This window comes from Hirundo rustica, chromosome 3 (genome assembly GCF_015227805.2).
Source record: "Hirundo rustica isolate bHirRus1 chromosome 3, bHirRus1.pri.v3, whole genome shotgun sequence".
NCBI lineage: Eukaryota > Metazoa > Chordata > Aves > Passeriformes > Hirundinidae > Hirundo > Hirundo rustica.
The window spans coordinates 18,198,768-18,304,495 of record NC_053452.1 but is presented as its reverse complement, the minus strand read 5'-3'; the positions used below and the strand labels follow the sequence as shown (position 1 = coordinate 18,304,495).

Genomic DNA, 105,728 nt, shown 5'->3' with positions numbered 1-105,728 from the left:
AGCTCCAGATGACTGATTTCAGTGTGGTTTTGTTCTCCTGTCACTTCTCTACTTCTGAAAGTACAGGGTAATACATTCTATCGATAACACTTGCATCGAATGGTATTATTTCACAATATTAATTGAAATGGAAGCTAAGATCAGAAGTTCAGCAGATCCACGCTCCATGCCACAAGGCTTTAGACTCAAACTACGTGGTATGCTTGTTACACAGGAGGCAGGTGGACTCTCCTGCTGGGCACATTCAAATCCTAGTGCTGAAAGTCAACACCAGCCCTGACAGAAAATCATTAGAGCAGATGGGCTGTGGACCAGCCTGGATCAGTTTTCTGAGCAGAGATGAGACCTCTTGCTGCACCTGGGTGCCAGTAGAGTAAGACAGAGGAGCTCTCAGGTCTCCCTACTAGATTTGATCCTCAAGCTGTTCTTGAGTTCTTTAAGGCAGCTACCCTGCTTCCAGAATAGTAGTGAGCACTAATTCCGTGCTTGTAAATGCTTTCATTCAGTCAGAATTTGTGTTCACATTTGCAAAATGTTGCGTGATGCAGGCCAGTCTGTTTTGAACAGAGCACTATAGTGAAAGAGGGCTCCTTATTCAGGAGGAATTGTCTCACCTCTGGCAAGAACAGATGCTACAAGCACCACTACGCACCCTCCTGCACAAGCCTTTCCTGCTCTGCTCTGCACACCAGGTAAGTGCTCTTCAGGGTTTGATAAGCTCCTGTCTGAAAGAGAGACAAATCTGGACCTAAAAGGTCTAGATTTTAGGAGCTTAAAAATGGTAATTAAACACCTGATAGCAGAGTTTTTGTTCTGAGTTTTGATGGCACATTCTCAAACCTTAAGCCCACAGCTATCAGCAGCTCTTGCCTATGACCTTACCTACAATTAGATAAAAATGCAGTGAAATACTATGACAAAAGTGCAAAAGTATGTAATTATCTATACAGCAGCTGTAAAACCTGCCCTCAGTTCCTCTTTCCTTTTCAAAATAACCTTCTGGTTTTAGCAAGACACAGCCAACCCACCACCTCTAGTGCAAGGTTTAACACTAATGAAGTGTCTGTGAGCCAGTGGTAGCATCTGCATCTCATCCTGTAGTGAGCAACTCGCCCAGGAGCCCGAGGTCTGGATTTGACAAGCCCTTGAGTGAATCCAGATTGACTTCTGATACTCTCTGGTTCTGGCTACAGGCAGGTTTTTTTGGTACAGATAACCAGAAAGAGTTTTAACATTTCTGTTAGCTAGTAACTGCATGTCAGACTATTTCAGTAATAATAAACAGTACAAAAGGAGTTCCTGCTCTGTTACAATAGTTCTTATTTATGTCAGCCAGCTGAGGACCTGCCATTCAGGCAGGGAATTTTCTCTAAAAAGGCCAAATGTGATGCTCTTGGGCCAGCTGAGATGTTTCTTGGAAATAAGGCCCTGAAAGAGTAGCTACAGCCTTCAGAATAACACAGAATCTGGTGAGACTTTGGTGCTCAAAACATGTTTTGTTCCAGGGCCATTTCTTAGTGAAGCTTCAATTTCTGGCCCTAAATTGCCCCAAAGTCCCTGCTCAAAGCAACTGCTGTCCTAAAAGCCGTGCCACATTAAGTTGCTCCAAAACATGCATTTATCCCACGCTGAAACCAGAAGTAGCTGATCTAAACCCAGATTTTAATTATGCAGTCATAGCTCATTAAGAGTCCCAATGAGGGGTTTGGAACCATGGAGTTGCCACTGAAAATAAACAACTTGCACTCTTCCTCCAGCTGAAGTGCTTTGGAAAGTGTCTGCTTCTGGTGTGGAAAAATACAAGTAAGGGCATAATCTTCTCATACAGCTCCAGCTAAACAAACTCCTACTACAACCAAATTTGACTTCTGATTTTTAAACTGCAAACCATAACGTCCTGAAAAATCTAACTCACCATAGGCAGCCTTTGGACGTTTTACACAACAAGACAGAACTTCATATACATTAAACAAAAAAGTCAGGCTTTACTCAGATCGTGAATGGATAAAAAATATGAATAGAAATCAAACTTTCATATGAAAAAGGAAGTGAAACCATAATTTAATGGAAATTAGGATGTGTTAAGCCTAGCATCAGAGTTAGCTCTAGGTCCATGAAGGGCACCAGTCATCACCACCGAGTCAGCTGCAAATGCTCAGGGGCAGGACTGAGGTTCAAGGCAGTCAATCAAATGCATAATTCTGTCTTACAGCAGGTGCAATATATAATATGCATTACATGAAGATACATTTTTGTCTGAAAGAGGAGTGGAAAGCTCCTCCTGGGTGCTGTGGAAAGAGACAGGGAATAAATCCATATTGATTTCGGTGTAGCTTATTTTAAAACACTGAGAAATGATGCTGCTTGTTTTACTTGCTGTAATAGCACTTCAAGGAACATCAGTCACACTAAAACTGTCTTGCTTAGGATTAGTTTTCTTTCATGGAAGAAATACCCTGTGCAGCGCCAGACAGCCCTGCTGGTGTTATGCCAGTGCTGCTAGAAGAATTAGCCCCATTACAATTGTCAGTTGTCTTCTGGAGAGCAGATATTTATAAACAGGTCTGTGCTGAGTGACAGCTCCTTCCCCTGGCTAGGTGTAGTCCAAACCTCAGGCTTCCAAATACCTTCCTGACTGGATTTAAAGATGCTGAGGGTGATCCTGCCCTCCCCATGTTTAATAACTGAATGTCTGAACAATAAAAGAGATTTAAAGGAGGAGTTTCACCGCCACCTTAAATGTAAGATAATCCTTTGCAGCAGTAGTTCAAACCACTGCAGGTGACCAGAGGGAGGGCAGCACAGGGAAGAGGTGTACAGAAACATGAAGGGACAAACTAAAGTCAAGCACCCAGACAAAGAACCAACAGTTCCTAAGCTCTTTTTCATCCAAGCTTGTATTGTTGGGTGGTTTTGTGTGCAAACACATTTGTACTTCATGAGTTCCAGGAATTCTTGTACAGGCTTCCGGGAGCTAAGGTCCACCCAAGCATTTTTGTCTCAGTGGAAGTTTTTTATCACCCCAAGACTTTTGTGGCTCATAAAGCTTTTTGCAGTGATCAGAAGGCAATTCTTAATATTTCAGAGAAACCAGAGGCAAAGAGGGTTTAAGCAACATCTCACACAAACTGAGCAGAACACAGATGATGCAATTCTCCTAATTTCTACAGTCTCTCTTTTTGAAGAGAAGTAACTTAAATGATTCCTCTTAAAGGTGCTCAATTGATTTTTTCTCAATTTCTTTTCTTCCCAGCAGATTCTGATTCCTCATCTCAAAAAGGAATAAATTCTTCCTATTTTAAGAGCATTTTTGAAGTTACAGATTTAAAATATAAAAGAACGAGACAACCCCACTTCATTCTCTAAATCTAGAATCCTATCATAAAGAATTTCAATGCCTGCAACCAAATTATAGTACTTAGAAATTCTTTAAGTCACTTGTTTTTCTCATTTTCCTTTGTGGCGATAGCTGCTGGTTTTATTTCTCTGTGTAGATGGAGGGCAAAAAATACTGATAATTTGCCTTAGGGGGAAAAAAACCTATTTAGAATTCCAAATAAGTTTTGACATGGAACATCTTCACTTGAAAGGAGCAACTCAGTGCTTTACATTTCAGGAGAGCAGGCTATAAAAAAGCCAATCAGTCTGAAAAGCCAAGCATAAACCAGCACCAAATGCATGGAAGATTTTCATATAGAAGGAAGGCCAGCTGTGTACAAAAAGACATCTCTCTTACATTTCCTCACTTCTCAGTCTTCCTCCTGTACTGCAACTGTTTTAAGTTTCAACATCTAAGAAGCACAAGAGATAGGTACCTTTCAAAACCAGCCCCTAACTTCTATCACAAGATTTCACCCTTTCGTGCCACTGCATAAAAAAGGGAAGTTCACAACCACACAGCAGCAATGAGACAGCAACAAAATCTGGCTCCTGTTTTATTTAGGAGCACCTTATCACACACCATACATTGGATTCTGGAACTCTATCTTCAACATCACTTTTGAGAAGAGTACTTTCATTAATTATTAACCAGCACTTAGTTAACCACTGAGTCTGGGAGCAGATACAAAAATTTCCCCTCTCTCCTCCTTGGCTATTTACAGTCCCACCCACTTCCACTTGAAGTTGTATTGGCTGCAGCTGAGATGGTCTGTTCTAAACAACAGGATGTGGGATACAGAGCAAATGCCAGGACTTTACCCTAGAACCAAAAAATTATAGGGAAGAATGTTCCATTATAATGACCCAATCTTGAGTCCCTCCACTTTTAGTTGTTTCCTTTCTGTTTTTATCCTTCAGACAGCTGTCCTCAGAAAGAAAAAAACCCCCAACTTCTGTACTTCTGAAATATCTGAAACAGGCACTTGCAGCTGTTACAGACAGGTGACAAGCTGAATCCTTCAAGAAGTCTTGTCTAGATAAGACAGAGAAGGAATTTGCAAGGCCACTTTCAGATAAGATACGTGACCCTGGCCATAATTCTGGAATTAAAAGTATGGATTTCCTTATATTGTTGCAGTTTTGAGACAATAAAGGGTGTCTTTTCTTTGTAGTCAATAGAGTTGGGATAAAGCTCCCTTCTCCCCAAATCTTCTGCCTCTCACCTCACTTTTGCTAAAAGCCAGGTGAAAACTCTGTGGTCTGCTGCTTCTGGGACAAGCCCACCTTCTTGAAGAGTAGGCTTCCAAAAGTGAAAGGCTTCCAAACACTCATAACCAGATTATCTGTAGAACAGGCACAAGAAAGTTTCAGTTGTGCTGCCAGCGTGCGTGGGCAAGCAGAGCTGGGAACTGGACCTCTGTAAAGAGCCAGGAAGAGCATAGCCTACTGCTGCACTGGAGCACTTGGAAACTCGGCCAGCACAAAGATCTGCTTTTGGCTCAGGATATGGGAAAAGCCCAGAGGAAAACAAAGCATGAACGCGTGCACCTCATGCAAATGAGAAATTGCAATAATTTGGGTGTCGAGGATGTGTTGTAAGAGGGCTGGAGGTGAGCCAGATGGGCCTGGCACACAGAATCCTGGCACAGAGCTCCGTGTATTCAAGCAAGCCAAAGCTTCTGAGCAAACCATGTAGCATTTTTCTCACTCTGGAAGAAATTCATCTTCCCTGAAGTCTTTGCAGAAGCGTACCCTGTTGTGCAGTATCAAATGAGCTCATTCCTCAAAGTGTCAGAGGCTGCTCCCCTCAGCTGTGTCCCGGAGGATCCCATCAGACCTCGCTCTGGGGCTGCCTCCTGTGGAGGGAGAGTGTCAGATTGTCCGGGATCCCTGCACCCGGGAGCACTGCTGGAATGTCGGGAAGGACTTAGCAAGGAGCAGGGGGAGGGAGGCGCTGCTCCAACTGAGCAATGCGAGGCAAGCAGCAGGCGCTGGATCCCAACAAATATGGCTTCTGGGAGCCACAATCAGCAACTCCAGCTGGGCCATTTGCTTAGGCTGCCTGCCAAAAGGTTTATAAAAAGAACAGTAAAGAATTCGCCATGGCTTTAAATATGAATTTCAAATACAGTGCAGCCAATATCCACATTTGTTGAGCCTTCTATCCCTCAGCTTTTCTCTAAGGCTCAGTCAGGAATGCAAGGAGTTTCTCCCGCTGATCTATTTTTATCTCCTTACCAGCATGAAGGAATGAAGTAGAGCCAGGGCAGTTTCCTAATGACTTCCAGCTCTCAGAGGAGGACCCAAAAGATAACAGTGAAGCAAGCACAACACAGCAAAGATGCTAAACCAGCCTATAATTTGTGTGTTGCTGTATACAGATCTTGTGATGATTTACTAACAGGTGATCCCGACCTTTTCTCCAGCTGGTGCCTATACCACAGACATTTCTGAGAGTTTAACTGCAACGGAGCACAGTGGCAAACAGGAATGGCTGCTTCACAACAAGTGAAATATGCAGGTGATTTCCCCATCAGACACATGAACAGGTTCCTCAATGCCAACTGACTTTTTAGCAAGATGTAACTTTCCTTTGCCTCAGAGGTTTTTCGTATTCTATATCTGAAGCACCTTAGCAAGACTGGAGGTGAGTTTATTCAAGTTCACAGGAGCGATGGCCCTGCCTGTGCTGAACTTGTGCCAGCCACAGGGAGTGTCACCACCAAGGTTCAGCAACCTCCCAGGCATAAAAAGGAAATCAAATCATTGCAGGAGTTTTTGTTCCCAATATGACACAAAGAATCTCACAGTGAGTATCAAAAGTCGTCTGTTCAAAAAAGTGAGTTATATCACAGAGCATAAAACCCCCACAGCCCCAGCACAGTAAACAGGTCAAGTGTGATAGCTGAATGATTTGATTCTTCAATAAGCATCCACTGCTGCTGCAGACACCTGGATGAGATGGGGTAGTGCAGCTGGAAATGAGTCAGAACAATCACAAGCTTCGACAACAACAAGCTGCCTCCTCCTTGTGACCTCACCTCTTTATGAGAGACTCGCAGATCAGTCAAAAACGTTGAATCTGTTGGGTTTTTTTCCTTGGTTTGAACATCAATCTGAAATGGCAGTGTGTGCACAAGGTACACACCCCCTTGTGATGCCATATTGCTGAAAATCGAAATACACACACACATGCACAAACCCCTGACTAAACTGCACCACTGAAGTGAGAGTATCAAATAGTCTGACAGATCCATGCCTCCCTCACTAGACAAGGCTCCTCACCTGCCTTTTAAGAACCAGGAGGTGCATCTTCAGCTAACAGGATGGGCTGGTAATCAGAGGGCTCAGATCTCCACAGGGTCCTTCTTGCAGCGGGCAGGTCTCATGCTCAGCACTTGTCCGAGTGCTGTTCTTGGGAAGCGGGAGGCAGCCCTGCAAGACACTGAAAATCTGCACACATTTATGGCACAAAGTCCCCTTCAATCTCAAGATGTTGCTGCTTTACAAAAAAGGTCAGATTCAGGAAATAACTGTTTAACAACAAGCAAGGAAACAGCAGGCCAAAAGCTTCTCCCTACCCATAGGTTACCAAGATTCATCCCCTAGAGAAATCCAAAAGTAATAAAATTCCTCATGGGACATCATTGTCATTCTAAGGCACGTGGCAGTGCTCCTATGAAGAGTTCATGATCAGACTGTGAGGCAGCCAGCAAAAGAACTGTTTCAACACACAGAGAAAAGAATAAATAAGTCAAGACAGTCTGAATTTTTTTTTAAACTCAGTGTTTTATTGTTCCATGATTTTTAGTTACACTTTGACACATTGCACTTCGGGATAGATTAGCACCTACTACATAATTAAAAAAACTTAGTATCTTACCACTCACATAATTGGCACGATAGAGAAAACCCAGAGATCTGTCATATTGACCCAAGACTAAAAGAGATAAAATGTTTACATCCTTTATTGTTGGCAGGTGAACTTTCATTGTGGAAGGCCCTTGAAAATAGTGAACAGAAACTAACAACCTAAATGCCCTCCAAAAATATATAAAAACAGCATCAGATAAATCAATCCCTTCTTTACACCACTCCATTTGCTTCGGTACTTTTAGTACCCAAGTGCACAGTAGTTCCCTCATCTCTTTCAAGGAAAAAAAAAAAGTAACATGATCAAAACTACACGGACTACTTTGGGTGAAAAGAGGAGAGACTCCCACACACCATTCTCAGCACCCACACAAACAGCATTTTCATCAAAAGTGGCATTGTCTCAGGATTTAACACATCCCAAGAGGTTTATAAATAATAAACGTTTTTTAAAAGGGAAGAATTATTTTGAATAAATAAATGACAGCTCTAACAGCTGCATTGGCTTTGGTGACCAGTTATCTATATGCAGCATAAGTTATCTTCATAAGGCAAGTGATGAGCTGGCAGAAGTGAAGTCCCTGAGGATCAGCATCTCTGCGTACAACTTGTTTGTTTCACGTGTGTAGACAGCCCGGAAAACAATCAGTCCCAAGGCATCTGCTTTTTAATCTCCCAGCACAGCTGCAGACCACACAATGAATTATTTCTGTACCTTTTCTGCAGGCAGGAATACATAAATAACGCCGAATACTTAGTAGGAGGTGGCGGGGAATTAGTTCTGCTAAACCTGGGCCAAGTACTCCACCTTGTGTTCGTCCCCGGCACTCAGAGCAAAGCTCCCGATGCCTCCTCTGCACCTGCGGGTCCAGCGGCGTAGCTTCCTTTGCCTTCTGCCTGGGAACAAGTGCTGTCCATGGTGCCATAGGAGTGCTGCTCCGTGGGAGCCAGCACCGTCCTTTCGGTAGGGTGAGGACGCAAAACCTGGGGGACGTACATCTGAAATCACAATGAAGGGTTTTAGTGGTCTCTCAAAGCACAGGGCTGGGAAAACTCACCCAGGAGAATTTTTCCCCTTGTCATTCTTCTTTTCATCCTGTTCCCATTCTTCACCTTAACACCTCAGGCCTTTTGCACCCTGCTGGAGGCCTCTCGGTGCAACAGTCACCTGCACCTCTTGACTGTGGCACAAAGGCCTCTCCTTCTACCTCAGTCCTACATCCTCAGTGACATGACAAGCCAGACCTGCTACACGTCACAGCTTTCAGAATCAAAGCAGTGGCAACTGACTGTGTTTGGCAGCTGTCCAGATGTGAGGGTCTGTCTGGGGCAGGGCACAGGACAGAGCACACAGAGCTGCTGGAAGCGGTGTGTCTCAGCTACTCCTAAAACAGCAGCCGAAGGTACATCTGGAACACCACCTGGGAGCAGTCAAGGAGCCCAACTGCAGAACTCTCTGATCTCACATGCACGTGGGAAGTCCCACAGTCCATTCAGACTAACAGGTCCTACACAAGCTCTTCAGTAAGCAGGGTGAGAAATTAAGTTTTTCTAGGAAACGTAAGGGAATATTAGTAACTTTTAGCTTCTTACAGAAGATGTTGGGACTGTTGGTACATCTGTGTCTTTTCCTCTTTCACCTTGTGTGTCTTCAATCTGTAACCAGCAACAAGTGGGGAAAGAGAGAGAGACAACATCAAACTGGTGAGTGAAAACAATACACACATGATGAACACCCCAAACCTGCACAGACAGGTCTCAGTTCAGTGCTGGCACTCTCTCCTACACAGAATCGTAGAAAGGTTTGGCTTGGAAGGGACCTTAGCAATCACCCAGTTCCAACCCCCTGCCATGGGCAGGGACACCTTCCACTGGACCAGGTTGCTCCAAATTCCATATGCCTTGGCCTTGAACACTTGCAGGGATGGGGCATCCACAGCTTCTCTGGCCAACCTGTGCTAGTGCTGCAGCAACCTCACAGCAAAGAATTTCTTACTGTTACCTAATCTAAACCTACTGTCAGTTTAAAGCAATTCCCCCTTGTCCTGTCACTACATGCTCCTGTAAAAAGTCTCTCTCCATCTTTTTTTGTAGGCTCCCTTCAGGTACTGGAAGGCTGCAATTAGGTCTACCCAGAGCCTTCTCTTCTCCAGGCTGAAAACCCCCAGTTCTCTCAGCCTGGCCTCATAGCAGAGCTGCTCCATCCTCTGATCATCTTGGCTGTCTTCTCTGGACTCACTCCAACAGGTCCATGTCCTTTCTGTGCTGGGCCCCAGGGCAGGATGCAGCACTGCAGGTGGGGTGTCTCCAGAGCAGAATCCCCTCCCTCAGCCTGCTGGCCACACTGCTGGGGATACAGCTCAGGATATTTTTCCATACTGCTCTTTTCTCTCAAATTCAGTTCCTGCAGACACAGAGACTTTCCCCTCTGCCAAGCAGCCTACCTGGGCTACAGGCCCTCTTCAGCCATCTTACCATGAACCTTTGTGAACAGACCCTGCCAGCAGGAAGGCAAGGCAGGGACAACCCAGCAGGAATAGCTGGTGCTCCATCAAGTGCAAATGTAGGTGCTGAAAGGTCAGGTATCCATCACTTACCCTATAGTTCAGTGGACTCAGGTACTTGAAACAGCCAAAACAAGTGTAAGCCAAGCAAATAACAATAGTGATGTTGACAACCAGCAGGGTAAACATGGTTGTAGGTGCTTTAAAACCTAGAAAAATATCGAGAGAATACAATATAAAAATGCATAGCAGAAAAACCCAACAAAACCAAACGAAGCCTTTATTTATCCTCCTCATTTCAGAAGCCTCATAGAATTTTTTTTCCTTAGAGGAGTGGGCAGCCCACTTCCAGCCACAAACAAGAGAATGTCATTTTACACTAAGTTCTGCCACTTTTCCTAGAGGCCAAGAAATCTTGCTGTAATTCTTAAATTATAGACAAGACTCAGAGTGATTCTTCTCTTCCCTCATTCATCCATTCTGGACCAAGTTCTTAAATACTTCCATTAATGATCTGTGACATATAATATTAATTACATTGATTAATTATGATGATGGCACAAAATTGGATGGTTTGCCATCAGCTCAAAGGGACGGAGGCGTGGGGAGAGGAGAATCAAAATGTTCTTGGTAGATAAAACCACCCCAACCTGCTTTAAAAGATCAAAACAACAAAAAAACCCAACAGCAAGATAAAACTGTATGTAGAAAACAGCAAATAAGTAAACTTTGTAAGGAAAAATAAAATATATATATGAGGGATAACAATAGCACTGCAGCATACAACTGCTGGAAAGCAGTCAGTAGTGGGATGGTATAACAGAACATGGGAAGGGAGGAAAATTTAAAAAAAGAGACAAGTCTCTGGCACCTATACAAAATAATTCAGTGCTACTGAGCCTTCAGCTGGGTAGCTTGGCTACAATAAAATATGGATAGAACTGGGAAGAATCCAAGGAAAAACGTCAAGAGAAGAAACAGTAAATATGAACTAGGCTGACAGGTAAGTTTTTGTTCAGAGAGAATGTGATAAACTATAGGAAAGGACATGGTTGCCCAGTATGGAAAAACTATTAAAGATTACAATGGCTTCTTATTTTCCAGATGCACTAGGGAAATATCCTAAAGAAATTAATCTCATTTTGCAGTAAAGATGACTTGAATAGGCTACTAGGAAAAAGTAAGCATCACTGCAAACCCTATCTGTTTCAAAGCTTCTTCAGACAAAAGAAGCAACACCAGCCCTCAGACATTTTTGTGGTATCCCCAGTACATGCAGTGGCATGGAACAGACAAGTTGTACCCTTTAGCAGGTTATAGAAGCCCTGCAAGGGTCTGTTCACAAGGGGACAAACACCACACACATGCAAAAAACAAAACCCATGGAAAAATACACATGCAAAAAACAAAACCAAAGAAGCCCCACAAAAACATCACTATTCAAACCAAAAAAGGAAGTGAAAAAACCTCCCTAGGGGTATTCTGGAATGTCCTGCAGAGGAGGTTGCTTTTATAAGCACAGGTTACACAAATACTTACCGGATGGTGAGGTGTGCCTACACCAAAGCCAATATATGGTGCAAACCACAAAGCAAACAGCAACAGAGATTAGGGAAGGAAAAATCTCCTACATCAATTTTCCTTGCACTGTGTCCTCAGTACTCCTGCCTGGCAGCAGCTCTGGAGAACATGGGATTCAAGTGACTATCCCAGGAGATGGGGGTTGAACTGCAGATAGGACCTCACCTCCTCCAAGGTGAGGGGCCCAGTGGTGCTGCAGGTGTAGGATGGGGGGTGGATGGATGGATGGATGGCATAAGAGCTGAGAAAAAATACAGGCACTGAGAAGGAAAAAGTTGAGTACAGACTTTCACCTTCTATATGCAGTCAGGTGGTTTTTGATCCTGACTGAGAATTGGAGGAGAAGCCTTTTCAGATTTACATTAATATATAAGGAGTGAGAAATCAGAGTACTGTCACTGGACTCTGCAACCAGACTGAAACACCCATATCAAGCCAACTAAACAGGTCAATGACCAAGCAATCAAGGTTTACACCATAAAATGATCTATTTTGCAGATAAGGAAGCAGAGCTGTTTTACTCTTCCTTCCTTCTTTCCTTTTTGGCAGCAAGAAGCAGCAATGAAATCAATGGCAATGAAATCAAAGTATCAAATTCCTACCTCTCAAACTGCCCTGTGCACTGAACAACATCCTGTAAACAGGATCCTCTACACTGACCAAGCCAAATACAGAAATCCAGTCTGTGTTTTCCATTATTAAGGTCCCTGACAAATGATGGTTTTACCATGCAGAACTAGAAAACATTATAATAAAGATTAAATTTTTACTTCACCAGGATTTCCTTCCTAACAATTAAAGAGGTGTTTCAGATGGCTGAGTGCTTGGAGTTGATTTTTCTAAAGCATGCTCTAGAAATTCTCCTATTAATTTAGAAAACCCAGATTTGTTGGTCTTCCTGGTTGCAAAAGCAGCTCTCAAAACAAGGGAAAAAACAAGCTCTCAAACATACAAGTAATGCAGGAACATCTACTCAAATCCAAGAACAGCCTGAAGCAATAGTTCCAAGTGCCTCTTGCATCTACAGGAAGATTTCCCTATAGCTTTATCTCTCCCTAAAGCTGGATGACAGCCTGCCAACACCACCTTTCTGATACTGGTGTGCTAGAAAACACAATGCAAACACGGGCATTTGCCATGAGGGCACAATAGCTACCTATCAGGAGCTTCCTTCCAAAGAAGGGGAACACAACCCTTCCAGCATCACTGACATCCCCATTCCACGCCAAATGCTTCCTCCTGTATCATGGATAAACACCCATAAGCTGTTGTCTACCTTTTCTGACATCTAAGCCGTTGGTACAGCACAGCCAATTCTATCAATGCCATGGATTTGCAAAACACAGAATGTGTTTTGCACACAGAATGTGTTTTGCATAAATTACACACAAACCATGAGGTTTCAAACTACAATGTGGGGAAGAGTCACCACTCACTGCAGTCTTCCATGTAAAATTTGATGGATGATGTAGAACACACGAGGACTAGCATTAGCCAACACTTTAGCATTTTTTCCCAAGTGATGGCAGTACAACCGAGGCAGCAGCCGATTTACCCGGGATAATTAAACTTATGCCCAGGTTGCACTATGTAGGTAATGAAGCCAGTGATCATCTTACTATAAAGAGCTAATTCTGAATAGATTTGTTTTATGCAATTATTTTTACTGCCACTTCACAGCCCAACTGGCCGATTCCAGGTGTACTTATTTAAGGAATACATGATTTTGTTTGAAATGAAGGAACATGGAGTCCCGTGCTAACAGTTTAATATATCAGCCATCTCCATCGAAGGCTCCTGTGCAAATCTTGTGTAGTTCAGTGCCACAGGCAACCACCATGACTCCCCCTTTATGGAAGGAAAAAGAGAAGTCCACAAAGCTTATGAAACTTCACATCTAATTCAGGGAAGACGGCAAGAGAGCTGGCAGCAGGTTGCAGGTGGAAGCAGGTAATACTCACCCAGCCGCACAAAGGAGTAAAAATAGAGCCAGAAAAGGCAGAGGATGGGAGCTGCCAGGGCCTGATTGACAGCTGCAAAGTGCATCTTCTTCTCCAGCTTGGCAGGGAGATAGGCGTAGTAGAGGTTGTGACGATCCACCATGTGCTTCAGGAGGATGTAGATCAAACCTGGCAGGGAAAACAGGAGAGCCAAGCAGAGGCTGTTGGAGGTTTGATAAAAAGCAGCAACTCTGTGAGGAGATCTACACTAGCCAAGTGAGTGGATACAGCCCAGACACGAGCGGGGTGCAGCTGCAAGAGAGCACCTGCTCCGAAGCTTGTTGCCTCTCCCGCCCTCCCCTCTGCACACACACCTCTTGTGCTCCCAGGGAGGGCCCAGAGCTCCTTCCAGGTGTTGGCACATGAGGCCAAGCCAGCAGGGAAGACTTCCCACCTCCCCTTCCACTGTGCTGGTAAGGAAGGCCTGACAGTGGCTCAACATCTCCCTCTCGGCCTTCACCAGACTGATGAGTGGATTTCAAGTCAGCTATTCCTTAGCCAAACAAACAGCCAGCAACTGCTGTGGCAGCTATGAATTGCAACAACTCTGGGATGCAGTGGCACATTCAGATATTTACGACTGCACACAATACGGAATGTAAGTAAATATCAATTACATTGTTACATAAAATTGGCCACGTTCTCCCAATAATAAGGTTGTTGATTAAACCAGTTCTGAACAATATCTAATTTAGATAATTATCTCATATCTAGCTCTGTAAAGTTTTGGATTAGAAAATGAAAATACCAACTATATAAAATGATTTAGTACTACTTATGTCTGATCTAAACCCCTCACCACCAAAGCCAGCACACTCAAATTCGAGAAATAAAATAAATATCTAATATACATTAAATGTACTTTCAACCTCTAAAGGCAGTACAAGAGTTAAGTAATTCATCATCCTTTTCACTGTTCTTCCTCAAGAAGGGAAGGAAACTTGGATCCAAGTCCTAAGGATTATCAACATTTGAATGGGAATAAGAATGCAGAGCTGGGCCTTCCAAACTTCCCACATGCCCCATCTGACTCCCACAGTGCTCACCGGAAAACTTACCGAAAGGGACAATGATGGGACACGTGATGCTATAGGCCATGATGACAGTGAACACACACAGCATCCAGGCATACATTGCTCCAAATTCATATTCAAATGCCTGTTGCTAGGAACAAAAACAAAACACCCAAAACTCTCAAGTCATCCATCAATGTGTCAGGAGTTAAGAATAGATTCACTGAAGCAACAATTCACCTTCTCTTATTTGCTCCCCCCGAGAGATCAGTTATTTTCCTAAGAGGCAGAAATTATGTAATTAAATAAAGTATTTTGTATTTTTATTACCTGGACATACAGAAAAGATGCTGCTTCTTTCCTAGCCTTAAAATAATTTCTCAGGGAATCTGCCATCTACAAGAAGCATCTCCTTAAAATCACAAGGCAGAAAATAATTGTGCCAGACTCAGAACCTTCACCTCACTGTGACAGCTGTATACAGGCTTAACACCTCCCATTGTAACACCTGGAATTCCAAGCTATAGGATGTCACTTCACCTGGAAGTGAAAGTCCACCTCTTAAAATGGAATAGAGGAAAAATATATATTTTCCCAGGTGTATGTTCAGTTTAAACCAAGTTGTTGACAGAAGAAAGTAACTCTAGACAGATTTGAATAATAAAAAAAAAACCAAACCCTGAAGCTCAGACTATAAGATAAAATCAGAACTATTCTATAAAATCCAAATCATAAAACTCTGACTTAGAGCTATGAAGAGATTGATACCTGAACCTCAGAGCCTGGGTTTTGATTTTTGACCATCTCTGACTGGAATAAATCCCTCCCTGTTATCTGTGCTGTGAATGAAGGGAACATGAACCTGTCCTGGACAAGCGAAACAAAGGCTACAAAAAAAAAAAAAAGAGTCAGGAGATGATAGTTAATGGTGTGAAGGATGGGTGCTGCCACTGTTTCTGACAAGGCTCAGCCACTGAAATGCCTCCTGCTGGGGAGGGGCTCCCATACCTGTTTGATGTTTTTCCTCTCCGCTGTGGACTTGGCCATGATCATGCGGATGGTGTAAAGGATGAGGCCCGGCAGGCGCAGCAGCTCCATCCCATTGCCCACGAAAGCAGAGGCAATCACGTAGTTCACAAAGAACGCTCCCTGGTCAGGCAGGAAGACACATCTGCCAGGAAAGACACCAGACGCTGACTGGGAGGAAGGCAAGCAAACACTGGAGGTATACAATGTACCCCTATTGCCTTTGGACATCTCTTACCGTAGGAATAAGCACTATATACGTTAGGAGGTGGCCAGAAGAACTTCTGATAACCTTGTTGTAAAAAAATACTGCACAGCTATAAATGCAGCCAGGGCAGAATGTAAGAGCATGGCTGAGTTGCAGTTCAGATGAGGAATAAACTGTTCAAAAAAAGATGCAGCAGCCTGATAGGTGGCTGGCAGCAGACAAGAGCATCATCTGACATCTGCAACAGCAACCTGACACAAGATGAGATAAGACTGCAATAGCATAATCATCTCTCCTAACTTAGTAACTCCTAATTGTCTTCCTGTTACTGATTTTGAAACAGCATTAACAGCATTTGGAAATCTATGTCCTAATAATTGCATTCTATTCTTCCCTCCAGGCACAGGCACAAGATCTTAAAATAACCAATATCTGCAAATCTGCAATGTAATATGTGTAAAAACATATATTTTTCTTAAATCAAGATTCCCTGGATTACAGAAAGAGAACTGCTGCCGCTCTTTGGTCTCACTGTAATCCTTGCAGAGATCTTCTGTCCATGATATGCAACAATCCTCATCCAATTCCAATATCTTATCATCCTTTCTGTGAAGAAATTCTTTCTGAAGTCCAACCTTATTGTCTCCTCCCCTTACTCAGAAGCTCAACTTCATCCCAGAGTAGCAACACTGAGCAAATTTTAATAAACTATAACCAAGGACAGTAAACAGGAAAAAAAAAATCCTGAGTATTCCTTTACAAAGGAATAGCACGCAAAGAAAGAATATTATTTAGCTAATACTTACTCCAGCCTAACTGCAGAATCAGATGATTCTCTGTCAAACAGCCAGCGGAAAAAGAAATCAAGGCTGAAAGAAAGATGGTGAATGTGATTCAGTCTCCCACACCTTAGTACTGTCTAAAATTGCTTCTCTTTTTAAGTAGCTTAAATCGAGACAGTGGATAGAGAGTATTTAATCAAATAATCTGAACACTACTTTAGCTTTATCACACTGACTGATAGCTAGAAATAAGACAAAAGGTAAAAATCAAATAGAACAAAATCATCTACTTCATGTTAAAGTTTTAATGATTCTTTTTTAGCAATTATTATACAGATAGGACAAATACACGTCACCCAGGGAAACAGTCAAAAACTGTAAAGGTGGAAAAAAAAGGATAACTCCAACTGAAGTATAAGACACAGCCAGGGAAAGTTGGTTCTCAGCTATAATGGTGAATATGGGCAACTCTTAATTAGCCATTGATCTTACAAGGTGCTAAATTTCTTCGTTAAAGGAAAAGCCAGGCTCTGGAAACTTTAAAGGACTCTGAGGATTCCAGATGTAAGATGAGCATTGAAATCTACTGGGTAATGATAACACAGCCACACACACTGGAGGGAGTGGGGGTACATTGGCTATACCTCACAACTGGAAAACACGAGTAAGATGTCTCACTATAAAAGTACTCAGCCATTCTCCCAAACTATGATTCTTTACCTGGTCAGACCAAGGGAAGGCAGAATCAATACCATGAAGATCAAAAATATGTAGACTTTATGCATCATTATTCTGTTCTCTGCAGATCTAGAACATAAAAAGGCACTGAGTGAGAAACTCATACAAAAAGCTGCCACACATGAAGGAACTTTCCTGGACTATGGCAGCCCCTGTCAGACTTCCAGCTTCCCCTGCCATATCACATTGTTACCAAACATCTTTGAGATATTACCAGTATGGACCAAGCAGACTTTCAGTATCTCCTTGGACAACAAAAATATTGCTGAATGTTAATCCAGACTCTGGATGAGCGTCACTACAGGTCTGCACCACACACACAGCTGGTCTCTCACCCAAAGACATTCAATCTTGCAACAGCTTGTAAACAAACAGCCCTTCATGTGTCATGCCAGGAGGGATTAAACAGTTCAGAAAAGGGCACAACTGCCAAGAAACCAGACACTTAGACAACCTCCTTCCCAAGTGTCAAGTCTTGGGGAATAACATGGCACTACTAATGCTACAGCCCTACTAGAGTAGCAGGAACACGGATCCAATGACACCCTGTTGCAAGGAAAGTGCAGCACTGGGAACACTTCAGACTCTTAGAGGTGGCATCTGATAGGGCTTTAAAACCAGAGGGCTTTTATTACAGGAACACTTGGGCACTGTGAGACCTATCAGTGTAACTACACCGAGGCTTGAAATCAGACCTGTGAGCTCTAGTGACTTCAGAAAATTATTTTAACTGATTGAGAAGGGCTCAAAGTTCATATGTGTAGCACAGCTACCAAAACAAAGCTGATGAAAAGCATACAACTGTGACAAATAAACAGCAGACTCTGGACATGGTGTCTTAGAAAGGAATTGTCCAAAAATTCAAAAGGAAAACCACCAAATTTACCTTAGAATATAGAAACAAACAATGACTACCAGCTTTATGGATTAAGATTGCGTGAAGTTGAGTGAAGATGGGGTTGAGTGTGAAGCACCATGCTTTTATCTGTGTGTAGGTAAACAGGGCATCAAATCTGGTACTCCAAACCAAGCTCTGCTGAGATCTCCAAGTCAGCAGCACATCTCTGGGGTGCACCAGCTCAATGTGAAAACCATGCACCAACACATCTGCTGGGCCTTTGGCCCCACATGTCTTCTCAAATCACAACTGATACCCAACAGCTCTGAGCTGCGCACCAGGAGTTACATCCAGACTATTTTGTCATGCCAGACAACAAAAAGATGGATGTCCTTTCTATGAGTTGTCAGCCTGGAGGGGATCCAAACCACATGGCCTATGTTCCCAGAGAGCAAGCTAATTATGGGATTAGAGGCACCTCCCATGCTCCTGTTGAAGCTACAACTCCTGAGCCTGCTCATACATTTTTTTTTCTGATGAAACACAAGGAGGAGTGAGGTGGGGAGCAGGGGAGAGCATAAGCAAATCATGTGGTCATATTACACTTGCTGTGTGGGTTACAAATTACCCAAACTCTGAAGTGTGGTTATAACACTAGAAAGAGACAAGAACAGGAAATTCCCTGCTACGAGGGGCCTGCGGATTTGAGAGCTCTGTGATAGATCAGCACTTTCATTTATTTTAGTAGTTCAGCTGATAAGGTAAAATCAGAGGAAAAGGCTGCTTACTTTGTCCAGTGGGACTCCAGCAATGTTGAATAATAGACAATTGTTGGTAGCAAAGCTGAGAAGGACCAGAGCAAGAGCGTTGGGAAAAACTGACTGACAACAGGATTCTAGTGGGGGAGAAAATAAGAATAAGTATCAAAAACACTTGAATGCAGTCGTGGTGGAACAGATACTAATACTTTGCTTTTTGTAAATTATAGCAGGATGAACTGGAGAAGTTATGTTCAGATAGTCTTAAATAGAGTAGTGAGTGCTTAGCACTGGCATGCAAGACAAAACCCAAAGTGAGATTGGGAAATAAACTCCATGAGAACGCAGTCTCACAAGAAATTTTTATGTGGTTGATGCTAGCTTGGGGGAAATATTTAAAAAGAACAGCTGGCAAGTTGCTTTAGCTGCAGTCAAACTAGGATCAGATATATATGCCATCTAGCTTTGAACAATATAAGCAAAATAAAAACATTTTACCTCAGAGGTGAAAATCTGAATTTCCCCCCTTCTTATCGTAAATATCAAAATACAAGTTGGACTTGAAATTCCATTTTTTGCAAAGATTTTTTTGATTACAAAATTTAGAATTGTTTAAGTTTGGATTGCAAATTTTTACCACAAATACATAAATATGTTATAATAATATAAAACCTCAGATAAAAATTACTTCAGATTATTATCCAGGAACAAAAAAAGGCTAAAGACCTGATTCTGGACTTATGGTTTTAATCAGCATCTACATAAAACAGTCCTAAGAATTTCACCTGAAGGTGTAAGGTAGGAATTTCGATTGTAGGTAAGACAATGACACCCTATCAATTCACCAAAATTTTGGTCTGATCCAAAACAGCTGTAATCCAAACATGTGGCAATACTCACGTTAAGGTAGTGAATAGGTTTAGTGACATTGAACTTGTCCATGGTTGAGATGATTATGGAAGGAGTAGTAAGAAAAAACAGCACAATGAAAAGAAGCAAATTAATGCAAGCCCATCTAAACCACCATTTCAATCCATGCACGGAAAGATTTTTCCTGGAGAAATAAGTAAAAATAAAAAAAGACTTTAAAACAAGCAGCAAGCATTTGCTGTTAAAAAAAGATATATACACTATCTGTCAAGTAACAGGTGGCACTGCTTTTTCTAAACTGAGCTTTCAGTTACATAACAAAGCCCTACACTAGTTCCAGTTGCTATTAGAAATAAAGAGAAATGTGCAACCTCTCTTGAATGATACCATAAATTGTGCTTGCAGAACATATTTATTCTTCCAATACACAAGCAGTGTCTAATGTAGTTAAGGTTTGGGATGAAACACTTCCATTGTTCAATAATCTAGAAGTACTAAACAGAAATGAGACAAGAAGAGACAGAGATAGAGGACACAGAGAACTTCCACAAGGAAAGAGGCAGAATCTACCAAAAAACTGTGATTTGAAATAAAATTTCAAATTTGCAAACACTGCATTCCTTCCTGCCATATTAAAACAGCAACTACAGTTTTTGAACAAGTAAAGTTCTTAAATGTTATTTGAGATGGTTGCCAAGAGGACTGGAATGATTTGAACACCAGGCAAAGCAAACAGTCAGATTAAAAAAAAAAACAAAACCCGAGAAAACAGAGGCTCAGTAACATCCCTAATTATGACAAGTCTTTTTGTGAACTTGGCATATCCCTGTGGTCCCTCTTCAAGGTGGGGAGAGAGGAAAGAAAAAAATAGGAAGAAGACACCAGAGTTTACAGAGTGGATCAAGCTACACCCATCAAATGGCAACTCAGAAAAATGTATATAGATCTTGAGGATACTCAATGCTAACACCAAATTCCTTCCCTCAGATCTCAACAGTAAGATATGCACTAGCCTCAAAAAATGGAAACACTGAAACACAGACATAAACAGGATTAGTTATGTTTTGTTTTTTTGGTTTTTTTTGTTGTTGTTTGTTTGGTTGTTGGTTTTTTTAATTTGGTGTGGAAAAACTCTAGTGCATTACCCCAAGGTCAATGAAGAACAGCAGTAATGAAAATAAAGAGGCAGATCAGCCACATTCCAACACTACACAAACTTTGAGTTTAGGGTTAAAGAATAACACTCTCATCCCTATCTGTCCTGTGCCCATTCTAAACTTACATAATCACCAACAAATGTATGTAAGACAGGAATCTTACCAACAAATATTCTCAGGATAAGGAGCATATGTAACCTTCCAGTTGGATATACACAGCTCCCTGCTGTAGGGTGATGGCTGTGGCTCCCCTTTACACTTAATGCTCTGACATTTGCAGGCATTGAAGTCCTTAAGGATGCTGCAAGGAAGAAGAGAAAGATTTTTCCAATTTTTACACCTGAAAATGCTAAATATGTAATGAGAAAGACTGGGAATAGTGATAAAAGTTTTTTAGGTTTTTTTCTAATTTTAATAACCTGTGATCAAGATATAGCTTAAACAGCAATGTAACATATTATACAATAATGAACATTATATAAACAGTTGCTACCACAGGCCTGAGATCTGTTTTGTTGGAAATAAAAACCAGTCTTGGTTTAAACTGTTTACTGCTTCTAACAACATGAACAACATCAATGAGTCATATTAAAAAAAAAAAAAAAAAAAAATCATCAAAGCCTGAGAGCATTGGAAGAAAATAAGACAGACAGTTTCCTAAACATATCTTTACATAATACAGCTGTTTTCAAATCAAAGTAGACTAATGAAACAAGACTGCAGACTAATCCTTTACACTAGTATCAAAACCAGCCAATTCTGATGAGCACCAATTCTCAGAAGAATTTTTAACAAGCTGGTATTCTCACAATTTAAAATATTAGCTTCTTTCACAGACTCCTAAAATAATCACAGTGCTTAATTCTATCTTCCAATATTATGAGTTGACTGACACTCTAAATATTTAAAGAAAATTTAAACATGCCCAGAATAAATGCTTTCAAAGACCTCTCAAAGGACAGCAGTAGAAGGGCGAGGCACACATTCAGAGACTATTTTATTACAGTAGCATTGAAACAATATATATAATATTTAAATGGAGAGATTCTAAAATCTGTGAACATGCTTATTTCTCAGTTGAGGTCTTAAAATAAAGAAGACAGAAAACCACACACACAAACACCAAACTAACAAAAAGAACCCTCAACCCCCCAGATCTTTTCCTTACCAGAATTCAAGTAGTGACGTCAGATTGCCAGCATCTTGCAGCAGCAAGTATTTAAGACAATTGCAGCAGCAAGTATTTAAGACAATTGATTATTCTTTGATAGTTTATTTTTAAAAATACATACAGAGCAAGTTTTAGCCGTCATTAAAAATCTTCTACAACCACCTGAGCCCCCAGAACCTCACTTCTGGCATCCTGCTTCTCTCATCCTATTTCAGGGCTCTGCAGAGCAGAGCACCCTAAGGGCACCAAGTAACTTTCTAATTTGATGGAACCCTGGGCTTCACACATAATTTAATCTAATTTTCCAGGGAATGGACTCCACCACATTAATTCCAAACTAAACAAATGAAAATATTTTCAGGTCTTGATGATTCAACTCAGACATGCCTGCAGTGCAACTCAGAACTTGCTCAGGGAGGGACTATCCCATCAAAATCGTATGCAACACATCCGTAGCTAGAGAAGGAACGTCAGCGCTCATTTCTTCTTTCATTTTCACGGCTCAAAATGTTATTTCATTACAAATTTAGGAGAGAAGGCAGATTTCATCACACAATCACTACTCAGCAAAAGAGTAGCAAGCAAAACCTTCTCCAATATACCAAGTTCTTGCAAGAAATCTACATCCTGGACTTCCTTGAAAAATGGCCTGAAGATCTGTCTCTCTAACATGACTAACATGAGGCCAAAAGAATGCAGACAATTTAAACCACGGAGGCTAAGAACAGAAAAAAAGCATGATGAGTTATGTTGTAATATAAATATCATTCTGCTTCCCTTTACCCACTTTGTGTTAGCAGAAGATGGTCACAAAGTGCCAACAGAACATGAGAGACTCCACACATTTTTCTCTGCAAATGACTGAATAAAAGCACAGAACAACTTCTGCTGTTAGGTCTACACATCTATCTATAACAACAGGTAAGAAATATACAGAATATGGGTATCTATCACCTGTGGCCAGGTCCCTCACTGACCCTACACTGCTGAGATGACTTAACTGGCATTGTAATTTGTACCCGCTCTGATAGTTTGGTGATTGGACCGTTTGCACAGTAGGAAATGGAGATGTCATTAGCTCCTATTGAAGAACCAATTGGTCTGGCCTCCTACTAACCTGCATTGATGGACTGGATCCCACACAGAAGAAAGAGAAAGCTCTTTATGGCATTAAATGTCCCAAGCTTTTTAGTCCCTTAGATAATTTGTTCATTCAAAGCATAGATGCTAAAACACATTTATGGAAAAACTTACCAGAAAGCAAAGCAGAGCAAATCCACAGAATGGTGAAAAAAAGAAGAAAGGAAGAACCAACATAAGCAAACAAGGGTCACAAAGGAGATCAGTTGTACCATTTTAGTAAAAAGAGAACAAACAAGACAACAGACAAAACTTACTAGGTTGCCATGGATTTCTCTTGAAATGTTACAAAAGCCATTCCCAATGGGTTGTTATGAACAGCTTGTTCCTCTTTTGAATATTCTTCCTCAAGTTCATTTCTAACTTTGGTATAATAATCTACAGCATCCTCCTGTGGGGAAATTGATGGGTTTTACATGCAAGTACCAGATGGCCAATATCCTCATTAACACCCAGCTTACACAAACTATAGTCACCCTTCCTCAGGCCATTCCCACAAATTACAAATCATGTCACAAGGCAAAGACAAACAGGAAGATTTTCTTGTACTTCAGTTTGTGCACTAAGATGATATTTCAAAAGTTTCAGGGAATTCTTTTTTCTATGCAGGACAAGAACATGGCAGATGAGCTATTGGCAATGAATGAAGATTTTTCTGAAGGTCAATGAAACATGACACAAAAACTATTTTCTACTCCTCTAATAACCTACTTATCCATAATTAAAAAAGAACACAATCTCTTACCCTTTCACATCCTCTCATTTCGCAGCAGCAGAATTGACCACATGGCTTAGGGTTTATTTGGACCCTCTTGCCATACTTCTGATGCAGGTGTTCATAGTAAATCAGACTTTTTTCTGCCTGTTTTCTGCACAGAAAAACACATCCATAACATTTTGCAAGAAAACAGTATCAGCATCAAGATAAAAAAGATTATAATCCCTGAGAGGAAAAAATTATACCAAGGACTGATAGCAAATTAACCAGTCACTAAAGATATTTACATGCAGTTTATTTTGGTTATTTATATAATTTATTTGCAAGTCTGTAATACACCTTACACTTGTAGTGAGGTTTCAGGAAAAAGAACAACTCAATATTCTTGAGAGCTCAGAAGATAACACTTGTTTCTCCTGTGATCACCTCTGGCCAAAGAAGCAGGGTTAATAGAGTTATTAATTCAATAGTTCAGTTTTTCACTTTGAACTGCCTGTCTATAAATAATTAAGTACATACATACATAAATAATCAGCAAGCCAAAACTTAACTTAGGAAACACACAACATGTCACACCAACAAGACATGGGCTGAACTCCATAAACTCCTTTAAAACACAGCCAAATCTATCTGAAGTCCAGACCAGAGCCTGAAGAGCAGAATGCATCTTTAGGATGCACCAGGTAAGTACTGCTGGTACATACTAATTAAAGGACTAGCAAAACATTCAAAAAATTAAGCTAAATTCGTGTAGGTTACAAAAACAAGTACCTTTTTTTGAAAAGGTTAATAAGCTTGGCTACGTCGTAACACAGCTGGACCTCCAGCACAGTGCAAGTTGGGTAGGCATCCCTGAAACAAAGCAGCACATGAGAACAGTAAGAACAGAAAGTACAACGAAGAAACCATTTCAAAGAGCATCACTGGTATCTATCCGACATCTCATCACTCATTTAATTTCTGAATGAGGTATCAGAGAGCAGAGACTTCCACAGACAGTTGTTGGAAGTTACTTTAATGAGATGTGCAGCTTTATTGCAAGTAAATGCAGTCTGTGGGCATGAATAGAAAGTATAGATACACAGATATTTTCTTAAACTCTGATTTTAAGATCAGCTAACTAACTTCATTGAAATGTAGTCTTTTCTGAATATTAAACTGTGCAGAATTCAAAAAACTTATCTGCCTGGGCAAGGAAAACTACCAGGACAATTTTACATCTCGTCTTCCTAAACAAAGATGGAAAGAAGCTTTTTACAAGGGCAGATAGTGACAGAGTAAGGGAGAATGACTTCAAATTGAGAGAGAATAGGTTTAGATTAGATATTAGGAGGAAGCTCCTTACAGGTGAGGCTCTGGAACAGGTTGCCCAGAGAAGCTGTTGGATGGCCCATCCCTGCAAGCATTCAGGGTTATGTTGGATGGGGCTCTGAGCAACCTGGTCTAGTGGAAGGGTGTCCCTGCCCATGGCAGGGAATTGGAACTGGATGATCTTTAAGGTCCCTTCCAACCCAAACAATTCTATGACTGTAATGTTATTACTCAAGTATAGCACTCACGTGAAATGGTTTTGTACTGTCTCTTCACTTGCATTTTTTGGAAGACCAGTTATGAACAATGTGCACTTAACCTGGGAGAGAAAATGCAAGTTACATTTTGATAAAGCACATTACAGGAGAGAAAACAAGATTATAAAGAAGGCCAAGACACAGCACAATTAGCTGTGTAGTAAAGCGGAAAAAGGTAGGTAATTCTGATTTTGATGGGAGCTCAGCTGCTTAAGACAGCAGCACCTTCTACACTGCTAATAGGTTACAACAAAATTTCACAAATCCCTCCCCAACCCCTTTCTCTCCATCTATTTTCACAATTCACTCAGTAGAGCATTGCTTTCAGTCAGTTCCTTCACATTTAGGTCACATTCTAACATGCAGGAGGTGCCTTAGCAATTTGCTTTTTTAGCCTTATCCATTGGCAAATACACTTTCTTTCTCTCCAATACAGCCACTTACTATGTTTTCTTCTTTATATGTGACGTACTTCATGTGATGTCTCATGAAGACAACAGTCAGAATCAGGTAAACAACAGCAAAAACTGTGTGCAGCCAAAGAAGATTATTGCTGTCAGACAAAATGTTAGGAATATGAGAAACAGGAAGAATCAATTGTCCAACTGATACAAGCAGCTATCAAAATGATAATCAGATCAAAACCTCTCACTGAACACAAAACAAGAAAAAAATGCAAGTACTGGTAGTCAGTCATGCCTATGAAGATGCCTTAGACAGCCAACAGGATTTTTTGCTTCCAGTAAAATTCTCATTCAGTAAAATGGGTCATGGAGCTAAAAAGGAAAGAGATACTCTATGACATGGACACATTTAGGCAGTGTTTGGCTTTCACTTTCTCATTCAGATGACCATTAGCACATATGATGCTATCTGCCAAACTTGTTGACTTTATTATTTACTGTGCTGAATGCATAACTGAACTTTCCTTGAACACAGTCCTTACTCAAATTGAAAACAACCTCATATAATGAGTAAATTCAACTTTTCTGATAGCTCCTCTTTCAAAACTTACAGAAGTTCTGTTCTGAGAACAGCTGTTCAGTTTTGTAAAGAGCATTATTAATTGCAATTAAACTAAAATACGGGAACCTATTTTACAGATAAAAATCCAACAAAGTAAGAAAATACCCATTAGTTACTTGGTTTCATAGCATGGTTAAACAAAACAGAAATTCTATGGAATATAATGTCAGGGATGGATGTGGATTGATCAAGAATAAATCAGAAGATTTGTGCAGCTTTGTACTTCAACTATTTTACAGACTTTTAAAAACACATTCAAGTAATTTTAATTGTAATCTCAGATGGGAGAGTCATGCACACACATAAATCTAATGGAAGGGGATTTAAATCATCCCAGCTACGCATTCCAGTAAAGCTATCAACTTTACCTTCCTTCTGAAGCATGATTTCCTTTAATGGGGAAATGTCTGAAAAAATATCACTGGATGTGGAGTCATTAGCTAAATGAAAGGTGGTATAGGAAGTGAGAGCTGAGAGAGTAGAAGCCCAGTCTCAAAATTTCTTATTAGTACTGTAAGTATACAGCCTGAAGCAGAACATATCCCAGTTTCAGTCAATGGACAGGGATTAAGCTATTCCATCCCCCTAAACCATGCTGCAAATATCGATTCCTGTGTTTAGAGACCATGGCAGGAAAAAGACATCAGCACAGAGGGACTCTGCAAGACTTACTTACCTAGTCTGTAAGTTTACTATAGTTGTTCTTCCAAAACTGTAGGGATCTTTATCTAGGAAGAGCAAGAACAAGTAGGAAAATTAACTGGTGCAACACTAACTGTCAGAAAGTCAGCTTTTATTCTACTTTTTAAAGAAGTTGATATATTTCTTTTTAATGCTCAGCAAGTTCATTGATAAAAAGATCTAGAATCATAATCAATGCAGGTTTACTCTGTCCTGCATTTTAAAGTTGGAAAAAAAACCCTTAGATTATACCACATTCAAGTCATCAAGAAAATCAGCAGAGTGTTTCAAAAATCTAAACACTAGATCTTTGAAGTGGCCATCATGTCCATTAACAATATTGCTTAGAGATTGAACATATTTCCTTCACATTTTTCTTTCATCTTAACTGATTTCTTATCTCATGCTTTTAAGCTGCATTACTTCAGTGTTGACAAAGCAGTGCAGATAATCTTGTTAAGGTCAAAAATGGGTTTACATTACATTATTTCTCTAGACTGTCAAGTATTTTAAAAAATTATAATGCAAATGAGTGAAAATTGAGTAAGTTATCACAATGGAAAAGGAGCTAAGTCTATCTAGAAATACAAACAAACCTTCTAACCCAGACTAGATTTAACATTGCAAGTTAAATCACAACTGAAAGAATTGCAAATGCACAAAATCAGCCTACAGTGGAAGAGGAGGAAGAAGGGGAGAGAATACTAAAGCTTTGCTTTCTGCTGTATTTCCTAGATTCACAAAGGTTAATGCAGAAAAACAGAAGCTACATTGTCCTGCTTTAATAAAAAGCTGATACTAATATAGAGAATTGCCAATAAAGAGTTCATAAAAGGGAAATCAGAGATGGAAGTTCCACAGGGAAGCAATACAAAAAGGAAAAGGTGCAATGTATCCTATTATAGACAAGAGTTCTGTCACAAGGTTCTTAAAAACCGTGAATGACACTTTAAACATGATCTTGATGAGACTGATACAAAGCCAGGTATGAAATGGGATTGTGAGTGCTCATAATCAAAAATGGAAGAATGTATAAACAGGCTTTAACAGAGATGTCACCCAAAGAACTCAGATTTCCCACCAGCAAACTGATGGGACTAGAGGACATGATTGCTTTATTTGCAGGTGCCATGCTGGAAGACATAATCAGGACTAGGCTGCAAGAAACGTGACAGGAGCTTTATCCAGTCAGCGTTGACAAAGTCCCTGCAAGGTCTGTCCAATTTTGAGACACAAACCAAGACATAAAGGAACAATGGGAGACAGTGTAGCTAGATTAAAACAAAAATTCAAGGCATGGCTGATGATTTTATGATCAGCCAAATGGAAAACATTTCTCATTAAAGACCAAATTAACTGGCTTGTTTATGAGAAAGAAGAAAAAGCAGATATAAAATGTTTATAATTCTCAAGCAGCTACAAGGATTTTGTAAAGAGAAAAAGAATAATCTACTCTCTCTACCGACAGTTCAAAAAAATTGATTTTAAATTATTTGAAGCAAAAGAGGTTCAGACAGGATACTAGAAAAAGATTTCTCAGCTGTGAAGATGTTTTCCATTGACAATCACCACCACCAATAAAAACCATAATGATCAACACCAGTTAAGAGGGCATGGGCAAAGTTAATCCTGCCTTGAACCTTTTAAATTGTGTCATTTCAGTCTGCAGAAGGTCTGCAACCTCGCTTCTGCCAACTGTGTAAAGAGCCCCCTACAGTCACACAAATTTCCCATCAGACTGAGGGGGTGTGTTGGGTTTGTGTGGCCAGGTTTAGGTAACAGGGGGGCTATAGGGGTGGATTCTGTGAGAAGCTGCCAAAAACCACTCCCATGTCCATGACAGCAAATTCCAGCCAGCTCCAGGACAGATCCACTGCTGGCCAAGGCCAAGCCAATTAGGAATGATAGAGAGAGTATATTTCAGGAGGAAAAAGTTATCGTGCAGATCTAACTGCAGACAGAGAAGAGCAGAGTGAGAATGTGTGAGAGGAACAACTCTGCAGAAGGAGAACCAGGAGGTGCTTCAGGCACCAGAGCTGAGGTTCCCCTGCAGCCCATGGTGGAGAACCATGGGATGCAGAGATCCACCTGCAGCCCATGGGGAAGAGCCACACTGGAGAAGGTGGATGTCTGAGAGGAGGCTGTAATCCTGTGGGAGGCCTGTGCTGGAGAAGGGTCCTGGCAGAGACCTGTGGACCCATATAGAGAGGAGCCCATGCTGGAGCAGGTTTCCTGGTGGGACTTTTGACCCTGTGGGGGACCCACACTGTGCATGAAGGACTGCACCCTGTAGAAGAATGACGTATGATGCAGCAGTTTGAGAAGATGGCATCCAGCAAGAGTCAACCCACTGCAGTGGTTAAAACACCACCTTATAAAATTTTACCAAACCCCGGCCCCCCCCAAAAAAAAAACAAACCAAAACCAAACTAGAGAGTTTTTACTACTATATAAAATAAAGAATTGTTCCAAGAATACAAACCCCCAAATTCTTACCGAGCAGATCACCCGAGAGGTTGACAGGCAATATCACACACACGGACAAAATGCTGATAGCAATCAGCAAGCAGATGATGTGACGCTGGAAGGCGAGGTAATGGATGGCATCTTCACCACACCTCTCGTGAATCTCATCATCACTGCATCAGACAGAAAAGCACATGGTCAGCTTACCTAGTCTTCTTGGGAGTGTTTATGAACACACATTAAATCCTCAGTCTACCCAGTGGCATCTCCATTCCCATCAATCCCTTTTGGCTGTATTCTTTCAAGTGTAAATTCAGGTTCCAAAAGTGTATTTTTCTTGTACAATACCACCATACAAAATTTAACTCTAGGGAATTTAAGTTTGAAACAATAATCTGAAAAGCAAATCTGAATCCAGATTCTTTTGGACTATAAGAGGACCAAGTCTTTTGCTGTGACCTCCTGCTTTATGTCAGTCACAAGCCTAGCTCTCTAAATTTAAGACCAGTGACAGTATTCACTCATCACCATAAAGGCTCCCTGTGAGGCAAATCACAACAGAACCGCCTCACTCTTATAACACCCAGGTAATAGGAGATATAAAAGGCTTTAGAATGAACTCTCACCATCTCTCCACTGTCAGCAGAATCAATTATTAGAATAGGAGAACTTGGAAAAGGAAGGAACTGAACTAGCAAAAATGGAGAAAGACAGGCTTAACCCTGATCCCTTTCATATTTCAGTGTATCCAAGCTAGAAATTGATTTTTAGTCATGATCTACTAAGCCCCAAGAGACATAAAGAACACACATCACATGCCTAACATTCAATTCCTGGGAAACGCTGGGATGGACTTTCCCTAGTTAGTCAATTCCAGCCCCAACTAAACCACCAGTTCTCCACAGAAACCCTTGCAGGGAAATCCCACTGCCTGCCTGAGGCCCTACTGGCTTCAAACAGGGGAACACACACAAGGTACTCTTTGAAGAGTAAAAACCTAGAGTGCAATTAATAGCCCTGAATCCATATAAATGCTATAGGTTCGCTCAGATTCACACACTGTCCCATGATTGGGAAGCCCCTGGGCTGCTAGCAGGACAACTGTATCCTGAAAAAGTATTCCCATAAATTGACCTTGTTTTCACTTCCTTTTTTCAATCAGTCAGAGGCACCTGTATCAGTGCTTGTATCAAAATTCTATCTACTCAAAGTAACCCCCAAATTTTTGAATGAAAAACATCTCTCTAAATTAAAAAAGATCAAAGCAAACCACAGCACACTATTTCTGTTTCATGTACTTACTGCATCCGAAAAGCAGCTGTAATCCAAGAACAAAACCCCTAAATATATAAAAAAGAAGTTTTTAGGGCTAACATACAAAAAATAGTGTCTAATCCATCCAACTAAGACAAGTCTTTCTATTAAGGCAACCTCTTAGCTAAAAAGCTGGTAGTTTGTTGCTCTGAAATACAAGGGTTGAATACAAGTTAATCAGTTAAATGCCTGTTAAAAACACTGCTTTGATTACACTAACAGAAAGGTTTCTCATATAGGTTTACAAATCCCCCAGTGAAAATGGGTGGCAGAATTCAGATCTCACTGAGCATCCCACTATGGTTCAAAAAAAAAAAAACAAAACACCTTCTCTCTCAAAAGGGCTCTTCTTTCAAGGGAACATTATCCAGACAGACACGTGTTACTCAACAGATAAAGTTGCTTAAGGCTTTTAAAAAGATGAAGTAAAGTACCCAAATAGCAGAGCAATCTTGATCAAATACAAGAATGCTTTTGATGCTCACACAAATAATTAATTGCAAAGGTTAGATATTAAGTTGATGCATGTATACATAAAATGTTGAAAACTTAGGATGCCACCACTGGTCAACTCTTGCATGGTTCATTCTGAAGTTGCAACACAAAATTATAGAGGTGTACCAATTCAACAACTTCAGAAAGACCATGGAGGGAGCCAGTTAAAATTTGGCCAAAATACTACTCTCCACTCCAAACCAATTTAATTATTAAGAGTGCAGAACACTATCATTAGTCTCACACTTGCATCCAGTTTTCTCAACACTGTGAGGAAACATCATACTGTAAAGAGCAACTAGGTATTATTTGCAATGTGAACACAATGTAACTTTTTGAACTGTTATCCCAGTACAAATTATTTACTAGTCTTTGTATCACTGTCCCCTCCCACTTTGAAACACTAACATATAGTCCCTCTCCAAATTAAACAAACAAAACCACAACAAAAAAAAAACCACAAAAAAACCCCCACAAACAAACAAAAACCAACAAAACAAAACAACAAACCAGACTTAGAGACAATGACACAAGACACTGGATTTATGATATGGCAATAGGAGTTTGTCAGGAAACAGAGATTATGCATGGTTCTATAAAAACACGGTTAACAATGCATTATCAGAGCTCTAGAATACTCACCTTATCATATTCAAGATCTTCAGGTACTGATGATGATGTCGACAACCGATTATATCTTGATTCACTAAAACACATTAAATGATTCTTTTAAGTGTCTTTAACAACAGATGATGGAGTTCCACAGAATTATTTCAACTTTAACAATTCTGACGAAGGGATGTAGTACAAACACACTCTTCCACTTATGAAAGCTGTGGCTTTCACCCTGTAGCACATGCCTGATTATAGTAACTTGTGTATGTCTCGTGTTGAACAGAGTGGACACGTGAGCTCCTGACATGAGGGCATGTAACTGAACTTGAAAGAAAACAACATTTTATCAGAATATTAAAACCACAATGATATAACACAATGCAACACAGGTTGGGGAGCCAGGATCAGATTTCCAAGCTATCTTCCTTGGATATTCCTCACTACGAGGCATCATTTCTATTCTCTCCACCTTTCTTCCTTTAACTTCCTTTAACGTACAGCCACTCCTTAAAATTTCTCCTCACAACTAAATCCCTTCGAAGCCATCTTCTCACAAGAACAGTCCTGTAGCAAGGCTACAAACATTTAGAAACTCTGTAGCCCTCAAAAGTAGCAGAGTGTCTGTTCTCAGTTTGTTGCTAAAAAGAAATGTTGCAATGGTAATTACAGGAGGACACCGGTTAGAATGGAGGTGTCTGTAATTTTGACCAGCAGGCTCAGCTCACAGTCCAGCAGGACAAAAACACAGGTTCCTGAGTGCCTGACTGCTCCAGCCTGTTGGTCCCATGCCTCCACAGCCCAGCACCAGAGCACCTTCATGATTGCTACCTCAACCAGCTGGATTAAAGTCTTCCCAGTTATTACCCATTGTATTTTACATCATCTATCTTTCACAACTTTTTACACCTAAAAGCATTTAGGATTAGGGTTAGAACTCAAACATTAGGGTTTGAGTTCTTTCCCGTTGCTCAGCTGTGAATTTATCACATTTGATTGTGCCAAGAAGAGGCTCATTGTTAGTTTCCCCACTTTGCACACAGACAGATTAGATTTTGAACATCCCAACTCCTCACCCTACAGAAAAAACAAAATCAAAAGCTCATTTGCAATACTAATAAAAATCAGTGGAGAATTTCAGAAACTTGCAACAAGAAGTTTTAATTTTTGAACCCTGGGGAAATTTTCTGGCACAGGCTGTGCAGGGAGCTCTGGGAATACCCTGGGCTTGAGCCAAGATAAACAAAATGGTCACTATCCCTCTGTACAGAAGCACACTGCAAACATCAGTGTGTAGCATGTCAGCAGACAAGCAGCCTATTTCCTTACCTCCACTTCCTTAACTCACAACTGTAGGATGAAATTCATGGCAATGGAAACACAGGACTTACCGCTGAAACCACAGACAGTAACTCTCTGAGGGGGAAGTATTTCACACAAAGCAGTGTGAGGGCATTTTTAACAAACAAGTGCATGTGATTACAAACATCTCTAATTGATACAAATGCACCTAATATAAGCCACATTTACTGTACTTTTCTCCCCACTCCCCAAATGGTTTCAACAAATCAGTCTGATTGTACATCTTTTTTACCTTTCCACTTCTGACACCAGAGCAACACGACCATAGTCCCAGAATCTCTTTCTTATAATGGAAAACAGTAATATTAAAATCTAGGGGGGAAAAAAAGAAAAAAAGAAAAAAGAACATATTAAAATATTTCTTTTTACCATTTCAAAATAATCATTCTTAGGTGTGTAAGAACTGACAAAAAATGCTGTCCTAGTTCCTAAATCAATTATCATACACCAACCAACTCAGTGGTGGCCATGCTACAAACCAACCTGTCCGGGACCAAAACTACTGAACTATTCATCTCTGATCTTTGCAATGTATTTTTAATCTGCCCCCTGTATTTTCCCTTTTTTGAAAGAGACGAAGAAAACAAGAAAAAAGCTCCATCACTGAGAATTTCATAGTGAGTTGGGGTTTTTTGTTTGTTTTTGGGGTTTTTTGGTTTTTGGGTTTTTTTGGGTTTTTTTAAGAAACAAGTTGCTCTACAGGGAGCAATGAAGTAACAAGGCCTGTTTTCTATGCATATGTAGCATACACCCTCACTTTCTGGTTTCTCCTCCATCCCATACCTGTTTGGCTGGAAAGTGGTGTTAGTGATGTAACTTACCAGGATCAAATACTGACTGCCCAGCCAGGATAAATGTCCAGATTACACGGCTAATTTCCACATTTCACAATGACTATAACTTTCTTATGAGAGCATTCCTTCTAACAGGGAGGATTAATTTAGATCTTCCTCTTTCATCTAGTCATTAAACTTGGTGCAAGCAGGAAAGCTGTTAAGATTCTTCACAACTTTGGTTGCAATTGGCTATAGTCTGCAGTTATTAGGCAGGACAGCCAAATAAAGATGGGAAGACAATGAAATATATAAACCTCACTTCCTTTGGAAACCAGCCTAGAAATAACATATCAGAAATCCCTCAACTGACAGTTACTAAAAGGATATGAAATAAAAATGTCATGAAAAAGAATGCAGGAGTTGATAAATAATTTTCAGTACTTGGTACTTGAAGAAGAAAGGAGCCTTCTGCACTGCACCCAACTCTCTATCTAACCCTGCTTGAGTGCAGAGTTCAACAGCAAGGAACTCAAAAGCAGACTCAGTAACTTAAAACTGAGCCACAGCTTTAAAAAAAAAGGCAAACACTTCAACTAAATCTTATTAAATGCTGTGCCATTGGTCACAAAAAGCTGTAAATACTGCACATCCTCAGAAAATGCATTTACGGTAGCATACACCAAGTCAACAGCAAAGAATGCCATTATGTAACTTTGAGGACTCTCCTCTACATTCCTATAGAACGACCAGATCAGACCACAGGTATTTTAAGTTACTTTACAGCAGATTTCTAGAACACAGAAACTGTGTCTCTTTAGTCTGTTTTACTACCACAGACCCTCTTCTCAGGCCAATTTGCAGGTCTGCAGCCCTGCTTCTGGTGGCTGAAGACCACCTAGACCAAGCTCACAAAAGTAACCACACGTTTTAGTGCAGTTTCAGGCCTATCCTGGAGCCCCCCAATAGCAACTAATCATATTACACCTTTTGTCAGGACTAAGCTTTTCAGTACATTATTTCATCTTCATCTACAGCTTTGGGAAATATAATTTTTAAAAAGTTGTTTTTTTCAAGAGGCATTACAATATGGAAAATCTGTCATTTCACAACCGAGTTAGTAATGGTGTCCCCTTCCTGAAAATGTACCCAGTACTTAAACTCAAGTGTTCTTGCAGTTAAGATGCAACATGAAAATTTGAGCTACAGCCAAAAAATCCACTGGCTCCACACACAGATCCTGTAAAACTGCACTGTCCCTACATCTACACATCCAACATACAGTGACACCACCATCCCACCTGTATGCAAACGTTTATCAACACTTGAAAAGCACTTTGATGTTCCCAGGACAGCCTCAACTCATTTCTTATTCTGAACATTCTCAGAAACCAAATTCCAACCTGATAAACAAGAGAACTCTGAACAATCTAACTTTTGAAAAGGCCAAGAGTACCTTCAATTCAAGAAAGAGAAAACTGGGCTTACTAAAAAGAAGGTTACGTCGAGCAGCAGGACAGTTGGGATTCCACCAAAAGTTACTCCTTGGAGCACCGTGCTGCCCTGGGCAGTGCTGTAGCAGTAAGTCTCATTTGTTCTGTTGAAAGGTCCACTCCTGTTCCCGAAGAAGCCTAGATGAGAATGTCCAAAACCCAGAAAATAGAAAGGGTTCATTTTGTCTATCCCTTTAAAAGAAAAGAAAAAGAAAAAGAAAAAAAAAAAAAAAAAAAAGAAAAAGAAAAAAAAAAGGTGAAACCAACTTGTCAAAAGCCTGGATGGTGTTTGTGAGATATACTAATATTACAAGTATAAAAAGTGCAGGAAGGTGCAACCAGAAAACTGCTTTGGAAAAGAAGGTGCCTTTGACAATCTCTTCCCTTCACATGTGAAATATTTTGCAATAACTGGCAGGTGCAGCTACCAGCAGTGCCCAGAAAAGAATTCCAGACATCTAGTGAACCACATCCTCGACAGAGATCTGAGGACAACTGCAGAAGACCCCTCCCCCAAAAAAACTTCCCTATCATTTAATCTATAACATCAAACGACATATTCCAGCCTGGACTGTGATTCTAGGAATCACACAGGGCATTACACATTCCCACAGCAGTTTGAATATTTTATTCCTGATTTATGAGCATGTGTGAATGCACCAGCATATGAACTTTGAATTTAAATGTCAAAACTTCGAGATCATTAACAAATTCACCACTAATTCCACAAAAAATAACTACTACACAAATACACATGCTCCTTTCCATTCTCGGAATACTGTGTGACTTTCCCTTTTCAAAATAATTCAACTGAAAGGCCAGCACAACAATTATCTTATGTCACAAACAAGAAAGAACAAAGAGCATTTGTCAGAGAACAGACATCTGCCTCATTTTGGTCAACTGACCTGATCAGATAAGGTAGTACCATACAAGAATGCACGAGATTCGGCTATCGATACAAAGTTCTTTTTAGCAGTGCAGGCAATTGCTTGCTTATTTTGGGGCTTTCCACTTCAAACATTTCCTTTCTTGGATCTTATCACCTTGCTGATTCCCAAGTACTGCTTCATGCAGAACACACTTCTGACTGACAGATTCACAAAGAAACCACTCCCCGAAAAAACCCTCAATCCTTCAAAAGCAAATATTGCAGGTCCTCATCACACAGGTCCAGGGACACCACTTTTGGGATGTCGTGCCTCTAAGAGGAATGCACATGTCTCTGACGACAGCGCTGCTCTGGATGCTGAAAACGAAACAAACTAATACGAATAACGAAATATTGTCCTTTTAAACAGCGGGGAAACAGCATGCAGAATACTCCTCCCAAAACGGCACTTGCTAAATGTTGGACAGCATGACACGGTGAGGAACAAATTTCATCTCAGCTGACGTGTTTCATCACAGGGAAGAAAAAAAAAAAAAAGATAAAGAAAAAAAATCCTACAACGCCCACAAAAGTTGTGCCGTGACTCCATCCCTGCTTTCTACGGACTGAAATTTAGTGCTGACGGAAAAGAAAGCGCCTTCGGGAAAAGAAGGGCCTTCGGGAATCTTCAGCACAAGCCCACGCGCTAAACTCTAAGCGCCACACTGGAGTTTATCAGGCACTATTTCCAATTCTCGAAAGCTGTTCTTTTTAAACAAGCCAGCTGCCAGGAAGATAAAGGGCAGGGGAAGCCCTCCCACGGGTGGGGCTGCGCCGCAGGAGCCCAGGGAGTACCGGCACGGGCTCCAGGAACGGGAGCGGGCTCCGGTGCGGCGCTGGGAGCCCGGCTGCGCTCCCGGCTCCGGCGGGGACGTGGAGCCGCGGCGGGCGGGGCCGGCTCCCCCAGGAGCACGTTGGAAATCGCCGGGCTCGGCCCTGGCGCAGGGAGCGGGTCCCTCCGAGCACAGCGGGGTGGGCTGGCTCAGCTCCCCGCGGGGAGGGGACGCTGCTCCCGGCGCTGCCCGCCCCGACCCCGCTGCGGGGGTCCCGCTGAGGAGCGGCCGCGCTCTCCTAGCCCGCTCCCCTCCCCGCGGCCCCGCACGGCGCCGCTCTCGCCCTCCCTTACCTGTGCCGGGGCAGCCTCTCCTACCCCCTCCCTTCCCTTCTCTGCCCTGCCCTTCCCTGCCCTCCCGCACCGTCACCTCACGGGCGGTCCCGGCCCCGGAGTTACGAGCGCCGGCAACAAGTCCCGTGCTCTGCGCATGCGCGCGCGGCCCGCGGTCAGCGCTCCCCCGCCTCCGGAGCGCGCTCCGAGCTTCCCGCCGCGGCGCGGCCCCGCAGGCCGCTCCAGCCGGGACAGGGCCACCGGCACCGGGACAGGGTCACCGGCACTGGGACAGGGCCGCCCGCACCGGGACAGGGCCATTCGTGCTGCGAAAGAGCCACCCACGCCGCGAGAGTGCCACTCCGGCCGGGACAGGACCGCCCCCGCCGGGAGAGTGCTGCCCCCGCGCCTCCCTCAGGGAACGGACCCTCAAATAGCCAAGGGAAATCTGCTTCTACTGTCGAATTTGGAGAAGAGGAGGCTCCAGGGAGACCTTGGAGCCCCTACCGATGTCTTAAAGCAGAACCAAACAGAGCATTTTATAGCGCAGGAAAAAAAAAAAAAAAAAAAAAAAAAAAAAATATATATATATATATATATATATATATATATCCCTAAGAAATGTGAGATATGATTTCTAGAGAGATTCCACAACTCCAGGTCTGGTGAAGTGGGCAAGCACATAGGTGGAAGTGGAGCAATTCGTACACTGAGATAATAGAATCATGGAACAGAGTGGTTTGGAAGGGACCTGAAATACCACCCATTCCCCCACCATGAGAGCAGGTTACTCAGAGCTCCATCCAACCTCGTCTTGAATACCTCCAGGGGTGGGACATCCACAGCTTCTCTGGGCAACCTGTGCCAATGCCTCACCACACTCAGAGTGAAGAATTATTTATTATCTAAACCTACCCTCTTTCAGTTTGAATCCATTCCCCCTTGTCCTATCACTACATGTCCTTGTAAAAGTCCCCCCATTCCTGCATAGAAAGTCCCTCTCCAGCTCTCCTGTAGGCTCCTTCAGGTACTGGAAGGTGCTCTAAGGTCTCTCAGGAGCTTTTCTCCAGGCTGAGCAATCCCAGCTCTCTGGGCCTGTCTTTGTAAGAGAGGTGCTCCAGCCCTCTGAGCATCTTCATGGTCTCCTCTGCACTTGCTCCAACAGGTCTACATCTTTCTTGTGCTGGGGGCCCCAGAGCCAGACTCAGCACTCCGGGTGGGGTCTCTTGAGGGCAGAGTAGAGGGGGAGAATCACCTTCACTGATCTTCTGGCCAAACCTTTCAGCTGGTAACTCTGACATAAATTAGTAAATTAATGGTAGTAGCATGAGTGTTCCATGAAATATGCATAGCCCCTTGTCTCCATACACCTACTCATATGTTGTGAATTGGAAGAATACCCCAAGGCTTAGGCAGTTTAAGTTAATGAGTCTATGACAGAGCTGGGATAAGACCAATTCCCACGTATCCATAAGGACATTATCCAAAGGACTATCCTTTGGGGGGTTCATTGCTTCCAGACAACTTGCCAGAAACAGTACAGCAGGTACCTGCTGTCCACCTCTTCTCTGCCTTTTATCTTAGTGTTCCCTCCACAGCCGTTTGATACCCAGCATTGCCAACCATCCTCATCCTCCTGTACTTTCATCCTTTTCCCCTGACTGGCAGGACTGACCTCAGTGAGCAGCAGGCGTATGAGGAAGAAGAAGATTATGGTCTTGATGAAGATGGAACTGTTCCGGGGGAGCCAGGGACTACTTGCCTTCACAGGTTTGCGCCCCTACCTGCAGTCTCATGGATGAAGCAGCAGTGATGTCTTAGAGCAGCAACCCACGCTAAAACCAACCAAAAATAGTTAGGGCATTGCAAGGGTCAGTCTGATGTTACATTGATCAAAACCTCTGTTATCTGCTGACTTTTATGTTTAAAAGCAATTAATGTCCCAGCTGCCAAGAAGCCACTGTCTGCTCCATTTGACAGTCCTGACCATGCCTCTCCATCTTTAACTCCTTGTATTCCCATGTATTCAGACACCATGGATTACTTAGGGCCCTGCACACATAGCTGTGGTCCTGCTCCCTGCCACTTTATGCATCCAGAATTGTTTTGCTCTGCCAAATCCTTGTTTCACTTTTCAGGAGTGCCTAATCAGTGGAGAGCAGCATCTGGCTGTACGCATGCTATCTGTTTTCTCTCACTTCATCCCACAAAAAGGAAAAAGTCCTGGTTATCTGCAGTCACTGAGAGACATTTGAAGACAGAATTTCATCATTTACCTAGCAGATGCACTGTAGATAATCTGTTATTATAAACTGTCTGTAACAATTGCACTAGTTAGAAAATGATATAAAAGTTCTCAGCTCAGAGGGCTTCAGATTCGCTGCTGGAAGAAAGAAATCCCACTGTTGTTGAAGGATGCTAGTTGTTTTACCTTTAAACACACTCTCCCTTATCTAGGGCCGTGTTGGTGGGAAAGTTGTTTGGCACAAGTGTCGTAGAACTATTGTTCCATACTGCTTTTTCTGGAACAATTCTTCCTATGGACAACTTATTTCAGAGCCAGGATTTTACAGTGGAATAATTATAATCGCTTTCTCTTCAATTAAGTTTCACTGGTATAGGTGCAGCGAGTAGATCTGCCATGTAGGTGAAGCTTCAGTGTATGCTTGCAGCTCTTGCACTTCTAGGACCAAAATCTGCTGGTTTTCTCACTGATTTCCTAAGCTGTTTGTACTCTTGATTCTTGCAAGGTTTTTCAAAATTAAGAAGGCCTTGCTCTGGTTAGATTATCTTACTCTGTAGTGTAAAATAGGTAATATTCAGTGATCTCAACACTTTTGTCTTGACATTCTTCAGTGTGATGACTTTTGCCTAGCTACAAAATAATTTTTCCCTCTCTCTCTCTCACAAGAATAACATCAAGCTTTTGTCATTTGTTTTTGTTCTTCCTCTGTCTAGACAGGCTCTTTAGCTAAGTGGTGTGATTTTGTTTATCTCTAATTTCAACAGCAGAGTCACATTTCCCTCCTCCCTACCTTTTGTAAATAGGGTTTTGTTTACCACTGTCTGTTCTTTTGGTGACAAAAGCCACATACTGTCATTAGTTCACAAACGTTTAATTATGTTGCTAGAGCAGATGGAAAACCACCCTCTGGACCTAGGGAGCAAGTCAATAGACTCTGAAATCCTTCCATCTTTCTTTTATTTTTCATCCTCCATATCCACTTCAACAGCTCTTTAGCACCAGGTTGAACAAGTGTGCGAGATATTTACACTTCCACGTGCGGCTCTTCCCTTATTTATTAAATGACCTTATGGCTGAAGAACTCCCTTGTCACTTTAGTTTGATTTATCACAGCAGGATCTCCCCTGATGGGTGAACTCCCAACAGGACTTCAATTGTCTCTGGAGGTGAGTAGCAGGTGGCCTGAGCTTTGCCATGCGTGGCAACTCTTGCTGTGGTTTCTTCTCTCTGAAGAAACTCATCAGCCCAGCTTGCTCTTCCTTACTTATCTGCCTATTCAAATACACCTTAATGGATTTAATTCAGGCTTCCAGCCTGGCACCCCTTTGCTATCTTTTAATCTTTGCCTTCATCTGGCAATCTGTTTACGAGCCTCAATACACCACAGGATACAGTGTGGGCATTATGGGATTTTCCTTTGAAAGGTCTGAGCATTAAAATGTTTATAATATGAACAAACAAATAGAAAAATCTAGACAGATACACAGATTTAAATGTCATAGTACAAGTCAGCAAGCAGCAAGTCTTGATTTAAATTGACAATTTACCCTTCTTTTCTCTATATTGTTTTTAATTGTTTTTGCCATGCTGCTTCTCATTCATAGACTAATAAGGGACTAATATGTTGACTTTCAAGGTAAAAATAGCCTTGCATTAAAGTTGGAATGTATTTTTATTAATCAATACAACAGATTTAACCAAATCAATACAACGTTGGTCAATTCAACATATTTCACCAATTATAACTAGCCATGTATGATAGAAATTTGCTTTTCTTTTCTTTTGCATTTTATGTCAGATAGGAAATGGTGAATTTAGCATTGGTATTGATGCTCGAGCATGATTCATTTTTCTTGTCATCTTCATCAAGTTATACTTGGATGAAAACTGGAATTTTATTAAAAAGCACAGGAAGCTGCAATCTAAAATAGCAGTGCTGAAAAGTACGGGAGGAAAAAGTAGGCTTATTGCAACACACTTTGCATAAACTTGATTTATGAAGTGGTGAATCCATGAGCTTCCTCATCACTTACCTCTGGGCAGGGTGAGGTTCTAAACCTTGTTTTTTGGGGGTAGTTGTGGGTGTGGAGAATCCCTTGCTGATACATAGGATTGTTAGATTTATTGTTAGAGCTTGTCACAATGCAACTGCTGTTGGTGTGTCACACTTTGGTACAAAACTAGGGCAAGGTGGCCTGCAGTGTGGGTGACTTCATTGTTTCCTGAATGTACACATTATCTTAATGCTTATCCGTGCTTTAACCCCAAGTGTATAGAAACTGAAGAGACTTAATGCATAGGTGGCACAGCACTAACTATAATTAAGGCTGCTCCCTAAGTGAGAGAGGGAGATGGAGAAACCATCTGGCACAATCTGGTTTGTCCCACTGAAGAGGAGAGCACCTGGCCTCATGAGCCATTGGATTTATCAGGCACCAGGTGTGCTTGTTACCAGTATGAAATATCAAACTACTCAGGGCTTGTGAAGTTTTCCCATTCCCAGGTACAACACACATTAGTTTTACTGAACAACTCCAGTGTCCTTGAGAGCCTCTGTGCTTCACAGGTGTCCTCACCATACACAGTGACTCCTGTTGCAACAGTACTTAGGTGAGCCCTGGACAGAATTTAGCATCCTTGCCCCAGGTTCTGCTTTCCCTGGAGCACAAAGATGAGTGGTTGGTTGTGCAGGAGCCACAAAATGCTCCAGGAGATCTTGCAGTCTAAACCTTTGTTGGGTCAATTCAGCTGGGTTTGCTGCAGCCTTGGATTGAGAGTAAATTTTTGTGAAGCAAGCTTTGAAATCCCGGTTTTAATACAAATAGGTCAGAAGAGAAACCCTAGTTTTTCCTCTTTTATTTTTTTCTTTCCAAACACTACCCAGTTTGACAGCTTTGAAGTAACTACTCGCGGTTGATCTGCTGTGTCTGCATTCTATCTGCAGAGAGTCCAGTGAGATTCCCAGCTTTTAGACATAAGAACCCTGTTCCAAGGCCTTGGTGACAACACTTTCTGGTTTACTGTCTTGATTTCCCTTAAAATGTTAGCATCAAACATGCTGCTTGATCATTTATAAATTTATAGATAAAATATTTTTTAAAGGACTTTTATAATGAGTAGTCTCTTTTTTTTTTTTCCCTGTTGGGCAAGAATTCCCCCTTCCCACTTCTGGATTTACAGATGAAAAGAATTCAGCGTCCGAACGGTGAGGATTTCAAAGAGCTGACAAGGTCTGAGTTACAATTTCCACAGCAACAGCGACTTGGCTCCTTTGCAGAGAGAGCAGGCGAGCACGGGGGGCCACTAATGACAGCAGGATGATCCTGGTGAGCCCAAGCAGGGGGTCAGGTGCCAGGGATGCAAGGGGCAAGTGGCTGGAGTGACTTGGTGTCAGGATGCAAAGTGGCTTAAGCAGGAAGATGTGAAGAGCTGTGGCCATGGCAAACAGCCACAACCAAGGGCAGTGAGGCCTTTTCCAGCAAGGAAGATCCTGAACCTGGGGGAGCATGGCTTTAGTAGAGCATGGCTGGAAATAGTGGGGAGCAGCAGCATCCAACCTGTTCCAAGTGCATGACTGCTGCTTGAGGCACACTGCAGGCATGTGGATGCTTGCTGTGTGCTTTCTGACACCTGCACTTTAGGGAAGAAGAGTTGCTTAAATCTGTCTATTTCTTAGTGTGTGATTACCTGTTGGAAATACTATCACCATACTTTCTGATTTTCCCATTCTTGTCTCTCCCTGTCGACTCTTTCCTTCCTCTTTCTGTAGCTTTTTTTTCTCCCCCATTCATCCTTTCTCATATTTCCTTTCTGTGATTCTTTCACTCACTTTAAATCACTTTCTTTTCTTTCTGCTTCATCTTTCTCCTTTCAAATGTATGCAAAGGACATAGAGGTATTTCCTCACATCTCTTCCAAGTGGACTAGGCAGGTTTGACATTGCCTCATGAGTGGGAGTGTGGCCTAATCTGTGTAAAAAGGGAAAGTAATGTTGTCACTGCAAGCTGAGCAGCTTAGACACACAGGTGATCTATGGATCAGTGGAGAACTTTCTCCCCTGTAACAGATGGCAGGAGGGACACGGCTTGTTTTACTAAGATACTTCAAGTACGGTAATCATCAGAGTCTATTGGTGATTAGAGTTTTGTTGATAGAAGCTGTGTTTGGCTGGTGCCTTTGAAAATCAGCATATTTATTTTGGTGTTTAAATATGGACTTGAAAATTTTGGCCGAGGCAATTTGCTCAAGGTCATAGTCTTGACTCAGGGACAGAACTGGGAAGAGAACCCAGATGTTTTCAGGTCTCCTTTCCTACTGATATTATGTAGTTTCAGTAAAGCAGATGTTTATATTTAGATTCACTGAAGTAGATGTTTATATATTCAGGTTATATATCAGGTAATGATGGAGTGAGTGGTCAGAATGAATCTGGGAGAAGTTAAGAGCAGGTCCTGTAAAGTGGCATGGTTTCTGGAATGAGATGAACTCCAGGATGGAGGAAAGGATCAGCGTTACAAGGGAACACCTAGGCAAACTATTCCTGCCTTCATAACATGGTGCACCTTTTCTTTTACACCCTGTCTGGGTCAGTTCCTGGGGCTGTACAGGCACAGCTAAAGAGAGCAGGTGCTGCATGCAGAGCCCTGGCATGAGCACACCTGAGGTTTGAGGCCCCAAATTGCCAGCTGCTCTGGACAACAGTGAACCAGGGTGATTATAATTCCTTTGCACCGTAGTTCCTGTGAAGATTAGAAGAGTTTCATACGTCAATGTAAGAACTTGAACTTATTTTTCAAATTATCATAGTGAGAACATTTCTGAGTGGACATGAAATTGTGTTAAGGAACCAGTTCCCATCCACTTAGGAAACAAGACCACTGTGTTCTGTTATTGCTGTAGTTTCTAGATCAGTTTCAAGGCAATACAAGCAACAGTGTATTTTCACATCCTATTACGAATCACAGCATATTCTCATTTAGGACAGCCAGTGTTCAACTTTTTACCAGCCTGGAAACATGGTGAAGATCAGAGGTAAACTTTCTTACCACAAAGGACTGAAAAGAAATCAAACAGTGAAGCCTTCAAAGAGTTTTAAGAGCCAAGTTTCTGAGTCTGCTTCACATAATGATTTTCAGATTCCTCCCATTAGATTTGCAGAAACTGAACTTCCTTGAGAATATTGTTTTCCTGTACTCTGCCTCTGAGGTTTTCCAACCTGATCTGGTCAAAATGATCAAGCATTTCAAATTAATTCTCAGGTCATCTTTGTCTCTGCTCAAATTGTGGTAATTATTTCTAGTTTTGCTGTCACAGGGCAAAATATGCCTTGCTCTGTTTTAGAATCAAAGCAGAGAAAAGGGACTAAGCACGCAAGTTTTGCTCAATGAAAAATGGACTCTAAATTCCTTCTTGTACCTTTGAAAAATCTTCTCCATGTGTATGATTTGTCAAAAGATGCTGAATTCTGTACTGGCAGCTGCTGAAGCTAAGAGCCATGCTGCATAGATAAAATAAATTTTAGTGACCATGTCTTTAGTTATTCAGCCTGGAAAGCTGACAGATGCCAGCTTCAAATGCATGGCATTTCCTGCAGAATCACATGTCAAAGCCAAAATTAAGGTTCAGAAATGCATTTGGTTGCTGTGTGGAAACGTTGGCCATTCCTGGAGTAATGGTTTTGAATAAGCAAATGGCAAGGTAAGAAAAGGGTAAAAAACCAACCAAACAAAAAAAAGCCCCCAAAAAACCAACAACAAAAACCAAACAACTGAAGTTTGTGTTTCACGCTTCAAGTGACCTGACCAAGTGTGGCTAAATTCCCTTTTAAAATCAAATGACCATGATGCATCTCCCATGGTGCTGCAGTATGAATGCTAAAAGGATTAAAACTGTCAGGTCACAGAGCTTTATTTCTTGCTCTTTTAAGGGCCATGTTATATCCGAGACCTTATACTCCTTCTTTACATAGATATGAGTACATGGCAGGAAATTACACAATTTCCTGTGCCATGAAGTAAAATACCCTTTTCTGTTCTGCTTTGGAGTCAAATGCACAAAAAAAAGAAAGGTTTTTTTCAGTTATTTTCTTTTGAATTCTTGTTATTTAAATAGTAGTAACATTCAAAAATGTTAAAAATCCATACCGTGATGATATAAATATTTAAGTGAAAACAGCTTTGTAGTAACCACTTGAGTGGGAGCAGTCTATACGCACACCCTTCTTTCTGAAAATTGCAGCATTATATGAAAACAAAAGAAAATTAGGGGGCTATTTTGATATTTGTTGTTGTGCAATTCTCAAACAAACCACTTAATCTAGACAGAAGAGAATAAATAATAAATCACCACTAAATCACTAGATTGTAAAATTGAGTTAATGATTTGAAATTTTATTAACAGACCTGAAATCTTTTAAAATGCATTTCAAATAATACACGGGCCTTTAAGACCACTTTCCAAAGAGACATCAGCACTCTGAAGACAAAGAAAAACTTCTTGCAAAAGTTCATTGCAATACTTACAGCCTCTTTCTGTTTAAAAAGAATGAGCATCAAGCATCAGGATGAGGGAGTATCGTCTGATGCAGATGATAATTTCCAAGTTGGTTTGTACCTCTCGAAACTCCCAGCTTCCTGGAAGCCTCTCAGAAATGTTCTCCCTGTATGAGCCCAGCTCACCCAGAGTTCAGACAGGCAGGCCTGGCATCGTTGCTGGACCCATTCAGAATTCTACCTCACCATCCTTTTGACCACAGCCCTAGCTGCTGTTAACATCAAGGACAAAAGCCATGTGCAAGTAATCATTTCTGAAACTGAATACATCTAAGTCCCATGGTGTAAAACCCACTGACACGCAATAGCCCCAGAGTCACTTCAGCAGCAGATGTTACAGATGGAAAACAACCATGTGAGTACTTTAGCTCATTTTCCTGTTGTTGTAGGTATCTTTTTACCAATCAGTAGATTTGCTAAGGCACTGCCCAAGCTAATTTTGAATATCTCAGTGAAGACTAGCAGAAGCCGTTGGGCAGCTGCTCTTCACTCTATCCGATGTACCAGATTAGAGAAATCTAAACTATCAATTCTGTCTTGTCAGCTCTGTGTGTTACCACTTTATTTTGCCTTCTGCAGTCTTGCATGGGGTTTTGTAATTTTCTGTGTGAGTAACAGCACTTTTTAGAGGCTTTTTGCACTCCACTAACAAATTACTGTTTTGCACAACAGCTCATTATTTTTAGCAGAAGAAATTGCTTTTAGGTCTCACTCATCTTGACCTTTTATATTTATTTTTGGCCTGTAGGAAAAAAGTCTTCCAGCAAAGTTAGTAATGCAAATTATTCAACTTGCATTAACATGTATTTCATAATCTTTCTGCCTTTACAACTTTTCCTGGTAAGAGAAATAAACTATAGCTGCTAGAATATAGTGTTATTCTTTCTCTGTCTGAGTTAGGGAAAAGTGATTCATTTTCTCTCTTTCTTAGCAAAAAAGGACAGTCTGTTCAGTGAAGTGAAAGTTATTAGAGCTAAAATTAACTGGAGGAAATACAATCCATAATTAAGCCAGGTTACTCAGTGCCACAGATGCAGTAAGAATAGTATTCCAACTGCATTAGCGTGAGAGGAAAATGGGGACATCGCTCTGGTTTTGGAATGTCAAATGCCACACAAACTTGGTAAAGGGCTATGGGACATTAGATCTGCACATTAAAGCAGAAGATATGTACTTCTTAAAAAAGCTGATAAAATTCTACAGTATAAATACAGTTGCAAGGAAAAAGCAGCATTTTAACTAGGCCAATAAATGGGCTCTGCTTAGAAATTAAGTGGTGCTCCCACAGAATTTATCTATTTCTCAGTAATTAGGACAGTCCTTAATGAGGTGGTGTAAAGCAAGCAATTCAGGGCTGTATGCTTATTTATCTGATTTAACTACATTAGTTAAATGTCAGTGTTTCTGCCAGCAGCTTATGCTGCAGCCATCAGAGCAGTGATGTCCTGCTTCCTCAGCTACAAACAAGGAACCGACTGGGGCGGTCGGGAGGAGACTGCTGAAGGCATAGAAAATGCTGTATTTAAACAGTTGTGTTTGCTTTTCTGTTAAAAAAAAAAACATCTCGAAGACCTCCTTTCTGCCAGAACACTGGCACTTCGCAAACGCTGCCAACACAAACCCCTGCGAGCGAGCCAGCTGACATCAGCTGACCAAGGACACAGGGAGACTTTGGACATTTCATCCATTCCTCCTCAGACAGACAGCCTTTTGTCCTGGCCATCTGACCAAAACAAGCTCATGAGTAAAAGCAGAAGCTGCCTATGGAAGAAGTGCTTATGTCAGTGCAGGCTGAGATACTCAGCCCCAGAAGAGAGGAACCCAACAGGATGTGATTATTCCGATATTTCCATTGGAGATGGCCGGTTCCGTCTGGCCTGTACTGGTGACGAGGAAGAACAGTCTCATGTCCTTGCCTAGATTAAATGAGCTGGACAATTTCTGTATAGCTCAAGCAGGTGATTTTTTTGGACCACAAAAGTTGCCACTGAAATTGGCTCCTTGGCAGGAGAGTAAACACTGAGGACTGAGGCTGAGGTTGCAGCATCTTTGGCATGAGATCTGTGCACTCAGAGCAACCACGATTCATCTCAGACATGGGACATGAAATTCCATTTCCCAGAGTCAAGTTAGCCAGAGCTCACAACACAGATCTAAAGTCTGTTTTATGACTTCATACCACTGAAAGTGGAAGGGAATGCATGGCAGGCAGGTAAGTCAGGCGATACCTGATTGATCACAAAGCCTTTTGGCACAAAAATTAACAAGACCAAAATTTGCAACAAATCACAACCAGCAAAAAGATCAACACAACTGCATTGAGTGGCTCTGCTGTTTTCAGTCTAGCCCAGGGAAACACCCAGATATCTTGTGTTATCAGGCCTTACCTTTTAGAAACTTTTCCATGCCAGATACTTGCAGAGCAAGCTGAGGCCATGGGGAGCAACCTCCAGGGAGCTGTCCTGGGCCACAGAAGTCCTGGGTGCTTCTGTTCTGTCTTTGTACACTGAGCAAGCTATTCATGCTCTCCTATGAAGGCTGAGAGAGATGGGGCCATTCAGCCTAGAGAAGGGAAAGGCTCTGGAGACTCCTTAGAGCACCTTCCAGTACCTAAAGGGGGCTTACAGGGGAGCTGGAGAGGGACGCTTTACAAAGGTATGTAGTGACAGGACAAGGGGGAATGGCTTCAAAGTGACAGAAAAGTTTAGATTCTAAGAGGAAATCCTTAACTGAGAGGATGGTGAGGTGCTGGAACAGGTCCACCAAAGAGAAGCTGTGGGTGCCCCATCCCTAGAAGTGTTCAAGACCAGGCTGAACGGGGCTTTGAGCAGGGTATGGTGAGCTCCACACTCTGTGTCTCAACCTGCTTTCCTGCAGAGGAATAGAGGCCCCACCACCAGCATAGGCCATGACAGCCAAGAAAGAAGCTAAAGATTTCTGTGAAATCCCACTTTGAGGTGTATAGCCTGGGTTTGCTTGTGGGATTATTCAGTTTGGAGCACTGTTGAATAGCTGGTGGGTGCATAGGTGAGGTGGTGTGAGAGGGGCATGTCCTCATGCATCGCCTGCAGTTTACTTCCAATTTTGAAGCCTCTAAATGGGACCTGCAGAGTTCTGTTAGCTGTGTAAAACTTGGGGTGCTTGAGGCTGAAAAAAGAATGTGAAACAGAACTGTAATTGAATTATTTTTTAACTTGGAATATTTATGCAGGCTCAACCACTCCTATTTTTACTTCTACACTCCTAAATTCAGCAGACCAAAATCTACACAGAATTGTGCTCCCAACTCCATAAGACAAATGTGTTGCACAAACATGGGCACCTCTTGGAGCACACAGAAATTTTTGCCTTTTGCATCACTCAAGCAAGGACTGTTTTAACATGGGCCCAGCTGTAATACAAAAAGGGTTATGTCCATGGCAATTGAAATCTTCAAAAGTTTAATATTCAGACCCTTAATTCTGCAAATACATTACAAACATTCTTGTTTCCCAGGATAATAGCTACATAATTAGAGTAAGCCTTTCTCTTTGGTCCCATTGGACTTATTTACCATAAATCATTGCACAGATGTGCCTGGCAAACATCTTACAGAAGTGCTTGTAACAAAATTAAGAGCTTAAATATAGAGATTCCCTCTCCACTAAGTACTGGCTTTTATTAAAACTGGGAGTTGCTCATACTTCACCCCTTGCAGCCTCTTTGAATCCTCTGTTTGACATTTCAAAAGTGCCAAGCAGGTTCTAATACACATTACACCGAAAGAGCTATTATAAAATTCCTGACTTTTTCTTGTTTGCACGACAAAGGGGGAATGGCAAATCCTCCAATTGGACCAGATAATCACTCTCCTGTGAAAAGCCTGCAATACACATCCTCTGTTTTCTTCTTAGCTGAGCTTCAAGTGTGTTTGGTCAATAATTTTATTTTGGGTGTGAAGCTCATAAATCACTTTCCAATACACATTGGACAGTGGAGAGTCCTGGTGGATTTGGCACCAGCCCCAGGAGAAATCACATCCGGATACAGGAAAGCTGGGTGCTGCTGGAGCAATCAGACACTTTCATTTCATGTTGTCATGGTCTTTTGAAGAACACTCACTGCAGAGTAGGACCACTATCTGGAGCAAATCGGATGCATAAATAATTCTGGGATCGTGTCTTCTGACATAAGAGAGAGACCATTACAAATCCATGGGCTGCAGTTTTATCCAGGTGACCATATAAACCTAGCAAATTCCCTGCTGGAACTGAGCTGGCCAACACTTAGCCCATCTGCAGAGAACTTTGTCATCCATCTGAACATGGTTCAGGTGGCTTCCAAGCCTCTGACACAGCTCACTGTGCTACCAGTTCTTTTGCCTCGGCCTTTGGGAATCGGTAATGTGCCATTTGGAGAGACCGTCCTGAGGGAAGAGCTGGGTGTATGGAGCTTTCCTGAAGGGCTGAAGGGTCACAAAGGTTTCAGAATAAAACCTTCCCTCTTATTCACAAGTGCGGGAGTATTTGACATAAGCTGAACTTGAAGCCAACAAATGAAATGGATATTTGTCACTGCTGTTTGTGTCTTGGGAGTGGATGTATTTTGAATTGATATACAAATGCATGTCTAAAATTCATCTCCGGAGAAAGATGCTGCACAAAGTGCAGGATTAAAGAATGCACTGCCTTGGGCCATACACAGGCTGTTACTTTGTAGTCTGTTCCATTTTCCTCTTAAAACTCAATTTAGCTAAATAAGGTGCCCTTTTGATATCCAACAGAGGCTTTATCATGTTTAAGAAGACAAGTTTCTTGAAAGGTTGTAAAGACAAAGTGAGCAGTAACTGAAGTGTTGAGTGGGGCTCTTTCAGACGGCTTTATTGCCTTCCCCTGAGTACAAAACAGGCTGCCTCCCTGCGCTGACACTTGTTTTAATGAGGGATGAGCCACAACGGGGTGATTTTGTACAAGTTCATTACATCGCATCCTCCAGCCAGACTGTCCTCAGGGCACACCATTCAGCCTGGGCATTGGGTGAAACTGGACCAATTTAAATCATTTACAGAGGCATTTAAAATCCAAAGGGCCTTTGATGCTGAAGACATTTGTATGTAGGCTCAGGTATGTGGCTGCTGGAGAGGATGAAAATCTGCCCCAAGTGCCATGCTCCTTCATGCTTTTAACAATCACATTTTATTTCTTCAATTCAATTCTCCTGGGATTGGTGCCAAAAATAGATTTCCACATCTTATGCCAGCAAAGGCCAGGGAAGAAAAGGGCATAAGTTTCCAGTTTAAATGTTACAAGGTAAACATCCAGCCTCCTCACCCCAACCTTCAGATCTGCTTCACTCTCCAGAGCCGGTGCTCTATTGTGGCCATTCAAAATACTGGTATCCTTCATCCGTGCTGGGGAATAGTGCAGTGGTTTCTCGTGTTCACTGAGAGGTGATCTGCCTTTACATCTTCTTCTTCTTCTAAGCATGAGTATTATGAAACCCGCAGGAATCCATAAAGAGTGATGGGATGTTTTTCTAAAATGTCACACCTGTACATTTTCCACCTTCTGTGAATTCAGAAGCAGCATAAAAGACCATAAATCATCCAACTGCTGTGATTGACTGCCCTGATTCATACACTTGACACAAATATTCAGAGATCAAAGTGGAACCTAACACCCCCCACAAAGATTTAAATGATTTTTCAATGCTTGTCCTAAAAATGAACATCCAGCTCAAGCTTCTCCTGATTGGTATTGGCTGGTTTAGGTAGCAAGTTCTCTGCAGTAAAGATTGATGCTGCCTTTAAGAATCATATGGTATAGTACATAAAGCAGTGTATTCTGCAATTGTGCTTCCTCCCTAGCAAGGCTAAAGAGGGGACCCTGATTGCTCAGGGAGCTTCTGTGCAAATATTTACAGGGAATTAAGAAAAAATTGAAATTTCTTCCCCGTGAAGGAATCTAGGAGCCCCCTAAAACTTCTTGTATTAACTTTGCAGTGGATGAAGGTGTTAAACTGGCATGTGTCTACCAACAGGGGAGTGATCCTTTTAAGTCCTTTGCTTCATCCCCACTTGTGAAATTTGTTGTGCCAGTGGGACGAGGCTGGCTATAAAACCCCAGCACCGGGGACCTCCATTCAGCTCGGGCAGCCTGCCAGCACACCTCTGCCGAGCGCAGCCCCAGGGAGATCCCCCCTTCATCTATCTCTGCCAGGCAGGGAGCTGCTTTGCTGACGGAGGAGGATGGACCTGAAGTGTGCCCGGACGCTCTGCGTGCTCTGCCTCGTCCTCACGGTCCAAGCGTTTACCCAGGAAGGGTTCAAGGAGGCGGTGCTGAAGCAGCTGGGGCTGTCCGAGGTCCCTAAACTTCATAAGAGAGACTTGGTGGATCTGGTTATCCCGGACCACGTCAAGAACAAGTACATGTCCATGCTGAAGCGCCAGAGGGTGAAGCGCCGAGCTCTGCCGAGCCTGGCTGGCATCCTCAGGGGGATCCCGGGACACACAGGTAATGTTTCTGCTGCTGGGAGCATCCCAAGCACCCTGCTGCCGCCACCGGAATCCGCCAGGGCTCTCCCGGCCGGCCGCAGGATGGGCAGAGGAAAGCCCCGAGGGGAAAGGGGAATGAGGGTCGGGTTTGGCTCCAAAGCTCAGCTGGGCAGAGGAGCTGCGTGCAACAGCACCGCAAAGATTAACCCGCACTCTTTGTACCTGGAGAGGGGCTCCCGCAGTCCTTCCAAAGGACAGGACGCTGCTGAGCTTCATAGGAGCCTTGGTACCCTGGGAACAGTCTGGGCAGGTGGGGAGGGGGGAAAAAAAAAGTGCTGGCCATGTAGGTTTTGGGGGAAATCTACAGCAAGTCCTCTAATAGAAATCACACCTCTTGGGGGATGTTTCACTCTCTCTCATCTCTTTTTTGCTCAGGCTTGTTTTTTACAGGAAAAATGATCAAGGAGGAAAATAGCCATACAGGTACAACAGTGACTGCACAAGGGCACTTAGAGCTTATTGTGCTTTCAAATGACATATACAGCACCCTGGGCAGCAAATGAAAATACTTTTTCATTCCAAGTGGTGCAGTTGCCTGCTTTCATGCCCAGCACCGGCACAGAGGTGCACATCTTTTGAGGTCTGCTCAATTTGAGGTCATATTATGTCGGAGTTTTAGTTTTCCCAGGCTGCAGAGACTCAGATAGGAGAATAATTAGGGCATTTGCAAGGCATTGATTCAAGTATGCATTAGAAAAGGTGTATTTAGTGCCTGTCTCTGCCACAAGGGCTGGGAGCATGGGAGGAGTGTGTTGTGATAATTGTGCATGAAATATGGTGGCTTTGCTCAGTAGGATGGCAGTGACAGGCCAACTTTTTTTGTCCTCAACTGCGTCAGGCATGACGGGAGAAGTCCTGTACTCCGACACAACCACACGCCAGAAGCTGATGTTTGACATGGAGGGCAGAATACCTAAAAACAGCGAAGTCACAATGGCTGAACTGAAACTCTTCAAAAAGCCTCTGGACAGAGCAAACCTTCCTGCCAAGCAGTCTCACAGGCCCGTCTCCAACGCCAGAGTCAGCGTGTACTGGGTGCAGCGGCAGCACGACGGTACCAACAGGACCTCCCTGATAGATTCCAGGTAAGAAAGGGGCCTCTGCTGGAGTTACAGGGTTTGGGCCCTCTGGGGTGCATTTGGGTATCATGTGGTTGTGCCTCAGCTCAGTCTGATGGGGTTTACATCTGTACAACCAGGTTATATGGCCTCTAAACACAGAATGAGCTTATAAGAGCAGATATTATGCTAAGATTGCAATATATGGTGATTCTTCGAAATAATCTATGAAATGATGCCGTGTACTGCTATGTCTTCCCCTCTAAAATCCCCCACCTGGCCCAATTCTCTGTCACTAACTCAAATGGGTTAGTGGCTGCAGATATTCTTTCCACTGGCCATTTCATTAGCTGGTTTTAACAAGTAAATTATGCAAAAAACCTCTGATTTTGTAATGGTGAGCTCAGTGGAAGTTTTGCAACCCCTGAAGGCAGAACTGGACTGGCCTAGACACTTATGGCCCTAATGCAGCTCAGACAGGAACAGGTGGGAGTCTTGTGTTTGCCAGGTTGTCACCAGTACTGAGGCTGCACATAATCCTGCACCACCTAATTTATTTGTATGAGCACATAGAGAGGGTTTTTTCTGTCCCTTCAGTGTCTGTTAGATCTGCATCCTTTGTTCTGAGGTAGCAATTAAGTGCTGTGGGTGCTCGCCCAGAGCAAAAATGATCGTGTAATCAGGGCATGTGACAATCTACAGGAAGTAAATTACCCTGTTGCAATAACTTTGAGCCCGGGGTTTATCTGATGGGCTTTTCTAATGCCAACCCTTGTCCTGCAGGCTGGTTCCTATTCGTGAGTCGGGCTGGAAGAGCTTTGATGTGACCCAGGCCGTGCATTACTGGCTGAGGAACAAGAGGGAGGAGCCGATGTTCCTGGAGGTGTGGATCGAGGGGGAAAGGATGGGCACCTACGCCTCGGAAATGGCCAAAGCCGTGAGCTTCACCTCGCAGGACCCCAAGGATAAAGCCCTAGGCAAGCCCGAGCTGGTGCTTTACACCCTCAACTTGGATGACTATGGGTACGTATGAAACCTAAATCTGTACTGTCTCTGGTGTAAAGCTGTCCCCGAATTTTTGTGGAGGCGTGCAAACCCAGGGTGGGCAAACCCGGGGCAGGCAGCTCTTACCCTCACAAGTGCTGACCAGCTGTGAATGGAGTAGTTAGAAAGCTACTGCTGAATCTCACCTCTCCTCTTCCCATATCTGTTGTCCGAATACTCAAACAAACCCTGGGCACGGCCCAGGTTTCGGGTCTCACAGCCCAGCCGTGCTATTAGCAGCAGGGATGATTTCTCCCGCTTCCCAGTTTCCAGTTACAGCGCTCATTCCTGTTTCTCCCTCGGCGTCCAGGAGCCCTGGGGACTGCAGGGAGGAGGCGGTGATGGGGAAATCCACCTGCTGCCGGCAGAAGCACTACATCAGCTTCCGCGAGCTGCCCTGGGCGCAGCACTGGATCCTGGAGCCGGCGGGGTTCCAGGCGTTCCGCTGCTCCGGGAGCTGCCCGCAGCCGCCCCGCGCCCTGCGCCGCCTCGGCTCCGGGCAGCGCTCCTGCGCCGTGGCCGGGAGCTCCCCGCTGCCCATCATCTACCTCGTCAAGAGGGGCAACAGCACCGAGATCGAGGCGGCCGAGTTCCCCAACATGATCGTGGAGAGGTGCAGCTGCGTCACGGACGGCGTGGCGCTGGTGTGACTGGCCCGGGGTGACATCCGTTCCCCGCGGCCCTGCGAGAGCCGCCCCGGCCCCCAGCCCCGGGGCCGGTGATGAAGGTCCTGGGGGGTTCCTGCTGCAGGGGTCAGCAGCTCCGGAGCCCTGCTGCCCTGCAGAGAGAGCGCACTTAGAGACGCTGCCCGTGTAGAGGGGCTCAGAGGAGCGAGCATTTCCCGTACGTGAGGGGTACCTAAGGAGCTTAGTGCCTCTCGGGGCCCCCTTGATGCCAGCTGAATTTCACTGAATTTATTTCAGCCCCACCCTGGAGTATTGCAAACAGCAAAAAGAAGAGTGCCCATCACCAGGTGAAGAACAAATGCGTGGGTTCAGCTTTTCATTTTTAGGCTGCTGGGTTTGGTCCTTGTCTGTGCAAGCTGTGTTTTTGGTGAGCTGGAGAGCAGAAGCACTTACATGTATATAATCTGTACACATACACACGTGCACACACATGTACAGAGTGTATGAATAAATGTGTGCATTGTCTACATACTGGATAGCTACATATTGATTACATACATATATATATGTACATAAAATATTGCCTAGAGCTCAAAGGAACATATTTATGTGCATATATATTGCATGTACATATTTACATGTACATAAAATATTATCTGAAACTCAAAGGCTTATATTTTTGGCCCCTGCACCACGGGCTGAACACAGTTTTAGGCAGAATTTAGAGTCCCGGAATCAACAGGAATATTAGGACTTAGGTCTGCTTACATGAGTAACAGTTTGTTTTTCCAATTCTGTATTACAGTTATTTCAATTTAGGGATACTCTTCAAGTTGTGTGTGCTTTCAAAATCAAGGAAACAATAAAATACAAGTATTAAAGTCACCATGCGTTTGCTTATATTTATTCTTAGATCTAAAAGTGGAGGGGAAAGGATCTGACATATTTCTGTGCCGGCTCCTATAAACATAAAGTAATAATTCTCCTCAGCTACCTGTGGGACCCCACCTACTCCTAGTGAAGCTTATCTGCTCCCCCAGGGGCTGGGCTGAATCAGCAGGCAGAGCAGAGCCAACACTGCCAGCGATTCATCCTGAGCTGCTGCGGGGTTTAAGCCAACACTTTCTTAAAAAGAAAACCTAGAAACTTATCTGCCAGCAGGAGGAGGTGCTCTCCTCGTGGGCCGCAGCGGTGACAGAACCTGCAGGGCTCAGCTGGAGCTGTGGTGCAGGAAGGGACGAGCTGCCTCCCATGGCCTTCCTGCCCAGGGGAAGCGTTTTAACTCTGACCCTTCCTGCTGGACATCTGACCAACACATACCCTGGAGAAACGCTGTGATCATGTGGTTTAAACCCTTGCTGAACTGTTGTGAGCTGCTGGACAGGGTGTCACCCATGCTAGTGATTTCCACCATCGAGTCAGACTCCTCTCCTCGGTTCATAACCCACTGAGACGGCAGCGGCTCTGGGGGTGAAGAATTTGCTGCTGACCTTCTCTGTTGGATGGTGAGACGTGGTCTCTGAGGCTCTGTTTGAACCTGCTGCCTGTGCAAGGCCTCTGAAATGTGTTTGTCTGGCTAGACAGGGTGACCATGGACCAGGGGAAAAGAGGGACCTGCTTGACTCTGCAGTGGCTGTGTGTCACCCATCAGGAAGATGGGACTGTTCCTGCTGCTCTGCAGGACCCCAGGCCTGGGATCACCCAGGCATCTCTGCCATCACCTCACGGGTAGGCTGGCACCTCTCACTTGTGTGAACACCTGTGGCAAAGGAGCTTTAAGGGGAGGGAAAAAAGGCAAAAGCCCAGACTCACCATTCACCAGCGCTGGGACACAGCACCATCGGTGGCTGGAGTCAGAAGGGGATGAGCCAGAACGATCTCTGGCCGTTCCCTTCTCACGGCTATGCAGTATCTATCTTAATGGCATCGGCATTCAGCCCCAGGTCCTCTCCACCCAGCTCGGGACAGGCCATAGCCTGAGGCCAGGAGCTCAGCTATCACTACCAAGAATAAAGTCGATGGTCTAACTTCACACTCAGCCTGGGGAAAGAAAGCGTTTGAGCTTGTTGCTGCCTGAGAATAAAGAGCATTAACCCTGCCTGCCCTCCAGCCTCCAGCATTTGGACTTCAGACATCATTCATCCTGCCTCCCAGGAGAAATTCCGTGCAGTGCAGCTCGGGGCGGGCTGTTGTGGGAAATGGGGAGCAGAGCATGGCAGGAGCAGCGCGGCGGACCAGGCTCCTCCCCGCCCCGGGATCCTGCGCTGTGTCCGGCGGCCCCCGCTTTGCACCTGGCTGCCTTCGCTCGGGTGTCCTGTGGACGGGAGGCGCTCACAAGCGAGCGGTGGGTCTGTGTGCGTGTGTGAGGCACCTGGAGGGCGGGGAGGGGGAGGCAGTGGCCAAGGAGACCCGGTGTAACCCTGGGGAGAACCGTGGGTATCGCAGGGCGCAAAGTTGTGGGCTATAAAGCCCTGCCTGCCCCGCTGCCTGCATGGACAATTGGATTTATTGCTAGGACAGCTGCACAGATGTCACGGCATCTCTGCTGGGGCTGGTTTTGAGCTTACCTTTGGATCGAAGCCGCCCACTTTTGGGGAGACTGGGCACTACTCCTCTAAACTCCAGATGGCTTTGCAATGAAAATGTTGCAGATTTGGAGGCTGGGCTGATGCGGAGAAGGCTCCAGAGACTTCTACACTGCAAGCTCCTGGGCAGAAGGCTGTGGATGAAACACTGCCACACCTGGGGCTTTTTCAGACATCAGCCCGTGCTACAGGTAATTATCTCCCAGCCTGTCATCTTCAATCCGGGCTGCATTCGCTGTGACACCTCCTGTGTGCTGTTTGCATGGGTACAACTTGTAATGCACACAAAGGCTGCCAAGCTGTTGTGTTCTCCTTTCCGTCTGAGCAGCACCAGTCTCCGAGGAAAGGCAGAACATCTCACAGACCTGGCAGCAGCGTGCTTCAGCATTGTCATTGATGCTGTGCTGTAATAAAATAAAAAAAGAAGAGCAGTGCAGGGGCGTAATGAACCACATATAACCAGAAACTACTTTAGAAATATGCAACGGCGTTTTAAGGCAAAACCAGCGTTAAACTGTCAGGCACCCTCCTGCACTGCTGAAAGCACAGAGCACCCAAGTGCTGCTCAAGGAGCAGGAGGTGTGTCCTCTTCACGTGGAGGACTTCAACAGCCCTGTTAGTCCCACACTCCAGGCTAGGTTCTTGTGTGAGCGTTCGCGTGGCAGCGCCCGAGCTGAATCTTATCAGAAGCATGAGCTTATCATGAGTGGGAGCTCTGGCTGGCCCTCATGGCCCTGCTCACAGGGTGACCTTCAAGGGCCTGCAGTGCTTGATGGAGCTGGACGTGGGGTCTGGAGCTGGTCCTATCAATCATAGGAAAGCTTTCCTTAAGAGAGAGGCCTGGGCATGCCAGCAGCACTTTCTCTCTCCATTATCCCTCCCCGTTATCTCAGTTCCAGGAGAGAGTACAAAAGTTTCAAGCCACAATAAATGCAGCTGCTAGCTGCACTACATTGCCCTGTGTGATCTCTCCACGGTTTCATTTAAACGAAAGCTGCTGTCCCATTTTCTTTCAAAATCCACGAGAAGTTGCAGCTTTTCCCAGCAGGTGAGAGCTTATTTCCTCTCCCTCTCTTGTTTTTTCCCTTTTGCACTTCACAGACTCCTACCAAGGGTGTCTGACACTTTGCCTTTCAGGGCAGCCTTCTAATTGCCTATGTAAGTGGAAAGTCAGATGCCCAATCCACATCCCAGCAAAGGTGATAATCAAGGATCTCCTTTGGCTTTGGCTGGCAACAGCTGGAGTCTGGGAAAGGGGAGCCCAGGGAAAACGGGGGTGGGGAGGGGTGGGGAAGTGATGGGAGTGGCAGGGGGTATGACAGAGATCCTGCAGGACTTTGATGTTTTTAGAGGACTTGGGCTCCTCTGTCCACTCCTGGAGCAGGTGTAGGAGAGCAGCGTGAACATCAACACATTTCAGAATAAAAGAGAATAAAAAGCTCATCATGACTGCTGCCTCTGGCCTGTGCTCTGGAGATGCTGGGGTGCCTCGGTTTCCTGTGGTAAAGCCAACAGGTACAGAATGGCCATGAAAGAATTTTTAACCATGGCAGGAAAGAGTAGATTATCTGGAGATGCCGGGCACTGGAAAGTCATGTGAACAATTCACAGATCTCAGTATTCTTATTTGATAAATGTTAAATCAGGGTGGGTTTTTTGTTTGTTTGGATTTTTTTTTTTTCAGCTATTTAATAATTTAGTTTTAAGCTTCTCCTAAAGTTTATTTATGGTTTTTCTGTTTACGTTTTTACTTCTGATTTTCTCCCTTAGGACAAATCTTTCTCCTTGGAAGCCTGGGATGCCTGTAATCCCCTTTGAAAAGTCTGTTTTCTGAAAGTGAATGCAATCAGTTCATAATCATTACCTCCCAGGTGACTGCCAGCTTCCTGCCCAGTGGTCAGTAGCCCTGTCACCCTTGGGAGGTGCCAGGTAATTACTGGATGCTGGGTACAGCATCACACTGGCCATGAGGTGCCATCTATAACCACCAGACCTCAGAGACTTGTTTAGGTTGGAAAAAACCTCCAGGATCGAGTCTAACCCTTAACCCAGCACTGCCAAGCCCACCACTAAACCATGGCCCACATCTACCCAGCTTTGAAGCACCTCCAGGGATGGTGATTCAATCGCCTCCCTGGGCAGCCCGTTCATATTTTCACTGAGATGTATAATGTTCGCAGCAGATGTTTCACAAGCTGGCTGGCTCCTTGTAAACACTCCTTTCCACACAGCCCAGACAGGTCTTTCAAGAGCTCCTGGCTCTTTTCTGCCCTGCAAGTTTCGTGCAAATTCCTGATTCCCTGTGCCTGGTTAGAGGCACCCAGCGAAGGCAGCAGGGAGGAGCAGGACAGGCAGCTCGTGCATTCAGGACACCGGGGCACTTTCCAAGCATGCACAGCTGCTGGCTCTAACCCAGACTAACTACCCTGGACTCGCCCAGCCTCTAGCAGGGCTGGAGAGCAGTGGTGCCTGTCCAGCCCCTCCTCTACAGCTGGGTGAGGTCAGAGTTGTCACCTCCCTCCCTTCAGGTGTCGTTAGGCATGTTAATCTGCAAAGCCACCCCTAATTGCTCAGCTATAACCAAGCCAAGCCAGCCGAGGTGGATTTGCTGACAGGGGTGCAAGCATTAGCATTTCCAGTTAAAGGTCTTGGAGAAAGCTTTAGGATTTAAAAATAGCACCTTCCCGGGAATAGGCATCGCTACAAACAAACCTTTCAAAGGCCACCACGCTCCAGACAACAAACTGTTGGGTAGGAATTGCGGGGGGATGATAGGGATAGATTGTGACAGTTTCAGGAACAGGCAGGACGGTGTAAATGTGACCCGATGTCCCTGCTCCTCAGCAGCACCCGGGGCAGGTGCCCTGCGCGGAGCGGCGCGGCTTTGGCTGGAAGCGGACGCATCTCCGCGTCAGCCCAGTGCCACCTACAGCAGCCGGAGCAGGGGCTGCAGCGCTCGGCGAGCCCGAGGGAGCGATTGCAGCCCGCTCCAGCAAAAGGCGTGCTCGCGGGAGCGGCTGCTCAGGAACTCCTTCATTAGGACCGTGCCGGTGAGAACAATGGAACGGAACCTTTTGGCTGAAGGCCGGCAGCTGTTGTGTCTGCTGGTGCTGATATTTCTAAACCTCCAACAGTTCCTTCCCTCTCTGACCTGTCCTGTTCCCTGCTGTTCTGCGTATTAGATGCACTTATCCTTCTTTCCAGGGAAGAGACGGATCCCTATGAAGTGAGGAAAAGTCCTCCCTCAGGCTTGTGCCAGTGTTTTCACTCATTACTTTTTTCAGTCAGTAACTCAGAAATGCCAATAAAACATGAGGCAGTGCTTAGGTGTTTGAAATAAATGCATTTAAAATGACACTTCCGAAGTGTGACTTCTCTAAGTTGCACCACTTGCTTTTTGGGGAAGAAATTCTGTGCAAGAATGAATCTTTTCTCTAGGAAGATATTCACAGTTTTGGTGCATTTACAGCCAGAAACATCTTTGAAATCTAAAGCTACATAAATACTCAGGAAAAGACAGCAGACGTAGGCTGCAAACTGTATTATGCTCTGGGCCTGGACTAGAAAGATCGCCTCTGTTCTGAGGCCATCCTCTCCTATAGAAATAGCCCATAAAACACTGCAACTAGTTCAGTTTACACACACACACATCTATATGTATGTATACATATATATTATTTTCGTGTTCTTGTGCAGATTCTTAAAAAGATTCAAGCACTTCACCTACTTCTCTTCTGTTGAAGGACCAGTCCAAGCCCTGTTGTTATTCAGCTGTTTTCAAAAGGATACCCTTTGAGCATGTGAAAATCCTGAACTGCCAGTGAGCACCCCTCTGGCTCTCCAGACACAATAATGCTCTAGGCTAATCCTTGATGTGGGAAGACCCTAGAGCAAGTGCTTTTTCTTTTTTAACTCACCAGCACCTAAAAAATTCCCAAATAAACTTGCCAAAGCATGGAGCTGGTTCAAGGTACAGCTGTTGCCCTCTAAGACAGATGTAGGGCATTTCTTTTAATTCTGGCAGTACTGAAGATGCAGTTAGTCAATAATGCTTGGTGCTACTGATGGTTTAAAATATTCCAGTCCTTCTTCACCAACCAGTGTTTTTATGTAATCCTGCTTCTGTTGTGCTGGCACAAATTTGTTAGAGCCACATCAGGGAACTGCTCTGGTTTAACAAGGAACCCACAACACTAAAGGCAAGTAGGTGACACACAGAGTAGGCTTGGAAGTGGCTGCATCAGTGCAACTGGAGCCAGAGAGCAACTGCAGCGAGGGGAGTAACTTGGGAAGGTGTTGTTGCCAGAACACACCTTCAACATGGTCAATTCACTTTTGTCCACACTCCCCTTCCCACACTAGAGAGGAACTTGAGTGTGCTCAAAGAGCTGAAGGCTCTCTTGTCCTACACCCTGTCCCTGCCTTTTAGAGAGCTGGTGACATCAAAGGCTTGCCACCCAGGCAGGGACTGCCAGCATCTAACATCCCCACCCAATGGATTTACACCAGCAAAACTCCGACATGCTAAAGGTGACCTCCCAAGCACCCTGCATCCCAGTTTCCTAATGAAACACCCAATGAACACACTCATTTCCTTTCCACACAGAGTCCACTTGTCCTGTCACAACCTCCATGAGATGTGATTTACAGAGCCTCAGTGTTTCTCTTCTCCCCTCAATACACTGTGGAACAGATCCCCAGTGTGCAAGCACCGTGTCTATGATGAGAACCTTCCCACCTGTCCATCCTTTCCGTTACTCCTCGGGATGCTAACAAAGCTTGTGGAGGTGAGTTCAGAAGCTGGGGATACTCAGTTGAAAGGATACCAAGAGCTTTTATTTAATGACATCAAATACACATGCAAAAAAGGTCAATATTCCCAAATCTAACCAGAGGTTTTCCCTTTAGGGGGCTTTGCAAATAGGGATGGCTTGATCTGGTCTCTAGACAGACCCCTCACTGAAAAAAGCCTTGCTGCTCTTTCCTTCAAAGTGCCTCCACATTTCAGTCCCAAAGACATCAATCCCATCTTCAGCTTCTCTAAACCCAGGGCTTCCAGCTCAGCAGCAGAGTTGAACGCTAGCAGGTCTATTGGTTCTACCTCCTGAAAAGAGAAAACCATTTGAGAAAAACATTAAAGAAAAACAGGAGTTCAAGCAGCATTTGGACAATGCTCTCAGGCGCATGGTGTGATTCTTGGGGCTGTCCTGTGCAGGGCCAGGAGCTGGACTTCCACTCTTGTGGGTCCCTTAGACCTCAGAAGATTCTAGGATAATCCCCAGGGAAGCTCAACACTCGCAGGAAAACTGAATGAAAAACAAGTTCACCATCTTGCCCAGCAGTTCAGTAGCTTAACCTTGGCTTCCAGAGGCACAGCAAAGCCGACAGCTCCTTTTTAGCCAGATGCAGAATATAACTAATACATCTCCAGCAGGAGCAGGAAGGAGAATGAAAAGTTATTTCTAATGCAGTTATGCTGTAATTGAAGAAATTGATTAAAAAGCATCTCTGTTTAAAAGATTAACCCCAAAAAACAAGTTGTGAAGTTCACATCTCATCCTCCCACTAAAAGAAAATACAGATTAAAATTTCCTTTTCAAAGGAAATCGGTGCATTTGCAAAATGACTGAGCGCAAAATGGACCCCTACAGAGAGTCTAGTCCAATCCCAGGGCCTTGTCCACAAAAACCATAGACTAGACAGGGCAATTCAAATGCTGGAATTTACTAACCCACTATAAAAGACACCAAAATCTAAGCCCATTTTGTTCAATATTTAAATGCACATACTGGCCTTACAGTCTGTACAAAGAGACTTCAGAGCAAGTAATAACAGCAGTGAGGAGGAGAGCATTCCCCTTATCACTCAGCAAAAACAATTCTTGCCAGAAGAATCAGAACCTTTGTCTTGGTAAGCAGACAAAACCCCAACTGGTTGCCTCATTATTCTCACCCTACTTCTAAAAAAAAAAAAAAATATTCGTCAAGGACTACTACAGAAATATTTCCACCTGCAATAACAATCTGCCACAGCATTGGTGGAGTTTCCTGTTCTAGGAATAGAAAGTCTAGCAAATACTGAGCAAAAGGTAAACAGTGCAGAATGGTAAACATCCTGTTTAAAACATGCCAGCTCTAATAGCATAGTAGATGACAAAGTTCTAATTGATCAGATTACATCCTGTGTCTTTTCCCCACTGAACTGTCAAACTTTCACACATCAGAGTTTGGTTGTTGCCAGTGGCAGACCTTCCACCCAAGGTGAAAAAAGGCAGAAAATCCCAGTAACTCCCTAGCCTGAAAAAAAGACTTACATTTCGCTTTATTGCTAGAGTAAGCCCAGATTCATTACCCCAACAAATCTTTAACAGTAATATTATGCAAGGACCCATAAAGCAGAAGTATTGGCACCCTCTGCTGCCAAGTATCAGTTGGGCTTTCATCAATCCAGTGGGAAAAGCTACATTGCTGGAGCTCGCCCCCTTCTTCAGCTCTAAAAGCACCTGAAAACACACCACATTTTGTACTGCCTCATACTTACTGTGCTTTGTGACTGGTTTGTTTCCTGTGCCTTAGCAGGAACATTTTCTTGCTCTTCTTTCTGAGCTTGAGTCACTCCATTCTTTCCTTGGGCCATTTCCTTTGGGGGCTCTGTCATTTTGCTGTTTTCTTCAGACAGAATTTCAGCCTGCCCATCTGTGCACACCTCTCCCTGCAGATCTCTTCCAGGACCTTCTGGCTGCTCCAGTGGTTTCTCACCTGCACTGGTAGATGGACTGTCCTCTGCTGAAGCCACAGAGCTGCTTGAACACTCATCTGAATTTCCAACACTTTCATTAGCACTGCTGCCTGATGGACAACTTCTGTCAGATGCACAAGGGGAAGCATCCTTATTGTCATCCTCACAGCCTGAGCCTGTGGCCTCATCCAACCCTGGCCTGGCACAGGGAATATGTTACAAATTAACATACATCTATCTTAACTTCTTTTCTTTTAAATGATTTATTTTAATTGCCACATTTCTTCTTCCAAAACAGAGAGATACGAGGAGCTATTCTAGCAGCTATTTCAGTTAGTTTAGCTAATGGAAGAGCTGTCGATATTGAAAAGCACCTAGAAATGCCCAAACAGGTATTACAGCATTCCCAATACAGAAACGACTGGAATCTTTGACTTCTCTGTCATGTTACATTAACTGAAAGATGCCAGGGAAGAAAAAGAATACTTTTAAGTTCATTGTAAATATAATTCGTTTATGAAGGACAATAGGAAGTAGTAGAATATAATCACTTGGAAGGAGTGGAGGAAAAAAGCGTCTATTCTTGCAAATTAAGTTTGTCCACTCCATCTGGGACAGAACTATAGGAATGCAGAAATGTTTACTTTCAGTCCTTTGATTCTATTAGTTGAGTTTTCTTATTTCTATTTCAGTCTACATCTCAGATTAGACTCTGCTTACTTGTATGTAACTAACTTTTCATCCTTTTTAAGGCTTAAGACTGGAGTATAAAAAACAAGGTATAACCCTTACCAAGGACATTTTCTTTTTTCAGATTTTGTTTCACTCTTTCCAGGCTCACCCGGACGCTTCCGACTCTTGCCACTTTCTGACGACACTGCTTTGCTGGCGATAACCTGCAACCCTTCAAAACAAATTTGAAAGTGGACTTCATCAGTACACGACTCAGACATGTTGTAAATTCTACTTATCCTTTCACTTCAGATGCAATTTAAAACACTAATGGGAGAGAATCACCATCGGTGATATAGACTCAAAGCTTGAACATAAATTCAGTAGCAGCAAAATCTTTCCTACATGGATTTACTGAGGCACAGAGTCAATTAAAATTGGATTCCTGAACTGAACTATCACGTTCTTCATCCCATTCAGCCTCAAGTTTCACTATCTAGCTGACAGCAAGAGAACAATACAGGGATAAATAAAGTAACTGCAAAGACCAGGAAGTGAAACAAGGTATTCTGCAGTGGGATCCAATGTCTAATTTTTATGTACAACCCCGTTATAGTTTCACTATAATTCTTACAGCTAAAACTAGCAACACCACCTTCAGAGAATCTGGCTCTTACTACAAGGTGACCTAGCAAAGCAAGGTGAAGCATCACTTGTATCGTGTCACGCAGTTCAATGGAATTCAACAGACACTGCAGACAAAGGGCAAAAATTAAATCAAGCAAAATTCACTGAAATTTAAGATGCCATTCAACTGAAAGAAGCCAATTCATTTTTAAATTTTCCTACTGGAGTGAGGCTAGAGAGGCTTTCAGTGCGCTGTGCGCCCCGAGGACAGAGGAGGCCGGGGGCAGTACCGATGCGCAGGGACTCCTCCTGGCGCTCGGCCATCTCGCGGTACTGCCGCTCGTACTCGGGGTCGGTGAAGGCGTGCCGCGGCTCCGCCAGCTTCCGCTGCAGCCTCTCCAGGCGCCGCTGCTCCTTCTCCGCCTCCCGCTCCGCCTGCTTCTTCACCCACTCAGCCATCCTGCACACGACACAACCACCAGAATCAGTGCCTGGCAGTGCAGTGCCTGGTGTGACGGCAGCTCCTGGCTCTGCAGTTACAGAATGCTTCCACCACCCGCCAGGATGGGAGGCAAGGGAAAAGACAACAGGACCCAGCAGAATTACTGAGGAGACGGACAGAGATTCTGCTGCAGGGAACAGAGCAGGGTTTATTTTGAAACCCAGAAAGAGCAGTTAAGTTCACACAACCACAAGACTTGCGATCTTGCAGCTTTAGAGAGAACTGTGAGAATTCCACATGTGGAATCCAAGAAGTGCAGAACAGTCCCTCAGCCTCAGGTTGCAGTAAAATCACATCTATTTTTGCAATAATAGAATTACAGTCAGGAAAGCCCGGTTGGCTTCCAGTCCACCCACACTTAAGATTTCACTTTTGCTCTTTTTAGTATTCAAAATACCATTTCATTGCTACAACAGGCTGTCAGTTGACCTCTTTTGTTAACAGTGAGCTACAGGATCAGGTTATTTTATAATTTCAGCTTCTGACAAAATGCCTTACGCTTTCTCGTGATTGACATCCCGCAGTCTCCTTCCACTGAGATCTCGACAAGCCTCTCTGTTTGTTGTCTTCTCAATCTGAGCACCAAGGGCTCGCAGCATCGACCCAAAGCCTTCCAGAGAAAAAAAGTCATCAGGAATTAGCTAAACAAGAACATCTTGTCAACAGAAGGAGTCCAGCTTAGGTTGAATTCTTTAGTTCTTTGGCCACTGAGATCTTGGCATTTATATGGTTTTGGTTTTTATTTTTTTTATTTTTTCAATAAGAAAAGATAAAGTCAATTAGGTCACATAATACACTCAAATCACAGAATATTTGTACCTGAAATATTTGTCCTAAGTGACCATTGAATGAAACTTGGGAGCCTAAGATGACAAGTCCTTGTTGAAACAATTTCAACTCTGAAGTCACTCTGGTACATGTTAGAGACTTCTGCTAATACAGGTAAGCTGAAAAGGGATGCGAGGAAGATCTGGACTGCAGCTTCCCTGGTGAATCCTCAGCTTTGCACAAACACTTTGGTTTTAGCTCAGAGACTTTGTATCAGTCACACACACAACAAGAGAACTGCCAATATCTGAGGACTCCTGCTATCAGTATGGACTACAACACTGCAGAAGTCTTTTTAACCTAAGAATCTAATCACTAACAAGCAGATTAAACAACAAACCTCCTTTTCCACCACAAAGCCTCGGCTCCAGGCTATAAATGACCCCACTCTGCAACTCATCTTCATCATTGGCCAGTCGCCCATTACACTTCACATACAAGCCTTCTTCTGGGATATTCTAAAAAAGCAGCAAAATTGAGTCAGATCATTAAGCCAGAAAAAATGAAATATTCTCACAAAGAAAATCATTAAGCACTCATGTTTCCTTCCTTCCAGAAGGGAGGCAAAAAAATCAGACAGTCTGAAAAGCATGAACATTCTCTAGCGGTGCTTGTTTTAATTCCTGGTTACCAAAGGATTGAACACAGTCTAAATCAGCTTGTAAACATGAACGGCAAAAAGCTATACTATGGGAAAAATTCAGAAACAACCTGTGATGAACTGACCACAACCCTCATTCCCTGTCCTCCAGTGCCGCTGGTGGGAAGATAGAACCTGGGAAAGAGGGAGTGGAGGAGGCAAGGCGTTTTTAAGATTTATTTTACCTCTCATAATGCAACCCTGATTTTGGCTGGTAATAAATTAAGTTCATTTCCCCAAGTCAAGTCTGTTTTGCCCATGATGGTGACTGCTGACAGACCTCCCCGCCCTTAACTCGACCTTTGACCCCTTTTGTAACATTTTCTCTCCCCCGTTCAGCTGAGGAGAGGAGGGAGAGAGCGCCTGGAGTTTTGCCAGGGTCAACCCACCACAATGCGTATGTATATAAACACACACATCTATATACTGTAGATAAGAGACTACAGGGCTCTCTCACAGCAGACCCCCCTGCTCAGCTAAGCGACAGCAACGACAAGCAAGGCGCACAGGTGGACATCGCCACCGCCGGCCCGCGGGCGGCCCGCGCAGCGCCGCCGACACCGGAAGCGCAGCGCCTCCCGAGGCCGGAGGGCCCCACCCCCGCCTCCGGCCCCCCGCTCCCCCGGCACTCACCAGCTCCCGGGCGCGGTCGCGGCGGAGGCAGAGCACGGAGCGGCCCCCGGGGGGCAGCGGCAGCGGCCGGGCCCGCGGCCCCAGCGGGTCCCGCACCCACAGCGGCTCCGGCCCCAGCGCCGCCATCGCCACGGCCCCGCGCGGTCACGTGACGCGGAAGCGGGCGGAGCGATCGGGCAGCGCCCCCTCAGCCCCGCCCGGCCGTGCTCAGCGCCGCTCGGCCCGTTTTTATGTCGCTTTATCTTTTGGGGGTCCTTATGTAAATGGTTAAAGGCGAATCTAGGGAGCCCTGCCGTTCCAGTTCACGGAATTAGTGCAGTCCCGCCAGGCTGTGCAGCTTTTCCAGAGCCCGTCAAGGCCGGAGCAGCGGGGAACGCGCGCCGTGTCTCCCCCTGGCGGCGGCGGCGGGAGCGGCAGCAGGAGCGCGGGAAAGGGAGCGCTCGTGCCCCCTCAGGGAAGGAAGGCGCCGCGAAGGCACCGCCGAACACCGCAGCTGTGGAAATGCAGCGGAGATGGGCAGCCCTGCATTGTCCGGCCAAACGCCGTGCGAATTTCACGAGGATTTGCAAGGCGACGGGATCCGTCCCTGTGAACCCTTCTCCTTGTTTACTCCCACACGCGGTTTTGCATAGGGATGGGAACAGGCCCAGAACTCCGGTGTCTGGGAGCGATGCGCCTGGGTCGGGGCGGTCCCAGACATGAGGACAGACTGGGAGATAAATTCATCGGGAGCTGCCCTGCGGAGAAGGATTGGGGGTTCTTGTGGGCGGAAGGCTGGACAGGAGCCAGCAGTGCGTGCTTCCCGTCCAGAAACCCAAACACATCCTGGGCTGCGTCAGAGGAAGGACAGCTGGCAGGTCAAGGGAGGAGTTTCGTCCGTCCCCTTTCCCCTGTGACACCCCACCTGGAGGGCTGTGCCCGGCTCGTCCCCAGCACAAGAAAGGCAGCCTGTTGGAGCACATCCAGAGGAGGGCCAGGAAGAAGCTCGGTGGAGCTGGAGCACCTCAGCTATGAGGACAGACTGGGGTAGTTCAGCCTAGAGAAGAGCCGGCTCCGGGGACACCTTGTTGCAGCCTTCAAGTACTTAAAAGAGGCTTATAGAAAAGAAGCAGAGACAAATAGTGATAGGACAAGGGGGAATGGTTTTAAACTAACAGAACAGAGATTTAGATTAGATGTTAGGAAGGAGTTCTTTACACTGAGGGTGGTGAGGCGCTGGTTGCCCAGGGAAGCTGTGGATGCCCCATCCCTGGAAGTGTTCAAGGCCAGGCTGGATGGGGCTTTGAGCAACCTGCTCTAGTGGACGGTGTCCCTGCCCATGGCAGGGGCTCAGAACAAGATGATCTTTAAGGTCCCTTCCAACTCAAGCCTTTCCATGATTCTATGATTTAATAACATAGTCACATAAAATGTATTTAAATCAGTGAAAGTTGATCTGGAGTAGGAGTCCACAGTCAGCTCTTCATAACATGTGGCAACTACCTGTAAGAAGGAGACTGAAGAATTGGTTAGGGGGGGGGGAAAAAAATAAAATATATATATATATATACACACACACACACACACACACACACACATATACATATATACATACATATATATATATTTAAAAAATCACACTTCTACCTGTCCAGGAAAGTATGTGTACAGAGGTATGGTGGACATCCAGGCAGTGTAACCACTGCATTCTTTGGTGGTTTCTCTTCCATGTCTTCAATATAACCATCCAGATAGAGGATATTTGAAGACAGGTTGCTCCCAGATATCTCTGGTGGGAATTGTTTCAAACACTAGCAAAGATGTGGTTGGACTGTCCTGAGCCCTGCAGTGTGATACACCTGTCACTTTATCTCCAAATAACAATGTTACCTGCAGTGCCTTTTTGTTTAATGGCAGCATGGGCAAGGACTCACGGTGTCATCTGCCCACCACGAGGTGGGGGCTTCCCTGCCAGGGTGGCACCTGGCACCCTGAAAATCCCTGTTAGCAGGCAAGATAGGCTCCTGTGCTGGAGCCTGCAAATTAATTCAGCTCTTGAGCACGGTGCTGTTTTAGAAAGATGGGGGTTGTGTCTGAGCTGCTTGGCTGTTCCCGAAAGTTTGGTGACGTGGCTGTCCCACCCTTTCAGCCTGCTGAAGAGCCGTGCTGCCTGGCCAGGCCTGTGCCAGCATGGATAAGTGGCTCTCACACCTGGCTGTCTTAAGCTGATGTGATGAAGGAGGAGGAAGCTGGGGAACAAAGAGGCAGAGAGATGACTTGAAGTGGAGACTTCAAAATGTAAACAAATTAGTAATAACTTAATTAAGGGGATCTCCCGATGGGTTTGTCTCGGCCAACTCACAAATCAAACATCACCCACCATTTCTTATGCTAAAATTTGAGCTAAAATATTTTTTAAAGGATTCCGACCCAATCCAGACAATCCCTTACTATCTTTATTTGCTACAAGTTGATATTTCTGAATTATGTGTCACATTGACACAGTGGAGCCACTCAAACCCTATGTGTATGTAGCCTGCAAAAGCTGTGGTTATTTTTTGCTGAATCAAGCCCAAATTCAGTTGACATTGTATTTTAACTCACGTGGCTTGCCATCATGCCACACATACAGCTTGTTTCATGCCACAGATATGATGTTAAATTCCACTAGATCTGGGGTATTTTTATTCATTTGTGGTACCTGATTGAAATGTAATTGGTGAACGTGAGGTGTGCGTGTGTACATATGCAGATGAATAAGTATTTTCTTCGATCTGTGGGATTTCACTTGCATTCTGAGGGCATGAATCATTTCCTCCTCTGAAACTCCTGTTCTTGGCATGGAGGGTGTGGAGCTTGCCAGTACAGGCCAAATAGGTGGAGTTGTCCAGGAAAGAGTTGGGCCACAGAGCTGCCCTGTGGATGCTCTGAAGCAGTGTAATCCACAGGTTGTTTGATCCGTGTCTTTTCTGAATGTTTCAGTCTGCTCTTTTATCTCTGGGGTATTGCATCATCTCAGTGAAAAGTGGACCTGAAAAGAGGCCCCAGTGCATCCTGAGAGAAGTCCATCGCTGACAGCAACCTGTCATTCCTAACTCTGACACCCAGATTCTGCCCACAAGAGAGCAGATAGCCTGTGATAGAGCTGTGATAGCCTGTGAGCAGGGGAGCTGACAGCAGTGGGGTCATGCTGACACAGATCAGGCTCTTTGGCAGATCCTCCATCACCACCTTACACGTGGTTTTGGGCTACTAATGCTGTTGTCTGTCCAGTGCTGGGGTCTGTGCTTGGGTGATTGTCTCTATCAGACTTGCCCAGATCCTTGCACACAGACTACAAGCAAGCAGCATTTGACAAGCAGAGGAGTGGTTTTCTCTCAGCTCAGCCCTACAGCAGACCCCGCTCTCAGGATTTATGCAATGCCATTTAGCTGGTTCATGTCAGTGGGCGAGTGTTCCTGTGTCTCTTGTTCTTGATTATGCTTCTATTCCTAGAACTCATCAAAAGTCTATTGCCTTGCTCCTCACAGAAAAGTCTAAATAAGTCAAAAGGGCTGTTATTATAATTTCCCATTTGAAATGTATTTTATGAGAAGTGTTATTCTCTTGGTAAAACAATGAACACTCTCTGATTCTGCAGCGGTGCTTTAGACTTAGTTAATAAATCATGCTTGCCACTTTTCATTTAGAAAGGATTTCACAGACATAATTAATTAAACCTGACAGTATCCTTGTGGGATAAGTAAGTACTCTGAGTATTTCAATGGTGACACTCAGGCAAACTGGTTAGTCTACCTTATCAAATCAGTCAAAGGGTCAAGCCTAGAATTTAAAACTTCATGCTATCCTGACATAATTTAGGAGATGATACCACCTATCCTTTTTATATTTCATCCTGATATCCATGTGTGTGATGCCTGAGATGGGGTGGGGTTCTGTGACCTGCAGTGTGGGAGACCAGGCTGTGATCTGTTTCAAATCTATTACTTGATTTGACATGGAACACAGATTTTTCAGTCCATCTGGAACCATCAGATGTGTTACTGTCAGGACACTGCTATTCACTCACTTGTTCGTTCATTAACCCTCATTGTTTCCTCCAGTGTGTTCCATTTTAATGGCGGTATCAATTCCTTCCAGTGTTTTTTAACGGTCTGTCAAGACCAGGATCACATTAATCAAGACCATAATGAGGAAAGAGTAAGGTACTCGCCGGCCCTTGTCTTCTAACCTGCACCTGAAAGATGCTTGTGGGAGTGAAGAACACAAAAGCAGTTGTTCACGAGGGGCCCAGACTAGCAAGGATGGGTCAAGAGTTGTTCCGATAAGAATTCGGTGTTTCTCACTTCTGAAAATGCTCGTAGACACAAGTAAGAGAAAGGATGGAAGACTTCACTGGAAGTATGAAACAGATGCGTATGTTCCTTTCAAAATATTCTAAGTGTGCAGAGATATTAACAAAGGTGAATTTTGTCTGCTGAGGTCACTTCCAAAATTTGAAAAGACTTCCTTTAAGAGTGGGGGATTTTGTCTGCTAGGCAGTCAGTCATGTACTGTCATAAATATATGGAAGTGGATCATCTGGATGTATTTTCTTTTACATTTTAATGGTATCCTGAAGGGTAAACTCCACATAATGTATTTGCAGTTACATGTGTTGCATGCTTTCATATTATTTTTATATGGAGGATAAGGACAGGATGAAAATAAACCTGTGTGTGCATGTTCTTAGGACAATAACTAACAGGCTGTATGGACATGAGGGAATGTTTTTTACTTCAGATGATATGACATCATACTGTTTGACAAAAATGTAATTAACTGTAATGAATCTAAGCTGATATTTGCAAGTGCTGTTTAGTCAGTTGCTTCAGTTTCTGTGTGGTTGGCACAAGGGGGAGAGACAGGGTGTTAAAATACCTGAAACTGGGATGGGAGCAGGTGGGGGAGAAATAGAAATGTTACTTATACATTGTATGAATGTAATAACTACTGTTTAATAGTCTTATTGTCTCACAGGGAATGCCTGGATTTCAATCTCCGAACAAGTCTGGGGTGAGTGGATGGATTTTTAATTCTTATAGCCCATAGTTGTTACTAGTGCAGATACTTTGAGATAATCAAGATTTTAAGGTAACTCTAAACCCAGTTTTACCCTCACATTGGTCCCTTTGTTGTGCTTAACACCTTTGTCTCCATGATACGCAGGGATATTTAAATTGTGAGTTCTTTCAGGGGAGGAACACACACTGCTCTGCACATATGTATGTGAAGAACCTGAGAAACCAAGGTCCCTCTTTGTTTGGCCTGAAATATCATCAACACAGTCAGCCTTGTTAGTGTTCCTAATAGCAATTTCAATTTGGCAGCAATAGTTTGAAATGAATTGGTTAATTAGACACCCAGGTAACACTGTAGAAGGTAACCCTTCAGGTTCTAAGAATTCCTTTACCTTGTGTTCTCTCTGCTTTGCTAATCTGAATGCCCAGATTTGGTCTGTTCTGGTTAATTTTAACCGAATACAGCTGGAGAATGCTGAATGGGTCACTTGTAGTGAGCAGTATATTTTATACGAAAACAAACCAAAACCATGTCTCTGCCTCTGCTTTTGCTCTCCCTCTAATGAAGCTTTTAATTACAGCTTGCAAAGGCACTGCAGAGACATTGCTTAATTACTAAATCTCTGTGTAGGGACTGGGTTCTAGTTTCCTAATTGGCACCTATGTGCTTGACAACTTCATAAAAATCCAAAGTTAAGAGTGAGCATAAGGTATGAAATTTGTATATTATATACAAGGTAGATCTCTGTTGTCTGTCAGACCCCTCTGCCTTAAAGTTTTTAAGAAATGGGAGAGAGAGTGAACATGGTATGGCTTTGCTTGTATGGCTTTATGTGAATTCATCCCATCATGACACTGTCTGCAATAATTAGACCAAAATTACACTCTCCTTGAAACGATCAGCTGAAGGGGAAAAAAAAATAAAAATTCAGGTATCCTGATTTGTTTTTCAACTGAGATGAAAACTGATTTGGAAATGTTCCTTGCTAGAACTGAAGTTGCATTTCCAGTAGTTGGGAGGAGCTCCCAAATTATACTACCCCACCCACGTCTGCCTGCTTTCGGTTTACCTGGGGAGACTACAAAGGAACAGAAAGAAGAAAAGAGGACAGCAACAAAAGGGAGAGCACACAGGACAGGTCTAAAAAGGCAGAAATTTCAAGCAGAGTGCCTCAAGGTGGTAAGCCCTTGTTTTGGGTTATGTTCAGCAGAGATACCGCATGCTCGGCAGCCTGTGGCATGGTGGTGTTCATAAATCCTGTTTAGAGCAGGTTGTGACACTGATCATTTGACCTTTGATCAAGTGTTATGAGTCAGATCCCCAGCTAGTGTAAGTTCTCAAAGGTCCTCTGGCTTGAGGGAGAGATGCCCCAAGTTAAGGATCCAGTCTGTAGTGGAGAGAGGCCTCATTCTTTGGGTAATGAGTTTGACATGATTGCCTTTTGACTGGATCATACTAGCCCCACTTGTACTCAGACAACATTCTCGTAGTGGTAATATTTATCTTCTTGTTTAGAGAATGTTCTGCCAGCTTGCTGAGGACCTACAAATTAATAATAACACATTCAGATTTATATTTGTTTCTCTTAGACAAAAACATACAAATATTGATTTAGGGAAAATGCACAGGATTTTTTGTTGTTGTTGTTTTATACCGTAAGTTTGAGTTGGAGAATACTGACATAGGATTACTGATGTGTGGCTTCTTGTTGATGTGCTATTGGAATAATTAGCCATTTTCTTTACGCAATATCTTTTTGCACCCATGCAATTGAAATTAAATTGCTAGTGTGATGTTCAGGGAATACCACTGGTTGGATTCCCCTCCAGTATTTCCTCTAATCCTTTCCGAAACAGAGGTAATTATGTGTCGTCTATGAGGAATTTGTAGTACAGCTCACTGTGCCCCTTGAGGATCTTTCTTAAGTCTTATGTATGTGAGGCCTGGAAAAATCCTGTCCTCACGTGGTTATATTTCAATATTAGGAACACGATGATGATACAGCTGTGCCTTTGTTCCTTCGTGTTCCTGTCTGACTTGGGCTCTGGCCTAGAAGTGATGTCGGTGTCAGAATATTCCAGATCGATTGTTTCTCAAAGCTTCTATGAAGAAGTTCTTGCCAGCGTGTGAAAGTCACAGTTGGGAAATCTTGTTGATGATAGTTGTTCTGTTGGTTTTGGTTTCTTTCTTTTTTCTCCCTGGTGTTCTTTCGTATCAGGAAGTTACAGGAACGGTTTGTCAGGAGAAGCCTTCATGCCAGTCGTACCCCCCACATCTGCAGACCTGGGCATGGCTCTGACATGCGTTCCCTCCTGGTTTGTGTGGGTGGTGACTCTTTGCCTGTAAAAGCTCTGCAGGTGACCTTGTGCTTCTCAGAACCAAGAACCTTAAATATTGCAGATGTGGCAGGAGCTATCTTCCTGGCCCTCTGAGCCACATCCTGATACTCAAGGCTGCCAGACAGCCAGCTTGTCCTCCATTGCACCACGGGAGAAGGGTGCTGTGTGCTCTTAGCAGGGGAAAGTGACAGTGACTCCCAGGAATGCTCGCTGTCTGTTGCGGGTCAGGGCTAGGCCAAAGGGCGTAACTTCAATGTGGAATGAAGTGTGCAATGTCAACTTCAGTAGCAGCTGATAAATTACTCCCTCTCACAGTGGGGGTTTATCCTGCATAAGCACAGCCCCTCTGCTGAATGGGGTACACAGTGCCAACATGGAAACTGTGCCTGGAAGCCTTGTAGCCCAGGGGAAACAGGCTGGCAGCCTTTCCTGTGCCTCTTTGCTGCTGAGGTTTCAAGCGGTGCTGCTTCTCTTCCTCTGTCGTGAGATCTGTGCCTTGCGGTCCATGTTTAGTCCAACTGATGTTCTCCACTAGTCTCCACAGGCTGTGGCTTGTATTTTAACATCACTTGTACACTCTAAGTTGTAGTGCCAAGACTTAGCATGCAAAAGTTGTAGTGAGTGCCCAGAGAACGGAAGATTTACTAGAATCATGCAATGTTAGCACATGCTAAATTTGTGCATTCTCGTTTACCTTCTGTTGCTTGCTTGTTTTGATGAGTTTGGAGTTGTTAGGGGATCAAGCTTGTGCCTGCAAACACAACTGTCTAACACTTTCTTTAGAATTCAAAAACAAAAGATGAGATTTTGATGTTATCACCTGTCTGCAGGTATATAGGTCTTTTGGTAAAACTCCCCAGTCTCTCTGTAAAACTTTAGAGAGAATTTTGTCAGCAACTGACTAAGACATACAAATCATATATAATGAACTGGTGCTGCCTGACAAATCCTTCTTGTCACCAATGATCCCTGGACTCCTTTAAGGCAGCTGGGCCCCATGAAAGTAGCTTTGTGGCACTCACAAAGCAAGTGAGGCTTGGCAGGCACTGTTTGATCATAAGGAACCACCTATTGCCACATCGTTCCTGTGCACCGTGGCTTCCGGCCCCCTTCTCTGACACAAGAGATGTGTGGTCACAGTGTGTTTGGGAGACAGGAACTTCTAATTCTGGCTCTGGTACTTTCTTCCTTGTGACGTGAAAGGAGCTCTATGGGCATTTTAAAGGAGTTTTTTAAAAAATAGCCTCTAATTAGGGTGCCCACACCCGGGTATGTAGTCAGAGGCACACTAGGCCTCATTTTCAGAAGTGAATATCTGTGAATCCTTGTATTCTCAGCTGGAGTTGTGGATACTGAGCACTGAGTAGTCAGGGCAAATTGTTCTTCATTAGGCTCGAACATGAACTGTGTTGCAGAAGTTTCTGAGCATTAGGAAACTAATGAGAAGTGCTACTACAAAGTGCTATTCTCAATAGCAACTGCAGTTTTCATACTGTGTGGCCTTGCGAGATGTGAATTTGAGATGAAGAGGAGGAGAAATTAAGAAAAATAATCTAAAAATATGGCACAGGAAGGTAGAGTCTACAGAATGTGTAACTTATAAAGAATGTTGGGAAAATAGGAAGCTTTCATTTCTTTAAAAACCCCAAAAGATCTGTAGTCTCAAAAGACTGAGAATAGCTTCATGTTCTTTGCTGATGCTTTAAGATAAAATGTCTGCTACTCCATTTTCTCTCTCCCTTTTCTGCTCTCAGGAGACCACTTTCTCCACAAGTGCATTTTGAGATTTGGGAATACTTGCTAAGAAAGATGGGACATGCCAGAACACTTCTCAACTATCTTAGAGCCAGACCTCAGAACAGTATTTTGATTTTTGAGACCCTTCCTCAGCTGAGGCTTGAGGAAGCATCACAAATGAGGCTTATGAAGCATCAATGCCATTTCAAGAAAATCTTATATTTTTATGAGGAACAAACAGATCTATTTTGAAAGCAACCAGCCTACAACATACTGTTCCAAATAAATTAAGATATAGGGTGCCATAGCTGGTGTTTTGGTCTGTGGTTTGCTGTTGGAGCCTGACTACTTTGGTCTATGCTGTTTGCATTGTACTAAAGTGTAGCTGAGTTTCATTCTGCCTGCTATCCCCAGGGCCCTCATGAAGAAGCGATTCATATCTCATGAGATTACACCACTGAGCAAAGAAATGAAATAAATAATATTATCTTTCAGTTCTGTCAAGTATAGTAGCTCTCAGAGCCTTTCAAGGCAGTGTCAGCAGGGGCTGGATCCTGCATCAGTGCGTGAAAAGGCGTCCTTTACAAGCACAGTGCTAGGGAATGAAGCCAATGTGAGCCAAATGGGTGGTGGAAAAGAGTGAGCCTTCTTTTCCCCTCCCCAGTTCAAGCCCACAGGGGTTTATTTTCCAGCAGGTGTGAGCCCTGGGGCAAATCAGCCTGCTGGAATTCTTCTACAACAGGAGCTCCTAGGGAATCAGTGTAGTTGTAGTAGGGATCTTGTTTGGGAACCAGTTAGAGCTTGTGTTGGTTGTTTCTCCTTGGCAGCTTTAATGAGCCCATAACGCAGAAGTACTGGAAATAAAAGATTTTGCAGTAGTCTCTGTTAGAAAACCATGGGCTACCCAGTTCCCTCCACAGTACAGTACAATGCTTCAAAAGACAGCAAAGGTTGTTATCATAACTTAGTCATGTGTGAAGAGCCAGGAGAGCTAAAATGAGTTAAATAATTTTATTGTGCTGTAACGTTGGGAAGAAATATTCCCCAGAACAATTGTTCTTCCCTATTCTGCAGAAAATTCTGCAAAAACCCACTTGAAATGTGTCTGTCAATGCAAACTAACTCAGGCAGCAACAGTAAATTTCAAATTCTTACATTATCATTGCAGAGGAAAAACTCTCTTTTCTTTTTATTTCTCCACCAGTCCTTTCACCCACTGCCTTTAACATTAAATTTCACTAAATTACACTAAATTAATTAAATTTCACATCATATCTCTGAAATACATTATCATATTTGATCATACTTTATCTAAAAAATCACAGATACTCCTTCTCACACCCTACAATTTGTAGTTTTTTCAGGGCTGTACAATAACCTCACAATTATCTCTTTCGCCCTATTCCCTGTCGGGTGCTAGGACTTGGTTTCTGTTTCAGTTAACCCTTTAGTGCACTCCAAACTGGCAGGATCTAAGAAAAAGTCATAGTACTGTCCTGAGAAATGGAAGAAGAAAGGGCATAAGCTTAGAGAAGTCAATAAGAGGCTGAAGTTCTTCTGACAAGGGGTTTCTGTTTAGGCTTTTTTATGGTGCCAGTGATATTGCAAGTCCTGTTTCCACCTTAAAATACTGAACTGTTGCATGCCAGTCTTTCAAAGCTGATAAGAAATAAAGACTGTGGTTACAGCTACAGTGCATTGTGTGTACCTGGAACTGTTCTTAGCTCTGGACCAGGCAATTAAAGATATTTTTAACTTCCAGTCTTCAAAAGGTAATGGACATTTTTTAACTTTCTATTAGAAAGTATACTAAAATATTAAGCATATCTAAAAGGCTATTATGAACAAACAAATAAGCAAACAAGATAGGAATAGGAATGGAGTTTCAAGATGTCATTATAGGGTGCTCATACAGGATTTTTATGACTCTTTCCCCTAGAAGAAACTCACTAGACCACAGAAAAGAAAGAATTAGCACTGTTTCACGTAATATTATTTACTCTTTCATGTTTTGTGGGACCTCATTAGAGGGATGAGAGATGAGTTCCAGCAGTGCATGTGTGTTAATAATAGGCCATACAAATGAGATTATAATAAGAGAGTCCTGGATGATACATAAGGAATTAGAGCCAGGACTCCCTATATAACAGTAGGCATATACTCAGTGAAATGAAGAGCTTGGTAAGTCTTTGTAGGAGACGATCCACAAAAGTGAGTCAAAACCATCAAGCCTCCTAAAAAGTAGTGGTAATCCAAAAAGAGAAGCAAAATCCAGAAGTCCTGAATCTTTTTCTCTGAGCTATTTTAGAACTTTGTCCTTGAAATACCTTTCGGAAAAAAACTTTTCATTGAAACAGTGTTAATTACCAAAAAAGGTTTGGAGAAAAAATTGGATTTACTGCTTTTGGATTATTAGACATTAGAAAAATGCACTTTGTCTCCAGAGTAGGTTGTCCTGAATCCCCTGGCCATATGTGATACTCAAAGTGTGACAAGAAGTACCTTTGGACTTTGGATGTCAGGACTGATGATTTTGCATTGTAAAGCAGCTGTCTCTTTTAAGCTTTCCTGAATAACCCAGGAATTCCAACAAATTTTTTCATGTGGCACATGTACACTTTTGTTGTTAATTAAACAGGGAAACTTTCCTTCAGGCTCAGTTTTCAGGGATACACTTATCACAGGTGTAAATTAAAAACTATGAATCCTCAGCAGGAACCAGTGGAGCTTGAGAGTTGCTCAAAAGTAAACACATGTGGAACAGTTTTCTTTGAACAGTGGGGCCATAATGTCTGATATATGTGAAGCATTTCAGAGAACTGCAGAAGGCAAAAGACACTATTAAAAGACATGACAAAGTGAGGAAAAAGCTCTGTCGACTACTACTGCTACTACACAACTTCTTATCTGTGTTTCCAGTAGGTGCCAATCTCTAAAGACAGGTGTACTACACAGCTGCTAGTTGTGGCCAGTGTATTTTTGGTGCCTGTATTGACAGAGAATATAAATATTCCAAAGGACAGAATTGTGTCCTGTGCGATGGGCAATCCAGCACATCAAACAGCTGTGCACTACAATGGCTGCTGTTACAGTGCTGTCACTTCTGTGCTCTACAAACCCAGGACACAGAAACCCTCAAAACAAATACTAATAGAAAGCTATTTACACAGAGGCAAAATTATTGTAACTCATTTTGAGGTTTTTAGGTGACTTGTACTTCCCTTAACAAGTGCCAATGATTGCCACCCCTAGTAACTTCCCAGGAAAAAAACAGCAAATGTGTATTTTTGTCTTTTATGTAGATGATTATTTAGGAACACATTTAAATCTGCACCAAATGTACTGTTAATGCTAAGTTAAGGCTACAAATATTTTAATTCTGTCAAAATGAATTTTAAGAGGAAGATAGTTTTAAAGCTTGTGAGCATTTTGTACTGACATTTAACTTTAATTTCCAGGAGAAATTGTAAGTGCGTAGCAGCCGTAACCACAAACTGGGTGGCAGGCCTGCCAGGACTGGAGTGAGGATGAAGGAACACAGTCCAGTGTTTTTTAAGGATGGGATTGAAATTGGCTAGGAAAGACTGTCCAGCCTGGGAGCTGCAGAAGGGAACACAGCAGGTATGGGACTGGGGCTGGCTGAAAAACTAGGAGAAGATGGGAACTGTTTGGCATCAGAATCAAGAGGATTAAAGATAGGGATAGGAAAAACAAAACAAACCAAACAAACAAAAACCAAAAAACAAACAAACAAACAAAAAAGAAAGAAGAGAAAAATGCAACTGTCTGAGCAAGTACATTGAGTCAAAGAGGTGTGTAGGGAATATGAAATAAGGAAATGGCCACCAGGCTGGGAGCTGGGACAGGCAATAGGTGAGAACTCGCAGACCTGGAGTGCAAAGGTTGATTGGAGGTTCAACGAGTTAAAGAAGGGAGATGGATCTGATTGAGAACAGGAAGGGAGAATTGGGTCTAGGAGAAGATGAATGAAAGTAGGAGTCAGGTGAAGGCCATAGATAAAGGTAGTCTTTTAAACTCCTTCCATTACCAAAATGTCTGAGTGGCTCTTCAGATAAAACTAATAACCCCAGTATTCCCTGGGTGATAGGAGAGGACCTTTCTCTGTTGAGCTGGAACTAGACTAAGTCATTTGGATGTTTAGTTTGTGCTTTTAGGGGGTAGGAAACAAATGTTTCTTCTTTTATCAGAGACCCTTAGGAGTTTGGTGATAAACTGTGAATGTCTTTTGTAGTGAGAAGCCTTTCTCAAATGATTCTTAAAGATTACCTGCAGTGTTGCTTAAAAACAACCATACTCTGATCATATTCTGGACTCCCTTTTTTTTCTTTTTTGGTCCAGTTAACCTCAAAAAAGGCAAACTTCATCTGCTCTGCTGTGTTTTGTTTGGTTTGTAATCTGTGTTGTTGCAAAGGGAAGCAGCTGCTCCAGTTGTTTGTAGATGTTCCTGCAGTCTGTGATGTTACTGGCGTTGATCTGGTAGCTCTTCCTCCAACTGGACCAGTGCATTACGCTGGCATTGGAAGCTGACTTGGAGCTATTTGGAAAGGACCAAAGCAACAGTTTTCTAGTTCTGCTTGTTTTGTGTTATGTTTTGTTGGGTTTTTTTGTTTTGTTTTGATTTGTTTGTTGGGTTTTTTTTTCCCCTAGTAGCATTTTGAAACAGTATTTTTAGCTTGATATAATAAATGCAATTAATGTATCCTGAGGGGAAAAGTGCCTGCCTTCCTCTGCCCAGAGTCTCTCAGGCAAGATGAGAGTTTCCCAACAAGGGAAAGGTGAAAGAGATTATTTTGAAAAATATCTGCTACTTGGACAGCCCAAAGGAGTATAAGCAGTGGAAAGCTGCCTCTCTTGCTGAATGCGGGCGGTCTACTTTCTGTGAAAGGCGCTGAAAACAACTTCTGATTTGAATGTTCCTCTTTTCTATTCATTACCATTTGAGTCTTCTTTGGCTCCAATCTGCACCAGCTGTTTCCCACCCTAATCTTCTTTCCCGTGGCAATCTGGCCACGTTTGCAGCAGCGGTGGTTACGCTGGGTGAGGATGAAGTACTGCAGTTGTCCTTGGCGCGTTATTGCCAGCTAAACCACTGGAATCTCATTAGGTTAGATTCCTTCATGGCCGCTTATGGATGCCTTAGGGTGGAAGATGCCTGTGGTCTGCAGAGATAAAGGCCTTCGGAAAGGAGGAGCAAAGGCTTATCGGTGCTGCCAGCGAAAGATGAACGTCTGGAGTCTTTAGGGTCGAGCTCTTTCTGTGCTGTCCTGTCGGCACTCAAAGAGCATTTGTGGTGAAGCTCAAAAGGCCGTACCTGTTCCTACAGGCCTGCAAAAGCACGGGTTTCGTGGCATTAATCGGCGAGGATGAAGCGAGGGTGCAAAACCTGATAATACTGGAATAGTTTTTCCTTCTCTGGGCTTTCCCCGTGTTCCGCTGTGTGCAGTGGGCAGACAATACGCCGTAGTCCTGCCTGCGGTGATTCCTCTCGCATTTGAACCCAGCCGGAGCTGCCAGCGGCAGGGCGGGAGCAGCGCTGCAGCGCTCCAGGAGACACGAGAGCTCGCTCGACCGCCGAGTTCCCGCAGGAAAACACGGGCCCGCTGTGGGAGGGGGCAGCGCCGGGGCCGGGACAGCCGCGCTCCCCGCCCCGCCCCGCCCGGCGTCATGGAATTCCAGGGCGCTCCCGCCAATGGCGGCGGGGGCAAGTCCGGTGCCGCCCGCGGCAGCCCCGGCGCGGGGCCCGGGCCCGCCGGTGACCTCGGGGCTCGGTGGCGCCCGGCCGCCAGGGAGGGCCGCAGCCCGGAGCGCCGCAGCCGGGAGCGCGGCGGAGCAGCTCCTCCGGCGGGAGAAGGGCGCGGGAACAGCCGGCCGGAGAGCGCTGGAAGCGCGGCTGCTTCCTGCGCGCCTCCGGAGCGGGCAGGGCCGAAGCTGACAGGGACAACCTATGGATTACTGACCTCCGGGCAGCTTCTTGCGGCTGGGAACTAGCGCTGCCCTCTTTTAACTTTTCCGGCTGCTCATCGTGTTATGTGTGTGTTGTGTGGGGAATTGATGCCAATTTCGGTGCCTGGCTTTTAGAGCTCACAGAGCATTTGCAAATACTCTTATTGTATAATACTGAACAGCTCGGCGTTCACTTCTGACTGTCCAGTAAGGTGCTGTTCTCTCATGAAATACTATCAATAGATAAATCAATCCACCAATACTCCTGTAAGTATAAACAAAAGCCTTCGTGGTTTCTCTTTCCTGACTGTCACCTCTCACAACATCACCGTAGGGTCAAAGTTGTATGTGTGGCATGTCTGGTCATGTCTGTGTAGTGCAGCCCGTCATTTTTATCCAAGCACTAATGCAGACTGTATCTACTTTAGCAGGGTGTTCTGCCCAAGATAACGCTCTCTTTCTTGTCAGGTTTGATTAGCCCCAAGTGAAGGCTCACATGGCTAAACCACTTCTGCTGCTGGAGGTAGTTTGGCTGCCTCCACACAGAGCTGCATTACATCATCATCCATAATGAAGATTTTGCAAATCAAATATGGCTCCTTCTAAATGAGAGACAAGATGGTGGCACCAGTTTGTGTGAGCAGAGGATCTGACTCTGTAGTTGAGATGCGCTTAAGACGATCGCCAGTGACTGTGCAGTTGTATTAGAGTGCAGGTTACGTTCCCCCAGGGCATTTTGATCCTTACGTTAACAGAAAATAAATAACAAATTTTCTCACTAAACATCATGGTAGCTGATACAGCTGGTTGGGATCTGCTGCTGATGGCAGTGCTAAACTTACAGCTGCTTTTCCAATCGCTGCATTTTGAACTCTAAACTGTGGGACAGCACTGATGCAGAAAATGAGGCTCCTCTTCCTTCCCCAACAGTAGATTTTCCTTGTGAACCATTGTCCCTGCAGTGTGTTTCTGAGACAGAAGTATCCCCAGCAGTCCCCTCCTGACACCCAGCTCTCATTTTACAGGCCGAGTATGGCCCTTCCACAGCAGATCCTCACTGGGTGGGCTCTGATGGGCCAACTTAGAGGGAGAAATTTTAGTTTTGCTTCTGTGTAAAGAAAAAAACGCCACAGAATCGATTAGGTTGGAAAAGACCTCTAAGATCATCGACTCCAGCCTTTGTTCGAACACCACTTGTCAACTAGACCGTGGCACTAAGTTCCATGTTCAGTCTCCTTAAACATATCCAGGGGACAGTAACTCCATCACCTCCCTGGGCAGTCTGTTCCAACGTCCAGTCACCCTTTCTGTGAAGAAATTCCACCTAATGTCCAAGCTAAACCTCCTCCCGTGCAATTTGAGGCCATTTCTTGTTCTGTCACTGGTTGCCTGGGAGAAGAGGTCAATCCGCACCTGGCCACAACCTCTTTTCAGGGAGTTGTTAGAGGGCAGTGAGGTCACTCCTGGGCCTCCTTTTCTCCAGGGTAAACATCCCAGCTCCCTCAGCAGCTCCTCGTACGACGAATGCTCCAGACCCTTCCCCAGCTCCGCTGCCCTTCTCTGGACACGCTCCAGCACCTCCACATCCTTCCTGTAGTGAGGGGCCCAGAACCGGGCGCATCACTCCACGCGCGGCCTCACCAACGCGCATTACAGGGAAATCGCTCCCCTGGTCCTGCCGGCCGCACGGCGACCCCCGAACCGACCAGAGCCCCCCCCCCGGCCCGGCAGGACGGACAGCGGGACGGGGACGCCGCCGGCAGCTCGGCGGGGGCGGGGGCACGCGGGCGCGGGGAATCCCCTCGCGCGCGCGGCGTGCCTTTTGTGTTTGTACACACGGGGCGGGGGCGGGGCCGCGGGCGGGGCCGCGCCTTCCCTCCATTGTGCGCCATTGGCGGGCGCGCGGGCCGGGGCGGGGCCGGCGCGCGGGGGGCGGGGCGGCGCGCGGGGCCGGCCCTCGCCGGTCAGCCATCTTTCAATTGTGCTCCGAGCCGCCGCCAGCGCCAGCCGCAGCAGCTCCGGCTCCTCCTGCGCCCGCCCGCCCGCCCGCCCTCCATCCCTCCCTCCCTCCCTCCCGCACGGCAGCCGCGCTCGCCCAGCGGACGGGGTAAGTCTGGCGCCGCGCCCGCCGCCCCCCGCGCCCCGCCGCCCCCCGCCGCCGCCCCCCGACCCTCCCCACAAACTTTTGGGGGGCTCGGGAGGCGGCGGCGGCTCGGGCTTCCCTTGGCCGCGCCGCCTTCCCGGCGCAGCCGGAGCGGCTCCCTCCGCCGGCGCCCCCGGCCCCGTTTCGCGCGGTCGTTGCCCCCCTCTGCTCCCCTCGCCCCCGCTCCAGACCCCCACCGGCGGCCTCCCCAGCCCCTTAGCTGCCTCCTCGGCCCGACATCCCCCGGATCGGGGCCGGGAAGCGGTCGCAAAGAGGAGCCGCTCGCCAGCCCAGGGTAACTCTCCTGCCTTCCTTCCCCTGCTCCCCACAGTTGTTGCTCAGCTTCACCATCTTGTCTCTTTTCTCTGGTCACCGACCATATTTTTTTTCCCTATTGCATAAAAAACAATAAAAAGGGAAAGAAATTCGCCGAAGGAACGACCCAAACGCGACGCAATTTTTTGGTTTTCGAGTGCAAACTTTTCCGCTGCCTCCCCCTGCATCCGCACCCGCATGGTTTGGAGTTCCTGGCGATATTTTTGGCGTTATTTTTTGCAATTTATTTTTTCCTCCTTTGCAAAAGGACTAGGGCTGCGTTTCGTGATTGTTTCCATTTTGTTCTGGCTCTGGGAGCTGAGTTTGCCTGTGAGAGGCGCTTGGGAGCGAGGCAGCTCTTGGGGAAGCAGTTGCACAGAAAGAGAAAGACGGCACCCAAAAAACAACCCCCCGAAAACAAAGTTTGCTGCTTTCTCGCACTTTATCCGGCCCCTCTCCTTTTCGCACGATAAACGCCGGGTTTCCTGCGGTGGCCGGGGAGCGCGGGCGGGCGGCGGCGAGCGCCGGGCAGCCCGGAGATGGCCGGCGGGGGCTGCCGCTCCGCCGGCCCCCGCTCCGCAGTTTCGGAGGGGGTTTTCCGGCGGGTGGGAGCGGCGGGTCGGTGCCAGCCCCCCGATGTTTGCCGGGCGGTATTTGCAAACACTTGGCAGGTGACGGGCGGCCGGCGGGGAGGAGGCGACAGCCGCCTCTCCGCGCCTGCTGCCGTGCGGCTCTCTCGGCTTCAGCCGCCGCCGCTTTGATATCGAATTCGTGGGCAAAAAAAGCTGTATTTTAATATTCCGCGATCGGCAGGCGTTTAATTTCTAATTTAATTTTTTTCCTTTTTTGGTGTGGGTTTCTTTTTTTTTTTTTTTTTTTTTTTCCTGGCCGTCGGAGGCGTTCGGCCGCCGCGGGCTCGGGGCTGGCGGGGCAGGGACGCGTTGCGCGGGACGGGGGCCGCGCCGCCGCCCGCCCCGGGGGCAGGTGCCGCGGGGGGCGCAGGCCGAGCGGGGCGATCACCTCCCCCCTGCCCCGTCTGCCCGCGTTTCCCCCGGCAGGTGTAAGGCAGCGACGTCGGCAGGAGCATGGCCCGTACCAAGCAGACCGCCCGCAAGTCCACCGGCGGCAAGGCGCCCCGCAAGCAGCTCGCCACCAAAGCCGCCCGCAAGAGCGCGCCCTCCACTGGCGGGGTGAAGAAGCCGCACCGCTACAGGTAACGCAGCGCCGCGCAGAGGCGGCCGCGGGGCGCTACCGGGCAACCTCCCCCCTCCCCCCCCAAATTCCCTCCTTCTCCCCCCCACCCCGCGGGACCCATAGGGCGGGGGGCGCTGCTCCCCGCCTCCTCCGCGCTCCGCTCCCCGATCCGTCTGCCGGCAGAATAACCAAAAAAAATTTTAAAAAAAAAAAAAAATTATTAAAAAAAACAACGAAACCAAGCGCGGGTCCCCGCCAGCCGGAAAAATAACCAGTAATTCCCAGGGTGACACCGACCCCCAGCATTTGTCATTCGCCCCTTTCCGGGTGTTCCGATGCTGGTGACTACAAAATCGACGCCCTTCCCCCCCGCGGCGCACGCGGCTCGGCGGCTCTTTTAAATTTTTATAAATTTGCACACGCGGTTATCTAGAGGCCGCGGCGGGGCTGCGCCGCCGCCGCCAAGTTTATTGTTACCGGCGCGTTCCGCGCTCCGCTCGCGGGGCTGGATCCGGCGGCGGCGCTGGGCGGGCGCGGGGCCCTGCAGGGCGCGGAGCCGCCGCCAGAGGGAGCCGCGCACCCGCGGATGCGCCGGGGCTCCCGCACCGCCCCGCGCGCCCGGCCCGAATCCCGGCCTTGGGACCCCCCGGCCGGAGCGGAGCCGGCGGCAGGGCTGTCACACACCGCCCGAGTCCGGACCTTTTCCAGTCCTGCCTCGGTGCGGGGCGGCGGCGGTCGTGCTTCAGCTTGGAGGGTGGTTTTTGGGCTAGGTGTAGGTATTCCTTGGGGAAGAAGTGGATTTCAAATAGGGGACTTAATCTAAAAGTCTGAGAGGGGATTTGTTAATGTATTGAGGAGTGTGAAGAGGGTGGAGCCAAGCTCTTCTCAGTGGTGCCAAGCAACAGGACAAGAGGCAATGGCCAGAAACCAATGCGCAGGAAATTCCACCTGAACACGAGGAAGAACTTTACTGTGAAGGTGACTGAGCATTACAACAGATTGCCCAGAGTGGTTGTGGAGTCTCCTTCCTTGGAGATGTCTAAAAGCCATCTGGATGCAGTCCTGAGACACCATCTCTGGGATGGCCCTGTTTGAGCAGGGAGGTTGGGCCAGGTGACCCACTGTGGTCCCTTCTAACCTGACCCACTCTGTGATTCTTGCTCTAGATGTGAAGCAGAATGAATCAGTCGGGAGAAAAGGAATAAAGCTGGAGCAGGAAAAGATAAAGCTTCCATGGAAATAAATGTGGTATTAGTTTCACAGATGGACATCATGCTTGTGAACATATGTTGCTAATCCAAATTTGTCATTCTGACACCAAAACTAACATGGGGGAATACACTGGATACTTTTGACTGACAGTATGACAGAGAATATAATTTTTGTTGTTTCTGTGAATGTTGACAGTGGAGAAGAAGAACCAGTTTTCCCTTAAAATCAGGGTCCCTGTCAGGCCCCTCGCTGGGAGGGTACCTTTGGTACAACTGAACTCGGGGCGGCTCTATGGTTTGCCACACGTGCCCTGAGCTGTGCTGGCGTCAGGCGGACAGCACGTGTTGGCCAACTCTTCCCTTGGTGAAGTCAGGCCTGATGGATCCCTGCTGAAGGCAGTGGAGGTGGGCACAGATTGGTGGTGAGAAGACAGCGACCCCTTGCCAGAGGAACTGATTTTGTATTGTGAATGCTGGGACTCTCCTAGGGAAAACAGAAGTGTATGATGCTTGGTTTAGTCTGGAGGATGGACCCCTATTTTTAAGGTGATGCAAAATATGTTTTCAATACTAATTTTTTTTTTTTTCACTGTATTTAATTTTAATAGACCGGGTACTGTGGCTCTGCGTGAAATCAGGCGCTATCAAAAGTCCACCGAACTTTTGATCCGCAAGCTCCCCTTCCAGCGTCTGGTGCGTGAAATTGCTCAGGACTTCAAGACAGATCTGCGCTTCCAGAGCGCTGCCATCGGTGCTTTGCAGGTGAGCCGTGCCCGGGCCGGCGGTGCGCTGTACCTGCGGTGCCCCCGGCCCGGAGCCCCGCCCCGCTCCCCCATTGGCCAGCCTGTTTCCAGGGTTGGTCTGGGCTCCCTCTGATTGGTGGGGCTGCCGCGGTGGGCGTGGCCCGCGCCGGTGCGGAGGGGTGCGCACCTCAGCCTTGCCTTGCCCACGGAGGGGGCTTGGGAATGCCTGTAGGTGCCATGGGATAACCTTACAGAGCCTAGAAGTGTGTTTCTGTGGGGGGTGCTTTGGTTTTGTTCTTAATAGCCCCTCAGTGTGTGAGAACAGTGAATAAGATGCTCAAGAAAAACACGTTTCCTCCGCCTTTGAGCTCTGCAGTTGGAGAGGGAATATTGTGTAAAAGAAAGGGGTTCTGGCGTGTCCTGATGGGTTCTCTGTGTCCTCAAATGCCCTCTAGAGAAAAACAGCCCAATAAGCCACATCTAAACACAGTTACGGGAATTGCTGCTTTCCTAGGATGTAGTTGATGCTAAACACATTTTTTTTAATATATTAGTTATGTAACTTACTTAGATTATACAGAGAGAAAAATATTAATTGCTCTTTCTGGCCCAAATTCCTGAACCTAACTTAGGACCCCCCACAAGACTCAGCTCTTATCTTGGGGACATCTCCCTCTTGTGATAAACGACATTCCTAGTTCAGGACAGGTCTTTACTGTTCTTTTAGCTGTTGAAAGATTGTTCCAGAGCATATCTGTAATTGTAGTCTGTCTCACGTGCAGGCAAAATGGTCTCTTTCTAGTTAATGACTTCCACTTGATAAGGGGCCAAGACATTTACCATGAGAGCCCATAAACTTGGGCATATGCTTAGCTTCAAAAAGTGCCTCTGTGTGTTTGCAGAGTTGCTGCTTTTGCTCTTAGTTATTCTGTGTGGTAGCTCTTAAATCCTGAGGCTTATCTGCGTGTCTCCTTCTCTAGAACTTCCTATTAAAATGTAGTAGTTAATACACTTTCAGAAGGCTCCTGGTTTGAATGTTTCTGGTTTTGCATTAAGGTGGTGTGGGTATAGAACTTGGTTACATACAATTCCTGGTGTGTTCTTGCATGTTTGAAAAAACAAACTCAAAAAAGTAAAAAAAAAAAAAACCAACAAAAATCTAACCCCTAGGGTACCATGTTGTTTGTGCCAGCATGGATATTTGGTGAAGTGTCTTAACTTGTCACATAGTGATTTGACAGAACTTAGTTAGGGATTCTCATATCTCACTGTAAATCAAATGACCTAGTAATATCTCAGTCCTCATCTGCTGTAGTAAATATTGTTCTTTCTTCATATTGGGTAATCTTATGTTTTTAAATGAGGTCTTTGAACCTAATAAGTTGATTCTTGGAGTCCCTGGCAATGAAGTGGTTCACACAAGTTGTTCTCTTGTGTGTATTGTGGAAGGGGTGACCTCGCCCTCCTTCCTGTAACTGAGCCCCATCATCCTCACCTTCTCAGCCCAGGTGTTGCTGTGTCCAGTACTGGCACACTAAGATGCTTCCTAGGAGATTGATAGGTGTTAGAATTCCATGTCAACCCAGAAGTGTTTAAAAAGATACCATTGCTGTGCTTAACAGCAGCTAACTTAACGTGAGTCAGGAGAATATTTTTAGGTCCAGCTGGGCGTCCGTCTAACTCAGAGTCCTGTCTGCAGCTGTTCAGTAACAGGCAAAACCATTGTGGTCAGCGTTGTTCCTGTGCCGCCCCTGGTTCTGATCTCAGGTGTGAGGTGAGAACCTTCTGTGGTAGTGAGGGCCAGTGCTGAGTCCCCAGACTGGCAGGAAGAAAGTACAGGAATGGGACAAGTGTCTGATGGTAATTCCCTGACTGATGTCCTGGTTTTGAGGGTTCGAGGAGTTCTCTTATTTCTAATAGGGTATTTTTTTCTCAGGTTATTTTTTTTTCTGCTAATTTTTAGTTAAGCCACCTCTTCAGTATCTGTGGAAGGAGCTATGTGCCAGGAAGGAATACATATTCTTTTCCCTGGCGCCTGCCAATTTCACCTGATGCTCAATGACTCTTACTCTGGAACAGGCAGCAGACAAGTCCCTCAAACAGTGTAACGTAGCCTTTGAAAAGAGAATTTCCTGAACAAACTCACCTGTTAATAATTTAACCACTTCCTATCTTGTGAGAGTCCCATGGGAGTATTGGTTCTGTTGTGTTCTGGAGGATGTCCTTACCAAATGGCAGCAGTACACTACTTTGGACATAGAATGTTATAAGAAAGTGGGGGCTCTTTGTTTCTGAAAATCAAAACTTTTGATACTCGTGAGTAATAAAGATCAAAACCTCAACTTAATGCCACGTTACGCTGTCCTTTTAATTCTGCACTATGATTCTTCTCTTTCCTGGTGCTCAGAGAGTGAAAATGTTCTTACCTCTTTTCTTCCACTCTAGGAGGCAAGTGAAGCCTACTTGGTTGGCCTGTTTGAAGACACCAACCTGTGCGCTATCCATGCCAAACGTGTCACAATCATGCCAAAAGATATCCAGCTAGCACGCCGCATACGTGGGGAGCGTGCCTAAAACCTCACCACGATGGGTTTGTCATTCTCGAAGCAAAATCTTCTTCCTGTTATTGGTAGTAATGAACGTTAGATATTTTTTCCATGGGGTTAAAAGGTACCTTAAGTATATGGTTGCAAGTGGAAAAATAGGGGACAGAATTGGGTATTGGCAAGTTTTCTTTCCATTTTCATTTGTGTGTGGATTTTTAATATAAACGAGGGGACATAAAAACAATCAATGTGGTCAAAAAAATAAAACCATGAATTGTTGAAACTTGTTCACCAAAACAACTTTATTAAAAAAAATAAATAAATAAACCTGTCAAATTTTTCTGGACAATGCCAGCATTTGGATTTTTTTTAAACAAGTAAATTTCTTATCAATGGCAACTAAATGGTGTTTGTAGCATTTTTATCATACAGTAGATTCCATCCATTCACTATACTTTTCTAACTGAGTTGTCCTACATGCAAGTACATGTTTTTAATGTTGTCTGTCTTCTGTGCTGTTCCTGTAAGTTTGCTATTAAAATACATTAAATGATGCCTGGTTTTAGTCTTGATTTTTAAATATTACACTGGGTTATAGTGATTAAAAAGTGATCAGCCTTCCCTCCCCATTTGCTCTTCAATGCACGGCCTAATTCCTTGGTGCATATCTGGGAAATACTGGGGTACTGTCTGGGCTGAGGTAGTGTTTATGTGAGTCTCTTTTAAGAGTGTTAAATTTGTCTGCTCCACATAAAAGCAGATCTGGTGAGTATAGTACCAGGTAGAGTCTGGAGCTGGACTGAGCTCTCTAAGATACAGTGCTAAGCAGCAATTTGTTGTCATTTGGATTCCTTTCTTACTTGATTTAGTGCTGAATTTGGAAGCATTTCTGATTTTCATGGTTTTTTTAGTATGGTTTAAGGGGTGGAATGCAGTGGTTTGGGTTTTTCTGTTTGGGGGCTGTATTTTTCTTGGGTGTTTTTCATTGTGTTGTTTTTTTACCTTTTTTCACTCCGTTAGTTTCTTGGTTTGTAGATGTTCCCTTTTTGGTTGACTACTTTTCTGTTTCAGTCACACCCTCTAGCATTTTTGAGAGCTTAGTCCACGTGTGATTAGTTTCAGCTTGTACACTCCAATCTAAAAGACACTTTTGTACCATTTTTGTTACAATTCTTCACAGAAGCAGTACTTGGACAGGTTCACACATTTAAAACTTACTGGGTTTTTATATTCTCCTGCAATTGCTGACAAAAGTTCACATGAAGAAAAATTTACTGCTGAAATTCCGTCCTGTGAAAACTTGGTTTTAATTTTTCCCCCTGAAATTTGTTTAAGGGTTCTGGAAGACCAGTCTGGAAACGAGTTATGTGCTGTAGTTCTTGATAGCTCTTGCAGATAATGAAATGAACTCCACAAAAAACGTAGGCGGTGAACAGATTTCACCTCCATGCTAAGGCTCCTGCAGAGCTTATTTGCTGCTAACTTCTTTTGAGAGGTTTTGAGTGAGCTCTAAACATGAGTGAATTTGTCTGAAGATTTCCAAAGAGGATTAATAGAGATATATTATCTGCTTTGGTATCTTGAACAGAGAGCCAAAAATTACAGAATAAATCACATTATTCATGACTTGCTTGGCTTTGGTAATGAATGCTGTCTGCCAGGGTTGTGCAAAGTAAAGTCTATTTAAGTGGAGTAGCTTGTCACAGGCAAGACTAATGCTAGACAAAATGTGATCACATTCTTTTGATGCCAAGCAGTTCATAGCTATCAACTAAAAATTAAGGAAGACTTGTCTTGAAGCACCCAGAACAAGAGAAATATAAAAGGTGAGCGACTGAGATTTAACTGACTTAAGATGTCACTTCTGTTTACTTGATAACAAGCCTGTTAAACTTGTTATCAGTGCATTTCAATACAATTAACTACTTCTTTTTTCCTGTACTTCAGAATTCAGTTTCACCTATCAGACAGCACTGTCGCAGGCACATAGAAAAATGGGTAATTAGGCTGGGAGATTTTTATTAAATAATCTGGAATTGAAGTATTGGTAAGGAACTTTTTTTTTTTTTTTTCCTTTATTAGGAATATTAGGAAACCAAGTCTTGAGATTTTGGTACTCAAATGAAATACTGAGTTCTTTCTCTTTGAGAGAATTGGGGTGAGGAAGTATCCCGGTTTAACTGACAGTGCAGTTAAATTGCTCAAAGCAGAGGAAATCCTGATGGAAGATGAGGGGATCAGGAACCTGAGCAGATGACAACATTTTAGTGTGCTTTACCTCCAGATTAGTGATAAACTTGCCCTTTTTGAAAGATGTGGTCCTAGAGATGCCAGGTGAATCCTATTAGTGATTAGCTGGAGATTTTGAATACCAGAAACAAGTTTTGGTCCTGTGAAAGTACTTCTGTGGAGGAGTTTAACTGTACTGAGTGGAGGGATGGATGTGAGGTGGCATCTCTTTAGAATGTTGTTTGATGTATGTCCACAGCCCAATTTCAGAATTATTGTGGTGAAGTCCTTTATAAAGTGTATGTGATAAGTTGGTTTCTAGGTCTCTGTTTCATATTTGTATTTTAACAGCTGTATTTACTTACAATTTCCTTCAGAGTAAGTACAAAACCTTATTTTAAGCTGGTTGCTTTGTATCAGCAACACAAGTATCAACAACCAACTTGCTTACCAGAGCCAAAAAATAATGTAGTGGGAAATAATTTCAGACATAAGATCAATCCCTCCTTTGTGGCTTTATCAAATTCAACAGGCATTTCTTGAGAGCTTGATTAACATGGAGCTTAAACCCTGCATTTCAGATTTTATTTAGGAAAGTAACTTGCTGAATAAAAAGTAACTAATATTAGTGTACCTATGATTCAGTGTGTTCCTCCAGCCCTTTACCCCACCTGGCAGTAGCTATTAGATGATCCTAATCACCACATTCCGCTTTTTTAAGTGACTGAAACCAGTGTGTCTCACATCCATATTCCCTGTGCCACTGTTCTTGGTCTGTGAGCTAGATCTGGACTCAAATCTGCTTGCTCTGAAGATCTGGAGCTTAATTTTAAGATTTAAGGTTTAATAAAATACAGGCAATGTTCTGGTCAAATACTTTGTTCACTGCAATTTTATTTCTTGCTCTGGCAAAAACCACACGACATTTCTTGGCCTTCATAGGAGTAAGAACTTAATAACACTTTTCATATAACTTGGTTTCAAAGGCTGGAATTAAGAGGAGGAATTCTAGCGTCAGGATGGTTGTTGGATTCTTTTGTTCCCCTGGTCCAGAGCAGGAGGATATTGGGGAGCTGTCAGCTTTTGCTTGTGTCTTACTCACATGGATAATGAATCATCCTCAGTGATGAGATGTTTTTGCCCTAAGTTGCAGGCCTGTTTGTGGCAGGTTGGCCTCTAAGTATTTTGTTGAACAGAAAGCCACTGTTTATATATATATTTTTTTCTTTAATCTGTGAGGAGGCTTTGGTCTTTTGACTTGGCGATGCCAAAAAAATAGCTGAGTGTGTAAAAAGCTTTAAATTTGTCAGTAGTAGTGTTAAAAAGGGGTGGTTAGGACTGCCTAGGCTTATAGGATCTTAATGTAAGCTACCTTTTTGATTGCCTTCCTGGGAATGTTACCTGTTACATGATCAAAACTAAATAAATACGCAATAAATTACTTATTTTAAATGAAGAGACTTGCCTAATCCCGAGAAATTGCTGCAAAATGCTGAGGCTCAGGAATGCTCTCCCAGGTTGCAGCACACCTCGGCTGAAACTTTCTGGTTCTCCCTTGATGGTGAATCTTACTGTCCCTCCGCAGCAGCAACACCAAAGATCAGGACACTGGGGTAAAATCCCACAAAAAAATGAGGTTGGGATCAAAGGCAGGGTGTGTGTGCTCTCCAAGTCAGCACCATAGTTGCTCTTCAGTGGGAAATAAGCCTGGATTTTCTGTCTATCTCTCATTTGTAGGCTTATACATAGCTCGTGGTTTGAGATGTGCGTACACATTCTCTGCTGTTTTGTCCCATGCCAGCAGCATCCCCCTCATCTCCTTCTGCAGGCAGGCTATTACACACAGCAGGGTCTCTAGCAGCAGGAGTGCTTTATGTTACTGAGAGCTTCTGTGACGTCAGAAAGATTTAAGAAATAATAAAGGAATCCTGAAAAAGGAAAAAAAAAAAAAAAAAAAAAGTCCCTACAGCTCTGGAAACCACTTATGTCTCCCAATGCTGTTGGGACTGAGGGTTCTCGCCCTGCTCCCTTGAGAGGAGCTGCCCTCACCTCCTCTGTGTGTTCACATATGTGCTGTTTCATGGAAGCATCCCAAGCAAAACCCAACTGGAAAATCTCTGGTGCCTGTACATCCCAGAGTGAGAGAGCTAATCCCACATGCCTCAGTGATAAATGCTGACCCCTGGGTTTGCCCCCACCACTCTTTGCTCCTGAGCAGCTGCTCTTCTGCTCCTGCCAACCTAGATTTGCAAGAAACTGTGACTTCAGCTGCTTTTAGTTTCCCTCAGCATCTGTCGAGCTGGTGAGGGGTACGTTCTCTCTCGCCTTCACCTTGTGCCTGCTTTGAGGAGAGGCTGCGACACCGCCGCAGTCTCCGTCAGGTGAGAGCCGTTCCCTTCTTTTCCGCGGACGGGAGGAGCGGGAGGCCTGAAGGAACGGTACTGGCAGTCCCGCACCGCTCCCTGGCAGCCGAGGCCCCGTCAGGCGGCCCGCGGCCGGGAAGGCTGCCAGGCGAACACATGGCCACGGATGGCGGCCCTGAGGAGCCGAGCGCGAGCGGCGATGGCAGGATGCGCGTCCCAGCTGGACGCGGCCCCGGGACCGGCTCCCGCTGCGGGGCTGCGTGTCCCTGCATCTGAGCGCTGGAGCCGCTTCAAACGGCCTCGGTGCCGGCTAATTCGGGCCCCGGGAGCGCTGCCAGGCTCAGGCGTGCAGATCCCAGGGACCTCGGGCTTTGGCCGGGCCGCGGAGCAGGGGAGGGAGCTGGCGGGAGCGGCAGAGTTCCGTGAGCCGCCTCGCTGACGCGCTTTGCCCGGAGGGGCTGTCGACGGTGGCTTCTCCTCTGTGCTTCCCGCCATCTGCGCCCCGCTGGGGCCGAGGGCGTGGGCCAGGGAGGATGCTCAGAGGATTCTTCAGCAGATCCTGGGTGCGCGGACAGCGTTTGGAGCGCGGGGGGGCCGGGCTGGTGCCGGCACTGCTCTCCCTGGAGGACGGGCTGTGAGCTGGGGCTTCACACGTGAGCAGCGGGAGCGGTCCCGGGCGTTGGTTTGAGGGATCCTGCCGTGGATGGATGCAGTGTCTCCCTGGCGTGGTGGGGGTCTGTGGTTCCAGGAGGGTTTTGCCACGGTCCCAGGCCATGACCGGAGCCGTGGTTTGCAGCGCTGGCTCTCGGAGCAGTCGCTGGAGCGACGCAAGGGAGCTGTGACTTGCTCCTGACTGGGCTGGAGCTGAGCTGGGTGGGGAGCTCAGGTGTTTCCTGAGACAACGCAGCACCATGCGAGGGAGAGCATTACACAACGTGTGCGCAGGCCGGAGCTGTTGGCTCCCTCCAGCCCCCTCTTCGGGTCTGTGTGTGCAAAAAACGAGCAAAAGCATTTTTCCTTGCGTTGTTGAGGAAGAGGGACTCGTTTAGTGGATTGGGGTTTGGGGCTTTTATGGTGATGCCATCCCCATCCCCACGAGAAAGAAATCCTTCCTCCCTCCCATTCCCCGGGGCATGAAATGCTTTAAAATTATTGTATTTGTCCTTGTTTTGAAGAGTGGAACTGGTTCTTTGATAAAACCTCCAGCTCTGCTGTGCAGCTCAAACATAGTGGAGTTAAGAGAGGTTTTCTGCTTGGTGTCAGCTTGAAGCCTTGCAGACGCTGAATCCCACTAGAGGAGGGCACATCTGTTCAGGAATCTGATCTCATTTCTGCCTTATAGGTTCTCCAGCTAAATGGATCATTTGCTTTCATGAAAGTAATTGCTTTGAATGCTGTGGAAAAGAGAAGCCAAAGCCACAGACAGCATCTAACCTCGCTGGTGTTTATACAATAAATTAATAAACACTAAAAGGGTAGCATTCAAGTTCCCAACAGCGCACAGCGCGTTTTTAAGCCATCCTGGGTACTGCTAGAAGAGCACAGGGTGCAGCAGCCCCTCTCTGTTAATGTGAAGTCGCTGGCAGTGGCTGCAGACAGGGGTTACAGTGCACCCAGGAGCGTCGTGGAGCCGGGGCGTAACAGCTCCATAGAAACACATCTGCTCCTGCCCTGCCGAGGGGGAGCTGCTCCGGCTCCGCCGCTGCTGCTGCTGCTGCTGCTGCTGCTGCTGCTGCTGCTGCTGCTGGCACTGAATTGCCCCCCTGGTCTGCCTTACCTGAGCCTCAAGAGAGCCTGTAAAATACACCAGTGCTAACACCAGGATGCTGTCGGCCTCGGCGCCTTATTCCTGAGGCTGCCCTGGCCTCCCTGCCGCCCGGATGCTGTGCGGGCAGGGAATGTGCTCCCAGCATGGAAGGAACACAGAGAGCCCGGGAAAGCTGGGTCACTCAGTCTCCGTGTCACGGTGACTCGTGTGCTCTCTCTGCGTATCAGAGAGGCAAAATTCCCTTCTTGCCATAAATCTTCTTGTCTCCCCTGCTGCACCGCCCTGCCCCTCTCTGCACATCCATAGTCCTGCTCCCAGTAAAACAGGAGGACCACAACATTTCCTGTCCGAAAGGAGCACAGGGTCTCTTCCCCATTGCATAGGCTCCCTCTCCTGCCACTGCACCCACCCACAATAAAAATAGTGTTATATATGCGTATATTTACTGCAAATGTATTATTGTGGATTGTACGTAATTATATATGTGCATACCAAAACATATAATAATAATATGTTATTATTTAAGCATGTGAGGTTAAGCAGATGCTTTTTTAATGTTTAAATTATATTATATTTATGATAATTATATATTTAGGCATATTAAAAAACATTTCCTCAATCTCATACCAACATCACAAGGGGACAAGAATGCTGCTAGCTTTATATAACTCTATAATTTTTTTCTATATGGCTGTTAAAGGTAGGTTGCCCTAGGTTTTTTGGTTAATATTGCCTTTTTTTTTTTTTTTTTTTTCTCCAAAAGCTATGTGGATTCTTCAGAAAGAAGAAACATTTTTACTGATGTACAGTGTTTAAATGGCACCAACCAAATTGTGGAGCTCGTGTTTATCACTCAGGCCACAGCCACCAGGGGCCAGCCCAGGCACTTTCTTTAGAGGCCATGAATTGTGGAGAACAGCGATTTCTCTCCCTCCTGTGCATGTACCTGCTCTGTCCTGCCCTCTCCTCACCTCCTCTGAGGTCGTGAGACAGGCATAGTGCCATTCCAATGATGGGTTCTTTCTTGGGTTTCTTTTACTAAATATAAGAAAATTAGTTTTGTTTCTGCACCTGTCTTCCATCCTACGGGGATTCCAGCGTGTGCTCTGCAGAGCAGCTCAGACTCAAGCCTCCAGCTTGCAGAGAGGGTGTGTGGGGGAGATGAGGAATGGGGTGCAGTAAAGCCAGTGACAGAGCAAGTGTCCAGTTCCAACTGGCTCCTGGCTGGACTTGGGGTTGCACAAAGCTGTGGTTTCCCCTCAAGACAGCAAACCTGTGGGGTTGTGGGTTTTACTGCCAGAAGGATGCAGATGGCTCCACTGCCTGCAGCTGACTTCTGGTAGCAGGTAAGGTCCATTGTAAGCTGACTTGCACCACATGGAACAGCTTCGATTTAGCACCACGGTGCTACTGCTATCCTCAGGATGTAGCTGATACTAATGACTTCTTCAGCTGGCCTATTCATGATATGTTGGTCCTGAGTTGCAGCTGCTTTTATCCCAGTAATGTGGGGATTCACAGAGTACCTATTGCTGCATCCCATGAGTGCAGGGAGCTGCTGGACCAAGGCACCAAATCTTAGCTCCTGGGTGAAACCCAGTAAGGTGCTGAGCTATAGCTGCAGGGTGAAGACAGTCAAAAAAAAATTAACCAAACCTTTACCCATTGGTATTTATACAATGCCACAATGGTGACCAGGGCTTCACAAGCTGAGGAAGAGCACACTGGAAGTGTTTCCATATCAAATAAACTCAGGACCAAGTACAACAAACCACAGGGTGGAGCAAAAGTGTGATGGAGACTCAAACAAGCACAAAATGAGGACAGGGGAGGTAGTCAGCACTGGGAATAGACACCCAATTCTCTCTGTGAGCCCAGGAGAAGGATTTCCCTTCACAGCCTTCCCCCAGGAATGACGTTCTCAACTCTTTTGGGCAAGTTATATCACTTCTGAATTGTTATTTTCTCTCCTAAAAATGAGGTTGCTGCTTTTATGCCTTTGCAGCGTGGCTGGCACAATGGTGATTGCAACACGCTCCGAAGAGCCACCAACCACCAGGTGGGATTTACCCAGGAGAGGAGGGGCTTAGCTCCTGAAACGCACTCTCCTCCCATTCCAGGTCCTCTGAAAGCTGGAATCGATGCTCCGCTGTTGGCAGAGCAGGAATTCAGGTGGGACCATAGAGGTCTCTCCTGGGAAGCTCGGAGAGGAGTGCATTTCTGCTGATAGAAATCAGCTTTAGCAACGTTGCTGAGCTTCCTGCTGTTTTAAATGCTCGCCTAGATGTTAGTAACGAGGTTGTTCCATAGCTGAACAGATTCAAACAGTGGGAAATACACCCACCTTATTTAGAGGTGGCTAAATAAGCATATTTTATTTAATAAAATGTCATAACACTCTTTTGGCATTAGGCCTGTTCTTGGTGTCCCCTGTGCTGGTTCCTGTGTCTCTGCTGGGTACAGGGCTGCCTGGTGCTGATATCGGCAGCCAGAATGTTTTTTGGTTTTTTGGTTTTTTTTTAATGAGGAACCAACATTTTTGACTGAGGATTTTGGCTCCACTTTGTGACTGCAATCAGCCAGTGACAGTTGAAGACTATGACATTAAAAATATATTTTTTAACTACAGTTAATTGATCCTCATGGGTAATTAGCATGCAACGGGCTCTTTGCTCTCTGTTTATCACTCTGCTCTGCTGAACGAACTTGGCTGTGCTGTCTGCTCTTGTATTTCCACTGTCATCCATGAATCCCCCCATACCTTGGTGATGCCAGGCTCAGATTTCAGAAGGCTGAGGCTTAACCCCAAGCTGGGACAGGCAACAACCAGGTGCCACTGGAGGGCCTGGGCTGCTGGATGGTTTTAGACATTCTGTGGGTGCTCTGCTGCAGTCTCCATCCCCATTTTTCTTCCTGCTGTTTCCTTCTCCTGCGCTGCTGTGACCCCGGCTGGGAAGCCAGGGCCATGTGTGTGTCTCCAGGCTACATATGGAAACTCGGTTTTCTGCGACTGACTGTGGCTCTGCAATAAGCGAGGGGAGCGTGTCCCTGCCTGACTGGCGCGTTAAGCAGATGTTCAGTCTCCAGACCTCATTTCAGGCAGTCGGAAAGGAGAAGGTAGAAGATGATTTTCTCTCCTCCCCAGGAGCTGACGATGGCCTTGCAAAGCCAGGCTGCAAACCCAGCGTGGAAGCTGTGCTGGAGCTGCTGGCTGGATCGCAGGGCTGCTCCCTCCCAGGATACCTGAGTGCGTGTGAAGCTGGCTCCAGCTGCAGGGATGGAACGGGCTGAAAGGATGCTTTAGAGGCACTGAAGAAATGCTGAGAGAATATGCTGGAAGCTTGGGGGTTATGGGGCTGTGTCACAGCTGAGCTGCCCGCTTTAGCTCTCCTTCGAGCTACTCTGTTTCTTCCAGAAACAGCTCAATTTTTCATAACTTCCCTCTGTGAAAGGCTTATTATTTTCTGTTGTTGTTGTTATTCTCCAAGGTTACACAGCATCTCTGTGGCAGAAATGCAGCCCTAGGAAGGAGCTGAGCCGTCTTGGCTCCATTCTCTCATCCATCCAGACACCTTTGCCCTCACCCCCAGGCAGCAGTGATGGGGAGATGTCCCTTTGATGGAGGGATGTAATAAGGGTTATAAATGGAATAACTGGGCACAAAGAGCTAAGTAATGTGTAGATGTGCTCTAGTTAATTGGGGAGACTATAAACACTGCTCTACCTGGGCTGGACACAGTTAAGGGAAGGTGGTTTGTTCCTTTCCATCTGACACATGAGGAGCAGAACGAGAAGTTCTCAGCCTTGTGCTCCAGATAAGAGGTCAGCTTTCCCATTTCCAGGTTAGTCACACTCTCCCACCTCCATCTATGCAATCAGTTGTTAAAATGACTCCTCGTGTCCCCATTTAAGTGATTTTAACTGCACAAATGACTTCTGTGTAGTAGTCAAGATTAAAGGCAATGGCTGCTTGGAGAGCAGAGCATTCATGCAGCAGGCTGAGGAATTCTGAGTATTTCTTGGAAGAAGAAGGAAGGGCAGTGGTGCCATATTAAAGCTGTTCCAGAATCAATCCAGCACCGAGAGGAACCACTTCAATCCACGTACTTCCTAAGGAAGGTTTTCCTTTCAGCAGCAGCACAGTGGTCACCACGACGAGATGATCCAGCAGAAACCATTTCAGGGCTGCACCAGGCAGCATCTGCCTTTCACAGGATGCTGCAGGAGTGACAGGCACAGGGCTGCTCAAAAACCCCAAGGAGCATCCATTGCAGTGACAACGCTTGAGGCTGTTTTGGGTAAATGCTTCAAATTCCCATGCCAGCAACAGGTGTCCCTGTGCTAAGGCTTCTCCTTAGTCCTACATCCACCCAGAGAGTGCCACCGGAGCAGCTCCGGAGGCACAGCTGCAGTGAGAAGAAATGTGCTGCCAGCTAATGCAGCAGGTACTCCACTCACAGAGAGGCAGGGATGTGGGAAGCACTCCCACAGGAGCCTGGCCAAGTCCTGCTCCCCAGCTAGCTCAGCTTGCTGTGCCTTCAGCAAATCCACCTCATCCTGGGCTGCCTCAGGAGAAGTGTGGCCGGCAGGTGGAGGGAGGGGATTCTGCCCCTCTGCTCTGCCCTCCTGAGACCCCACCTGCATCAGCTCTGCACACACCAGTGCCAGGAGGACACGGGCTTGCTGGAGTGAGGAGAGCTGGTTGTCCAGCTTGGAGAAGAAAAGGCTCTGGGGACACTTTGCACCACCCTCCAGTACCTAAAGGAGACCTAAAAAAAGCTGGAGAAGAGCTTTTTGCAAGGGCCTGTAGTGAAAGGACAAAGGGTAATGGCTTTAGACTGACAGAGGGTAGGTTTAGGTTGGATGTTGGGAAGAAATTCTTTACTGTGAGGGCAGTGAGGCATTGGCACAGGTTGCCCAGGGAAGCTCTGGATAGCCCATCCCCAGAAGTGTCCAAAGCTATGTTGGATGGGGCTCTGAGCAAGTGGAAGGTGTCCCTGCCCATGGCAGGGGGTTGGAAATGGATGATCTTTAGGGTCCCTTCCAACCCACACCTTTCTGTGATGATTCTCTAACTGATTACTTTTCTAAAGTAATTGAAAATTTCTCCTGCTGCTATGCACCTATTCAGGGAGCAGTGGTTCTGACGAATTCTGTGAAGGGTTACTTGGTGTGCATGGGAACAGTTTGGGCAGTTTTCTTCTAGCAATAAGGTGAAAAGAAATGAGGGTAAAAGACTCACATGGGACAAAGTCTGCCTGGGGCCCCAAGTCAATTCAGAGGTGTCTGAGTGCCTGTGTGCAGGGAAAAGCGACTTCACGGAACACAGGGCTCCATTCCCAACAGTGTGGAATACCTTGAGCCCAAGGGGAGGTTTTCACAGGAACGTCTGTCTTTGGCAAGGCTTCTGAGGGCAGTGGCCATGCCAGCGCCTGCCTGGGCTTCAGCCACCCCGAGGCACCGAGTGACAGCAAAGGTCACTGCAGCTCCACCGGAGCACCCAGCACTGATGGTCCACCCGCAGAAAATGGCAGCTGGGGCTGAAAAGGAGGAGATGACTGGACTGGGAGGTGATTTTGAGCAGCAAGGGGAAGGAACTGAGGGTGTTGGCTCAGCAACGTGCTGAGGCCACCCGGCACAGAGAAAGATGGATCCCTGCCTTCCTCTGAGCTGGTCTCATCACATGAAAACAAGAGGCCAGAGAATGGGGTTTATGGCTGCTGTGTCTGAAACAAATGAAAGGAAAGAATACTTGGCTTTCCTGAGCGTGGCAGAGAACATGAAAAATATTTCATGTGGGAGCACAAGGGTCAAGGTGTTGCTGTGCTCTGTGTTGGAGTGGCACATCCTGATGGGCAGGGACTGATGGCAACAGCAAGGAATGGGCCTAAAGTCACAGATATGGGACCAGAATTAAAATAAAAACTCTACAATTTATTATACGGCTCAGAGGGACAGAGTTGGGAACAAAAATATGGATGTCTTCCCAGGGGACTGCAGTCTGCTTTAGGGCTCTGCAGTTGCACTACGCTGCTGATCTCCTGCCTTCCCAGCCCCTTCCCTGTCCCTTCCCCACCCCAGCTCCCTTCTGCAGCTGATGTTGGCCGCAGAAAAGGACAGGATTTCAGAGACAAGATAAAAATGATCTTTCATTTCCATCCACCTGTGTTTGCTCACTCACTACTCTGTCTGACTTCCTAACCCAGAATTTAGCACTTATCACCTCCCCTTCCCGCTCCCCTCATTTTCCTGCCTTGTGATTTGGGTTTTCCCTGGGCAACACCCCATCCCTTGGGATGTAAAATTTCCTGCTAGGGGCATCACTTGGATATACACAGGTAACATAAAGGCTGACAGGGGAGATGAGCAGCTTGGAAGCCGTGTGAGGGGTATGGTGTTTGTATAAACTTTCCAGAAATGACGGAACTGGATGGCAGGAATGGCTCTGCAGCCTGAGCCCACCACACTGGGCCAGCTTTGGGATGAGGGTGGGTATGGTGCTGGAGGGAAACCCCTCTCCTTGGGCAAATTGCTGGAGGAGAAGCAGAAACTCCTGTGCAAGCTGGGCCAGACAGAGAGAAACATTGTTGTGTCTATTTTAGGATTTTTGTGCTGCTGCTCCCCACCACCCTGTCCAAATACATCCCTTTAATGGCTGCTGCCCAGGAGGAAGCACATACATCCTCCTGTGAGAGGGTGCCTGTGCCCATAAGCCTGTTTCCCAACACTATAAATTGCTCCTATAAAAGATGTTACTCCTCCCTGCCTCTCCTTAATAACTCCGTGCCGGGGCTGTAACAGCGCTTTGCCGCCATCACATTTTTCACCAGGACTCCAGCCCCCCTCTCTTTTGTCCTCCCGGCTGCTGAACAGCTCCCAGCAAAACTAGGCAGTTCAGCATCCCAGAGGGGTCTGGTGGGGATGCTCTGGGAGGAGGTGGGACCCTGGGTACAGCGGGGAGGGCGGTGGTAACAGGGCCACAGGAGAATTTGGGAGCTGAGTGGGTGCACAGAGTGAGGCCCCAGCAGCTCTGCAGTCACAAGGGTAAATCCACTCCTGTGCCAGGCTCACCCTCCTGGGATGACCCCTCTGACGATCACAGCGCCCTGTGGGAAGCCCAGCCCTGCAGTGGAGGCTGTGGGCTCAGGGACTCAGCATTCCTTGCTGTGTGAGGAGCATCTCTGCTGCTCTCATCCAGCCTGCCTTACCAATGGATTTGCTGCCCAGTGCCAAACAACACAAACGTGGGGGTGAAATGGAGCAGGGAGGGT

At 44.9% G+C, this 105,728-nt stretch overlaps 4 protein-coding genes and 1 long non-coding RNA gene across 9 annotated transcripts; 2 read left to right on the top strand and 3 right to left on the bottom strand.

The window, feature by feature from the left end:
* Window positions 1–7,158: 7,158 nt before the first annotated feature.
* On the bottom strand, window positions 7,159–37,759 carry TMEM63A (transmembrane protein 63A). 5 transcript variants are annotated; one of them, XM_040058816.1, is made up of 24 exons: window positions 37,676–37,720; window positions 36,457–36,797; window positions 35,544–35,740; window positions 33,515–33,594; window positions 31,951–32,014; window positions 30,802–30,839; window positions 29,530–29,672; window positions 27,029–27,080; window positions 25,771–25,879; window positions 25,318–25,388; window positions 24,530–24,610; window positions 23,786–23,909; window positions 23,298–23,431; window positions 20,893–21,030; window positions 19,603–19,756; window positions 18,733–18,839; window positions 17,089–17,175; window positions 16,393–16,455; window positions 15,361–15,523; window positions 14,398–14,503; window positions 13,301–13,468; window positions 9,852–9,967; window positions 8,848–8,910; window positions 7,159–8,253 (listed from the first exon to the last, which is right to left on the bottom strand). In XM_040058816.1, the coding sequence occupies exons 3-24, from the start codon at window positions 35,727–35,729 to the stop codon at window positions 8,083–8,085; spliced, it is 2,418 nt and encodes an 805-aa protein (XP_039914750.1). In that variant the 5' UTR covers window positions 35,730–35,740; window positions 36,457–36,797; window positions 37,676–37,720; the 3' UTR covers window positions 7,159–8,082. The 5 variants fall into 5 exon arrangements, with proteins under 5 accessions (XP_039914750.1, XP_039914748.1, XP_039914752.1 ...); XM_040058814.1 differs by lacking the exon at window positions 36,457–36,797 and having other exon boundaries at window positions 37,682–37,759; XM_040058818.2 differs by lacking the exon at window positions 36,457–36,797 and having other exon boundaries at window positions 37,676–37,714.
* Window positions 37,760–52,606: 14,847 nt separating this feature from the next.
* LOC120750471 (left-right determination factor 1) lies at window positions 52,607–56,407 on the top strand. Its single transcript, XM_040059225.1, has 4 exons — window positions 52,607–52,871; window positions 53,763–53,997; window positions 54,754–54,993; window positions 55,325–56,407. Exons 1-4 carry the CDS (start codon window positions 52,607–52,609, stop codon window positions 55,662–55,664), a joined length of 1,080 nt encoding a protein of 359 aa, XP_039915159.1. The 3' UTR covers window positions 55,665–56,407.
* LOC120750472 (uncharacterized) lies at window positions 53,191–58,401 on the bottom strand. Its single transcript, XR_005700006.1, has 3 exons — window positions 58,208–58,401; window positions 57,453–57,680; window positions 53,191–55,792 (listed from the first exon to the last, which is right to left on the bottom strand). It is a non-coding gene; the product is annotated as an uncharacterized LOC120750472 (long non-coding RNA).
* A 4,638-nt stretch (window positions 58,402–63,039) lies between these two features.
* SDE2 (SDE2 telomere maintenance homolog) lies at window positions 63,040–69,009 on the bottom strand. The gene is made up of 7 exons (XM_040060436.2): window positions 68,866–69,009; window positions 67,933–68,050; window positions 67,263–67,374; window positions 66,553–66,722; window positions 65,756–65,867; window positions 64,766–65,162; window positions 63,040–63,329 (listed from the first exon to the last, which is right to left on the bottom strand). The coding sequence occupies exons 1-7, from the start codon at window positions 68,989–68,991 to the stop codon at window positions 63,111–63,113; spliced, it is 1,254 nt and encodes a 417-aa protein (XP_039916370.1). The 5' UTR covers window positions 68,992–69,009; the 3' UTR covers window positions 63,040–63,110.
* A 16,913-nt stretch (window positions 69,010–85,922) lies between these two features.
* Window positions 85,923–92,650, top strand: LOC120751155 (histone H3.3A). Its single transcript, XM_040060603.2, has 4 exons — window positions 85,923–86,052; window positions 87,462–87,616; window positions 89,417–89,570; window positions 91,997–92,650. Exons 2-4 carry the CDS (start codon window positions 87,489–87,491, stop codon window positions 92,123–92,125), a joined length of 411 nt encoding a protein of 136 aa, XP_039916537.1. The 5' UTR covers window positions 85,923–86,052; window positions 87,462–87,488; the 3' UTR covers window positions 92,126–92,650.
* Window positions 92,651–105,728: the final 13,078 nt, after the last annotated feature.

Excerpts from the sequence above, each read along its gene's own strand:
- LOC120751155 (XM_040060603.2), top strand. The coding sequence starts at position 87,489 with ATGGCCCGTACCAAGCAGACCGCCCGCAAGTCCACCGGCGGCAAGGCG. Across the intron at positions 87,617-89,416 it reads AAGAAGCCGCACCGCTACAG|ACCGGGTACTGTGGCTCTGC; the intron begins GTAACGCAGCGC and ends TAATTTTAATAG. Across the intron at positions 89,571-91,996 it reads CTGCCATCGGTGCTTTGCAG|GAGGCAAGTGAAGCCTACTT; the intron begins GTGAGCCGTGCC and ends CTTCCACTCTAG.
- LOC120750471 (XM_040059225.1), top strand. The coding sequence starts at position 52,607 with ATGGACCTGAAGTGTGCCCGGACGCTCTGCGTGCTCTGCCTCGTCCTC. Across the intron at positions 52,872-53,762 it reads GGGGATCCCGGGACACACAG|AAGTCCTGTACTCCGACACA; the intron begins GTAATGTTTCTG and ends GCATGACGGGAG. Across the intron at positions 54,994-55,324 it reads CTCAACTTGGATGACTATGG|GAGCCCTGGGGACTGCAGGG; the intron begins GTACGTATGAAA and ends CTCGGCGTCCAG.
- TMEM63A (XM_040058814.1), bottom strand. The coding sequence starts at position 35,729 with ATGAACCCTTTCTATTTTCTGGGTTTTGGACATTCTCATCTAGGCTTC. Across the intron at positions 32,015-33,514 it reads CTGGTGTCAGAAGTGGAAAG|TGAATCAAGATATAATCGGT; the intron begins GTAAAAAAGATG and ends AATGTGTTTTAG. Across the intron at positions 23,910-24,529 it reads ATTAACCTTTTCAAAAAAAG|AAAACAGGCAGAAAAAAGTC; the intron begins GTACTTGTTTTT and ends TTTTCTGTGCAG.
- SDE2 (XM_040060436.2), bottom strand. The coding sequence starts at position 68,991 with ATGGCGGCGCTGGGGCCGGAGCCGCTGTGGGTGCGGGACCCGCTGGGG. Across the intron at positions 67,375-67,932 it reads GCTTTGTGGTGGAAAAGGAG|GCTTTGGGTCGATGCTGCGA; the intron begins GTTTGTTGTTTA and ends TTTCTCTGGAAG. Across the intron at positions 63,330-64,765 it reads CAAACCAGTCACAAAGCACA|GAGGTAGAACCAATAGACCT; the intron begins GTAAGTATGAGG and ends TTCTCTTTTCAG.